Source organism: Callithrix jacchus, chromosome 1, assembly GCF_049354715.1.
Source record: "Callithrix jacchus isolate 240 chromosome 1, calJac240_pri, whole genome shotgun sequence".
In the NCBI taxonomy this organism is placed as follows: Eukaryota; Metazoa; Chordata; class Mammalia; order Primates; family Cebidae; genus Callithrix; species Callithrix jacchus.
This window is the reverse complement of record NC_133502.1, coordinates 192,244,029-192,358,146: the sequence shown is the minus strand read 5'-3', so window position 1 is coordinate 192,358,146 and position 114,118 is coordinate 192,244,029. Positions and strand designations below refer to the sequence as shown.

The 114,118-nt window shown below is 49.7% G+C and overlaps 4 protein-coding genes and 1 pseudogene across 15 annotated transcripts in view; 3 read left to right on the top strand and 2 right to left on the bottom strand.

Moving 5' to 3' along the window:
- The first annotated feature begins 1,659 nt into the window (after window positions 1-1,659).
- On the top strand, window positions 1,660-28,216 carry POLR3H (RNA polymerase III subunit H). 7 transcript variants are annotated; one of them, XM_078335069.1, is made up of 7 exons: window positions 1,660-1,725; window positions 7,845-7,975; window positions 19,670-19,766; window positions 24,045-24,131; window positions 24,614-24,677; window positions 25,824-26,025; window positions 27,726-28,216. In XM_078335069.1, exons 2-7 carry the CDS (start codon window positions 7,865-7,867, stop codon window positions 27,777-27,779), a joined length of 615 nt encoding a protein of 204 aa, XP_078191195.1. In that variant the 5' UTR covers window positions 1,660-1,725; window positions 7,845-7,864; the 3' UTR covers window positions 27,780-28,216. The 7 variants fall into 7 exon arrangements, with proteins under 7 accessions (XP_078191195.1, XP_078191211.1, XP_078191208.1 ...); XM_078335082.1 differs by lacking the exon at window positions 1,660-1,725 and adding an exon at window positions 7,495-7,529 and having other exon boundaries at window positions 24,081-24,131; XM_078335063.1 differs by lacking the exon at window positions 1,660-1,725 and adding an exon at window positions 7,495-7,529.
- On the bottom strand, window positions 28,096-84,683 carry ACO2 (aconitase 2). The gene is made up of 18 exons (XM_078335044.1): window positions 84,619-84,683; window positions 55,323-55,459; window positions 48,200-48,458; window positions 43,925-44,017; window positions 39,923-40,081; window positions 39,541-39,691; window positions 38,143-38,247; window positions 37,211-37,302; window positions 35,840-35,945; window positions 33,841-33,998; window positions 33,577-33,650; window positions 32,914-33,025; window positions 31,864-31,986; window positions 31,504-31,659; window positions 30,409-30,600; window positions 29,508-29,640; window positions 29,027-29,148; window positions 28,096-28,585 (listed from the first exon to the last, which is right to left on the bottom strand). The coding sequence occupies exons 1-18, from the start codon at window positions 84,652-84,654 to the stop codon at window positions 28,451-28,453; spliced, it is 2,343 nt and encodes a 780-aa protein (XP_078191170.1). The 5' UTR covers window positions 84,655-84,683; the 3' UTR covers window positions 28,096-28,450.
- Window positions 72,933-73,290, bottom strand: LOC103787614 (thymosin beta-4-like; annotated as a pseudogene).
- Window positions 84,684-85,104: 421 nt separating the features above from the next.
- On the top strand, window positions 85,105-95,566 carry PHF5A (PHD finger protein 5A). Of its 3 annotated transcripts, none has more exons than XM_035307800.3 (4): window positions 85,105-85,201; window positions 85,638-85,661; window positions 86,144-86,310; window positions 95,023-95,566. In XM_035307800.3, exons 1-4 carry the CDS (start codon window positions 85,150-85,152, stop codon window positions 95,110-95,112), a joined length of 333 nt encoding a protein of 110 aa, XP_035163691.1. In that variant the 5' UTR covers window positions 85,105-85,149; the 3' UTR covers window positions 95,113-95,566. The 3 variants fall into 3 exon arrangements, with proteins under 3 accessions (XP_035163691.1, XP_078191222.1, XP_035163565.1); XM_078335096.1 differs by having other exon boundaries at window positions 85,570-85,661; XM_035307674.3 differs by having other exon boundaries at window positions 85,105-85,232; window positions 85,570-85,661.
- Window positions 95,567-105,424: 9,858 nt separating this feature from the next.
- The window catches only part of TOB2 (transducer of ERBB2, 2), a 12,149-nt gene continuing 3,455 nt past the window's right edge, over window positions 105,425-114,118 (top strand). Inside the window, exons 1-2 of one of the 4 annotated variants that reach the window (XM_002743806.7) lie at window positions 105,425-105,844; window positions 113,677-114,118. The exon at window positions 113,677-114,118 is cut by the window's right edge and continues 3,455 nt beyond it. In XM_002743806.7, coding sequence (XP_002743852.1) covers window positions 113,739-114,118 — 380 coding nt within the window. In that variant the 5' untranslated portion in view covers window positions 105,425-105,844; window positions 113,677-113,738. Of the gene's footprint in view, window positions 105,849-106,881; window positions 110,429-113,676 lie in introns of those variants that run through there. The other 3 variants (XM_008979610.5, XM_035266807.3, XM_078335058.1) reach the window with 3 other exon arrangements.

Below are 114,118 nucleotides of genomic sequence, written 5' to 3'. Positions count from 1 at the left end.
GCAGTGACCCGGTAACCCAGCTGTAAGGGAGGTGGCAGCATCAGAGGCTCCCTTTGCCTGCGTGGCAGCAGAGGAAACTTTCTTCTATGAGGCCTAGACTCCTGAGATGTGGGGGAGCCATTCCTGGGGTCCAGTTTCCCTGGTGGTGCATCTGCTGCCTTTTCACCCTGGGCGTGAATGACAGCCTGAGAGACAGCCTGTGAGTTGTCCTCACTCACTGACTGTGAGGAACTGAGGGTCACATGGCAGTCGGATGAGTCTGGCCCCCTTCTCCTCTTTAGCCATGGGAAGCCTCCCATGGAGCTGTAGGAGCTGGAAATGGCATTTCTTTTGCGGCAGGGGCTTATCCTGCAAGGCTGGGATCTCTGGTCATATCCGCCTTCTGACCTCTGGGCATGGAGGTCTGTCTGCAGAGGCACGGGCCCGGGCACTAAGGGCAAGGGGTCTCCATTATCCTGTAAGGGCCTAAATGCAGACTGTGCATCCCTGGTCCCCTCGGGGCCCCTACAGTCCTAGATGGCCTTGGCTTCACCCCGCAGTGCATTATTAATGCACCGGAGCGCTGCCTCCTTCTCCAGGTCCAGGTCTTCAGCAGTGACCAGGAACCCCAGCTCTAAGGGAGGTGGCAGCATCAGAGGTTCCCCTCACCTCCGTGGCAGCAGAGGAAACTTTCTTCTACAAGGCCTAGACTCCTGATATGTGGGGGAGCCATTCCTGGGGGCCAGTTTCTCCCCTGGTGGTGCATCTGCTGCCTTTTCACCCTGGGTATGAATGACAGCCTGAGAGACAGCCTGAGAGTTGTCCTCACTCACTGTCTTTGAGGAACTGAGGGTCACATGGCAGTGGGATGAGGCTGGCCCTCTCCTCCTCTTTAGCCACGGGAAGCCTCCTGTGCAGCTGTAGGAGCTGGAAATGGCATTTCTTTTGTGGCAGGGGCTCATCCTGCAAGGCTGGGATCTCTGTTCATGTCTGACATCTGACCTCTGGGCATGGAGGTCTCTCTGCAGAGGCCTGGGCCTGGGCACTAAGGGCAAGGGGTCTCCATTATCCCGTACAGGCCTAAATGCAGACCATGCATCCCTGGTGCCCTCGGGACCCCTTTTTTTCACCATCCAGACTCTCTTGGACTCTGGGGTCCTTGTCCTGATCAGGCATCACTGCCTCACTCTACCTGTGGGCTCTCAACACGATCTCCTCTGGACAGGAGTCTGGGCCTCAGCTGGGTGTTGTAGGCCCCAAAGGGGTGACTCCCTGCTTCTGGGACCCACAGAGAGTTTTTGTGTGGAATTGGAAGCTTGCTGTGGTACCTGTGCATCCAAATTGAAGGCAGAGGCAGAATCACTGGAAAACCTTCTTGAAGTTGTTTTGACACAGCAAGGAGGAGATCCCACAAGCAAGGTGAACGGAGGGATGGGGAGAGCGGGCTCAAGGCAACTGAGCCCTACTGGCAGGCCCTCGGCACTCAGGCCGGGACAGGGATAAGGGGCACAGAGTGCCCAGCTAGCCCCTTCTAGGAGCAGTGGGGAACTTTCAGATGCTTGAACTCTCGAGAGCTGGGCTCTGAGCGTCGTCTTCTAGCTGCCAACTCGGCTAAAGACTAAGCTAGCAGTTTCTCCTGTTGCCGGGCAACGCATCTTTCAAACCTGCGCGAGTGGGGGCGCGTGCAAAAACAGGCGCAAGTGAAAGATCCACGCCAGGACGACCTTCAGGGACTCGCGCGACATGGTATGCACGCCAGGCACCTGCGGACAATGCGGTGGGGGGAGTGGTGCAAACCTTTCGCGAGAGGCACGTGCTGGCAATGGTGGGGCGGGGGGAGGAGGGGGGTGTGTGTGCAAGGTATGTGCATGAGGCACCTGCGGGCAATGACGGGAGTCAGGGCCCTGGGGGGTAGAGGGGTGCGCACCATAGGTACTAAAAGGAGAGGCGCGCACACAAAGGACTCCGGACCTGAAAGGATTGGTGTGGCAAGGTACGCGCTCAAGGTACCTGCTGGCAATGGCGGGAGGGGGAAAGGGCCTCGCGGCACAATAGGTACTGGAGGGAGAGACGCGCGCACTAAGGACTTGGGACCTTAATGGATTGGCGCTGCAAGGTACGTGCACAAGGCACCTGCTGGCAACTGCAGGATTGGGGGCGAGGTGGTGGGGTGGGGGGGGCAGCGCGCGCAATAGGTACCGGAGGAGAGGCGAGCACAAAAGACCCGGAACCTCAACGAACTAGCGTGGCAAGACACGTTCACAAGGCATCTGCTGGCAACGGCGGGAAATTGATGGGGCTGGGGCGGGGCGCGATATAAGTACTGGAGGGAGAGGCACGCGCACAAAGCACGCGAGACATTAACGGCTCGGTGCGGCAACGTATGCGCACAAGGCACCTGCTGGCAACGGCGGGGAGGGGTCAAGGTGTGCGCGAGAGGCGCCTGCTGTTAATGGCAGCGGAGGGGCAATGTATGAGCACAAGGCACGTGCTGGCAATGGCGGCGGAGGGGGCAATGTATGGGCTCAAGGCACCTGCTGGCAATGGCGACAGAGGGGGCAACGTATGCGCACAAGGCGCCTGCTGGCAATGGCGGCGGAGGGGGCAATGTATGCGCACAAGGCGCCTGCTGGCAATAGCGGCGGAGGGGGCAATGTATGGGCACAAGGCACCTGCTGTTAATGGGGGGATGGGTCAAGGTGTGTGCGCGTGGCGCCTGCTGACAATGGCGGCGAAGGGGGCAACGTATGGGCACAAGGTACCTGCTGGCAGTGGCGGCGGAGGGGGCAATGTATGGGCACAAGGTGCCTGCTGGCAATGGCGACGGAGGGGTCAAGGTGTGCACGTGAAGCGCCTGCTGACAACTGAGAGATTGGTGGCGCGGTGGTTGGGTGGGGGGGCATAGCGTGCAATAGGTACTGGAGGTGAGGGGAGCACAAAAGACCCGGAACCTTAACGAACTGGCGTGGGAAGACACGCGCACAAGGCACCTGCTGACAACCGCGGAAAAATGGGCCGGGGCGGGGCGCGCGAAATAGGTACTGGAGGGAGAGTCACGCGCACAAACACGCGACACATTAACGGATCGGTGCGGCAAGGTATGCGCACAAGGCACCTGCTGGCAATGGCGGGGAGGGGTCAAGGTGTGCGCCAGAGGCCCCTGTAATGCGTGAGCCGAGCCTTTTTTTTCTTCCCTGGAAGCAGAGTTTTACTCTCTCACCCAGGCTGGAGTGCAATGGTGCAATCTCGTTCACTGAAACCTCTGCCTCCCAGGCTCAAGCGATTCTGCCTCAGCCTTTTGAGTAGCTGGGATTACAGGACTATGCTATCATGCCCAGTTAATTTTGTATTTCTAGTAGAGACGGGGTTTCACCATGTTTGCCAGGCTGATTTCAAACTCCTAAGTGATCTGCTTTGGCCTCCCAAAGTGCTGGTATTACAGACATCAGCCACCACGCCTGGACTGTCCTAGCCTCACAAAGTTTTCCTTCGCTGTCCTCAGTTTAATGTCATGGCGGGGCACAGCCTGGTCGTCATGATTAAGGACTCTGGGGCCTAGGTCCCGGGTTTGCCACTTACTGGCTATATGACCTTGAATGACCTATTTAACCTCTCTTTGCCCTAGATGAGGCAAAATGAGACAATGAGGTAAGTGAGATAATGATAATAGCTCCTACTGTATACAGCTGTTCTGAGGATAAAACTTAATGCATGTAAAGCACGTAAGTAGTACTCCACATATAGTAAGTGCTCATGAATGTTAGCTGTTAATATCATAATCATAAGGCCCCCTGATCTGGACGCTGCTTAGGTCTCTAATCTCTTAGCTTACCAGTTCTCATCTCCCATGTAAATCAGCCCGAATATTATTATTATTTATTTTAGAGACAGAGTCTTTCTCTGTCACTCAGGCTGGAAGGCAGTGGCAGGATCAAAGCTCACTGAAGCCTTGAATTCCTGAGCTCAAGCAATCCTCCCACCTAAGCCTCCCAAGTAGCGAGGACTACAGGCAATCATGCCCAGCTAATTTTTTTTTTTTTTTTTTTTTTAGTAGAGACAGTGTTTCATTTTGTTTCTGAGGCTGGTCTCAAACTGATCTTAAGCAATCCCCCTGCCTCAGTCTCCCAAAGTGTTGGGATTACAGGCATGAGCCAGTGTGCCTGGCTCCAAATACTTTTGATTATTTAAGAGTACAAACTCTCTTTCTCTCAATGCCCACCCCCCTGCCCCCAACTCCAGCACCAAGCGCTCTGAGCTGAAGTTTTTCTTCTCCATTGCATTTCCAACAGCTGGACACAACAGCATATTGAATGAATGCATGAATGAATAAGAACAGCATCACATTTGGGTTCCATTTTAGGCCATTCTCACATTGCTATAAGGAAATACTTGGGCTGGGCATGGTGGCTCATGCCTGTAATCCCAGCACTTTGGGAGGCTGAGGCAGGCAGATCACCTGAGGTCAGGAATTCGAGACCAGCCTGGTCAACATGGTGAAACCCTGTTTCTACTAAAACTACAAAAATTATTTGGGCGTGGTGACATGTGCTTATAATCCCAGCTACTTAGGAGGCTGAGACAGGAGAATCGCTTGAACCTGGGAGACAGAGGTTGCAGCAAACCAAGATTGCACCACTGCACTCCAGCCTGGGCGACAGAGTGAGACTCTGTCTCAAAAAAAGAAAAAATTAGCCGGTCATGGTGGCAGGTGCCTGTAGTCCCAGTTACTCAGGGGGCTGAGGCAGGGGAATCACCTGAACGCAGGAGGTGGAGGTTGCATTGAGCTGAGATCACGCCACTGAACTCTAGTCTGGGCGACAGAGCAAGACTGTCTTGAAAATAAAATATTAAAAAATAAATGACCAGATCTCATGTGAACTCACAAAGACAGCACCAAGGCATGGGCGATCTGCCCCCATGATCCAAACCTCCCACCAGGCCCCATGCCCCAGCATTGGGGATCACAATTTAACATGAGATTTGGGTAGCGACAAATATCCAAACTATGTCAGGTTCTAACAGATGAGTAGGGGTTTTCCAGGTAAAGAAGACATGATTTAGACTGTAAAAGGGCTTGCTCCACCCAAGGTGCTGGGGAGTCCCAGTGCCTGTAGTACAGAAGGGTGGTGGGTCTGGAGAAGAAGGCTTGGTTCAGTTTAGACCTTTCTGTGTGGACAAAGGGGAATCATGAAGGGAAGGCTTTTGTGACAGTGTTGGGGTCACTTCCAGGACTGGTCATACGGCCAGGGGCAGGATGTGTGGCTAAGCTCCAGGGGAGCAATGAAAAGGCCTGCATTGGTCAGCTGTGGTGGCTCATGACTGTAATCCCAGCACTTTGGGAGTTAGAGGTGGTCGGAGTTCAAGACAAACCTGGCCAACATGGTGAAACCCCATCTCTACTAAAAATACAAAAATTAGCCGGGTGTGGTGACACACACCTGTAATCCCAGCTACTCAGGAGGCTGAGGCAGAAGAATTGCTTGAACCTGGGAGGCAGAGATTGCAGTGAGCAAAGATTGTGCCACTGCACTCCAGCCTGGGGATAGAGCAAGATTCCGTCTCAAAAAAGCAAACGAACCAAAAAGGCCTGAACCAAAGCAATAGTAGGGTGAATGGAATAAAGAGGAAGCATTTGAGAGAAAGAATGAATATTAGTCTCCTAAACACCTTTACTGAATGCTTCCTAGGAAAGTGTTAGGGGATTGTGCGAATAAAGAGCTGAAGTAGCATTTACTCCTGTCCTCAAGTAGCTCAAATCCTGTAGAAGCAGACCTAAAAATAAAAACACAGATGCAGGGAAGGCCACATTTAGCATCACCAGTGTCATCGAGAGATAACTATGCTTATTAAATCAGCAAATTAAGACATCATACGCTTCTGAGTGCCTCTGTTATTTACCCCAAGGACCTTTTGTAAGTGCCTAAATTGTTATTTTGGTTAAAACACACTACAGTATACATCTACACCCCACTAATTTTTAGAGGCAGGGTAATGAGGTTCAGATTGGGCCCACCTCTACCACTTGTCAACACGTGATCTTGGGCAAGTTACAATTCTCTTAGCACATGATAACTATCACGTGAAGACGAATGAAACTGGAATGTCAGGGAGAGATAGCAAGATGGGGCTATAGAGGTGGGTATGGTCAGATCTTAAAAGGCCATGTGAGCTACCATGAAGGTTTTGGACCTTCTTCTTCTTCTTCCTTTCCTTCCTCTTCTTCCTCTCTTTCCTTTCTTTCCTCTCCTTCCTCTCTTTCCTCTTCTTCTTCCTTTTCTTTTCTTTTTCTTTTTTTTCGTTTGGAGATGGGTTGTGACTGTCACCCATGATAGAATGCAGTGGCATGATTGTAGCTCACTGCATCGATGCAGCCTGGAACTCCTGGACTCAAGCGATTCTCTTGTCTCAGGCTTCGGAGTAGCTGGGACTACAGATGTGCACCATCACACCCAGCTTGGAATTTAGTATTCTAAGTTCAATGGGTTGTGTTTTTTGCTCCAATTTATTATTACTTTTAAATTGGGAGATAATGTCTACCAATAAATGAAAAAATCTTAAGTGTAAAGTTCAATTCGTTTGGACAATTGTATACGTCAATGTTATACCACCTAAAAGAAGATACAGAACATTTCCATCACCCCAGAAAAGTCCCTAGTGGGCCGAGCGCAGTGGCTCATGCCTGTAATCCTAGCACTTTGGGAGGCCGACGTGGGTGGATCACCTGAGGTCAGGAGTTCAAGACCAGCCTGGCCATCATGGAGAAACCTCATCTTAAAAAAAAAAAAGAAGAAAAGTCCCTAGTGACCCTTTACCATCAATTCTCCTTGTCTCTCTCTCTCCTTTTTTTTTTTTTTTTTTGAGACATAGAGTCTTGCTTTGTTGCCAGGCACCAGGCTGGAGTGCAGTGGCACGATCTCGGCTCACTGCAACCTCCGCCTCCTGGGTTCAAGCAATTCTCCTGCCTCAGCCTCCCAAGTAGCTGGGACTACAGGCACATGCCACCATGCCCAGCTAATTTTTGTATTTTTAGTAGAGACGCGGTTTCATCATGTTGGCCAGGATGGTCTCGATTTCTTGACCTCGTGATCCGCCCGCCTCGGCCACCCAAAGTGTTGGGATTACAGGCGTGAGCCACCGCACCCGGCTCTCCTTGTCTCTTTAGCACTTAAGGGTGTTAAGCATATTATGTTTGCGGTGGTTTTTTTTTTTTTTTTTACGTAAAAGATGCGGTAATATATGTTTGCGTCTCCAAAGGATCCCGCTGGCTGCTGTGCAGAGGACAGCAAGGCGGGTAAAACACAGGCCAGGAGAGGGATGACGGGGCTGGATGGCACCGAGGTCGCCTGGCAACCAGAAAGCGCTGCCGGAGCGGGGGACTAGCTCTGCGCCGGTGAAAGGAAGCCCCGCCCCCTCCCCGCACTCTTTCCGCCCCACGCGGCGCACGAGCGACGAGCAGCCTCGCTCCGCCCCGGGGGCGGGCAGAAGATTCTTATTGGTGAGTTATCCGGAAGCGATGGATTCGGAATCTCGCCTGAAGTAGCGCAAGCCCGGTACGGCTGTGTGCGGTGTGCGGTGTGCGGTGCGCGGTGCGTGGTGCGTGGTGCGTGCGGCGGTGCAGGGAGCGGATGCGGGGCGTGGCGTGGTTGTGCGGTGCGGGCGCGCACCTGGAGCTCTATACGAAGAGCGACTCCTTCTGGCCTCAGTTTCCTCCCGTTGTAGTAGCGGAGCGTGGCCCGCACTGGGCACCCGAGACCCGTGCAGCCTCACCGCCTGTCTGGGGGCCTCAGCTACTGGGACGGGACTGAGAGCCTAAGGGATCCTCCCTGCCCCTGGCCCTGGTGCGTGACTGACCCTCCCATTTCCAGAGCCCCCAGTGCAGGCCGGGATGTTCGTCCTGGTGGAGATGGTGGACACAGTGCGGATACCCCCGTGGCAGTTTGAGAGGAAGCTCAACGACTCTATTGCCGAGGAGCTGAACAAAAAGTTGGCCAACAAGGTACTGGGCCCGCGATTCGCGGGCAGGCCTTGGGGCGGGAGAGCTAGCGCCGCCCACTGGCCGCGGGCCTGGCCTCGGTCATGCCAAGCCCTGGCCGTGGGCAGGCGGCTTAATGTGTCAGAACTTTTCTTCACTGTGAAACGGGATGTTGAAGGGGATCAAAAGAAAATGCGCTTGAAAAAGGGAGTTGTAACTGAAATGTTAGATTCCACAATTCCAAATTACTTTGCAATTGCAGGCAAGTTACTGACTCCCTCTGGACCTGTTTCCATTTGTAAAATGAGGATAAAATGTTGCTGTCTTTTCAGCCTTGCATTGTTTTTGTGAAGATGGACAGTTCTAGTAGTACGGAGTTAAATATCAGGAGGTTCATCCCTTCATTCCAGCAGCCAATATTTCCAGTGCCTTCTCTGCGCCATGCCTGTCTGTGTGCCTTAGTGCCAGCTGAGAGGTCTTCCCACTGCCATTCCTCTGGCAGCCCTCCCTTTCCAGTTACTCTGTGTCACATCACTTTTTCTCTTTCTATTTATTTATTTATTTATTTTATTTTTTATTTTTTAAAGACGGGGTTTCACCATGTTGGTCAGGCTGGTCTTGAACTCCCGACCTCAGGTGATCCACCCACCTTGGCCTCCAAAGTGCTTGGATTACAGGCGTGAGCCACCACGCCTGGCCACTCTCTTTGCTTCTTAGACTTTTTCCTTACCCTTTCCATGAGAGCAGGGACCTTATCTGTCTTCTTGCCTACAGTATCCTCTAATTTAGCCAGAGTCTGGTGGGAGTAGATGTTCCATAATTTTCTGGGGGTTTGTTTTGTTTTGTTTTGTTTTTTGAGATGAGAGTCTCACTCTGTCACGCAGGCTGGAGTGCAACGGTGCTATCTCGGCTCACTGCAACCTCAGCCTCCCAGGTTCAAGTAATTCTCCTGCTTCAGCCTCCCAAGTAGCTGGGATTACAGGCACGTGTCACCACGCCCAGCTAATTTTTGTATTTTTAGTAGAGACAGGGTTCACCGTGTTGGCCAGGCTACTCTTGAACTCCTGATCCACCTGCCTTGACCTCCCAAAGTGCTGGGATTACAGGCATGAGCCACTGTGCCTGGCCTAATTTTTGTATGTTTAGTAGAGACGGGGTTTCACCATGCTGGTCAGGCTGGTTTTGAACTCCTGACCTCAGGTGATCCACCTGCCTTGGCCTCCCAAAGTGCTGGGATTATAGGTATGAGCCACCATGCCCAGCCATTTGTCTGTTGATGGAATGAATGGAACAGATAAGGCACTGTACTATAGTGTGGTGGGAAAAGCAGACATGAATGAGAGGGGTCCACAGTTGAGTGTGTGGTGACAAATTGTAATTGCTGTGAGGGACAGGTGTTCACACACCCGTGGAACAAAGGAGCTTCACCTGGAATGAGGGGGCCTACAGCTTTATTGAGGATGTGGGGCTGGAGCTGAGATCTGATGGTGAGGTGGAGCCAACTAGAGGATTCCTTTTTGGGGTGGGAGGGGGCTGCGTGGAGAGAAGAGCCCTGAAGGCAGGACCTGGCCTGTGCAAAGGCCATGTGAAAAAGAGGTACAGGCTGGGTGCAGTGGCGCACACCTGCAATCCCAGCACTTTGAGAGGCTGAGGCAGATGGATCACCTGAGGTCAGTAGCTCGAGACCAGCCTGTTCAACACAGTGAAACCCCTTCTCTACTAAAAATGCAAAAATTAGCGGGTGTGGTGTCACGCCTGTAATTCTAGCTACTCAGGAGGCTGAGACAGGATAATCACTTGAACCTGGGAGGCGGAGGTTGCAGGGAACTGATATTGCGCCATTGCACTCCAGCCTGGGCAACAAGAGTGAAACTCCATCTCAAAAAAAAAAAGAATAAGGGATACAACACCCCACCATGGTGTGGAGGAGGCTGGTGTGGCTTGGGCAGAGGGGAGGGTGGACTGGAAAGGTGGGTGGGGGCCAGTCCACACAGCCCTGTAGGACGTCAGAGTTGAGGTATTAGTCTTTATCTGTGGATAAAGTGTTTTTACTACCTGACAGGCATCTAAATGTAAGGACACACTTCCTTCACGAGAAGTGGGTACTTGAGTTAGGTTGTATAGAGTTCTTTCTCCTGTTCTTTTACGGAGCTTAAACCATGCCACAAGGAAAAGTTTGGGCTCATAGCACACACAAGGCTGATTATTACCCGGATTACAAATTGAATAGGTAGTTTGATTATATATGCAAGTTCCTAGGGAAGCTCCTATACACTATAATGTGTTTGGTATAGTAAAGTTTTAACTCGTGTATTCCCTGTCCATGTAGTACGGGTGCACATAGGACACCCATTTAGGACTTCCCTCCTTACTAGATTTGCCATAAAGGCTAACATGAGCAAAATGAAAGGCCACATTTTTATACTAAGACTGGGCAAGGAGTGCTTTTTCCTGGGAGCAAAGCTTTGCGGCAATGACAGCGTAGTAACAAGATAGTTAATGTTACTAAAGTAACAACAGGGCTTAAGATTTTAGTTTACATTTACGTATCCGGTGGAGATTCCTCAAGCTTTGGCCGTGTGTTGACTAATCAGCTTCTGGTCGTGTGACTAGAGCACGGATTGACGACTTCTCAGGGTTGTCTGCGTCTGGGACTGGACCGAGCTGGTCCTGGTCCTTGTTGATGGCACATCTCAAGGTTAGCCTGGTGGGATGCTTGGATCTGGCTGACTGCTTCACTTGTTTTGGGCTGCTGGCTTTAACCAGCTGTGATGAATCCGGGGAACAACTTTAGCAATTTTAACAGCGGTGGGGGTAGGTAAGATTACAGTAAAAGGGCCATCCCATGAAGGGCCCAATGTGGTTGTGGTGGGTTCCATTTCTTTTTATTTATTTATTTTTGAGATGGAGTTTCGCTCTTGTTGCCCAGGCTGGAGTGCAATGGGGTGATTTCCATTCACCCACCCTCTGTCTCACAGGTTCAAGCAATTCTCCTGCCTCAGCCTCCTGAGTAGCTGGAATTACAGGCATGCACCACCATGCCCAACTAATTTTGTATTTTTAGTAGAGATGGGGTTTCTCCATGTTGGTCGGGCTGGTCTCGAACTCCTGACCTCAGGTGATCCGCCCGCCTGGTCCTCTCAGAATGCTGGGATTATAGGCATGAGCCACCGTGCCTGGCCTTGGTTCCACTTAACTCAGAGTCTTCCGGTTTAAATGAATGGATTGGAGTTGTTAAACTTACAGATGTTTTTATCTGTACCCAGCTTTGTACTTGCTCCAAGGCTTTACCTAGGGCCTGCATTTGTTTTTTTAATGTTTATCTTTTTTAAGATCTTTTTTACCTGGGTTAGAAGGGGGTGATCTCGCAAACAAAACCTTAAAAGGAGAAAATCTGGTCTGTTTGGTTGGGGTGGATTTGACTCAGAGGAGGACCATGGGCAAGACTTGATCCCACTCTAAGTGGGTTTCCTGACAGATTTTTTATTTTTTTTCTTGAGATGGAGTTTTACTCCTGTTGCCTAGGCTGGAGTGCAATGTCATAATCTCAGCTCACTGCAACCTCCACCTCCCGGGTTCAAGTCATTCTCCTGCGTCAGCCTCCTGAGTAGCTGGGATGACAGGCATGCACCACCATGCCCGGCTAATTTTGTATATTTAGTAGAGAGGGGGTTTCTGCATGTTGGTCGGGCTGGTCTTGAACTCCCGACCTCAGGTGATCCACCCGCCTGGGCCTCCCAAAGTGCTGGGATTATAGGCGTGAGCCACCTCGCCTGGCCATCCTGACAGAACTTCATTAGCAATTGTTTTAGTGTCCGGTTCATTTACGCTACCTTTCCTGAACTCTGGGGACAGTAGGCAGTATGTAATTTTTAATTTATTTTTAACAGTTGAGAGAGATTTTGAACAATCTCAGCTATAAATGCTAGCTGGTCCATTGTTAGATCCTAGAGTTAGCGGCAGCTCAAACCTGGGGGTAATATTGTTAGTAAGGCTCTGGTTACCTTTCTGGCCTTTTCAGTTCAAGTGGGGAATGCTTTAACCCACCTGGAGTAAATACAAATACCAACTTATACCGGTAGCCTCCTGCTTGAGGCAATTCGGTACAATCTACAAGTAAGTTTTCACAAGTTACTGCCCCTGTTCCTTGAATTCCTAGGGTCTGGGTTGGCCCTTGCCGTGGGTTGTTCTGAGCACAGGTTAAGTGTTGTTTACAGATGGCTCAGGAGATGACAGTGAGCCGTGACACATAGACGTGGCACCCCACTCTAGGGTTTCTAGTGTGATGCCTTGTTGTGAGGCTGTGGGGCCATTCCAAAGGACTGTGGATATGTGCCACGGGGCCACACAAGGGGAAGTCTTGGTTCCTTGGCAGAACTGTTTTACAAACCTGGGAACTGTTACCTCAGGAATAGCTAATTTTCTGTCTGAGAACCTCTACCAGCCTTTTTTTTTTAGTATAAGCTCCATTGTCCTGAGCAAACTGGGCCCTCTCATTTGGGGAGTAATTTGGCTTCTCTTTAGGCAAGGGTTCTGGGAGGAGAGGCTCGGCACACGCTGCCTTCCTAGCTGCTGTGCTGGAAGGCAGAGTATTTATTGCTGCGGGCCTCGTTTCTGCATTTGCTTTTCTGTTTCCTCTTGCCTCTGGGTCCCACCTTTTTGATGGCCTTGGCCGTGTTTAACAGCTTTTTTCTTAGGTCCCCGTACTGCAACTAAAACTATAGGATTTATTCTGGTTACTTTTCACTTGTTCCTTGAGCAGTTAGGAGCCCTTTTTCCTTATATGTGCTCCCATGTACATGTAGCATAGCAAAGGCATACTTTGAATCAGTATATATGTTGGCTCCTTTATGCTTTGCCGACAGCAATGCCCATGTTAAAGCTCTAGCTATTAGCTCTGCTCTTTGAGCTGAGGTTCCTGTTGGCAGGCTTTGGGCCTTTACCACTGAATTTAGAGTTACAACAGCATAGCCTGCCCATCTGACTCCTGTCACAGAGCTGCTACCATCTGTAAAGTAGCTGACATCTGGATTTTGGAGGGGTCGAACTGTAAGTTCCCTTCTACTTGAGAATACTTTACTGTTTCTATACAGTTATGTAGGGGAGCTCTTGACTCCAGTGGGAGCAGGGTAGCAGGGTTGAGTGTTTATCGTTTCTAAGGTTATTCAGGGGTTTTCACATAAAAGTTTCTGGTATTGGGTTATTTTAGGATTGGACAACCAGTGTCACCCTCTTTGATCCATTAGTGTTAGGACAGAGTGTGGCACCTGTGCAGTTAACTGCTGCCCCAGAGTTAGTGTATTAGCTTCCTGTATGAGGATGGCTGTAGCGGCAAGAGCCTTGAAGCAGGATGGCCATCCCAGAGCCACTGAGTTTCGTTGCTTAGATAGGTAGGCTGTTGGGTGATGTCATCACCCTAAGACCTGGGTTAAAACCCCGATAGCTGTTCCCTCCGTTCGTGAACATACAGGAGAAGGGGTTTAGTTATGTCTGACAGTTCTAAAGCAGGTGCCTCAACCAGATTGTATTAAGTGCCCTCTTGATTGCATTAAGTGCTTTCTGTTGCTCAGGCCTCCAGATGAAGGGTTCCTTTATGGCAATCTTTGATAGTGGGTACTGCTAGGAGAAGGTTATTTAGATACTGCAGAAGGACACACAGTCTTTATTTGGTGGGGTGTAAGGATTAAGGTCTGATGCTAGGGCCTCACTGAAAATTGTGGGGGATTTTTTGAAACCTTGGGGAAGCCTTGTCCAGGTATACTGGAGATTTCCCCATTGAAAAACAAAGATGGGTTGACTGGTATGAGTTGAAGACAGAAGGAAGCATTCTTTAAAACTGAACCATACTGCATTGGAGGCAGTTAGGGAGAGCAGAGTCTATGGGTTTGGAACTACTGGGTGGCTCGGAGGTCCTACCTGTAATTATCACAGGTATGGTACAATTTATTACTAGGCAGCAGTTTCTTTACTGGTAAGAGTGGGGCATTCCAGGGTGACTGGTATGGCATCAGAATGCCGTGCTTTTCAAGTGGTTCTAGATGCTTTTTTATGCCTAAAATAGCCTGCCGTGGTATGGGATACTGGTGTAGCGGGGGTGACTCCCCCTTTTAGTTCTGCTACCACCGGAGCATGATTTATGGCTAGCCCAGGTGGATTGTTTTCAGCTCATACACCTGGAAATTTACTAATTAACTCTTACAATATAACTGCCTTCATTGGCCTGCAAGTTTCCTTTATAGGTCCCTCCATATCCTTAGCAAGTAATTGCCACGAGCAAGTAATTGCTCGTGGTACTCTGAGGGCTAATACCATAGCCTTTGGTTGCCTAAAATCTAAAGTCATGTTCCCTTTAGGCTTAAAGAAATTTGTGGCCAGGTGTGGTGGCCTGTAATCCAAGCACTCAGGAGGCCAAGGCGAGTGGATTATAAGGTCAGGAGTTCAAGACCAGCCTGGCCAACATGGTGAAACCCCATCTCTACCAAAAACACAAAAATTAGCTGGGTGTGCTGGCGTGTGCCTGTAATCCCAGCTACTCGGGAGGCTGAGGCAGGAGAATTGCTCAAACCCAGGAGATTGAGGTTGCAGTGAGCCAAGACTGTACCCCTGCACTCCAGCCTGGTGACAGAGTGAGACCATCTCAAAGAAAACAAAAGGAATTTGTTCTTGTAGTTTTCGGAGCAGATCCCTGCCCAACAAAGGAACAGGGTAGCTGGGAAGATTAAAAAACTCGTGCTGGCGCCTTTCATCCTCCAATGACACATTTCTTTAACTGAAAAAAGGCTCTTTTTTTCTGATACTCCTGTAGCCCCAGTAACCATAGTATGAGTTTTAGACAGAGGCCCCACTGGTTCTGTTACCACCGAATGCTTAGCACCTGTATCTACCATGAAATCTATTTGTTGGCCCCCCACCTTAACCCTGACCATAGGCTCCTAGGGACCTAGAGAAATGGAGCCCGGTCTGTTTCAGAATTCATAGCTGTCCACCCCAGCCAAAGCAATTAAGGCTGTATCCTGATTATTTGGGGCCTGCTGGCTTGCTGCTGCTGCCACTGGCCCAGGTATTGCATGGGGATAAAACCGGTGGCTATATGGGGCACCTGATTTTCATAGACTGCCCTTTCAGGGCACTCATCCTTTCAGTGTCCTTCCTCTTTGCACATCACACATTGATTTCTCTAGTCTGGGCTGGGTTTCAGACTCCTGTCTAGCCATACCTCTTTCTCGCCCTCTTCCATGTCCTCCTCCATGCCCTCTCTCATACCCCAGCTCCTCTCTCTTTTTTTTTTTTTTTTTTTTGAGATGGAGTTTCGCTCTTGTTGCCCAGTCTGGAGTGCAGTGGCGCAATCTCAGCTCACTGCAATGTCTGCCTCCCGGGTTCAGGTGATTCTCCTACCTCAGCCTCCCAAGTAGCTGGGATTACAGGCATGCACCATTATGCCCAGTTAATTTGTAATTTTAGTAGAGATGGGATTTCTCCATATTGGTCAGGCTGGTCTCAAACTCCTGACCTCAGGTGACCCGTCCGCTTTGGCCTCCCACGGGGCTGGGATTACAGGCGTGAGCCACCTTGCCCAGCCTCCTCTCTTAACTAAGGCAGCTGCTAGTAAGTCTGCTTTTGCTTTGCCCTACACCTTGCCTTTATCTCAGCCTCTTCTTCCCGATTGTAAAACACCTTTGTAGCCCCTTGTATGAGTTTACTGGCATTTTTGCCCTCAAATTCTTTTAGCTTTTGTAATTTCCGTTTCAATCTTTTATTGCCGGGCTCACTTTTATTCCCGAAGTCTGTATCTCCTTTGTGCTTTCTCCTTCCTTCTCTCCTCACATTTGCCGTTTCACTTGCTGTTACATTAGCTTGACAGCTTTTTCTTACACTGTTCACTTTATCTCAGCTGCTTGAGCCAGTTGCCCCACACACAGCCGCACAGCCGGCTCTCTCCTGCCTTCAGGGTCAGCAGTTTAACTCTTTTTCTCTCTGATTTTTCTTTTTACTTTTTTTTTTTTTTTTTTTTAACATACTGGGGCCAGAGCAGGGCTTGCCCTGGAATGCTGCAGCCACTGCTTACGCTTTTCTTGCCCACGGGGGGTGGCCTCCTTGGGGCAGAGGCGGCCAGGTAGGGGGTGCTGTTCTCGCCTGACCTTCAAGGTTCCCAGCGCGCAGCCCTGGACCATCCTACTGCAGCTATGGCTGCTGCTCAATCAGGCTGTCCTGGCCCCTCTTGCCACCATGGCTAGCCCCCACCCAGTGTGAGTGGGCAGTGCCGCACAGGGGCGGTCCGATGGGCGTTCCTGCTGTACTGCTCCACGCTCAGTCTCAGCCCTTCCCAGAGCTTCACAGGCACACGTCTGGCTCTGGCCCTGGTGCAGTCACTCTCTGCGCCTGCGACTTGCCTTCTTGAGGCCCGCCCCTGACGGGCAGCTGGCAGAGCCCCACCTCATGTTTGAGTGGTCCTTGCAGGCCCCCTCGTGGCAGCCCCAGGGGGGCTCTCACCAGGGCTTTTGTGGGGCTGTCTTGGCCAGTGCCGCTTCTCTACTTTCCTGATTCTGCTGCTGGTGGGGGGAGGGGGGTCTTAGCTCTTCTGTCTCCCCCTGCACGGGGCTTGTCTGTCCGCTACCCCCTAGTCATAGGTGGTGGAGGCGGTGGCCTGGGCTCTGCTCTCCTTACCCGCTTAGTCCTAGGCAGCGGAGGCAGAGGCGGTGGCCTGTTTGATCGCCTTGACTTTCGTCTCTAGCGTCCTGGGGCAGGGGCTCAGATTCCACTCTGGGAGTGTAGCCTGGGGTGTGTCACCATCCTAGCCTGGCTGCTCAGGGGCTGGGGGCATTTCTTTCTCCTCTGGCGATTCCTGCAAAATCAGTTTTCTCTGTGGCTTTTCCTTTGTCTCTGAAGCTCCGGGCAAAGCTGATTTTTCTTTCATGCTGGGCTCATGCTCGGGCTCCATTGTTTTGCAATAAGCTGCTAGACAGGTCTGCAGCCATGCAGCTTGGGTTTGAATTATATTCAGCCATAAGTCGATATAAGGGAACTGGTCCAGATGCCCTGGCTGTCCTCCGACCCTGGTCACCACCTTAAATAGACAGCTAGGTGTTTCCTTGACTGTCCTCACGTGACCACTAGTTCTTCAGCTGGCCATCCAACACCAGAAGAAGGCCATTCTAATTCACAAAGAGTTCTCAACCTTTGAGGAATTAGTTTCACCCCATAGTCTCCCCCAAAGCCCTTCTTAAAATTTCTTAATGTGTATTTCAATGGTGTTACTTTTGAAACCTTTCCTCCCATCTCCTCCTTTTGTGATGCATAATTACCTCCACCTTCACTTTGGACTGGTTAAGCTGTCCCCCGTCACAGTAGGAGTGGGTATTTCAGGCGCTGCTTGGCATTGGAGAGTTCCAGTACCTAGATGGTGGGGCACCTCCTGAAGCCGTATGCGAAATCGCCCCTGGCTTTGGCTGGCCCCACACTTCACTCAAAGCGTACAGTCCATGCTAAGGGACTTGTGGCTCCCATGTGTCACTCCCTGCATCAGCTCCTCCCGGAGGCGTCTCTCTCACCCACTTTCACACACCTCCCCCCTTTCCATATATCTTGTGCTTTCCCTTTAAAAACTGACTTCACTTGCCTGTAGGAATGTGAGTTTCATCCACATCAGCAATTCACTCTTGCCTCCCCCAGTCTTACGGGGCAGGATTGATAGTCACTTCCCAGGACTTGATCTGTTTTCTGCCCTCTTGGGCAAGTTCTTCTTTTCTTTTCTTTTTTTTTTTTTTTTTTTTTTTGAGACGGAGTTTCACTCTTGTTACCCAGGCTGTAGTGCAACGGCGTGATCTCGGCTCACCGCAACCTCCGCCTCCTGGGTTCAGGCAATTCTCCTGCCTCAGCCTCCTGAGTAGCTGGGATTACAGGCACGCGCCACCATGCCCAGCTAATTTTTTGTATTTTTAGTGGAGACGGGGTTTCACCATGTTGACCAGGATGGTCTCGATCTTTTGACCTCATGATCCACCTGCCCCGGCCTCCCAAAGTGCTGGGATTACAGGCTTGAGTCACTGTGCCCAGCCTCTCTTACCTTTTCTCCTAAGGCTTTACCATAATTCCTGAAGTATATTGGTCTTGGAGATCATTCTGTAACCCCTTAGGTTTCGTTGTGCTGTCAGGGAGGGGCACTGGGTTGTGGGAGCGCCGCTCCCTTGGGTACAAGTTTACCTGATGGCACACCTGAGGTCATGAGTTTCCCCTGGCTTGGGGCCCGATACCTGCAGGCAAAAGAGACAGTAAACCTATCGTCTCTGCTCCCGGCTGACTTAGCAAATCATGTTGCAGATATCAGGAGACCAGAGAGACCAATGGGTGAAACGGAGGATTTTATTTAGGTGTACCAGCTCAGTGGATTCGAATCCAAAAATTGAGCAAAGGATACAGAAAATGGGATACGTTTTTTTTAAACGGGGTTTCTCCATGTTGGTCAGGCTCGTCTTGAACTCCCGAACTCAGGTGATCCACCCACCTCAGCCTCCCAGAGTGCTGGGATTACAGGCCTGAGCCACCATTGGGCTGAAAATGGGATATTTTTTGTACATTCAGGATGAGGTAGCAGCTAACAGGTTTACAGAAGCCAGAACAAAGAACAGTTAATTACTTTGTTGCATGTCTTGTGATGTATGTTACATTTGAAAAACAGCATTTTGAGAAAAGCATTGTACATTCTTTCGATGTTACCTTGTCTTGTGACCTTGCAGCTGGTCAGCAAGAAAAGTAGTCTTGAGATGCCTGGGAACTTTGCTGAGAATGTGGGGAGAATAGTAAGGTAGGTTTTATAGGGAGTTAGTTAATTTTAAGCAGAGCTGGGAGTTAGGTTTTACGTTGAACACAACACAGTAAACTTTATTATGCAGCAGTTACAGGCTATTTTTATTATTTAATTTCCCTCTTCAGTCTTAGGTCTGGCCACAACTCTGCACTCTCTGAGCTTCTTGCTAATTTTGGACAGTTCCTGCAAGGGTTCTAAGTGGGGGTGATGACATGGGTGGCAGATAAGCAGACACTGAGTAGCTAGTCTTTGAATCACCATGGTGTGGGGATGGGCTGTGGGATTTCTGCCCATTCTCGGGGCCTAGGTCATGTGTTCCTCTGCCAGCTGCAGTCCCTGTGGCTGTTGCTGTGTGTCTGAGATGTCGTGAGCACAGTGGGGTTTAGCTATGGTTCTGATGCTCACGAAACTGAGTTCTGGCATTGGCTTTGGGATGTTGGAGAGTGCACATTTAGCCAGCATTCCTGTCACTGGTCCTCACTAGTAAAAGCAAAGACCCTTGATGATGGTTTCCAGCACACGAGTCAGGCACTGGGCTAGGGGCTTCATATCTTTTATCTCTTTATTTTATAATCCTGCAGCCTGATATTTCACATTTGCAGATGGGGAGTCTGAGGCTCAGAGCGGTGAAGTGACCCTCTTGGCAGTCACACACTGGGTGGCCTTGGAACTTGGACCTGTTTTGTCACCGAGGCCCTGCTCCTTCCAGAGTTCTGCATCCTTCTGAGGTTTCTTATCCTGGTTCCCTCCACAGACTCATTTTCATCTTTGTTTGGAAAAAAAAAAAAAAGGAAGGAGGAGATAATCATGGCTTGCTTGTGGTTGTGAGGGGCTCAGACTGCCTGGGAGCTGGGCCTGTGGTCACTCTGTGTCTGTGTGTACATGTGTGTCTGTGCGTGTTTGTATGCATGCAGGTCGTGTACAACGTGGGACTCTGCATTTGTCTGTTTGATATCACCAAACTGGAAGATGCCTATGTATTCCCTGGGGATGGCGCATCTCACACCAAAGGTGGGTATTGTATGTCCCTGGGGCATTGGGTTTCCTGGGGTTCAGTTTTCTGTAGCAAAAGGTCAAGCCAAAGCCAAGTCCAGTGGTACGTGCCTATAGTCCCGCCTACTTGGGAGGCCGAGGGCAGGAGGATCTCTTAAGCTGCAGAGTTCAACACCAGCCTGGGCAACATAGCAAGACTCTGTCTTTAAATAAATAAAATATTTTAAAATTTTAAGATGTTAAAGCCAAAGAGATGGCCAGAGGGTGGTAGTAGCAGTCCTAGAGGTTGGGAGACCTGGGGCCTCATTCTGAATTGGCCAGGAATTGACCCGGTGACAGTGGCAGACTTTTCTGTGTCTCTGTTTCCTCATCTGTGAGGCCTGCGATGTGGACTAGGTGATTCTCAAGCCTCTTCAGCTCTGAGAGCGTAGCTCTGTGTCTGTGCCCTTTTGGTCTCATTGCTACTGGGCCGTGCCCCTGTCCAGTCCTCTCGGCTGCTCACTGCCTATGGAGAGCAGATGGAAGGGGATTAGCAGCCTGGCTGGGGGTGGGGGCTTCAATAGTGGAACACAGTGGGTAAGAGTGTGGCCCTGGGATTCAAAGCTGAACTCTGCCTCTACTAGCTGTGTGTTCTGGCAGAATATGTTACTGATCTGTGCCTCTGCTTCCTCATCTGTCAGCTGCAGTTCAGGATAAATTTTATTTTACTTTATTTTATTTTTGAGATGGAGTCTCGCTCTGTCACCCAGGCTAGAGTGCAATGGAATGATCTTGGTTCATTGCAACCTCCGCCTCCCAGGTTCAAGTGATTGTCTTGCCTCAGCCTCCTGAGTAGCCACCATGTCCAGCTAATTTTTTGTATTTTTAGTAGAGACGGGGTTTCACCATATTAGCCAGGATGGTCTCTATCTCCTGATCTCGTGTTATGCCTGCCTTGGCCTCCCAAAGTGCTGGTATTACAAGCGTGAGCCACCGTGCTCGGCCCCAGGATAGATTTTATATTCTAGGACCATTGTGAGGATTAAGGAGTTAACATGTGAAAGCTCTTTGGACAGAGGCTTGGCACCGAGTGAGCACTTTGTGGCTTATCAGGTTGGATTGTTTTTCCCTATTCCGTGGGTCAGTTGGGTGGTTTTCCTTTGGGCTGGCTGGGCTGAGGCTGGATGATCTAGGATGGTCTCACATTCTGATGGTTGGCATACCGGGGACCTGTGCTGGGCCAGCCCATCTCTGCTCCACATGGTCTCATCTTTCAGTAGGCCGGGCTGGGCTTGGTGGTTTTAAGGTTCCAAAGCTCAGCAGATAAGTACTTCTCAAGCCTCTGCTTCAATCCAATTGGCTAGGGTGAGGGGATAAGAAATAGACTCCACCTCTGGATGGGAGATAGTGCAGTCACATTGCAAAAGGGTGTGCATCCAGGGACAGGAAGGTGATCACCAGATCCTGGAAGGAAGACCAGGTTTATCCCTCATCATTAGGTGCCACCCCCTGTTCTTGCACCCTCCAAGCATGGGACCTGCTGTACCCTGCTCCTACCTGCCCCATTCTGATGGGGACCCTGCTCTCAGCTCCAGAGCAGCCCTCCTTTGTGGCCACCTTTTTTTTTTTTTTTTTAAGATTTTTAAATATTTTATTGATTTGCAAATCAGGCAACCTTCTGAGCCAGAGTCTCCCTCACTACTGACCTTTTTTTTTTTTTCTTGAGACAGAGTCTTCCTCTGTTGCCCAGGCTGGAGTGCAATAGCATGATCTTGGCTCACTGCAACCTCCACCTCCTGGGTCCAGGCAATTCTCCTACCTTGGCCTCCTGAGTAATTGGGACTACAGGCATGCACCACCATGCCCGGATATTTTTTGCACTTTTTTTTTTTTTTTTTTTTTAAGATGGAGTCTTGCTCTGTCACCCTGGCTGGAGTTCAGTGGCATGACCTCACTGCAAACTCCACCTCCTGGGTTCAAGCAATTCTCCCGCCTCAGCCTCCCGAGTAGCTGGGATTACAGGCACCTGCCATCATGCCCGGCTAATTTTTGTATTTTTGTAGAGACAGGGTTTCACCATGTTGGTCAGGATGGTCTTGAACTCCTGATCTCATTCATGTGATCCACCTGCCTCAGCCTCACAAAGTGCTGCGGTTACAGGCGCAAGCCACTGTGCTGGCCTCTTTTTTTTTTTTTTAATTACACTATCACCATTTTTGCAACTCCTTATGAAGACAGATCTCATCTATGATCATTAACTGTTTAGCTTCCCCGAAAGAAGGACTAACAGGCATTATTTAGTTCCTGGGGAAAGAACTCAACAACAATTATGAAGCAGTTCTGTTGCTGAACATTAGGACTTGAATCTGATCAAAATTCTAGATGCAAGGTCCAGTTTGGAGAAACTGTTGAGATGGAGGAGTACAGTGAATGGCACCACAGTGCTCCAGAGGGTATGTTGGGTAGTCAGGCAGATATGAGCAGGGCAGGAGAGGCCCCCACCACCAGGAATAACCCCCTTCATCAGCCTAGCCATCACCACCAGTTCTGCAATGTTTTTATCACCCGACAAACCCCACCGGTAGCAGTCACTCCTGATCTTGCCCTTCACCCAGCCCCTGGCAGCAACTAAACTGCTTTCTGTCTCTGTGGATGCGGTTCTGGACACTGCACGTGAATGGAGACGCACCCTATGTGGCTTTTGTGTCTAGCTGCTTTCACTTAGTCCCCTGTCCCCCAGGTTCAGCCACACCAGTGCGTGCTGGAATTCCTTCGTTTGAAAGGCTGCATAATATTCCATTGTGTGTCTGCAGCACGTTTTGCTTATCCATCCATCCATGGGGGACTCTGGGTGCCCAGCATTTGCTTTTGGATGTGGCTATTTCAGTCTGGGGTTCCCTGGGCGCAGGATCATGTGCTGACCCACCACCATGAGCCCAGCGCCCAGACCGGGCCTGGCACAAGCCTGGTGCAGACTCTATGAGGATTTTCTATTTTTATTTTTTAGACGGAGTCTTGCTCCATCACTCAGGCTGTAGTGCAGTGGTGTGATCTTGGCTCACTGCAACTCCTACCTCCCGGGTTCAAGCAATTCTCCTGCCTCAGCCTTCTGAGTATCTGGGATTATGGGCACCTGCCACCACACCGGGCTAATTTTTGTATTTTGGTAATGATGGGGTTTCACCATGTTGGTCAGGCTGGCCTCGAACTCCTGACCTCAGGTGATCTGCCTACCTTAGCCTCCCAGAGTGCTGGGACTATAGGCATGAGCCACTGGGCCCAGCCTCTATGAGGATTTGTTAAACCAAACTGAACATTGGGTTATGTAGGGGACAGGGTTTTTCCATCTGTGGGTAAGTGGTCCTTGGCCTCCCTCATCTGCTCTCTGGGAGATCAGCATAAGGCCCGGTCATCTTCATGGTGGCTGTGATGGCTCGTTTTCTTCCTAGGGCTGGAGGGCCATTGGCTGCCTCTCCTCGTGTCTTGCTGCCACGGGGGGCAGGGAGGGGAGGGCCAGAGGCCAGGGTCCCTGCTGTCCTGGGGGCCGTGTGGCCGACTAGATGGCTGACAGTGTTGTGGAAGCCTCTGTTTGGGATTAAAACTGTCTGAGGAAGGCAGGATTTGACCCAGTGGCCCTGTCTGGTGGGTACGGAAAGACCTGGCATCTCCCCGTGGGTTTGTGGCTGTGGGTGTGTTACCCTCTAAGCCACTTCCTCATCCTCACAGTAGGAACTCAACCGTCGGTGACCAGCAGGGGGCAGTCGTGTTTAGTCTCAGGCCAGCGTTAGACTCCCACTCTGGGACTTCCAGCAAGGGCCTGAGTGACAAGGTGACATACAGTTTCTGCCAGGGCCTGGGGTCAGAGTCTGCGATGTCGGCACAGACACCCCACCTGGTGTTTTCCCTACAGTCAGGTGAGTGGGGACCACGTGCAGCAGGGCCTGAGAACCCCTAGAGGCATTTTGGCTGGGCTGTTGCCTGCGCCTCCCAACCCGAGGGCATTTTTGGCTTCTGCCCTTTCTAGGAGCTGAAGGAGTGCCTGGAGGGAGACTGAAATAGGCTTTGGAGCCACTGATGGCTCAGAGTCTGGCCTCAGGTGTGACTTCCCTGGCAGTTTGGGGAGTGTCCAGTTAACAGGACAGCTGCTGCTGGGGGCCATGCTGTGACCTTGCAGGAGACAAAGGGAGGGTCTGGGCCTGCAGGGGAATGTGCCATGGAGCAGCTATACAGGCCACCAGCTGTGCTGGCACCTGAGGGTGACATAGGAGAATGCTGGGGCCCCAGCCAGCATCATTGACGAGCTTTCTTCATTTCCAGTCCATTTTCGCTACGTAGTGTTTCATCCATTTCTAGACGAGATTCTGATCGGGAAGATCAAAGGCTGCAGCCCAGAGGGAGTACATGGTAAGAGTGGCCCCGATGCCTCAGACAAGACTTGGGAGCATGGTGGGGGCAGATGGTCTTTGCCTATCTACATGGCCGGGGAGGGTGCAGGTGTCAAGGCTGAACCTTCCCTTCTCATCCTCCCTTTCCTATATTGTGTGGGGACCTCCATCAGCAGTGAGGTTTCACTGTGAAGCATCACTCAGGACTTCAATGGTGGGCACTGAAGCTGGTGGAAGTGACTGGATGTCTTCCGTGCCCACTGGTCCCTGTTGTGTGCAGAGGTTTTGGGGACCAGGTGCTCCGGGATTTTCCCAGGACTGCTTGGCTGTGTGGGTGTTATAGGCAGAGGCATTAGGTGGGTAAGGGGCCTAGGTTTCCATGGTGACATCTGCTCCATGGGCAGCCCCAGGCAGGGCTTGCCTGTCTAGCATCCAGACCCCAGTGTTTGACGTCTACTGGGAGCCCCCGTCTCAGGCCGTCACCTGCTTCCTTCCTTCCAGTCTCTCTAGACTTCTTCGATGACATTCTCATCCCCCCGGAGTCACTGCAGCAGCCAGCCAAGTTGTATCCTCCCAAGGTTAAAATGGTTTGTCACAGGCCTCTCGAAAGGAAGGTCCTCACTCCTTAGGATGGCCTTTGGGTCCTGTAACCTGATGCCACTGACCTCTGTGCCTACCCCCAGCCTGTGCTTTTGCTCAGAGGCACCAGCCTGTCTTGCCTCCCAAGCAGGGTGTGATGTGATGCCCATGTGCCTGTCTTTGCAGTGCCATCAGGCTTGGCTGTCTGGGTTGTGCACTGCACACCATTAGAACCGTGGTATCCTGGGGGCACCATTCACTTCTGGTTCACTTAGCTTAGGTTGTCCCTGCAGGAATTATCTTAAAGATCACTTCCCCTGGAGGCTTGTGCTGGTCTGAGGCCTCGCCTATGTGCCGGGTCCCAAGCTAAGTGTCCCTCCTGGGCCTCCGTTGTCCCCGTCCCACTCCTCACCTTGCTGCTTTGGGGTTGTCTGTTTCTGTGGAGCTGTCCATGAATCTGAGACTCCTTGCTGGGAAGGACTATCGTGTCACAGCTGTACCCACAGTACCCAGCACGGGACCTAGCACAGAGGCAGGACCTAACAGTGGGACTGCCACCAGAGAACGCATGGCTCCCCCATGTGGGCTCTGCTGGGGAAGATGGAGGGCCAAGGGGGGCTGCCCTGGCTGGGTGGCCGCATGGCTCTGAGTTTGCATGTGACTCCAGGATGGGTCAGAAAACTTGGTGCAGCCCAGCTAGTCCTCTCACCAACTGTCATCGATTGGACAGGACATGTCCCATCCCACTGTGTCCTCCTGAAAACAGCAAGTTCTTGGGTGCTCATCAGCGTGTCACAGGCTTTGATGAAAAGGATATGGGGGGGGTCCTGTGGCAGGAGGCCCTAGTCACTCGTCTTGAGAGGTAGGACTTGCACCCTGTCTCATCCCCTCCTGCTCTGAGATCGGTGTGTCTGCCCGTCATGCCTGGCTGGGACCCCGTGTTCCCCATCCTGGGTCCTGGCACCCAAGAGTGCTTGCTCCTCACTGTTCAGCTCAGGCTTTGCACATGGGGCTGGGACCTGCTTTTCCTGTGACTTCCCAGTCATAGTGATCTCATCCTGGAAGTGGGGGTGGGTGCTGAGGGAAGCCCCTCCAAAAATCTGGTTTTTGCCTTGACCCTGGGCCCCCTCAGTGACGAAGCAGAGCAGGTGTGGGTGTGGGAGTATGAGACAGAGGAAGGAGCACACGATCTGTACATGGACACCGGTGAGGAGATCCGCTTCCGGGTGGTGGACGAGAGCTTTGTTGACACGTCCCCTACAGGGCCCAGCTCAGCAGACGCCACCACTTCCAGTGAGGAGCTGCCAAAAAAGGAGGCTCCGTACACTCTTGTGGTGAGTGGCCCTGATGGTGTTGAAGCCACTGTGAGGCGGGAGATCCAGTGCTGGGCTGGGGGCTATGTCCTTGGGGCTCTGTCCTGGGATCTCCCCAGCAGGTCAGGTATTTTGTTGGGGGGGTCTTGGCTTGTTAATACTTTTTTTTTTTTTTTGAGACAAAGTCTCACTCTGTCACCCAGGCTGGAGTGCAGTGGTGTGATCTTGGCTCACTGTAACCTCTGCCTCCAGGGTAGCTGGGATTACAAGTGCCCATCACCACACTTGGCTTTTTTTTTTTTTTTTTTTTGAGACAGTCTCGCTCTGTTGCCAGGCACCAGGCTAGAGTGCAGTGGCACAATCTCGGTTCACTGCAACCTCCGCCTCCTGGGTTCAAGCAATTCTCCTGCCTCGGCCTCTCAAGTAGCTGGGACTACAGGCGTATGCCACTACGCCGAGCTAAGGCCACACCGCACCTGGCCTTGGCTAATTTTTATACTTTTAGTAGAGATGGGGTTTCACCATCTTGGCCAGGCTGGTTTGAACTCCTGACCCGCCTCAGCTTCTCAAAGCGCTGGGATTACAGGCGTGAGCCACCACACCTAGTCGAGCCTGAGTTTCTATAGGCCAGGGTTGTGAGGCAATTAAAGTATGTGGCTGCTGGTTGCAGGGTGGCGGAGGGGAGATGGTCAGCTTGCAAGGTGGACAGAGCTCACACTGGATAAGACCACAGATAAAGAGGCTTTGAGAGGCTGGGCACGGTGGCTCACGCCTATAATCCCAGCACTTTGGGAGGCCGAGGCGGGTAGATCACGAGGTCAAAAGATCGAGACCATCCTGGTCAACAAGGTGAAACCCCGTCTCTACTAAAAATACAAAAATTAGCTGGGCATGGTGGCGCATGCCTGTAGTCCCAGCTGCTTGGGAGGCTGAGGCAGGAGTATTGCTTGAACCCTGGAGTTGGAAGTTGCGGTGAGCCAAGATCGCGCCATTGCATTCCAGTCTGGGTAACAACAGCAAAATTACATCTCAAAATAAAAAAAAAAAAAAAAGGAGGGGGGCCTTGAGGCCAGGTGTAGTGGCTCACAACTGCAATCCCAGCACTTTGGGAGGCCAAGGTGGGAGGATTGCTTGAGGCCAGGAGTTTGAGACCAGCCTGGGTAACAAAGAGAGGTTGTCTCTACGAAAAACAATGAGGACATAGTGGCATGCCCTGTGTTCCCAACTAGTTGGGAGGATCCCTTGAGCCCAGGAGTTCAAGGTTGTATAGCTTGGGCAGCGGAGTAAGAGCCTGTCTTAAAAAACTTGGGGGGTAGGGAGGGGTTTGAGGGAGGAAGAAATCAAGGAAGGGGCATGGGAGAGATCAAAGTCCTGAGATTAAGGGCAGGGCTCCCTGTAGGAGTAGGACGGAAGCAGTGAAATAAAAGGAAGGCTCCAGGGAAGAGTGACTCTCAAGGCTGCTCCCTGTTGGATGTATCTGGAGCATGAACCTCGTTTGCTCAGCCTTCCTATCTGGATTAGATCCTAGGTGGTCCAGGAGGGCAGGCCTGAGGGCAAGGAAGGGTCCCTGACCCTCTCCTCGGGTTCTGGAGAGGCGTCTCCACCTTGCATGCTGCAGTCTGCCTGCCAGGAGCACTGCTGGGACCCCTTCAACTCTTGTCCAGGTTGGTTCAAGCCTAAGTGCTTGTGAAGTGTGTATGTTCTTTCTCTATCCCTGGCAGGGATCCATCAGTGAGCCAGGCCTGGGCCTTCTCTCCTGGTGGACCAGCAGCTAGCCATGGGGCTGGACGGTGAACCCTACCAGCCTTCGGGAAGATGGTACAGCGGAAGCAGGAGCGTGAAGGCCTCTTTCTGGGAGACTCCATCCTGGCCCAGCAGGGAAGCTACAGGAACATGGGCAGGGCTGCCCTGCAGGTAGAAGTGGGGTGGGAGGTGACAGGTCATTTCTGCCACACCTCAGGTGTCCTTCACTGCAGAGATAGAGCCAGCTGTGGCCATGGCTGCTGGGCATACACTGACCGTGACTGAAAAGACTCTTCCTGGACCCTGGAGTTGATAGCAAATGGCACAGACACCACTCACTCACAGGAATGGTCACTGATTTTGGACTCTTGTTTTCCTTGCAAGAACAAAAGGTTCTCTAGAATCCTTCAGGCAGGAGAAAAACTTTAGATGGGAGTCTTGTCATCAAAAATAAATACACTTGCATGGAGCTGCTTAAGGTCTGAAAACTAAACACAGGAAGGCAGGGGCTAAAAAGTGATTTGAAGAACCCCCCACCCAACCACAGTCACTTTGTGGGCTGAGCGGGAGCAGGAAGCATGTCTGGTCACACCATCTTGGAATAAGAAGCCATGGCTGGCTGGATCGGATCCGCTGATGGTGCATGTGGAGCTGAACTTGAATATGAAAACAGCGCTGGGCGGGGAGGTGGGGGGAGGCACCCTCACTTCTGCAGTTCCTTCATTCTGTTGAGGGCACTGCCAGCACGGAACCACTCGATCTGCGTCTCGTTGAAGGTGTGGTTCAGGAGGATGGTCTCCTGGGTCCCGTTGGGGTGCTTGATGATGCATTTCAGGGGCTGCAAGAAGGTGGAAGTGGTGGGTCCTATATGCCATCGGCCTTTCAGCAGGGGAGGGAGGCAGGGCACTGCCTGGGGACCTAGGAGGTTGGCAGGCAAACCAAATGCAAACCTAATCCTAGTCCCATCTGTGCCTGGGTAGCCCATGTCAGACCAAGACGGTACCCACAGGGGATTCCTGGGGCCCCAAAGGCCCCACACGGAGTGGGCTGTCTCTTGAGTGCCAAGCCCTGGTGAGTAAGTGGGGGTTAGAAGGCCAGGGCTGGCCCCAACCCCCAATTCTGGGAAGGTATTTTTCTTCTCTGTTGGGCCACCTGAACTGGGGGCCTTTCCAGCTGGAATAAAGCCTCCTGGGAGAAGCTCCCCTGAGGCCTGTGCAGGAGTGGGGAGCCAAGTGGCCGTCACTCACACCACCCCATCAGGGAGACCCGGCCCCCTAACCTTGCCAGGGGTGAAGTCCTTCAGGCCCTGAATGGTCAGCTTGTCCACAGGGTGAATCTTGTTGTAGTCGGCTGGGTCAGCGAAGGTCAGGGGCAGTAAGCCCTGCTTCTTCAGGTTGGTCTCTGGAAGGCAGGGAGTGTTCAGTCACCAAAGGGGCTGAACAGCCTGGAGAGCTTCATTTTCTGAACCCATCTAGGGCTCTGGGAGATGCCTCTAATGCTGCTGCCTGGGACAATGCGGGGCCCTGCTGTGCTCCCTTTCACTAGGGGCACCCCTAGCAAGTGTGCTGGTGCTGATAGCTGCAAGGCCTTCCTGCTACACATTCATGAGGAGAAAGAACCCTGACATGTGCCCTGGATCTCAGCAGCTCAGGTCTCCAAGCCTGGAAGCAAGGCCGCCAGGAAGCTGAGCATCAGACGTGTACTATGTGAGCCTAAGAAGGGGCAGGAGGCTGATGGCCCAGGGGCAGGCTCCAGCTCACCGTGGATCCTGGCAAAGCTCTTGGTGATGATGGCCCGGCCCCCGAGGTGGCGAGGCTCCAGCGCTGCGTGCTCCCGGCTCGAGCCCTCACCGTAGTTCTCGTCCCCGATCACCACCCACCTGATTCCATGTTTCTGTCAGGCAAGCAGGAGTGAGATTATAAGGCAGAAGAGGGTACCCCCACCTGTCTGGCCTCATTCCCCTGGCCCCTGGGCATCCTGAGGCTGGAGGGGCCATTCCTTACCTGTTCCTAAGGGCAAGTGAAGCCTGGGTAAATGAGGCCCTGAGGGGACAGAGGTGCCTGGCTATCCCCAGTGGCACAGGAAGACAGTCCACCCATTGGTGCTTGGCAGGGAATTAGGTGTGTGTGGAGGGAGGCTGGGGTGAGATGGGGATGACCTCTGGGGCCCCACACATTATCCATCTGTATAGCTCAAGGTGACCCCTTCCCGGGAGCACCCGCTGCCCCACCCAGCCACCCTTACCCTGCTGGGCCAGGACTCGGGATCAGCCCTGGTTCTGTTCATTTCTGAAAGCAGAAGTCACATCACTTCAGACCCCCTCTGCCTGCTTACCTCGAGGCCCCATGTAGCCCCTCTCTCAGGCTGCTGGCCTCTGACTTCCCAAGCTGGCTCCCTCCTCTTGGTCTGGGGCCAGATGTCTCCTGGGTGCTGCTCTAACACCTCCTGGTGCAGGGACCCTGCCCTATGACCGGACCTGGGCTTCGTGCCCGCTCAGCCACAGGGAGGGGCCTGCAGGCTTCTCCCTTCAACGAAGTCCCCTTTGGGCTCAGCTCAGCTCATCTCCTTCCCAGTTTCCACTCCCCAAATGTCCTCCCTGCTCCTGCCTTCTGGGCCCCTTCAGGAGTGACCACTGGCACTGCCCCATCAACTCTGACCCACCTTGTAGTAGCGGGCAGTGTCAGGGACGGGGCCAAACTCCTGGGTGACAGCATTGCGCACAGAGTTGGCCTTGCCGTTTTCAATGTTGATGGCACCAATGAGCAGGTTGTTGGAGATGTTGTCCAAGTGCCCACGGAACTTGAGCCAGGGGCCAGCAGCTGAGATGTGGTCAGTGGTACATTTTCCTTTGACCTTGAGTGGAGAGCAGAGGACAGAGGTCAGGGCATAACCCTGGCAGGGTGGATGACAGAAGCTCTCCAGAGGCACACAGCAGGCCCCAGGGCCCAGGAAGGGTGATGGGTGAGAGGCAGGCCAGGCTTTGGACACGTGGTTTGTGGTCCTGGTGCTTCTACCCTTGGGCCACGTGGGCTCAGGCCAGGCCATCACCCATCCCCTCAAAGGCCTCTGGTTGCTCAGTCTTCTTTAAAGGGGCAAGCTGCCCAAACTGGGGGCAGGCCAATATTCTCACACTTTTCAGGCCAAGGCTGCAAGATCAGCCACAGACCTCATGCCAGACAGAGGAGCCCAGAACATGCCTGGGTCCTGGCTGATAACTATGTAGTTTTTTCTGTCACAGGGGTGCCTGGAGACCCCTTAATAAACACCATAAATTAATATCCAAAAGATAGGAGGCCTCTGGCCACACCTTAAAGGCTTATTTCTAGTCAGTGCCAAACACAGGCCGTCTCATATCCACTAGTGGCCAACTGTGGGGGCAGGAGGAATCCATGGCTTGCAGAGCCTGTGTGGACATGCCAGGTGTGGAGCCTGCTGGGCAATCTCACAGCCTCCCAACCCAGCCTGAGCTGCATTCACCCGCCCACACCCACTGGAGGCAGCTCTCATCAGCTGCTGCCGGATGGCTGAGGGCCCCAGACAGAGGCTGGCCAGATACAGCTCTGCCCCGCTAGGTGCTGCAGAGAAGGGGAACGCCGTGTTGTGATTACTCTCTGTTCTGCAGCCAAACCTCCCTTCGATCTCCCACCTGTAACTTGACTATTTGCTCCCTTACTTCAGGTTCATGGCCCTTCAGGATGCTGGGGGCGGGGGCGCCTGGCAGGGTGGGGCTGTCCTGCCATCCCCATGCTTGCTGACCTTGATGAGGATCTGTAGGTCCTCCAGGTCCTTGCCATCCCACTTGTCAAAAGGCTCCAGGAGTTGCAGGCGCTGGCTGGTAGGGCTCACGTCAACATGTTGCCCACTGCTGTCCTTGGGGGGGTGCTGGTAGGTGTCCTGCCCTGGGTCAAACTCCTGTAGCAGGGGAGGGGGATGCATGGGAAGCTGATCCTCAGTTCCCACAAGGACAGACTCTCAGAAGGGAAGTTTCCTCGGGCCCCACCTCTGCTTCTGGGGAACAGAGTTGCTCCCTTCTCACTAGTAGCGCCCTCCCTGCCTGCACAACAACCAGCAGAGCTCCCCAGGTAAAGCAGGTAGGCAGGGGGCACAGGCGCTCACTGCTTTTGGAAGTTCATCTGCATCTGGAGCCTCCAGCTTGAACTTCTTGCCATCCTTGCCCATCAAGTAGTCAGTCTCTGGGTTGAACTTGAGGGTTCCCGCAATGGCCAGGGCTGTGACAATCTGAAATGGAGGTGGCCAGTTTGTTGGTAAGCAGCAATCACCACTGCTGTCCCCTGCACCCACCAGAAGCCTAGACCAAAACCGAGAAAGGAACCTGCGAAATTTCCATGTTCTCCCCAGACCTCTCTGTTCCTCAGAGGCCAGAGCTGCACGATGATCTTTGGGACCACCGGCCCTTGGGCCAGCAGAGGACTCAGGAAGCCAAGGGCAGCCTGGCCTCCATCCCTGCAGGGACGGGCCGGCACTACTGTCCTCTCTCCTCACAGCCGTCCTGGAGGGAGCAGGGGGCCCTGGCACAGAAATGCTACTATAAGTCCCTCAGTGCAGAGGACACTAAAAGCATGGAAGGGGCCATTCCTTCACCCATATAGCAAGAAGTATTTGTAGAACACACAGGTAAACAAACCAGTCAAGAGAGACTGGCCATGTGCCTGTCACAGTCAAGGCCAAATACAGCTGAGGGCCCAGGCTCACTCAGTGGCCACAGGAACAATGGCAAGGCCTAACTTTAGCAGAACTCCTACCTGGGGATGGAAACTGTGTGTCCCACACATTTTTCCAGGTGATCCCGAGGACTACGGGGACACAGAGTAGGTGACTTGGCCACACTCATACAGCGAGTTAGCAGGGCTGGGATGTGTCCCAGGCAGTAAATGACATTTCAAATTCCATGCTCGTAAGCACAAACCACTGAATAAATACCTCATAATCCCAAGACCCCAGGAGCCCCAGGCAGGAAGCACCAAGGGAGTGTGTGCCTGGGGCCGGGGAAGGCCTATGGCTCCTGGCTTCCACTTGGATGACCCCTGCCCTGTGATGCTAACCCCCCCGACTCAGCAGCCCCCGTCCCATCTCCTCCTGCCTCCTCCAACCTGGCAGGAGCCCCCAGAGGCTGTCCCAGGCTAGTGCGCAGCTGGGTGGTCTCACCTCCGGGGATGTGACAAAGGCATGGGTCTCAGGGTTTGCATCATTGCGGCCTGTGAAGTTCCTGTTGTAGGAAGTGACAATTGTGTTCTTCTCCCCCTTCTTGATGTCCTTCCTGCCAGGTCAGAGGAAACAGGGTTAGGGATATCTGGCCTTGTCACATGGCCTGTCCCAAGGACAAATAAGCCAGCTTCCTACAGCCCAGCCCGGCCCAGCTCCTACCAAGGGGAAATGGAGAGGCCCTGCTGGGGCTGCCTCCTCCCTGGGCCGTGCAGAGCAGGAGGGAACCTCAGGGTCACTGGGCCCAGCTTGTGACCACACGTAAGCCGGAGGTAGGAGCCTGAGCTTCTTGACCTGGTGTCATTGCCTCCTTTCAAAAAAACGGCTCCGTCAGAGCTGCTGCTGTGTCCATTAGGATGAGACCTTGCTGGCTTCTTCCTGCCAGCCCAGGCTTCAGTCAGGTGGTCCCCCAGTGCCTCCACAGGGCTCTTCCTCAGCCAGCCCCACTTCCCAGGCAAGTCTGGCAGAGGCCTCTAAAGGGCAAGAGTCCCTGGAGCCAACGACCTGGCTGGAGTCTCTTCTCTCCACCCTGACAATTCCTCCCAGACTTCTGGGGCTCTGTACCCTGTGCACAAAGGGCTGTCCTGTCAAAGATGTGCCTCTTACCTGTCCCACTGGCCAATGCAGGGGCCACAAGCATTGGCCAGGACGATGCCACCCACATCCCTTAAGACCTGTGCCTGCCAGGGAGAGAGGAAGACGGAATGTCAAGGGCGGGTGAGAGGCTAACGGGAAGGGGTGTTCTGGTGGCTGCAGGATGATGCTGTACTGGAACCCCAGGGCAGCCACTGGGACCTGCACCATCTCCGGCCCAACAGTCATTACTCAGCATGGGGTCAGGGAGACGTGCAGGGGGATGTGGGCACTCACGTAGCCGTCCCGCTCGATGGTGGCACGGATCTGCTCAGAGCCTGGAGTGATGGTGAACTGAGACTTGCACTTGAGGCCATGGGCCAGTGCCTGCTTGGCCACAGCGGCTGAGCGCCCCATATCTTCATAGCTTGAATTGGTGCAGCTCCCAATCAGACCTGGTACATTGTGGGTGGTGGGGTTAAGGGTCAAGAGGAGACAGTGAGCAGAGGTCTCCACCTGACCTCAAATTATCCAGATTGGCCAAAAGAGTTCCCCATCTGGCTGGGCCAGAGACTTTTTTAACAGAGACCAGCTGGAAGCAACTGAAATATCCAAATATCCAAAAATAAAGGACAGGCTTCTCAGGACCTGGCATCATTTGAAGAAAGATGCTATAGCCATTGGCCATGCCACTGAACACATAAGTACTATGCCCCCTTTTACAGCAATACCCTGTGCATCTATGGGCACACCAGAGGGCTCATACGAACAGATAAACAGCCATCCTTGATGGGCTGGGAGATGCTAATTTTCTTATTTTATACTTTCTAGTATTTTCTGGGTTTTAAACATTGTTTTATAATCAGGGCAGTAAGAGTTCTTTTAAAAAATCTATAAAAACTGACTAACATTACCCTGTTTGTACAGATCATCTCTTTTTTGAGATAGGGTCTTGCTCTGTCACCCAGGCTGGAGTGCAATGGCACCATCATGGCTTGCTCACTGCAGCCTCTAACTACTCAACAGAACTTCCGAGTAGTTGGGACCAACAGGTGAGTATCACCACACCTGGCTAATTAAAAACATTTTTTTGTAGAGAGGAAGTCTCACCATGTTGCCCAGGCCGGTCTTGAACTCCAGGTCTTAAATGATCCTCCTGCCTCAGCCTCTCAAAAGTTTTGGGATTGGCCAGGTGCAATGGCTTATGCCTGTAATCCCAGAACTTTGAGGCATCGAGGTGGATGGATCACTTGAGGTCGGGAGTTCCAGACTAGCCTGGCCAATGTGGTGAAACCCTGTCTCTACTAAAAATACAAAAATTAGCTAGGTGTGATGGCAGGTTCCTGTAATCCCAGCTGTTTGGGAGGCTGAGGCAGAATGGCTTGAACCTGGGAGGCCGAGGTTGCAGTGAGCTGAGATCTCGCCATTGCACTCCAGCCTGGGCAATGGAGAGATTTCATCTCAATAAATAAAAGTGGCCGGGCGTGGTGGCTCATGCCTATAATCCCAGCTACTGGGGAGGCTGAGGCAGAAGAATTGCTTGAACCCAGGAGGCAGAGGTTGCAGTGAGTCGAGATTGCACCCCCACAGTCCAGCCCGGGTGACAGTGTGAGACTAGTCTCAAAAAAAAAAAAAAATTCTTACACATTCTCAACAATATTCTCTATAATAAGCATATTTTTCTTTTCTGCCACAAAAAAGTATTCTTTTTTTTGAGACAGGCTCTGTTGCCTGAGTCTGGAGTTTTGAGTCTGGCTCTGTTGCCCAGGCTGGAATGCGGTGGTGCCATCTTGGCTCACTGCAGCCTCGATCCTTGGCCTCCAGAGAAGCTAGGACTATAGGCATATGCCACCATGCCCAGTTTTTTTTTTTTTTTTTTTGGTTTTTTTTAAAAGATGGGGTTTTACAATGTTGGTCAGGCTGGTCTTGAATTCCCCACCTCAGGTGATCCGCCCGCCTTGGCTTCCAAAGGGCTTGGATTACAGGCGTGAGCCACCACTCCCGGCCCGCCCAGCTTGTTTTTGTATTTAAGAGACAGGGTTTCTCCATGTTGCCCAGGCTGGTCTTGAACTTGTAGACTCAAGTAATCCACTGGCCTTGGCCTCCCGAAATGCTGGGATTTCAAGCACGAGCCACCACCCCCAGCCGAAAAAGTAAGTTTTCAATAATAATAAACCTATTTCAGAAAGTGCCCACCTTAGAAAGTGCCATACAGTAGGCACAGGTGATTGACTACAGCCGTGGGCAGAGCCACTGGCCCTGAGACCTGCTAAACAGATGGGTGGAAGGTGCTCACCCACTCGGATGTCCACAGGCCATCCTTCCTTCTCTGCCACCTTGCCCACTTCTGCTACAGGGTGAGCCAGGTCAGGGGTGAAGGGCCCGTTGATGTGTGGCTTCAGCTGAAGAAACATGTAAGGAACAAAAAAAGAGAGGAGGGAAGAAACCTTCAAGTGGGACAGCCACGTTCACTGCCTCACCACATCCCCACAGAGAGGCCAGTGACTGTTCTCGTGGCTGAAACGTCATCACAGGGAAGACCTGAGCAGGGGCTCTGCACACACCAGCTCCCAGGCTCCCTCCACCTCTGCAAGGGTGGGCTCAGCTCTGTTCTGCAGATGAAGGAGCTGAAGCTCAGAAGTGACATGCTGTGCTAAAGGTCACACAGCTAGCAGAGGGCAGAGGCTTGGAATGGATCAAGGTTACCAGCTTCCCAAGTCCATCATTGCCCATACGATGTTGTTTTTGGAATCTTACGACAAGAAAGGACTTACAGCCAGATGTCATAATAATCAGTAAATGTGAGGCACTCAGCTCTGTGCCCAGCATGCAGTAAACCTCCATCAATGTTAGTTACACGAACTCATTCAATTCTCAGAACTGCTGTAGGTTTCACACATGAGGAAGCAAGGCCCGCAGAGGTTGGTGCTGACCAAGGTCACACAGCTTAAGTGGCAAAGCTGAGGTGTGAACTCCTGCAGTCGGGACCCCCTAGCCGGCCCTTCCTCTGGCTCAGCAAACACCTGCTCTGATCTGTGGGTCTCAGGGTGCCCAATGCTGCTGGGCTTCGCCCTCTGAACTCTGATAACAAAACCTCTTCAGGGTGAAACCCTGGCTTCTGCTAAAGCCGAGCTGGTGGCAAACTGACGTCGGCTTCTGTTTCAGCAGCCAGAGCCACCTCTGCTCTCTCTGTGGCTGTGGTCTCTCCCCTCCCCATCCCTTGCTCCAGCCTGCCTCAGGAAGCAGTTTGCAAGAACACTGGGGACCAAGGGCCCACGAGCCCTGCTGAGTTTTTTTTTTTTTCCTGAGACATTCTTGCTGTCACCCAGGCTGGAGTACAGTGGTGTAATCTCGGCTGGCTGCAACCTCTTTCTCCCAGGTTCAAGCAATTCTTCCGCATCAGCCTCCTGAGTAGCTGGAATTACAGGCACATGCCACCAGGCCCAGCTATTTTTTGTATATATATTTTTTTAGTAGAGACAGGGTTTCACCATGTTGGACAGGCTGGTCTCAAACTCCTTACCTCAAGTGACCCACCTGCCTTGGCCTCCTAAAGTGCTGGGATCACAGGTGTGAACCACCACCCAGCCCTCAATGAGTATTTAGGCAGGACCCACCCTATTCCCCTCTATTCTCAGAAACTCCTTGAACTCAATCATCTTCTCACCTCACTGAGGTTAATTTCAATCAGTTGGTCATAATGGCAGCCAGGATCAGGCACCAAGTGATCCTTGAATTCATCAGCTAGATTGGCAATGTCTGAAATCAACAAGGGATGAGGATGGAGCACGTGAAACAGAAACTGGTCTAGAGAGTTCACCTGCCACCCACCTGAGCACCTGCCAAACACCAGGCCCTGGGCACTAACTAGGCCAGTGAAGAAACCAAGGCTGCTGTCCCTGCCCTTAAAGAGCTCACAGCCTAGTGCAGGAGCTGTCAGGGACAGAGAGACACAGAGGAGCACCAGCTAAGGTTCAGAGCTGGGGAGGGTGTCGTGTAAGTGAAGAGTTTGACGGTTTTGAAGAAGCCGTCACTCAATAAGGAAAGGGAAGGGCCTTCCAAGTACTCCTCAGGCTTATGGCTCTCCCCATGGCCCCTAATCTCTGGCTCCTCGTTCACTCCCCCCACGCACCTCCCTTCACAGGTGCCAATACCCTCTGAGCTCCAAATAAGCCAAGCTAGAGCCTCAGGAAAGTGTCAGTGGAGGCTGGGAAGGTGGTTCTCCTTCCACATATCCCCCTGCTAGGTCAGGAATTACCAACAAAAGTGATCCCTGTCATTCCTGTAGCTTCCTGTAGGGGGCAGCAGGGACCAGGCCAAGAAGGGCAGGCATTCAGCCACCTTCCAGGGAAAATGAATTCCCATCCTGAGGTGGGGCTATCTTGAACTCAGATGCCAGGCCCTTTGAGAAGCTGAAGAGCGCTCCAAACACCCTACTCAGAAACATATCATACATCTTCAAAGGTTTCTCAGAGCCTCGGAAGCCTGTCTGAAGACAATGGCTCTGCAAGTGTCCCTCCAGGGAAAGGCATAGCTCAGTCTTGGGGAGGAGTGGCAGGTGACTGTTCCACCCACTCGGGCCTGCCCCTGCCAGCTCACCTGCCCGGCCGGTCTTGCTCAGGTACTTCTTCATCCTGTGGTTGTAAGGGAACACAGAAGTGGTGGCCCCAATTTCTGCGCCCATGTTGCAGATTGTCGCCATGCCTGTGAAGCAACCAAGCCCTAGGCATTGGCTGGTGGCCAGGCCAGGGTCCCATGCACCTGCTGTGCCCAGTTGCTACTCTGTTTGGCTCAGAGAGATTCAAGATCATGCCGTAAAGCAAATGAAGGTAGATGCTGGCATTCGGGTCTGTCTGCCTAGTGTCCTGCCCTCCTTCAGCCACACCATGGTGGAGACATTTTTCTGTCTTAGGTTTTCCAGCGATGGAGGCCAAGGCAGGCAGATCACCTGAGGTCAGGAGTTTGAGACCAGCCTGGCCAACATGCTGAAACCCCATCTTTACTTTAAAAAAAAAAAAAACCCAGGCATTGTGGTATGTACCTATAATCTCAGCTACTCAGGAGGCTGAGGCCAGAAAATTACTTGAATACAGGAGGCAGAGGTCTGCAGTGAGCCAAGATTGCACCACTGCACTCCAGCCTGGGAAAGAGTAAGGACTGTCTCAAAAAAAAAATCCAACAATATACACTGTCTGGACCACAAAGATCACAGAACTGGTAGGGCTTACAGGTACCCCAACTGCTACCAGGCCACCTACCTCAGGAGCCGCTGGGATGGAGGGATGGGCCTGTTACCAACTTCCCAAATGAGCAGCCTTGTGGCAGGAATTAACCCCCATCGCTGGAGGGGAATCAGAGTTCTGCGGGGCTGCCGTGGAGCCCAGGCAGGCATCTGGGAGGTCTGGAGTGTTCCAAATCTCCCTGGATTTCTGAGTGCCCCGGCATCGAGGCCAGGTCACCAGGAGTGACCGGTAGGGAGGGGCCGGCACCTACGTGGTCTTGGAGACTGACAGGGGCCAGCGCCTACCTGGTCTTGGAGACTGACAGGCACTGATCTCTAATCCAAGGGAAGTGAGTGAGGCTCAAACTTCAGCCAAGGGAGGATGTAGGCCTGAGGCTGCTTCGTGAGTGAAGCCCTGGCTCTGCCCATTTCCACACTGCTCTGTCCTCTCTGGATTCGTCTGGAGCACCCAAGGTGGCCTAGTGCTTTGGCCTGGGCCCAGCAGCAGGAGCTGACTTGGCTCCTACCTCTGTATGGCCACAGGAAGACACTGGCAGCCTTGATGAGGGTCTCAATATCTTAACCTGTTTAATGAAGGTGTGGACTAGACAATCTCTAACACTGTCTCCAATTTCCTTCTACCTCTGTCTATCCCAAGCCCCCAAATGGAACAAACAGATTCTCAGGTGAGGGCCATTCACTGCTTCTACTCCCAACTGGAGACCCATCAGGCCCAACACAGGACACAGGCCATGTCGCCTGACCGCCTTCCTCACCAGTGCAGGAGATGGAGTCTACGCCAGGCCCATGGTATTCCACGATTGCACCTGTGCCACCTTTCACTGTGAGGATGCCTGCCACCTTCAGGATCACATCTTTTGGTGAGGTCCAACCAGAGAGGGAGCCTGTCAGCTTCACACCAATCACCTGGACAGGAGGGGGTGAGGCAGCTTTAAGAGGCCATGTGTGCCTGTGCCAGCCACAAAGTCAGGATGGACCTGCTGGCATTCCCAGTTCTGCTTACTGGTCCCTGCCTCCCTCCCAGAAGATTCAAGTCTGACTTGTTCCCGTTTCCCTCCTGGGTTCCACCATCTCCTGTACATACCCGCCAACCACCACCCCGCAGCCAGCCCAGAATGAGTCCATCCCCACCCTCACCTTGGGGCACTTTAGCTCCCAGGGGATCCCAGCCATGACGTCCACAGCATCGGCACCCCCAACTCCAATGCAGATGCCCCCCAGGCCGCCACCGTTGGGGGTGTGGGAGTCAGTGCCAATCAGAAGAACCCCAGGGTATGCATAGTTTTCCAGAATAATCTGAAAAATAATCCAAGATGTTAAATTTAGAAGCCCTTAGCCGAGAATGGAGATGGGGCCCAAAAAGAGTCTACGAAATGGCCCCACTGACCCTGGGCCTCCCACCCACGTCTAGCCACTCTCCTGGGATAGAACTGGTGGGAGCAGCCCCGTTTAGTCCAGGCTGTCTCCAGCGTGACCAAGAAGAACCAGAGCCTGGGGGGACAGGTGGCCTGCACTCCTGAATAGCTCTGGTAGTTCCTGCTCTATGGCTTGGGCCTGTGAGTGCCACCCTGTGCCTCAGTTTCCTCATTTGTAGCACCGTAACCACCCATATCACCATGACCCCAAGATGTGACAAGAACCAGAGAAACTGTGTCCTGTGATGGGCCTGGGCCCTGCCTCATCCTGGCTGTGGAGTGTTCCCACCTCATCTGGGTGGGCGATTCTTCCAGGAGCTGACTCCAGCCCCACAGGCCCCTGAGGAAGAAGCCCTGGGGCCCTAACAGGTGCACAAAGCTATGAACTTCTCCTCAACTGCAAAGAATAGGTGATGCCTTATCCACTTGGCATCTGGAGGTGGCTCTGAGAACCCATGTGACCTGCTCACGGCACGACGCTGCCTTGCCTCATCACCTGTCCCATTTCACAGTATTCCCTTTACTGAGATGTTCCTCCCAACTGGAAGGGGCACTTCCCCCAAAACATCTGCTAAGAAAGGCAGCAGAGGTATATGATCAACACCTGAGTGCAGCCCAGGCACCTCTGAGGTGCCAGCCCCCTGAAGCTGCAGGACACTGCCCGGTAAGCCCCGGCCAGGCATCCTGTGTGGGGGTCTGAGGTCTGGCCCCAACACCTACTAGTTGTTGTGGGACCTTAGACGAGTCACTTCACCTCTCCGAGCTCAGTTTCCTTATAAAAAAAAAAATAGCTAACAATCATGCTCACGTCACTGGATCACTGTGATGGCTGGATGAAATCCTGTCCATGAGCTGGGGAGTCGTGCCTGGGCAAGGCGACATTTTTATTGATTGTTGTGCAGCAAGAGCCTTCACCTGAGGTTCTGCTGCTCGTCTGCCAGATGAAATTAGTGACCCAACCATGTATGTGGGGAAGAACATGGAAGATGAGAGGTGTGATGGGCTCTGTGAACTCTCAGCACCCACCAGTGCTCCCAGGAATCTTATGGAAACCCCAGAGCCTCTGCCTCAGGCTGAGCATCTGCCCAGAAGACTCTAAGGTGCAAAAGGTCTTGTCTCCTGGGGATGCAGTGGGAAGGCGTGGCTGGGAAGAACCGGTCAAGGCTGCCATGTACAAGGATTTAAGACGAGTATATCCCTCAAGAGCCTCAAGGTTGTAAAAGCTGGATCCATGAAGGTGGGACACACAAAATTCGAGGTGATCTACACAGTGTAGACACGTGTGGTCCACATCCAGGGGAGAGGTCAGGTAGACATAAGAACTGCCGAAGGTGTCAAGATGACACTGGCCATGACAGTGACCTCCCCGGTCTGTGGGTGTGCTGGACAGATGGGGGTGAGGGCTGGGAAGGACTAACGCCTAGAACATACACCTGGAAATTCAGCCTCTGTCCACACAACACACACGCATATTAAGGACCTATTCTGTACCGACGGGGCCCCACACTCAGAGATAGAGAGGAATACGTAAGCCACAGTCCCTGTCCCCACAGAGCACACAATTCAGTGCCGAAAGCATTTGGCACATTCTGGGAACATAATGTGAAGAAATCCCACAGAGTATCCCACTAGAAGTACCAGGCACGGAGGGCTGGGGAGGCTCCACAGAGGAACCAGAGAGCTGTGATGTGGAAGAGGAAGGTCTGTGGGCCAAGTGGGGCCAGGGCACTCCTCGGAGGGAAAGGGGTTCAGGTTTGGATTGGACCTGAGGCCTGAGGCTGCTGATGACCGCTGCAAAGTACTCCCATGGTCCCTAGACATTTTCTTTTCTTTTCTTTTTTTTGTTTGAGACGGAGTTTCACTCATTACCCAGGCTGGAGTGCAATGGCGTGATCTCAGCTCACCGCAACCTCTGCCTCCTGGGTTCAGGCAATTCTCCTGCCTCAGCCTCCTGAGTAGCTGGGATTACAGGCACGCGCCACCATGCCCAGCTAAATTTTTGTATTTTTAGTAGAGATGGAGTTTCACCATGTTGACCAGGATGGTCTCGATCTCTTGACCTCGTGATCCGCCCGCCTCGGCCTCCCAAAGAGCTGGGATTATGGGCTTGAGCCACCACACCTGGCCGGGCATTTTCTTTCTAAGGAAACAAACACATCAGGCTGTATGCTTAGCAACTAGCCAGTGGCAGATGTGAGCTGCCATCACTCATGGCTCCAAACTTTGGCCCAGGAGCTGCCATAAAGGCCTGGGCATTTGTACCAAGGTAGAGAGGGAGACACCCACATTGTGGTGCCCTTCCTAACAGAAGGCCAACACAGGGTCCGCCTGACTCCCTAACCCTGCTGTAGAGAGGGGCTTTCTAGTCCCCACAGGCCACTGCAACCAGCCATTCCCAGGCAGCCCTTCCTGGCAAGCATGGCGGTTGGGCAGGGCAGAGCGGTGATGCCCTGCTAGCTCTGGTTTCAGAGGGGATGGTGCTGGGAGCCCAGGCGGGTCAGCTTACAGCCTGACTCAGCACATCCTGAGGAGGCCCGGCAGTGAGGACTGGGATGGAGGTGGGGAGAAGGGTCACCTTGCAAAGGTGCAGAGGCAGGTTTCATACATGCAGGTCGAATGCAAATGGACATATAAACCAGGTCAGTGGTCCTGACACGCCCTTGGAAGAAAGGGAAGCCCCCACCTCCCCAGGATATACATGTTCACTGGCACTTCCAGAGAGGAAATTGTCCACCAAAGGAAAATCCATCCTTGGGATGCCTCAGAAGAGCCCCTGGATGACATGGTCACATGACCTCCGCCCTACAGAACGCCATGAAGGAGCCAAAAAGAATCTGAGGAGTGCCATGTGCAGAAGTGGAAAGAGCTGTGGGGGCGAGGGAAGCAGCAGAGCAGCGGGGTGGTATCCAGCCCATCCCTCCTCCCCATGATCCTGGCTCCACAGTTCACCAGCTGTGCCTCAGTTTCCACCTCTGTAAGGTGTGGATAATAAAAGCACATACCTCACAGGGGTATGGTGAGTTACTGAATAAATTACTATCTTTCAAGTGCTCAGCCTAGTACCTGACACACAGTATGGGCTCATGAAATGTCAGCAGTGCATGCCACAAGGGGTGACACTTGTGAAAAAAAAATAAAATAACACCATGTTCTATATGAGAGTTTACGGGGATACAGATGCTTCAGTACATGCCCAGAAGACAGTGTAGAAAGAAACATGTCATTTGGGAAGCTAAGGAGGGCAGATCACCTGAGGTCAGGAGTTCAAGACCATCCTGGCCAACATGGTGAAACCCGGTCTCTACTAAAATACAAAAAAAAAAAAAAAAAATTAGCTAGGTGTGGTGGCGTGTGCCTGTAGCCCCACCTACTTGGGAGGCTAAGGCAGGGGAATCGCTTGAACCCAGGAGGCAGAGGTTGCATCACCCCACTGCATTCCAGCCTGGAGACAAAGCAAGACTCCATCTCAAAAAAAAAGAAAGAAAGAAAGAAAGAAACATCATGCACTTAAAATGCTTGGACCTGAGTGGTCAGGAGGGATTACTTTAACTTCTTACCAACAAAATGAAAATTAGTATAAGAACAAGGGAGGAAGAGCATAAGAGCTGATGGAGATGTTATCCAGTTCCCCTCAGCCCCTGGGCCTGGAACCCCCTACCCCCGTAGGCCTGGAAGGTACTCTCTGGCTTGGGCCCTTGGGACGGTAGGCTCAGCCCAACTTTACCTGGTGAATGATTCCAGATCCAGGCCTCCAGAAGCCCACACCGTATTTGGCTCCTGCAGTTGCCAGGAAATTATAAACTTCCTGGTTGATGTCCTATTGAGACAAATCAATAATTGGGCATTAGCAACAGAGTTTGTGTCCGGGTGACCCTCGCCAAGCCCTCCCCACCCCACCAGCCTCCCCTCTGACTCTGAAGACAGGCCCTCTCTTGGAGACTTTCTAAAAATAATTCCAAAGGGCTTGGATGTTGGCCCACTCTCCACTAGCAATACCAGAGAGAAAGACAGGAGCAGAGATGGAGCCTTAGTTCTGTGACACCTGGCCAGGGTGGTGGGTTTGGAACAAGTCCCTGCCCTGGTCTGGGTCTCAGTTTCCTTATCCTGAGAATGGACTGGCCTAAATAACTGCCAAGGGTCCCTGTGGCACTCAAGTCTCCAGCGGAGGCTCATGCCCGTAATCCCAGCACTTTGGGAGGCCAAGGCAGGCGGATCACTTGAGATCAGGAGTTCAAGACAAGCCTGGCCAAGATGGCAAAACCTTGGCTCTACTAAAAATACAAAAATTAGCCGGGCGTGGTAGCATGTCTGTAATTCTAGCTACTCGGGAGGCTGAGGCACAAGAATTGGTTGAACCTGGGAGACAGGTTGCTGTGAGCCAAGATGGCGCCACTGCACTCCAGTCTAGGAGACAGTGAAATCCTCTGTCTCAAAAAACAAAAATTAAATAAATAAATAAAAATTAGGCGTGCACCTGTGGTCCCAGCTACTTGGGTGGCTGAGGCAGGAGGATCACTTGAGCCTAGGATTTAAAGGCTGCAATGGAGCTGAGATCGCACCACTGCACTCTGGCCTGAGCGACAGGGCAAGACTGTCTCAGAAAAAGCAAAGTAAGGCCAGGCACGGTGCTCACACCTATAATCCCACGACTTTGGGAGGCCAAGATGGGCAGAACACAAGATGAGGAGTTTGAGACCAGCCTGACCAACTTGGTGAAACCCCATCTCTATTAAAAATACAAAACTTAGTTGGGTGTAATGGCACATGCCTGTAATCCCAGATACTCAGAAGGCTGAGGCAGGAGAATCACTTGAATCTGGGAGCTGAAATCACACCATTGCACTCCAGCCTGGGTGACAGAGCAAGACTCCGTCTCAAAAACAAAAGACAACAAAACCAAAAACCCCAGAGGCTCGAGATGAAATAACTTGCTGGAGATGCCAGACTTAGACTACAGCTGAGAGAGCCCCTGGACTCATGTCTGGCCGTCAGAGGTGCTGAATTCTTGGTAATGTTTCATGGGCCCAGTGGAAGGTTGTCAAATGGACTACTGTTCTGAAAAGGAGGTTTCAGCAAAACAAAATGATGCCACAGGCTGTAGCCATCCTGCCTGTAATCTGAAGGAAGCTTCCGTGGGGGACAGGGGAGGCCCCACGGCACAGTAGATGTGAGGCCAGGCTTTATCTGGATGACATGGCAGGTCCCTGGACAAGTGAGACTGACCCCAGTGACAAAAGGATGGGACTTTGGTGGACTCTATCAAGTTCCAAAGGAGGAACCAGGAAATGAGACCTGCCAGCCTCTGGCATGGGAGAGCCATGCTTCAGAGAAGAGGCCCCAGCCAGTGCCCTCAGACCCTTGATAAGATACACTCAAACCACATGCCCCTTTCACTGAAACTCCAGACCAGGGTGTGTCCTTCTCAAGTCCCATTTGGTTCTCCCATGTAAAAGAATGGTAAAGAACTTGGGTTTCCAGAACAGTCTCTTTCCAATTAATAATTAATATGCCGGCTTTTTCATTTGCAAATTAGTCACTTATGAAATTGGTATCAAGGACAGGAGACTGTGGTCGTGTCTGGGGGCATGTGCCCATACATCTGTGTTGAGTGTGGGGAAGGGGTGTGGGAGGGCCCAGACTGAGCCCCAGCCAGAAGGACCCTTTGCAAATACATGTAAAAATGACCATATCCTAGTTCAGGCCCAGTAGCTCATGCCTATAATCCCAGCACTTTGGGAGGCCGAGATAGGCAGATCACCTGAGATCAGGTGATTGAGGCCAGCCTGGCCAATATGATCAAACCCAGCTCTACTAAAAATATGAAAATTAGCTGGGGGTAGTAATGGGAGCCTATAATCTCAGCTACTCGGGAGGCTGAGGCATGAGAATCACTTGAACCCAGGAAATAGAGGTTGCAGTGAGTCAAGATCGTGCCACTGTACTCCGGCCTGGGCAACAGATTGAGACTTCATCTCAAAAAAAAAAGAACAAAACCAAAAAACAAAAGACTATATTCTTCTAGGACTCTGAGGATGCCGACCACAGCCCTTCCCAGAGCCTCAAGTCCCTGGCTGTCCCTGCCCCCTCATACCACCTGCTCTTCCACACACACAGAACTCCAGCACTATAGGCTCCCTTTCACTTCCACAAAAGCATCAAGTGTCTTCCTGCCCCAGGGCCTTTGCAAATGCTCTTTCTAGCATGTTCTTCCTTCAGTCCATGCAACTCATATGTTCAGGTCTCAGGTTATCTGTCACAACCTCAAAGAAGCTATCTCTTTCACCCAAAATCTAAATTACACCTCTTTCTCTTTTTTTGAGATGGAGTTTTGCTCTTGTTGCCCAGGCTGGAGTGCAATGGCACGATCTTAGCTCACTGCAACCTCCACCTCCCGGGTTCAAGAGATTCTCCTGCCTCAGCCTCCCAAGTAGCTGGGAATTACAAGCATGCACCACCATGCCCAGCTAATTTTTTATATTTTTAGTAGAGTTGGGGTTTCTCCATGTTGGTCAGGCTGGTCTCAAATTCCCGACCTTAGGTGATCCACCTGCCTCGGCCTCCAAAGTGCTGAGTTTATAGGCATGAGCCACCACACTTGACCTAGACCTCTTTCTTATACCGACTGAGTCCCGCACTTTTCTTTCCTAACACACATCCAGATCTGCAGTTACCTACCTTGGCCACTGTTTAGCATCCACCCCTCTGACCAGATCCATGAAGGCAGGGCACCTGCCTGACCTGTTCACGCTGAACTCCAGTACCTAGCCCAGTGCTTGACACATAAAGAATGTTCAATAAATGTTTGTTGAATGCATGACAGAATGAGCTCTGAATCCTATGACTGTGAATCTCATCTCCAGAAGACTGAGTCTGAGCCCATAACGTAAGCAGAGGACCCAGCCCCTAAAGGCCCTGCTGTGGGCAGCTGTCCCCAGGGCTGAAGAGGACCCACGTTCCTGGCCATGTGCAGCTCCCGGCACTGTGGGAGCTCCTAACATTACCCCCACCAGGACTCTCCTTTCAGCTGAGTGGAGCCAGGATACACACCAGGGGGCCAGGGTAGAAGAGCAGACCTGAGTGGGAGCGCTGCCCTGAGTGTTTCCCATGGGGCTGGGAGGCTTTGAGCCGTGCTGACCCCAGGGAGCCGGAGCGCTTTGAATCGCATGCCCACAGGCCAAGGCCCTGCCAGCATTCAGCTCCTGCCAATGCCCCTCCCCACGAGGGCCATCCACTCCCACTGCAGGGGCTGGAGATGGGGAGGCCCAGAGTTGGCAGAGAGAGGTCTGCTGTTGCCAAGGGCAGGCTCACACAAAGATCCCACAAGCCAAGCCTGGGAGAAGGAGCAGGGACTCTATTTCATAGAAGGGTGGGGGAAAGGCCTTCAGCATGGTATACAGCCACCCCCATGGAGTTAAGTGAAATTCACAGAAGAATGGCCCCCAAAGGAGACTTCTTAGTGAGAGAGGACCAGAGTGGGAGCCGGGATCAGGGCTGAGTCCTGACTGTACTCTCATATGGTTACAGAACTCAAGTATGGTGTCATGGCTGCCTGAAATTTACAAATAGTGACCCTATCGGGCCTACCTCCCAGACAGGGTCCTTGGGGGGTCAGAGAAGAGCAGGAGTGAGTGCAAATCAGATGCTGGCAAACTGTGAGAAGATGCGCCCCTCACTGCTCAGGCAGAAAGGGAGTCCTGTAGGGTCCCTTCCAGAGCACCTGGAAGGATCTGTATCATCTTTCCAATGGGACAGAAAAAGGACCTTTAGTGTGCTAAGGTCAAGGATGATTTTTACTTTCTTTAAGCTTCCTCTGTATTTTGTAACATAATGAGCAAGTAGTATTTTTAGAAAGAGAAAAGAGCAAAACCAAGTTTTAGAAGCAGACCAATCCAAAGACCTGTGAGCATCTGGAGGCAATGCCGTGGTTTGCTCCAGTGTAAGGGTGAGGCCGCTTACCCTCTCACCCACTTGCCCACCTCCAATGCCACCTTCAGCTCACCTTGGCCCGGCGCAGGTCTTTCTCGCCCCCAAGCTGGGCCTCAATCAGATGGTCACAGTGGATGGTAGACGGCACGGCCACCTTGGGCAGCCCACTGCTGATGAACTGCAGCATGGCCATCTGGGCCGTCGCATCCTGCATGGCCACGCGGTCCGGCCGCAGCCGCAGGTAGGTCTTGCCCCGCTCGATTTCCTGGCCGGCTGGGTCATCCAGGTGTCCATACACAATCTTCTCCGAAAGGGTCAGAGGCCGGTTCAATCTAGGAGAAGAGCAAGGGGTGGCCTGGTGCCAGCTGCATGACCGACCTCCTCCCACCCTGCCTCTCCCTCTCGGTCCATGTGGCAACCTCAATAGTGGTCAGGGAGCCTGAACTCAAGACCTCCCGTTCCACGTGGGTGGGGACTGCTGGGTCCTGCTGACCACGGCACCGCCTCACCTCCTGTAGCACCTGACACTCGTAGGTGCTCCACAATTACTTGATGAGTAAGTGAATGACAACATCACAAGAGGGCAGGGCTGGTTCTCTTCAAAGGATCCTGGCTTTCCCAGCATATTAAATGCTATTATCCAGTAAGTCCCTATAACACACATCTCATCATTCTTGCCATTTTACAAAACAACCCAGAAGAAAGAGGCTCAGCAGAGTGACCAAGTTCACAGGTAGATTTGCTACTTCCCTCTGTGCCTTTAGCCCCACTAAGATGCAAGGTATCAGGACCAGCACCTCCTTCACCTGCGCATCCCATCTGCCATCCACAACCCTCCACGTCTCAGGCGAGGGATGCCTGGTCACCCAACTATGACACTAAAGCTTTGCCCATTAGCCCCACTGGCTTTCACCGCATAGACAGGAGTATGTGTCAGCTTTCAAGAATGGAGACCCAGTCACTGCCACCTGTCTCTCACTGCTCCTCCTCTTCCTAGGCCCCACTTCCCCCAAGGCTCCACCCCTTCCTTTCTCATCAGAGCCAAAATGGCAGTCCAAACCTGCCCTGGGGTCCAGACCTGTTCTCCCCGCCAGCCTCCCACCCATCTAGACTGAGCTCTGCGCAGGTCCACTCTCCCCACCAGGCTCAACGTTCCCCACGGACTCCCGGCTGCACAACAGAACAGCCATCCCACCTGCCACAATAGCCCCTGCTGGACCTCACGCTCTGCCCCCCAGAATTCTCAAAGCCTAGGCCAAACTAGGGAGGAGAGTTTGACCCACATCTGACAGGCTCTGCTCTATTTTTTTTTTTTTTTTGAGACGGAGTTTCGCTCTTGTTACCCAGGCCGGAGTGCAATGGCGCGATCTCGGCTCACCACAATCTCCGCCTCCTGGGTTCAGGCAATTCTCCTGCCTCAGCCTCCCAAGTAGCTGGGATTACAGGCACGTGCCACCATGCCCAGCTAATTTTTTGTATTTTTAGTAGGGACGGGGTTTCACCATGTTGACCAGGATGGTCTTGATCTCTTGACCTCGTGATCCACCCGCCTTGGCCTCCCAAAGTGCTGGGATTACAGGCGCGAGCCACCGAGCCCGTCCTGGCTCTGCTCTATTGTTTGAGGCCAAGAAAGAAGTGTCAGACTGGGAGTCAGAAGTGCTGCCAGGGAGTCGAACCCTGACCTGGGGGCCCAGTGTAGTGGCTCACACCTGTAATCCAGCACTTTGGAAGACCAAAACAGAAGGATCGTTTGAGGCCAGTTCAAGATCAGCCTGGGCAACAGGGTAAAACCTCAACTCTGTAAAAAATAGAATAAGCCAGGTAGAGTGATGCATGCCTGTAATCCCAGCTATGCAGGAGGCTGAGGCAGGAGGATCACTTAAGCCTAGGAGATCGAGGCTGCGGTGAGCTGTGATCACACCGCTGCACTCCAGCTTGAGCAACAGAGCAAGATGCTGTCTCTAATAAAATAAAATATAACAACAACAACAACAATAAAAACCCAAACCTAATCTATTACTGAAGCCGCTATTTAACAAGATAAGCAACTGCTCTCCTCAGTGAGCTCAGTCAGCCCATCTCTAAAGGCCAGGGCTTGTGCTGGGATGAGATAACAGCTTGCACTCCTACAGCTGCTGCTGCCTTTTTTTTTTTTTGAGACAGAGTCTTGCTCAGTTGCCCAGGATGGAGTGCAATGGCACAATCTCAGCTCACAGCAACCTCAGCCTCCCTAGTAGCTAGAACTGCAGGGGTGCGCCACCATGCCCATTGAATTTTTGTATTTTTAGTAGAGATGGGATTTCACCATATTGGCCAGGATGGTCTCAAACTCCTGATCTCAGGATCCGACTGCCTCAGCCTCCCAAAGTGCTGGGATTACAGGCATGAGCCACTGTGCCCAGCTATATTGCTTCATTTTTAAACAGCTTTATTGAGGTATAATTGGCACATAATAAACTGCATATTTAAGGTACAAAATTTGCTAAATTTTGACACTGTATACACCTGTGAAACCAGCACCACAATCAAGATAGTGACCTTATCTATCTCTCCTGCAAGTTTCCCCACCCCTTGGTGACTCTCTCCCACCCCTTTGCCTGGCCACCACTGATCTGCTGGTCTCACTAGAGACCAGCGATAACGTAGCATTCACTTTCAGCTCAGCATTATCTTAAACATGTTCATGTATAAAACTCATTTTATCCTCACAGCACAGATGAGGAAGCTGCAGCACAGAGGGATGGAGTAGCTTGCTCCAGACCACGAAGCCAGTGAGGGGCACAGGTGGACCACCAGGAGGCAGTAGTGTGGCCCTACGGGTGTGCTCTTGATGCTAACTTACACAGTCTCTCCACATCTGGAACCTAGAACAGGCTGGCACCTGGTGAATGTCCAATTTTCATTATTATTATTATTATTATTATTATTCAGACAGGGTCTTGCTGTGTCACCCAGGCTGGAGTACAGTGGCACAATCATAGCTCACCGCAGTCTTTTTTTTTTTTTTTTAAAGGCTAGTCAAGTGAAGCTTTTTTTTTTTTTTTTTTTTTTTTCTGAGACAGAGTTTCGCTGTTGTTACCAGACTGGAGTGCAATGGCACGATCTTGGCTCACCGCAACCTCCACCTTCTGGGTTCAAGCAATTCTCCTGCCTCAGCCTCCCGAGTAGCTGGGACTACAGGCGCATACCACCATGCCCAGCTAATTTTTGTATTTTTAGTAGAGACGGGGTTTCACCTCGTTGACCAGGATGGTCTTGATCTCTTGACCTCGTGATCCACCCGCCTCGGCCTCCCAGAGTGCTGGGATGGATTATAGGCGTAAGCCACCGCGCCTGGCCACTCACTGCAGCCTTGACCTTTCAGGTTCAAGTGATCCTCCTGCCTCAGCCTCTGAGTAGCTGGGATTATAGGCACATAACACCACACTGGTTAATTTTATTTATTGATTAACTGATTTTTATAGAAATGGAGTACTGCTATATTGACCAGGCTGGTCTTGAACTCCTAGGCTTAAGTGATCTTCCCGAAGAGCTGGGATTACAGGTGCCAGCCACTGCGTCCTGCCTCTGTTATCATTATTGTTATCATCAATATGCTGAGAAAGCAGAGCAACTTCCTTCTGCAAGCTGGGTTCCAGTCCCTCACCCCCAAGTTTACCCAGCCTCTTCAAGGTAAGAGTTTCGGGCCAGGTGCAGTGGCTCACAATTGTCATCCTAGCACTTTAGGAGGCCGAGGCAGACAGCCGACGGACCACTTGAGTCCAGGAGTTCGAGACTAGCCTGGGCAACATGGCAAAACTCCAACTCTACAAAATATAAAAAGAAGCCAGGCATGGTGGCATGTGCCTACAGTCCCAGATACAGGTAAGGCTGAGGCAGGAGGATGGATTGACCCCAGAAGGTCAAGGCTACAGTGAGCCATGATCGAACCACTGCACTCCAGCCTGGGTAACAGAGCAAGACCCTACCAAAAAAAGAAAAAAAGTTCCCTAAGGTGCTGGATCTGCCAGCAACAGCAGACCAACTGGCGATGCTGAGCATCTCTACAAATAAAAATAGCACTAGCCTGAGGTACAGCTTGTGCTGATTGTGGCAACACCGCCAGTGCTGGTGTACAGGCAATGACTCACTGCAGGGAGCACAACTCCTCCTTCTGGGCCCCAAGACAGACAAAAAATAGCACATGGGCATAAAAACCCAAGGCCTGGCAGCAAATGATTGAAGCTGTATAAAAAAGCTCAAAGCTTTAGGATGGGTTCATCCTTGAATGTCCCTGAGGATTAACTGAAGACAACAAAATGGGTCTTCATGTCCATCTGTCCCTCTGCTCTCCACATGACACAAATCCAGTTCTCAAGAACAGACTTAGACCCCTTCCGTCAGAGACATAAGGTGGAAGACAAGTTTCCCAGCAAGTTCCCCTGGCCTTCTAAAAAATTCTTAGAATAGAATGCTTTTTTTTTTTTTTTTCTTTAAGCCAGAGTCTCTTCCTCTGTCGCCAGAGACACCACTCTGGGTGGACTGCAGTGGCATGGTCTCAGCTCACTGCAACGTCACCTTCAGGGTTCAAGCGATTCTCATGACTCAGCCTCCCGAGTAGCTAGAATTATAGGCACCTGCCACCATGCCTGACTGATTTTTTGTATTTTCAGTAGAGACGGGGTTTCACCATGCTGGAGGCTGTTGGAAAAACAGACTAAGGAAATCCCTACCCTTAAAACTGGCCAGGCACGGTGGCTCACGCCTGTAATCCCAGCACTTTGGGAGGCCGAGGTGGGCAAATCACGATGTCAGGAGTTCAAGACCAGCCTGACCAACATGATGAAACCTCATCTCTACTAAACCCTGTCTCTACTAAAAATACAAGAATTAGCCAGGCATGGTGGCGCCCTCCTGTAATGCCAGCTACTCAGGAGGCTGAGGCAGGAGAATTGCTTAAACCTGGGAAGCAGAGGTTGCAGTGAGCTAAGATTGCGCCATTGTACTCCAGCCTGGGCAACAAACCAAAACTCTATCTCAAAAAAACAAACAAACAAACAAACAAACACCGAAGTGGGGACACCAGCAGACAGAAAGCAAAGTGGCTTGAGAAAGGGAGTACGGGGTAGTGCTCAGAGCACTGGAGGGTATGAAGCCAAGGCACCACCCCTCACGTACTGCATGGTCCTGGGTTCCTTCAGCTGAGCCTCAGCTGCCCAATGGGTAGACTCAGATCTGTTTTCTCCCAGGATCACCACTGTCAGTATCAAAGAAGCCACCAGGCAGGCAAGGGCACAGCCCTGTCTGGAGTTGTTCAGTTTCCGATCAATCAAAGCAAACCTCTATGACAGCTCTCCTTCACGCCTGATGACAAGAAAAGTGGAAATGTGGCAGTGCAGGCTGGTGGGCACTGCCAGCCCCGACTCCTCTTCCTCTGTGGTACCTTACTCATCCTTTTGGTGGCAGCATCTAGCCTAGACCTGGCACACAGGACAGCACACGCCACTAACTGCCATTTTACCAAGTGAGGAAAATGAGGCCCAGAAAACACGCTGAAGATCCCACCTTAGGCCAGGCACTGTGGCTCACACCTGTAATCCCAGCACTTTGGGAGACCAAGGTGGGAGAATAGTTTGAGCCTAGGAGTTCGAGATCAGCAGCAATATGGCAAGACCCCGTCTCTACAAAAAAATGCAAAAACTAGGCAAACACGGTGGCTCATGCTTGTGGTCCCAGCACTTAGGAGGCTAAGGTGAAAGGATCGCTCAAACCCAGGAGGTTGAGGCTGCAGTGAGCTGTAATCGTGCCATTGCACTCCAGCATGGGTAACACAGTGAGACTCTGTCTCAAAAAAAATAGTCCCAGCTGAGCACAGTGGCTCACACCTATAATCCCAACACTTTGAGAAGTCAAGGCGGGCGGATCACCTGAGGTCAGGAGTTTGAGACCAGCCTGGTCAACATGGTAACCCCTCTGTACTAAAAATACAAAAAATTAGCCAGGCATGATGGTGCATCCCTGTAGTCCTAGCTACTCGGAGGCTGAGGCATGAGAATTGCTGGAACCTGGGAGGCGGAGGTTGCAGTGGGCCAAGATTGCACCACTGTACTCTAGCTTGGACCAGGGTGAGACTTTGTCTCAAAAAATAACATAACAGGCCAGGCGCAGTAGCTCACACCTGTAATCCTAGCACTTTGGGAGGCTGAGGCAGGTGGATTATGAGATCAGGAGTTCGAGACAAGACTGACCAACATGGAGAAACCCCGTCTCTACTAAAAACACAAAATTAGCCAGGTGTGATGGCACATGCCTGTAATCCCAGCTACTCGGGAGACTGAGGCAGGAGAATCACTTGAACCTGGGAGGTGGAGGTCGTGGTGAGCCAAGGTTGCACCATTGCGCTCCAGCCTGGGCAACAAGAGCAAAACTCCGTCTTAAAAAAAAAACCATAACATAATAAAATAAAATGAAATAGGCCAGGCACAGTGGCTTACACCTATAATCCCAGGCCTCTGGGAGGCCAAAGCGGGCAGATCGCTTGAGCTCAGGAGTTTAAGACCAGCCTGGGCAACAGGCAAAAACCCATCTCTACTAAAAATACAACAATTAGCCAGGCATGCTGGCAGGCACCTGTAACTGCAGCTACTCAGGAGGCTGAGGCACGAGAATCATTCCAACCTGGGAAGCAGAGGTTGCAGTGAGCCAAGATCACGCCACTGCACTCCATCTGGGCAAAAGAGTGAGACTCTGTCTCTAAAAATATATAAAAACAAAATTAAAAAAATAAAAAAGATCCCGTCTTAGTTTATCTTCTGTGTCTCAGACCTGAGCTCTCCTCTGTGCCTGTGCACTGAAGAGGAAATGGAAGATGATTCTCCATGCACTGGACCTGTGGCTTCCAGAGGGCAGGTCCAAGGTCAGTAGCATGCCAGGAAAAGGTTGGGAGGTTCAGGTTATAGCACCAAAGCATTCCTGAGACCTGGTTATGGTTCACATCTAGAGGCTTCTTAATAACACAGATTCTCCCTTGGCAGAGGGGGCAGAAATTCCATCACTGATCTGGAGTGCCTTTCCTCAGCAGAAACCTTTGTACCCTGAATACCTTGACCCTGCCACCATCACCAACCATCTGTCACGAAACACCTCCTTTTCTGCCTGACCGGGGCAGGCAGAGGCAGTGCCCTTCAGCAGTCATGGGCTCCCTTCTGCAGCCTTACCGTTTGCGAACAATGTTAATGTTCTTCTCTAGCAAGTCGTAGTGGATGTACTCGTTGGGCTCAAAGTGGCTCATCGCCACCTTGGCCCGTTGGCACAGGACTGAGGCCACATGGTACTGCCGCACACCCAGGGCTTTCTGCAAGAAGAAACATGACAGCCACTGTCAATGGAGCATTTGGGAGAGTCCATCCCTGAGGGCGGCTCAGTTTGGTGAAAAAGTACAGGAATTAAAGTGTCAAGAGTTAAATCAGTAACTGCAGCCTCAGTTTCCTCATCTGCAACACAGGGATGACAAAGCGGCCACAAGGAACACAGCCTGGGGTAGGAAAAAAGTGCAAGGGATTTATAGGCAAAATCGCTGGGATCAAAGTCAAGTTGTATCAGTATAAGAGAAGCCCGCATTGTCTAAAACCCAGATGAGATAGAAAATAAGGATATAACCAACTTGATCACACAAGGATACTGGGAAGGTTCAATGAGACCACAAGTGAAAGTCCTCCTTAAGCTGTAAAGCACTATCCAAACCTTAGTGCTAGTAGTCTACTGGTACTATAAGTTCCTAGAGGGTTGAGATCAAGCCTCATTTATCTTACTCACCTCTATGTCTGCACTACCTGGCATATACTGGAGACTCAACAAATATCTGTGGGCCAGAGGGAAGAATGAATGAGGAAAACCCTGTGCATGAGCTTTGGATGTTTCCTCATCCCTTCAAAAGGTAATGCCTAATTCCCCTCCCTTTTCTTTTTTTTAGACAGAGTCTTACTCTATCACCCAGGCTGGAGTGCAGGGGTGGGGTCTTAGCTCACTGCAACCTCTGCTTCCTGGATTCAAGCTTCAGATTCTCCTGCCTCAGCTTCCGGAGTAGCTGGGATTACAGGCACCCACCACCACACCTGGGTAATTTTTGTATTTTTGAGAGACAGAGTTTCACCATGTTGGCCATGCTGGTCTCAAACTCCTGACTTCAAATGATCTGCCCGCCTTGGCCTCTCAAAGTGCTGGAATTACAGGTGTGAGCCACGTTGCCTTGCCATTACCCTCCCTTTGAATGCATGGTGGACTTACTTCTACTTTATAGAATGTAACAGGTGATGCTATGGGACTTGGAGACTAGATCGGTAAAGAACAGCTTCTGCCTGGCTTTCTCTCTCTAGCACTGCTCTGGGGGAAGACAGTCCCCATGTTGTTAGCAGTCCTGGGAGAGGACCACCTAGACAGGAACAGAGGCCTCTTGCCAATAGTCAGCACCACCTTGCCAGGTGTGAGTGAGCCACCTTGCAAACGAATGCTCCAGCCCCAGTTCAAGCCGTTAGATAACTAGCCCTGGCTGACATCTTCACTGCAACTTCTGGAGAGGCCTCAAGCCAGAACCACCCAGCCAAGTCACTCCCAGATTCCTGGCCCACAGAAATATGAGATAAATTCCTGTTGTTGTTTTAAGCCTCTAAATTTGTGGGCAATTTGTTATACAGCAATAAATGATTGTTTTGGTGGGATCTGTGTTAGTCAATTTAATTTTTCTTTCTTAAGAGACAGCATCTCATTCTATTCCCCAGGATGGAATAAAGGGGCAAGATCGTAGCTCCCTGCAGTCTGGAACTCCTGAGCTCAAACGATCCCTCTACCTTAGCTGCCTCAGTAGCTGGGACTACAGGCGCACACTACAAGACCCAATTATTTTATTTTATTTATTTGTTTATTTTTGAGATGGAGTCTCGCTCTGTCGCCAGGCTGGAATTTAGTGGCACAATCTTGGCTCACTGCAACCTCTGCCTCCCAGTTTCAAACAATTCTCCTGTCTCAGCCTCTTGAGTAGCTGGGACTACAGGTGCACACTGGGCTAATTTTTGTATTTTTAGTAGAGATGGGGTTTCACCATATTGATCAGGCTGGTCTCAAACTCCTGACCTCAGGTGATCCACCCGACTCAAGCCTCCCAAAGTGCTAGGATTATAGAGCCACTGTGCCCAACCTGATTATTTTTATTTTTTTGTAGTGACAGAGTCTCACTATGTTGCCCAGGCTGGTCTCACACTCCTGGTCTCAAGTGATCCTCCCACCTCAGCCTCCCAGGGCACTGAGATTACAGGCATAAGCCACTGTACCTGGTCTGTATTAGTTAATTTTAAACTATAAATGACAACCTTCAAGGGTACCTTTGTTACCAGAAAAGAATAAATGAATCCAAAGAAATGACAGCAAGAGGCCAGGCGCAGCAGTTCAAGCCTGTAATCCTAGCACTTTGGGAGGCCAAGGCAGGTAGATCACCTGAGGTCAGGAATTCGAGACCAGCCTGGCCAACATGGCAAAACCCCATCTCAACTAAAAACACAAAAACTAGCCAGGCATGGTGGCAGGCACTTATAATCCCAGCTACCTAGGAGGCTGAGGCAGGAGAATTGCTTGAACCCAAAGGGTAGAGGTTGTAGTGAGCCAAGATCACGCCACTTCACTCCAGCCTGAGTGACAGAGCAATACTCCATCACAAAAAAAAAAAAAGAAAAGAAAGAAATGACAGCAAGAAGGAAAGAGCTGCTTCCTTTCTAGATGACTGGTGTTCCCCGTCATACCCTGGGTAAGGGAAGAGGCAAAGCTGAAGCCACTGCCCCAGGCTCCCTTCTTTATGTCACCTGGATATATAATTCAAACCCTGTTAAGCAGCTGAACCCAGTATGTACCCACAGCAGGCATTCCTGGTTCCAGTCACCCAGTAGTGAGAACTGGCCACATTCTGAAACAGGACCCCCACAACATCATCCATTCTAACCTATCTTTGGCAGGGGCGACATCCCGGGTGCAGACTTTACACTCACTTCCACTCAAGCTCAAACCTAATGGCTCCTCACTGCCTGCTCACTGGGTAGGTGCAATGAACCCACCAATGACATGCTGTCAAAGGACCTTCCATACTGCATGTGCATAGAAGAAGGTCGTACATTTCAGCTGCAGTGATAAGCACCATCCTGTGCAGAGCCCTGGGTTTAAAGAAGGCTCCACAACTTACCAATCCTGGGCAATTTAACCTCTCCAAGCAATCATTTCTTCACAGAGTTATCGTGAGGATCTAGAGAGGTTAGTACCAAGTGCATTTCTATTATTATTACCCTGTGCGTTCATAAGTGTATACACAGCTACCCCCACCATGTTCTTCACACAAATGAGAAACCATACAAGCTGTTTTGCAACTCATCTTTTTCTTGATCTCTTTTTTTTTTTTTTTTGAGACGGAGTCTCGATCTGTTGCCCAGATTAGAATGTAGTGATGCGATCTCGGCTCACTGAAACCTTTGCCTCCCAGTTTCAAGCAATTCTCCTGCCTCAACCTCCCAAGAAGCTAGGGACTACAGGTGTGTACCACCACCCGTGGCTAGTTTTTGTATTTTTTTGGTGGAGATGGATTTCACCACATTGCCCAGGCTGGTCTCAAACTCCTGACTTCAAGTGATCCACCCACCTCAGCCTCCCAGAGTGCTGGGATTATAGGCATGAGCCACCAAGCCTGGCCTGCAACTCATCTTTTTCATTTACTCACACATCTTAGATATCTTTCCAATGTGAAATTACCAATCTGTTTCTTTATTTTTACAAATTAATTGCTCTAAGCTTCAGTTTCCGTAGAAATAAAAACAACTGTAATAATACTTATTGCCTAGTCCAGCCGTCAAGGCAATAAATTATAATCCTTTCTATAGTACTGGGAAAAACCAAAGGGCCAATTCCCACCAGCCAGGGCACAGTTAAGCAAACTACAGACTACATATCAATACCTAGAAATAGGCTTAAGAAATAATGCTGGGCCAGGCACGGTGGCTCACACCTGTAATCCTAACAGTTTAGCAGGCCGACGCAGGAAGATTGCTTGAGATCAGGAATTCAAGACCAACCTGGCCAACATAGCAGTAGCTCTCAAGGACAAAGTAGGCCACGCTCACACCCATAATCCCAACACTTTGGAAGACTGAGGCAGGAGGATCACTTGAGCCCATGAGTTCCAGGCTGCACTGAGCTATGATCCTGCCACTGCACTCTGGCCTGGCAACAGAACAAGACCTCAAAACACAACAAGCTGGGTGCAGTGACTCATGTTCTGTAATTCCAGAACTTTGAAAGCCTGAGGCAGGAAGATCATGAGGTCAGGAGTTCAAGATCAGCCTGGTCAACATGGTGAAATCCCATCTCTACTAAAAATATAAAAATTAGCAGGGTGTGGTGGCAGGGACCTGTAATCCCAGCTACTTGGGAGGCTGAGGCAGGAGAATCACTTGAACCTGGAATGCAGAGGTTGTAGTGAGCAGAGATCCCGTCATTGCACTTCAGCCTGGATGACAGAGACTCCATCTCAAAAAACAAAACAAAAGACAAAACAAACAGAAACAAAAACCCCAAAAAACAAAATCATATGTTGATACAGAATACAACTTATGGGTAAAGCAAGACTACGGTGTACCTATGTGAGACAAATGCAGTGTGATGCACCTGGAATAGGTTACATGGTCTAATCTTCACAGCCACCCAGTGAAGTGGCTTCTATGATTATCCTCTTTTCCTAGTCAGGAAACTGAGGCTCACGTGGAGGATCAATGACAAGGACACACTGTAGAAGAGGGACCCAAATCCAGCCTGACTGACCCACGTGCCTACTGTTGCTCCAGGCAAGTTGTTTAACTCCTTAAATGGAGATACACTTCACGGTGTTAAACACAAATGAAATCAGCTACATATTTCACCCTTAATCACCATGCCATTCTGCTTTCCTACTATTCGAAAGTGTCTGTTCTCTGTACCCACCACCATCCAAGAGGACTTCCTGCCCCGATGAACACGTTCTCTATCTGTGCTGTCCAATACAGGAGCCAACAGCCATGCGGGAACTGTGGCCAGTACACGTGAGAAACTGAATTTTTTTTTTTTTTTTTTTGAGACGGAGTCTCATATTCTAATGCTGTTTAGCTACTTATTTTCATTTGATCTGTCATGGAGGTTTTCCTGCTAGTAAAGGGCGACTTGTCTTACTCTTTAACAAAAAGTTGTGGTCAAATCTAACATAAAATTTGACATTTAAACCACTTTCAGCGTTGAATTCACTAGTATTAATTACGTTCATAATGTTGTGCAACCATCACCATTATCTTGTTTTTAAACAGCTGTTGAGTGGCATTCCATGGCGCGTGAGGCAGAATTTATTCAGTCAGTGCCCTGTGTATGGACAATTGGGTTGTTCTCTTAAAAACAGTGCTGCAGACAGTGTCTTTGTCTGTCTCTCTGCTTTTTCATGTATTTTAATTAGTTTCCTGGAAGAAAGAAAGCTAGTCAAAGAGCGCATACACTTTGCATTTTAATATGTATTGCCTAATTGTCTTTCATAAATGTTGATCCTCTTTACAGTCTTACTAAAAGCATCTAAGACTGATAAAGTATTGATTTGCTTTGGTAACTGCTCTGTATTTAACCCTCCGTAGTAAGGAAGAGCTGGTTGGGAAGTAGAAACAACATCCCTTTGTTTAACTAATTAGTATTTATGTAACACCTCCTGTGTATCAGGCTTGCTGTTCAGGCTGGGGGAATTTACTTATGAATACAGACACCATCTCTCCCTAGTGGAGCTTACAGACTAAAATGGAGACAGACATCATCTCATAAATGAAGTCAAGAAGAGGCAAAGGGCATGTATAGTGGAAGACTCCGATAGGGCTGGGGATTCAGGGAAGGGTTCACTGAGAAAGTAAAATCTATTTGGAGTTTGAAGGATCAACTGGATATTCCCAAGCCAAGGGCAGACTGGGAATGGTGGTGGACAGAGACCATTCCAAACAGAAGAAAAACTGTATCTGTAAAGCCCTGTGGCAGGTCCTTTTAGAATCTGTTCTGGCCAGGGAAGTTCATTATGTTCAGTGCCCTTGAAGAAGGCTGGTTCTGAATTTCCCAGATAACAGATACATGAGATCCCACTACCAGGACTCCATGAGCAGAAGGGGTTTGAGAGGGATGGCAGGCTTTCCAAGGCTAATTCTAACAAATTACAAATAATCTGGAGAGGTGAAAGAGAGGCACCTAAATAAATCAGTTTAGAGTTTTAGAATGACTTGTCCAAAGTTGGAAGGGGGTCAGGTAACCAAGGAGGAGCAGTACAGAGCAGCTGGAATACATCAGAGGGGGTCAGGAATGCCAAAGGACCTGATGAGCTAAGGCTTCTGGAAAATGCTAGTCAGCCACAGGGGCCTTAAACTGTCTGCAGTAAGAAAAATATGAAGAGGCATGCTGTTTCTGCCAATAACCAGAGAAGTAACACAATGTCACCACTTCTAGTTTTACATTCATTTCCTTATAACACTATAACATACATGGAACACTTCTGCTATGAACAGGCCATGTGCCAAGCATTTTATGTAGATGATTTCATTTTATATTAATGCTATGAAGTTTATCTTAAATTGTCTTTATGGCAAAACTAAGACTTGGGGAGCTCGGATAACTTCCCCAGGGTCACAGCAGTTAAGTGTTGGAGCTGGGCTGGGCAATCTGACTGAACTATCATACTGTGCCGGGAAAGGATGGGCTGTATGAGATAGGAGGGATTGGCCAAAATTCTAGAGGTAGCAGAATCCAAAGAAGTGGTCCATCACAGAGACCTGAGCTTGCATCCTAGAGTCACTACATACCAGCCGTCAAATTGTGACTTAATTCTGTGATCTCTAGTTTTGTCGCTTTGTCGCCCAGGCTGGAGTGTGGTGGTGCGATCTCAGCTCACTGCATCCTCTGCCTCCCAGGTTCAAGCAATTACTTGTGCCTCAGCTTCCTGAGTAGCTGGGACCACAGACAGCTACCACCACACCCAGCTGATTTTTGTGTTTTCAGTGGAGACGGAGTTACACCATGTTCCATGTTGGACAGACTGATCTTGAACTCCTGACTTCAGGTGATCTGCCTGCCTCAGCCTCCTAAAGTGCTGGGATTACAGGTGTAAGCCACTGTGCCAGCTAATTTTTTTTTTTTTTTAGTCTCGCTCTCTCGCCCAGGGAGTGCAATGGCACGATCTCAGCACACTGCAACCTCTGCCTTCTGGGTTCAAGTGATTCTCCTGCCTCAGCCTCCTGAGTAGCTAGGATTACAGGTGTCTGCCACTACTCCCAACTAATTTTTGTAGTTTTAGTAGAGACGAGGCTTTCACCATGTTAGCCAGGCTGGTCTCAAACTCCTAGCCCCAAGTGATCCGCTGGACTCAAGTTATCTGCCAGCCTCATCCTCCCAAAGTCCTAGGATCACATGGCCACTTCAGTAGCTTTTTTTTTTTCTGAGACAGACTCGGTCACCTAGGCTGAAGTGTAGTTGCACAATCTCGGCTCACTGCAACCTCCGTCTCCCAGGTTCATGCAATTCTCCTGCCTCAGCCTCGCAAATAGCTGGGACTACAGGCGCAATGCCACCACGACCAGCTAATTTTTTTTTTATTTTTAGTAGAGACGGGGTTGACAAGAATGGTCTTGATCTCTTGACCTCATGATTCACCCGCCTCGGCATCCTAAAGTGCTGGGATTACAGGCAAGAGCCACTGTGCCCAGCCAATTTTTATATTTTTAGTAGAGCCAGGGTTTCACAATGTTGTCCAGGCTGGGCTCAAACTCCTGACCTCAGGTGATCCACTCACCTCGGCCTCCCAAAGTGTTAGGATTACAGGCATTAGCCACCGTGCCAGACCTGTAACTTTTTAATGTTATATGATATACGTTTCTTTTGTAATCAGAAAAAGAAAAAATAAAGCAGGCAAACAGATGCAGAAAAGCACAATCCCTGGTAGAGTAGCATAATTGTTTAGCTGATTTAATTTGATTATTTGACAATAATGAAAAGTGTTTTGGTTTTTTGAAATGTGTAAACCCTTTGTTTCAGCAAGTGTACTTACAGGAAGTTATCATTCTGAAGGAAAAGGAAAAAAATGTACCTTTATAATAGCAGGATCTGGTTACCACCACTGTAACCCAGAGATCAAATGTGGCACCACCGACAGCAGGACGGGTGCCTCCTGGTGACATGACCTTCATGGCCTCACCTATGAAGAATTCTTGCCCAGAATGTTTAAACTGAATCTAAGCAAGCTTTGGAAACTTACCTCCAGAGTAAGTGAAATGCAGAGGGAAAAAAGAACAATCAATTAAACCCAGAAAGTCAACATTCTGTAAGAAAACTGGCCTGGTCTCTTCAAAGAGTCAATGTCATGGGATAGAAAGGGCTGAGGCAGGAAGTGGGGGTGCTGTTGTAGATTAAGAGAGATAGAAATGGAAAAACCAATGCAGTGTATAATGTTTTTTATTAGATTTTGATTTGGAAGAAGATAGCTGTCGAAGACATTTTGGAAGAAATTAAGAATGTAGTCTGGGTAGTACTACTATGAGTATTATTAGGCCAGGTGCGGTGGCTCACGCCTGTAATCCCAGCACTTTGGGAGGCTGAGGCGGGTGGATCACAAGGTCAGGAGATCGAGACCATCCTGGCCAACATGGTTAAACCCTGTCTCTACTAAAAAGACAAAAATTAGCCAGGCATGGTGGCATGCACCTGTAGTTCCAGCTACTCAGGAAACTGAGGCAGGAAAACTGCTTAAACTCTTGGAAGGCAGAGGTTGCAGTGAGCCAAGATTGCACCACTGCACTCTAGGCTGGATGACAGAGCGAGACTCCATCTCCAAAAAAAAAAAAAAAGTAGTAGTATTATTTACTTGGCCAGTGCAGGGCTCACACCTGTAATCCCCAGCACTTTGGGAGGCCGAGGTGGAAGGATGGCTTGAGCCCAGGAGTTTGAGACTTGCCCAGACAACACAGTGAGACCCTGTCTCCACAAAAAAATAAACAAAATTGGCTGAGCATGCTGGCACATACCTGTAGTCCCAGCTTGAGAGGCTGAGGTGGGAGGATAGCTGTGAGGTGGGATGGGCTGTGATGGTGTATACCACTGCACTCCCACCTGGGCCACAGAGCAAGACCTTATCTTAAAAAAAAGGGTAAGGAGAACTGGATTATTCCATCTGCATCAAAATCACCTGGGAGGTTTTATAAAAACTCAGCTTCTAGGATCTATCACTCCCAGAGCTCTGAACCAGATCTACTGCAGTAGGGCCTAAGCATCCATAAAAGATTACTAGGTTACTCTGAGATAGCCACGTCTGGTAACCACTGGACCTGATGTTCTCCAAAGTTCCTTCCAGCCCACAGTCTATAAATATTCCTTCCCAGCAAGCAGACTCTCCAATAAACCCCTTTAATCCCCAAAGGCCTGGAGGAAAACGCACCAATGTCAGAATGGATTTATGTGTATCAAGGCAGAACCTCCCACAACCCAGGCCCTTCTGGCTTAGCCACAGCCTTCACCTTCATGTCCATGTGAGTAATCAACAAGCTACACGTGTGCACATGTGAAATGCAACCCAGTGTGGTGCCCCAGGATGCACGTGAGACTCAGAACAACACTCAATTGTGATTAGGCCCCTGGCTGGTCACCCAGCTTACTCTTTCTTCTATAAAACAGGGAGAACGATGATCCCTCTAGTCTACCTCACTTAACGAAGAATTCATTTAACAATGAATACCTTCGCCAGGCACGGTGGCTCACGCCTGTAATCCCAGCACTTTGGGAGGCCGAGGCGGGTGGATCACGAGGTCAAGAGATCGAGACCATCCTGGTCAACAAGGTGAAACCCTGTCTCTACTAAAAATACAAAAACTTAGCTGGGCATGGTGGCATGTGCCTGTAATCCCAGATACGCAGGAGGCTGAGGCAGAATTGCCTGAACCCAGGAGGCGGAGGTTGCCATGAGCCAAGATCACGCCATTGCACTCCAGCCTGGGTAACAAGAGTGAAACTCCGTCTCAAAAAAAAAAAAAAAAATGAATACCTTCCTGGGGCCAAACACAGTTACCACAAGGCTTCCAAACTTTTCCAAGTTAAGGCATATGAACGCCACAAGCAGTAAGCAGACAAGCCTGCTGCTGGGAAGCAATGGGCAGGCTCAGCATGTCACCCTGCTAGGGTTGGGTGGGGCCAGGGCTCATTATCTTGGCACGCCCATGTTGCATCTGCTTACTTGTACCACACTGGACACTGGGAACACCACCATGGGATCTCTACGCTCAAGATTACCATCTGCTAGGATAAGAAAGACACCAAAACAAAAAGTGCAGTAGTGTTATAGTTGCTGTTTTATACATTGGGTACAAGATTCAGTGAAGCCACAGAAATATAAGCAATCAAACTGCAAAAGAGGTCAAAATTTTATCCAGGCTCAAACTGGATCAAGTCTGAGTTCAAGTTCAAAAATACTGGCTAGAGATGCAAAAGCCTAACAGAGACAAGGAGCAACTTGCTTCAAATTATAATGGGCATTTGTGGAGAGGCTTCAGGGAAGTATGAAGTCATTCAAAGCCCATTAAATCGTCATCAAGCCACCTCAGAGAAGGCCCTAGAAAAATCCAAATATTGGCCACAGGATGCTCTCAGCCAAAAGGAACCTTAGAGTGAGTGCTTCCAAATTTTGACTGTTATGCATACACACAAAATATGTTTGATATTTTGATCCAGCCGAGACTCTGTTTCTACAAAAACAAAACAGGCTGAGTGCAATGGTTCATGCCTGTAATCCCAGCACTTTGGGAGGCCAAAGCAGGCAGATCACTTGAGGCCAGGAGCTCGAGACCAGCCTAGCAAACATGGTGAAACCCTGTCTCCACTAAAAATACAAAAATTAGCTGGGCATGCTGGTACATGCCTGTAATCACAGCTACTCAGGAGGCTGAGGGATGAGATTCACTTGAACTCAGGAGGCAGAGGTTGCAATGAGCTGAGATTGTGCCACCGCACTCCAGCCTCAGCAACAGAGTGAGACTCCAACTCAAAAACAAAATGCTGGGTGCGGTGGCTCACGCATGTAATCCCAGCACTTTGGGAGGCCAAGGCAGGCAGATCACCTGAGGTCATGAGTTTGAGACCAACTTGGCCAACATGGTGAAACCCCATCTCTACTGAAAATACAAAAATTAGCTGGGCATAGTGACACATGCTTATAATCCCAGCTACTCGGGAAGCTGAGGTAGGAGAAACACTTGATCGCCTGAACCCAGGAGGTATAGGTTGCAGTGAGCTAAGACCACGCCATTGCACTCTGGGTGACAGAGCAAGACTCCGTCTCAATAAAAAAAAAAAAAACAAGCCGGGCGCAGTGGCTCAAGCCTGTAATCCCAGCACTTTGGGAGGCCGAGGCGGGTGGATCACGAGGTCAAGAGATCGAGACCATCCTGGTCAACATGGTGAAACCCCATCTCTACGAAAAATACAAAAAATTAGCTGGGCACGGGGGCACGTGCCTGTAATCCCAGCTACTCAGGAGGCTAAGGCAGAATTGCCTGAACCCAGGAGGCAGAGGTTGCGGTGAGCCGAGATCGCGCCATTGCACTCCAGCCTGGGTAACAAGAGCAAAACTCCGTCTCAAAAAAAACACACACACACACACACACAACAAAAAACAAATAGTGTATGATTCCACTTACATGAGATACTCAATAGGTAAATTCATAGGGACAAAAAGCAGAATGGTGGTTGCCAGGGGCTGGGTGGAGGGAATGGGGAGTTAGTTCAGCTATTCAAGATGAACAAGTTCTGGAGATGGATAGTGGTGATGGCTGCATAACAATGTGAATGTACTTAATGCCATTGAACTGTGCACTCGCAAATGGGTAAGACAGTAAACTTTATGTTTACGTGTTTTAAGCAAGGAAGCCAGTATGGCTAGAGCAGACAAACAGGGAAAACACTAAGAGGAAGATCAAGAGGAAGCAGGGAATCAGACTATATAGGACCTTGTAGAATTCGGTTAAGATTCTGCCGACTACGAGTGGGATGGAGAACGCTGAAGAGGAATTATGTAACCTGACTTCACTTTTTACAAGGACCTGGGGCTGCTCTCAATAGAACAGAGGGAAGCAGAGAGACCAGGCAGGAGGCCAACACAACAGCCCAGTGAAAGCTGGAGACTAAGATCACAGAAGTACTGGTGGAAATGGTGAGAAGGGGCAGGAGTCTGGATATATTTTGAAGGTAACAACAGTGTGATTTGCTGAAAAGTTGGCCAAGGGGTGTGAGGGAAGAAGTCAAGAATATCACTTAGGTTTTGGACCTAAGTAGCTGGAAGAATGAGTTGCTATAAACTGAAATGGGGGCCAGGTGCGGTGGCTCAGGCCTGTAATCCAAGCACTGTGGAGGCCAAGGTGGGTGGATCACCTGAGGTCGGGAGTTCAAGACCAGCCTGACCACCATGGTGAAACCCCGTCTTTTTAAAAAAAAAAAAAAAAAAAAAACCGAAATGCTGAAATGGGGAAAACAACAGGAAGAGCAGGCATGCAGGGTGAGATCAGGAGTTTGTTTCTGGACATTGGACTGATACCCAAGCAGAGAGGCCAAATAGGCAGATGGATTCTCACCTTAGATAAGCAGCCCTCTAGAGCTCTGTTAATTAGATGATTCATCTATAAGTACAGATTATCACAACCCAAGATGACCTCAGATCATCAAGAATTTTTTCTTCATTTGACAGATGAGGATATGAATGCTAAGGTCACATACCTAGTTAACAGCAGTTAGAGGCAGAATTCAAGCCCTCCAATCTGCAAGTCAATGCTTCCCCCCTTATACTACCTCCCCAATTTAAACAAATATGTTCCTGATTCATTAAATATTTCTCCAGTCCCAGACTATGTGTTGCGGTGCTGAATTTTAGGTGAGAAAACATGTCAAGTAATCACTCAAGGGACTGTGTAAGTGACCATGTGAGAGAAGTGCTATAAGAGAAAAGTTAAGCTACTGTAACAGCATAAAGCTGGCCAGCCTAGTCTAGAATTGGATAAGGGCTTCTCCAAGAAAGTGATGTTTGATCTGAGGCTAAACAAATGGGCTTTAGGGGAAGGTGTCCAGGGAACTGGGCACAGAGAGAACAGCATATGCAAGGTTCTCATGGCAAGAAAGCATTTGCAATTGAAAGAAAAGAAAACCAGCCCGGCACAGTGGCTCACGCCTATAATCCTAGTACTTTGGGAGGTTGAGGTGGGTGGATCACCTGAGGACAGGAGTTTGAGACGAGCCTGGCCAACATGGTGAAACCCCATCTCTACTAAAAATACAAAAATTAGCTGGGCGTGGTGGTGCGCACCTGTAATCCCAGCTACCCGGGAGGCTGAGGCAGGAGAATCCCTGGAACCTGGGAGGCGGAGGCTGCAGTGAGCCGAGATTGCGCCACTGCACTCTAGCCTGGGCGACAGAGTGAGACCTTGTCTCAAAAAAAAAAGAAAGGAAGAAAAGAAAAGAAAATCAGCTTGACTGCAGCAAAGTGCAGAAGAAATGGCAGAAAGTAAGACTGAAGAGACAAAAAGGAACCAGATATCACAAGGAACACTGAAGGTGTAGAAAAGTTACACAATGGTGCCCTAACAACTTTTAGCCACGGCGTATCTGAGTCTTGGCAGAATTCCTTGATCCTCCTGGAGCCTGAAAGGACAGGAGGCCTCTAAGGAGTTGCTCTGAGCCCACCTCCCACCTGCCTTCCTATCTCCCCAGGAAAGCTGTCAGGAGACAGTTTCTCCTGCCTCCAAGTTCTGATGGGGTGAGGTGCTTTCTGCCCCTGCCCCTCAAACTAGAGCTGAGGAAGGGAAACCTCTTGGCTGCAGTCTGGACGTGGCTCTCGGCAACAGGGCACTCCACACCTTATGGCACAGTCATCAGCTTCTTTTGTTTCGGTGTCATCCGTTTTGGTATTCCAGCAGAGGACCAGGGAGCTGGTCCTTGTGGCTTATTCTCCCTTTCGCTGTCTATATAAGTAACCAACAGTCTGATAGTGAAAGTGGCTCATTGTATCTGGTATAGTCAGGTCTTGGCCCTGTCTTGTAAGTGCAGAGGAGCTTGACAGTAGGACATGTTAAATGTTTAACTTGATCCTAAAAGCAATGGGAAGCCACTGAAGGTTTAATCAGGATCACATTAGCACTAAAATAAAAATCCACTGAGTGCAGTGGCTCACGCCTGTAATCCCAGCACTTTGAGAGGCCAAGGTAGGTGGATCACCTGAGGTCAAAAGTTCGAGACCAGACATGACCAATGTGGTGAAAGCTCGTCTCTACTAAAAATATATAATTAGCTGGGCATGGTGGCACATGCCTGTAACCTCAGCTACTCAGGAGGCTGAGGCAGAAGAATCACTTGAACTTGGAAGGCAGAGATTGCAGTGAGCTGAGATCGCGCCATTGTACTCCAGCCTGGGCAACAAGAGGGAAACTTCGTCTCAAAAAATAAACAAACAAATAAATAAATAAATAATAAAAATCACCACAGGACTTTGGGAGGCAGAGGCGAGAGGATCGCTTGAGGCCAGGAGTTTGAGACCAGCCTGAGCAATAAAGTGAGAACCTATCTCACAAAAAATCACAATAAATAAATATCACCGTGGTAGCTCTCTAGAGAATGCATCTGAGATGGGTGAAGCTATTAGAAGAGATTGATGGTTACTTGTTGTGTAACCTCTTTCCTAGCAGCACACTTGTCCTCTATTATGTGCTGAGCAAAAGGACTCAGATACCAAGAGGAGTGAAATGGTTCCTACACTAATACACCTCAGTCTCGCCAAGATCAAGAAGTAAATGCAAAATATCACTGTAACCTTTGAAAGAAGGACACACACATGAGGGGCAGGAGTGGAGCACGGGGAATGAGGAGCTCTGCTAGGGATGTCTCCACAAGGCTTCACAGAGAGGGCAGCACCCAGTGGCAGAGGGCAACCAGGCGTCTGCAGGGCAGGTGAAGACAACACACAGTATGCACAAAGACAGATTCACCAAGTGAAGTGTGCAGAAGCTGCAAATCACTCACAATGCTGGACGGCAAAAGACAAAGCAGGAGGCCAGGAGTGGTGGCTCACACCTGCAATCCCAAGACTTTGGGAGGCCGAGATGGGTGGATAACCTGAGGTCAGGAGTTCAAGACCAGCCTGACCAACATGGAGAAACCCCATCTCTACTAATAACACAAAAAATAGCTGGGCATGGTGGTGCGTACCTATAATCCCAGCTATCATGGGGGACTGAAGCAGGAGAATCTGCTTGAACCTGGGAGGCAGAGGTTGCAGTAAGCCAAGATCGTGCCACTACACTCCAGCCAGGGCAACAGAATGAGACTTTGTCTCAAAAAAAAAAATTTTTTTAAATAGCCAGGCCTGGTGGCACATGCCTGTAATCCCAGCTACTCAGGAGGCTGGGGCAGGAGAACTGCCTGAACCTGGGAGGCGGAGGTTTCAGTGAGTCAAGATCGCGCTGTTGCACTCCACCCTGGGCAACAAGAGGGAAACTCTGTCTCAAAAAAAAAAAGTCAAAGCAGGAAATAGTGGAAGGTCAGGTTGGAAACCCAGCCAGGCAGGGGAGGGTATGGCTCGCCGTCCTAAAAGCCTGAACTATGACCTGGGGTTTACCAGGGGCAATATGGCACAGTAAAGATAACCCTCGCTCCAAAGCCCAGCTTGTCACTTACTACCTACGTGACAAGTACACCCCAATTTCCTCATTTGGAAAAAAAGAATAGTAGCTGAAATATTATTCGAGGAATAAAATGACATGTAAGTTACTCTGATTTACTGTGAGGCATGAAATAACATGAATGGAGTCCCAAAGAATAGCAACTATGTAATTATGCAATATGTAAAATACTAAAAGTAATCCCAGCACTTTGAGAGGCTGAGGCAGGAGTTCAAGACCAGCCTGGGCAACACAGTGACATCTAGTTCTTTTTTTTTTTTTTTTTTTTTTTTTTTGAGACAGAGTTTTGCTCTTGTTACCTAGGCTGGAGTACAATGGTGCGATCTCAGCTCACCACAACCTCCACCTCCTGGGTTCAAGCAATTCTCCCGCCTCAGCTTCCCGAGAAGCTGGGACTACAGGCGTGTGCCACCATGCCCAGCTAATTTTGTATTTTTAGTAGAGATGGGGTTTCACCATGTTGACCAGGATGGTCTCGATCTCTTGACCTCGTGATCCTCCTGCCTCGGCCTCCCAAAGTGCTGGGATTACAGGCATGAGCCACCACACCCGGCCAACCTAGTTCTATTAAAAAAAAATTACCAGGATTTTTCCTCCGTTATATAAAGCAAGATACATTTCATGAAGAAAATAGAGAAAAGACATAAAACACACAATTTTACAGACTCCCTGAAGCCCATCCAGCGACCTCTACCACCACCACCCCTTCCACCAGACACCCTGGCCTGGTACAGAGCATCCTGTGGGTGCCTAATACTCAGTGACTCCAAGGTAGGCAGCAAACGCTAGTCTATACTGCTTTTCTCCCTCCCCACAATCCCTGCTACCATGGAATCCTCTGTACCCACACTGCAGGTATCAGGGCTGAAGTTTCTGAACAAATACAACCATGATAACACTAACCCTTATTAGTAATATTTGATTATTTTTGTTTTCCAAGATGGAGTCTCACTCTGTCACCCAGGTTGCAGTGCAGTGGCAAGATGTCGGCTCACTGCAACCTCTGCCTCCTGGGTTCAAGCAATCCTCCTGCCTCACCCTCCCGAGGGGCTGGGATTACAGACGCCTTCTACCATGCCTGGCTATATTTTATACTTTTAGTAGAGATGGGATTTCACCATGTTGGCCAGGCTGGTCTCGAACTCCTGACCTCGTGATCCGCCTGCCTCAGCCTCCCAGAGTGCTGGGATTACAGGCGTGAACCACCACATCCAGCCGATAGTTTTGTTTTTAATATAATTTTTTATTTTGACCAAAGTAACATCTTTATGCATTATTAAAATTTAAAAACTATCATTATAAAGGAAACCAGGAACCAAGTCCCAACCCCCCATTTCCCTGCCCCAAAGAAAACAAACTTCAACACTTGGTGTGCTTATCACAAATTCATTCTCAAATTCTCCATCGGCTACAACGCTCAATATTATGAATGCATTAGGAGATGCACCAGCCCTGTCATCTCCTGGAGCCTCTGTCTCCTTCCCCATAAGGTCTAATACCTCTCTGGAACTCACATCCATTAGTATCCCTAGAATACCCCATCCTTCTCCTTAGTTGGATTCTGGTTTCCTGAATCCAATGGCTTTTTCTTAGGTTACTCTGGTTTTGAGAGAACACATCCTCAAGTATCAGCCATACTCCCACCTCAGCCTCCGAAAGTGCTAGGATTAGATGGGTAAGCCACCACATCCAGCCCAATATTTAAGGAAGGATGATGCTTTGGGCATATTTTTCATTTTTGCTTTTTATTTTTACTTATTTAATTTTTTTGTTATTTTATTTTTTTTTAAGTTTTTAAACTTTTTATTTGCATATTTAAAAAATTGTGCATTCCAATAATTAAAATCATTTGAACAAAAAAAATGGCACTCTGATTAAACTGCATTACAGCCTGCAGGATACCTTGGGCCAGCTTGGTTTTACTCTAGATTTCACATTCGTCCCATCCCACTTCCTCCACCCCACTTCTTCCTTCACCAACGTGCAAGTTCTTTCCTTCCCTGCCAGACAGATAGACAGATGGGAGGAGCAGGCACGGCCTTCGTTGTCAGTAGTTCTTTGATGTGAAAGGGGCAGCACAGTCATTTAAACTTGATCCAACCTCTTTGCATCTTACAAAGTTAAACAGCTAAAAGAAGTAAAATAAGAAGGCAATGCTTGTGGAATGTACAGTGCATATTGGCGGCACACGACTCATTACGATTCGCCTGCTTGCTTCTCCTGTTCAATCGTTTCTTTGGAAGGCAGTGGATTTTTCTTTTGCGTTTCTGTCTTTTTCAGTTTCTACTTATCGAATTTCTCGATCTCAGCCATATCGGGTTTGTCAGACATGGTTGCGGAGAAAAGCGGAGCGAGGCGCACGAACGAGCGAAGTCTGGTCTGCGCAGTGGCCACCACCGAGTTGTCCTATTTTTTGTTTTTTGAGACGGAGTTTTGCTCTTGTTACCCAGGCTGGAGTGCAATGGCGCGATCTTGGCTCACTGCAACCTCTGCCTCCTGGGTTCAAGCAGTTCTCCTGCCTCAGCCTCCCGAGTAGCTGGGACTACAGGCATGAGCCACCATGCCCAGCTAATTTTTTTGTATTTTTAGTAGAGACGGGGTTTCACCTTGTTGACCAGGATGGTCTCGATCTCTTGACCTCGTGATCCACCCTCCTCGGTCTCCCAAAGTGCTGGGTTTATAGGCGTGAGCCACCGCGCCCGGCCTATTTAATTTTTTTTTTTTAGATGGGGTGTCGCTCTTCTTGCCCAGGCTGGCATGGAATAACATGATTTCAGCTCACTGCAACCTCTGCCTCCCAGGTTGAAGTGATTCTCCTGCCTCAGCCTCCTGAGTAGCTGGGATTACAGGCATGAGCCACCATGCCCAGCTAATTTTTTATTTTTGGTAGAGATGGGGTTTCTCCATGTTGGTCAGGCTGGTCTTGAACTCCCAACCTCACGTGATCCACCCGTCTCGGCCTCCCAAAGTGCTAGGATTACAGGCGTGAGCCACTGCGCTGGCCTGTATTTTTTATTTTTTGGGAGATGGAGTTTCGCTCTTGTTGCCCAGGCTGGAGTGCAATGGCAAGATCTCGGCTTACTGCAACCTCCACCTCCCAAGTTCAAGTGATTCTCCTGCCTCAGCCTCCCAAATAGCTGGATTACTGGCAAGCGCCACCACACCCAGCAATTTTGTATTTTTAGTAGACAGGGTTTCTCCACGTTGGTCAGGGTGATCTCGAACTCCCGACCTCTAGTGATCCACCCACCTTGGCCTCCCAAAGTGTTGGGATTACAGGCATGAGCCTCCATGCCCAGCATTTTTTTTTTTTTTTGAGACAGAGTCTTGTCGCCTATGCTGGAGTGCAGTGGTGTGATCTCAGCTCACTGCAACCTCCGCTTCCCAGGTTCAAGTGATTCTCCTGCCTCAGCCTCCTTAGTAGCTGAGATTATAGGTGCATGCCACCATGCCCGGCTAATTTTTGTTATTTTTAGTAGAATTTTGCCATGTTGGCCAGGGTGGTCTCGAACTCTTAACCTCAAATGACCCACCAGCCTCTGCCTCCCAAAGTGCTGGGATTACAGGCACGAGCCACTGCACCCAGCCCAGCCATATTTTTTAAAAATAACTTTGCCTAGCTCTGTTTTTATTTCCTGATTCCAAAAGTAAAACATACTCAATGCTCAGTTCAACCTCAGGGTCATAGGGACATTCCTGAGATCACTCGTAAGGCCATCCAACACAGTTTTCCCAAAACTGGGAAATGGGAAAACTTTTTCCCATACTTGGACCCTACATCTCAGGCTTTGTTAAATACTCACTGGTAAATTCCAGGCCCTCATATAGAAGAAATACTTTCACTGCCCCTACTTTCTGGGGAACAAAGGGGCTAAGGGCAGGACTGAAATGGCCTCGAGGCAGAAAATCTCCCCTCAGCAATTTCCATAAGCCCCCTGATTCAACATGACTAGGTCAGGAAGCTCACGCTCTTCCAGAAAGCCTATTCTGGTCAGTTGTAAGATTTTAAACTAATGCTTCTTAAAACAAATGGAAATGTGCCCTCATTACGTCATTCCAGCTTTGGAGATCTGGGCTCAAATCCCAGCTCTACCCCTTACAAGCTGTATAACCTTCTGTGGTTTTATTTAACCCCTCCAAACATCAATGTTCCCCATCTGTAAAAATGGGAATAACGCCTTCACAGGCTGCAATGAGGATGAAAGGAGAGAATCTAGACTAGTGCCTGATTCATGATAGGCCTAACTTCCTAGTCCTATCCTTTGGAACCAGATCAAATGAAGCTAGTCAATCTCCCACAGTCAGCCCTTCAAATCACTGAAAACAACAATTCTATCTTCTCCATCCTAAGCATCCCTATAGCACTTCCTCAGCCACAAAACAACTTCCGAATTTTACACCTATGTGGGAGTCTCCCATCAGGGTGACCAGTAGCCAGATGCCCACAGATAAGTTTTGGAGTAAATATCAGCTGCCACACAGCTCTGCACCAATGACTCTTGTAAAGCTTGCTGCACAAAGCTCTGCCTCCTGAACTGCCTGAAGCTGCAGAGGCTCAGAGACAGGAAGGGGCCTGCCCAAGGTCAAACAGCTGGAACTTCCAAGGGCCATGACTTTCTCCCGGTGCCAATGACAGTGTCTCCCGACCTCTGCCTCAAGCCCAGGAGCCAAGTGGGCTGAGTCCTCCACGGGGGTTCTCAGTCCCAACTCCTGACTCTGAGTGCCTTTGTTGGAGTCTAGCTGGATGGACCACAAATCATCTCCAGGGCTTCAAGGGAGGCTCTGCTGATCCTGCATCTACCAACACAGAACACTGGGCAAATGCTGAGAGAAGGGGCATTCCCACAGCAGACCCCCACGGGGGAGCCAGGCACCACACAGCTAGGCAAGACAAAGGACACTGCTGGCGAGATGACAACAGCTCTCTTGCATCACCCTAACAATTGAGCCAAGTGGGACCTCTACGGGTCTCTCTGTCCCATGTTTAGATGAGAAGACAGAGACTTGGACCAGATAGGAAAGTGAAGTCCAGTAAAATATAAGCTCCATGAGGACAAAAAATGGTCTATTCTGGTCACAATATATTCAGAACCTAGGACAATGTCTGACACAGAGAAGTTCGAGAAAGACTCAGTGATGAAATGGATAAAGGCAGAGCCGTGACGTGACGTGAACACCAGCCTTCTGCATTGTGCTTTCAAACTCAAGTGGAGTGCCTCTGGCAGAGGCTGTGGTGAACAACAGCCCAGGTTCACAGAGCTAAGGCAGACCGAAAAAGGGCCCGCCCCACAGCACGTCACACACATACCCACTCAGAACTCGCCGCAACCCCACTTGGCCAAGGTCAGACATGCTGCCCCCTCTTCCTACAAAGGATGGAGGTCTTCCCTTGGGACCACTTGTATCCTCCAGAGAACACTACAATCCAAACGGACTGACATTCTCAGGCAAGCTGCTGTCCACCTTGTCAAGCATGGCACACGCAGCACTGCCTGTTGGGGAGCCCCAGCACACAGAGCAAGCCACAGAGCTCAGGGTGCTGAGCCATCGAAACAGGCCGGGCTCCTGGAGAGGCCCGGTCTCTTGAGGCAGCTGCTTTAACAAGTGACAGAGAAGTCATCAGGTACTTGTCAGAGTGCCACCATGGAAACACTCCAAGGCAAGTGCCCAGTCACAGAAATGCCATCGACTCTAGGGCTGGAGGGATCTGACTTGGAATCTCAGCTTCCCTATCTGTGGGACCTCAGATAAGATTATTTACCTCTCTGAGCCTTAATTTCCTCTTCTGTAACATGGCGGGTAAAAGAGAAGAGATTTTGGCAGAGTGTAATGGCTCATGCCTATAATCCCAGCAATTTAGGAAGCCAAGTCAGGTAGATCATCACCACTCCTGAGCCAAGGAGTTCCAGACTAGCTTAGGCAACAAAGTGAGGCCCCATCAGTACAAAAAAATACAAAAATTAGCCAGGCATGGTGGCATGTGTCTACATCTGAGCCACTCAGGAGGCTGAGGCAGGAGGACTGCTTGAGCCCAGGAGTTTGAGGCTGCTGTGAGCCAAGATGGAGTCACTGTACTGCAACCTGGGTGACAGAGCAAGACTCTATCTGGGGGGTGGGTGGGGGAAGCAGAGATTTTGTGAAGACCAGAAAGAAAGACTTGTAAATACAGAGGAAAAACATCTAGAATGATAAACACAAAATTCCCCTGGGGGACTGGGATGGAGAGAAGAGAGCTTTTATGCATATACTGCATTCTATAACAAAAAAAACACGAAAGGCGTAGAGCTCTGTAGCTGTATTTCTGGCAGGCATTCAATAAATGTAAGCTGCTATTACTTAGTTCTCCTGGGAGAATGAGATGCTGCTACTAAAACATGGCCTGCCTATGTACGGGGGAGAGGATTATAGGTGGCTGTTTTTCCACTATGTCCCCTACTTCTCCCTCCCCAGCCATCAAAGATCAAAGCCCCAGACCAGGTCCCAAGCACCAGGACAGCACATCTCGGAACTGAAATGGAACTGAAAAGGTCTCATCTGTCCACTCCTTCTGCATTTGAATGCCTAACACACTCACCCAACCTAGCCAGGCTGTCTCCAGCGGTGAGGAACTCACTATATCATAAGGCAGCCCATTTCACAGAAGGATGACTTCAGGCTCATGTCTCTTAGCAACCAACTGCCTAGCCCTTCCTGGCAGAGAGTTCAGGTGAACTCTAAGTGGGCAACACAGGAATGCATGTCAGTCCACACCCTCCTAAGGAGAAGCATCTTCCCACACCTCCACTGCAGGGCTTCTAACAATCTTCTCCCACTCATGGAGGTGACGCCTGGCTCCTATCCTAAGAAACCAAATCTAAACAATTCCCTCCTGCCAGAAGGCAGTCAGCTAGCTTGGTTGCTATGCAACTGGAGGGAACAAAAGTGATGCAGTCCTTTTCAGAGGCTTGGAGCCTCTGAAAGAGAGTAAGGAGCCATGCATCTCCAAGTCAAAGCCTCTAAATGGGCACCGAAGGCAGCAGAGGGTTCCTTTAAGGAATAGGCTGATGACAGATACCCTCATCTAACTAATTCTCTTTTGCTGCCCACATCAGTCATACATCATGAACTGCATACAAATCCCAAGCCCTGCTCTGGCCCCACAGGCAGCAGCTCTGCACCTACACACTTGAGACAGGCATCCTCTGCAAGCTCAACAGGCAGCCTGTGAGGCTGAGCTGAAGCTCAGTCAAGGAATAAAGCTGCCTCTGTGCAACCCACCCCTCTAGCACCTCCCCTGCCAGCCTCACTGGTATTTAGGCCAGGAGACAATCACAGCCACAAAGACATATACCCAAAATGGCACAGAGCCGACTGAACTGTGTACCCTATACCCAGCCCACTCCACAGTGATCAGTTTCTACTCTCTCTGGGGAAACAGTCTGGCTGACTGGTAAAAAGCCTGGGTTCTGCGGTCAAATCTGCATTCACGTGCTAGCTGTGACCTCAGATGAGATATTTAACCCCTCTGGGACTCAGTTTCATCATTTTGAAACAGGCTACTCATACCTACTTCTTAGGGTTGTTGTGAAGGACAAATGAGGCAATATTTGTAAGACAAGACCTAGTTCTGTGACTGGCACAGAGGGCCTGATTACTCAACAGATGGTGGGTAATGTGGTTCTCCGCTCCTCCAGGCCTGGATGGGCCTCTGTCATTAACCACAGCAGTGGGCGGACCAACATACCACCACCACATCCATGTTCCAAGACGGGTGGCTGAGGCTGTATTTAGCCCCACCCAGCAAATCCCCCTACCTACTCCGTGCTTCAGTGCCATGCATTACACTTATTTAAACAACTTCTCCATCACCACCTTCAAAGCTCTTCCACAGGCAGGGCCCTTGTCTTAGATCAGCTCTGAACATACTCATGACACAGTGAGTGCTTATAAATGCCACAACTGGCGGAGGCACAGTGGCTCACCCCTGTAATCCTAGCACTTTGGGAGGCTGAGGCAGATGGATCGCCTGAGGTCAGGAGTTTGAGACCGGCCTGACGAAACCCTAACTCTAATAAAAATACAAAATTAGCCAGGCATGGTGGCGCATGCCTGTAATCCTAGCTACTCAGGAGGCTGAGGCAGAAGACTCGCTTGAACCCAGGAGGCGGAAGTTGCAGTGAGCCAAGATCACGCCAGTGTACTCCAGCTGGGGCAACATGAGTAAAACTCTGTATTTTCATTCTTGTTGCCCAGGCTGGAGTGCAATGGCACGATCTTGACTCACTACAACCTCCGCCTCCCATTCTCCTGCCTTAGCCTCCCAAGTAGCTGGGATTACAAGCATGCACCACCACACCCAACTAATTTCGTATTTTTAGTAGAGATAGGGTTTCACCACGTGGGTCAGGCCAGTCTTGAACTGCTGACCTTAGGTGATCCACCTGTCTCAGGCTCCCAAAGTACTGGGATTACAGGTGTGAACCATCATGCCCGGCTCACAATGCTTTATAGCACATGAAACAGAGTTGAAACAACTTTTCAAACATTAAGCCTTCAGAACCCTTCTTAACTGAAGAGTAGTTATTAATTATACCATTTTGCAGATAGGTAACTAAATGTAGGACTACAGAGAGTTGAGACTTTGCCTAAAGCTACACAGTAAGCCAGGGGCAGAGGAAGTCTCCCTAAGGCTCCTGATGCTCCATCTGCTGCTTTTTACAGGCTGCAAGAAGCCTCTCTGCAATCCCTTCCTTCCTTCATGCTGAGAGGCCCCAAGCCCATCACTGCCTTCCAAACCAGGTCCTGGGAAAACCAGACACATCGAAAAAAACTGGAGCCAATGAAGACTCAACACTCAATTTAAATACTTCCCATTGGCCAGGTATGGTGGCTCACACCTATAATCCCAGCACAAGGGAGGACGAGGTGAAAGGATTGCTTGAGCCCACAAGTTAAAGACCAGCCTGAGTCACATGGTAATACCCATCTCTACAAAAAATAAAAAATTAGTTGGGTGTGGTGCCACAAGCCTCTAGTCCCGGCTACTAGGGAAGCTGAGGTGGGAGAATCACTTGAGCCCAGGAGACCAAGGCTGCAGTGAGCTGTGATTATACCACTGCACTCGAGCCTGGGTGACAGAATGAGACCCTATGTCAAAAAGAAAAAAAAAAAAGGAAAAAGAAAAAAAGAATATTAAAAAAAAAGTAAGTAAGTATTTACAAGACGACCCTCTTGGGCACACACCAGGTTTCACAATAAGACCAGCTAGGACAGAGTCTACATGACACAGGACGCTCATCTTCTACTCAAACGAGGGCCCTGGGGTAACACACTTGATATCATCTGGCTTTCTCACCTGTGAAATCAAGTACTTGAGAGTTGGTGAAAGAATCAAGAATTTATCAGTGAGATTCTGCCCATGGCTAAGTTTTCTAAGTACTGTGCAAACACATGACCACTGAATTCAAGCTCACCCATCCCTCACTTGCTAAGGCCCCAAACCCAGGAGTCACCCTTATTCTCTATCCCTGACATTCCTCATCCAACCCATCTGCTTCCGAAGATATCCCAGTTTTGAATACACCTCCTTATCTCCACTCCCAGATCGCTAGTCTGGGACTCCTCTGCCATCCCTGGGATGACTCCAGCAGTCCCCCACTGGTCTCCCCGACTCCTTCTTTTGACCCTCTATGGTCATCATGCACGTAGCAGCCCAAATGATCAGATCATGTCACTCCCTAGCTTAAAATCTTCCAGTGGATTTTCACTACACTTGGATTTCTTCCCGAAGCCTGCCTGACCCTAGCCCCTGCCTCTTGCTCAGACCTTCTGCTCCTCAGGACACAGTAGCAACACTGGCCTTAGCTCTTATCCTCAACACACTCAGCTCACACCTAGGTGCTCTGCGCATGCTCCATTTGAAGTCTCCTCCAAAAATGCTAAACAGCTGCATTCGTATCTTTTAAGTCTCAGTTCAAATGCCACGTCTTCTATGAGGTCTTCCCCAAATACCCCAGTTAAAGCCATGCCACATTCTCACCTCTATTATCTCTACCTTATCTTCCCCACAACACTCAGTAATTACAGTATTCTTCTTTTTCTATTTGTTTTCCCCAGGACTACAAGCCCCACTATTCTTGCTCACTACTGCATCCCTCATGTCTAGAACAGTGCTAGGCATTAAGATTTTTTTTTTTTTGAGACAGAGTTTTACTCTTGTTGTCCAGGCTGGAGATTAATGGCGCGATCTCAGCTCACTGCAAATCTGCCTCCTGGGTTCAAGTGATTCTCCTGCCTCAGCCTCCTGAGTGGCTGCGATAACAGGCACGTGCCACCACGCTCAGCTTATTTTGTATTTTTATTAGAGATAGGGTTTCACCATGTTGGCCAGGCTGGTTTGAATTCCTGACCTCAGGTGATCCAACCCACCTCAGTCTCCCAAAGTGCTGAAATTATAGGCATGAGCCACCGCACGCGGCCAAAGTTTTCAATGAACATCATGAAGCAGTTGGTTTGAAAGACAATGGTGTGCTCCCCTAATCCTCAGAATGGTGTCTCTGTTCCCTTATCCACATCTGAGATGGAAGCTTGTTTACCAGTGTATTCATTCACTCAATTCTAATCAACAATCGATACCTGGGAAGGTACTCATTGTGACCATACAATCAGGATAATCTGTTTCACAATTCAAACCAAGATTTTAATTAATTAATTAATTAACTTTTTTTTGAGACAGAGTCTTACTCCATCACCAGGCACCAGGCTGGAGTGCAGAGGCGCGACCTCGGCTCACTGCAACCTCCGCCTCCCAGGTTCCAGCAATTTTCCTGCCTCAGCCTCCCGAGTAGCTGGGATTACAGGCGCACGCCACCACGCCCAGCTAATTTTTTTGTATTTTTTTTTTTTTTTTTTAGTAGAGACGGGGTTTCACCATGTTGGCCAGGATGGTCTGGATCTCTTGACCTTGTGATCCACCCACCTCGGCCTCCCAAAGTGCTGGGATTACAGGCATGAGCCACCGCGCACGGCCATAAAAGAGGTAAATTTACAAGCTTCTCAGAGAAACTGTGTTAGCTGGTTACTTGAGACAGCCTGGTTATTGGGAAGCAGTGTGCAAACTGCATATATTGTTCCTTCATCTTAGCCAAAGGAACAAACAAGGAGACCAGGATTTTAATCCTAACTCTGCTACTGGAAGTCACTGAGGCTCTCAAGGTCTTAGATTCTCCACCTGTAAAAGAGGGGATTAGTCTAAGTGATGGTCATAAACACATTCTACTTGCTCATCACTTTCTTTTATTTTTTGTTTTACCATGGAATCTCGCTTTGTCGCCAGGGTGGAGTGTAGTGGCATGGTCTCTGCTCACTGAAACCTCTGCCTCCCGGGTTCAAGCGATACTCCTGTCTCAGCCTCCTGAGTAGCTGGAACTACAGGCTCGTGCCACTATGCCCAGCTAATTTTTGTATTTTTAGTAGAGACAGGGTTTGACCACGTTGGTCAGGAAGCTTCGATCTCTTGACCTCGTGATCTACCTGCCTTGGCCTCCCAAAGTGCTGGGATTACAGGCTTGAGCCACCGCGCCCAGCCTGCTCATCACTTTCTAATATCCAGCTGCTGAATACACATTTGTTCAATGAAGATCATCCCCAACTGACAGACAATGGACTCAGGAAGTAACTTACTCAAGGTCACAGGCTCTGGAAAGAGAATGAACTATAGCCCAGATCTCCTTCTATACCAGTCTAATAATCATACTTTCCAATACCCTTTTCAGTTAAAAAACGGTGTGGTATCATTCTTCTCTTCCAAGTTCAAGAAATCTATAATCATTTATCTTATCAAATAATCTTGCCTGTCTCCCTTAAATCACAGGACAGGAAGAAACAATTATTTCCACATCATTAACCTCGACAATCAAAAGACATGAAGAGGCCAGGTACAGTGGCTCATACCTGTAATCCCAGCACTTTGGGAGGCCGAGATAGGCTGATTACTTGAGGTCAGGAGTTTGTGACCAGCCTGATCAATATGGTAAAACCCCATCTCTACTAAAAATACAAAAATTAGCCAAGCATGGAAGCATGTGCCTGTAATCCCAGCTAGTTAGGAGGCAGGAGAATCACTTGAACCCAGCAGAGATTGCTGTGAGCCGAGATTACGCCACTGCACGCCAGTCTGGGCAACAACAGTGAAACTCCATCTCAAAAAAAAGAGAGGAGCTGGGGTATGAGAGGGCATGGAGGAGGACGTGGAAGAGGGTGAGAAAGAGGTATGGCTAGATGGGAGTCTAAAGACTAGAGATAAATCAATGTGTGATGTGCAAAGAGGAAGGACACTGAAAGGATGAGTGCCCTGAAAGGGCAGTCTATGAAAATCAGGTGCCCCATATAGCCACCAGTTTTATCTCCATGCAATGACCCAAGATCGCACCACTGCACTCCAGCCTGGGCGACAGAGCAAGACTCAGTCTCAAAAAAGAAAAAAAAAAAGATGTGAAGAGATAATTAAGTACAAATCCCTTGCCTTTGCCCATAATTGAGACCAGAATTCTTTTCAGATAAATGATGATTTTACTTTAAACCATATGGTAAAATGTAAGCAATGTGATGAAAAATAAAGTGCCACAATGCTTCCTGAGAGCAACGCATAACTTGTAAAATTCTATTATCAAAGTTGTGCCACTTGATCCAAAAGATTCACAAAGTGAACTGTGACAGAGGATGTCTACAGAGGCTTGCTGGCTTTATTTTTATTAACAAGTACACATTTGACATTGAACCTTTGAGTATAACACCTTCCCAGGGCTGTCAAGTTAGGAGTGAAAAAACCATCTGGCAGTCACAGTCAGCTTTCTACATAGCTTCTAACAGGGAAGTCAAGGTCAAACTGGAGTCTCCCTATCCTTCCATATTTGACAAGCAACTTGTTATGAGCTCAAAACATTCATTCTGCATTCTGACAAATAGAAATGACAGTACCATGGTTCAGAAAGTTCTGTGAGGGCAAACTGACATAAACAAAAACTGAGTGGTGGTAGGGCTCATGCTTCTGTCACAGCACTTCGGTGACACTCAGAACCAGAACTTTCACCTACTCTCTACCAGTTTTATGACCTATCAGATAAGAAAAACCATCTCATTCCTATGATTACATGAATCAAATGATTTAACGAAGAATTAAAAGTTTTCAAATCTTGTGCAAAGGTGAGAAACTATCATTACTATATACTACGCAGGGGCCCAGAAGACACCCCCAGGCATTCCATGTTCCGCAGAGTCCTCAAAAGGTGGCACAGGGTCCTAGTTTCTTCTCCAGGCCCGGCAACTGCAGATGCTGTCGAGTCTCTGTTGCTATGAAATGGGAAGTGAGGCCTCAGGCACTGGGCCTAGAATGCTCAACAACGACCGCGCCCCCTAGTCACCTTGTCCTCACCTTGAGGAACCGAAACACACTCCACAGAAGCAGGGAATGCTCTCCTCAAGAAGAAGGAGGTGCCTCCGCTCCTCACCTGGCCGCCGCTGCGTGGGCCCACGCTTCTCGCGGGGCGGGGGACGGGGCCAGGAAAGCTGACAGTGTGGGGGACGCCTTGACCTAGGGCACCAGAGGAGCGGGCACGGGTGCTGGGCCCACAACCAGGACAGGTACAAGAAAAATTGGCCCCAGGTCGGGCCCGCCTCGCCCTGCCTCACCCACAGCCGCCGGCAGAGTAGGAGGCACCCCGCCCCCATGAACCTAGAGGTCCCTGAGCTTGCTCACCTGCAGCCGGGTCACCAGTAGGCTGTAGGGCGCCATTTTGTGCACTGACAAAGATGAGGTCGCGTGAAAGTGACGTCCCACACGGCGCTTTTAAAGCCTTTGGGCAGGGGCGTGCCCAAAATAATGGAGCGTCACGGTGAAGGCGGGGTCTCCCTAGAGGCGGCAGAACCCTGAGAACGCAGTGAGCGGAGTTCACGTGTAATGAACCGACACGCAAGAGGAAAAAGAGGAAATAAAACTGCCGAAAGTCACTTGCAGAAGTAAATACCAAGCACAAAGATGTTTATCCAATAAGAAATTTTCATTATCTCTGCCATCCAAATCTGGGAGTTTTTAAGACTTTTATGCACCTGCCAGGACCTGACCGCCCAGCGACAAAACTCTCGCGAGAGCAAGCGGGCCCTGGTGCAAGGATTGTAAACTGACGGAAGCCTAGAGGACCAATCACAACGACGTAGAGGCAGGAACTATAGGGGTTAAGGATCCAACGGAAGTTCCCGAAGCTTCCGGCGGCCGGCTTCGTTGGGAACTATGGCTAAACATCATCCTGATTTGATCTTTTGCCGCAAACAGGCTGGTGTTGGTGAGACTGCGCCTTGCCCCCGGCTGTCTGGGTAGGGGTAGTGTTAGGATCTGGGGGCTGGGGGGGTTTCCATCTCTTCCTTAGGGTCTAGCCTCTCAGGCGCCACGTTTCCCGCCTCTCAGGCATAGAGTGTTGTAGGAGCGCGCAGGTTTGTGGCCTCTGAGGGCGGGGGTGCGCGTGCTGGGAGCCCCAGGCAGGCGTCGGGGTTGGGGTCTGGGCCAAGTCTAGAGAAACTTAGTTTGCTAAGGACTTTGGAAGACATTCAGAAGGATACTCGGGCTATGAGTTTGCTTTATGTGGAAATTTGTAATGATAAAATGGCTATCCACAGGGCTCACTACAGTCCTTGTTCATGTTCCTGTCCCTAGGTCGAGGATGTACTTCCCCTCTTTGTCAAAATCTTTAATTGTACTTTTTACTATCTTTGATTTTGCAGCCATCGGAAGACTGTGTGAAAAATGTGAGTGGAACACACCGTCCAACAACCCACCCTTCCTACTCCCAGTTTCTGTGGAGCCAGCCAAAGTGCCACAAAGGGGTCTTTGAGTAGATGTGCCTGGATCTAGATGCTGGACTTCAACCAAAGGCCCCTCCATCTCCCCACTGCCACTTGCACATATAATGCTGTATCTATCTCTAGCTTTCAACAGGAAGAATCGCCAGAGTAGCGTGACCCCTCCCCAACATACAACATTTTGCCAGCAATTATATAGGCTTATCATCTCCCAAGTGCTTTTCTAAGTTCTTTCCATATGTTAATTGATAAACTTTTGTATGTGTTGAGGGGTTTGAGATGGATGCTGGATAAACCAAGTTTGTGATTCCCAAGAGGAGGGCCCTAAAGTCACTGTCAAAAGGAGACTAGTATCTTTCCCCATGGCAGGAAATAGCAGAGGACTGAAGAACTTGCTAGTGAGCATGACTTCATTCTTTTCCTTGCAGGTGATGGCAAGTGTGTGATTTGTGACTCCTATGTGCGTCCCTGTACTCTGGTTCGCATATGTGATGAGTGTAATTATGGATCTTACCAGGGGCGCTGTGTGATCTGCGGAGGCCCTGGGGTCTCTGATGCCTATTATTGTAAGGAGTGTACCATCCAGGAGAAGGATGTAAGTGTACAGCTTTCCATCTGACCTTTCCTCCTTTTATTTAATAACACTTTGCCATCCACTGCAATCTCCTATGGTCTATGGAGATTACTGTGTTCATCTAGTCATCTAGGTTATAATTTCTTCAAGTTCTGTGAGTCAAACTGGGTGTAGTCCAATAAAAGGCAGTTATTTTGCATCAAGGGGAAAATGCAAGGTAAGCAAATCTGTGTCAAGACCAGCAATTTGGAGAGCCCTCTCTCTATTCTTTTTATGTCTCTCTGTGATTATTCTTATTCAGAAATGACATCTGCTCCAGGCGCGATGGCTCACGCCTGTAATCCCAACACTTTGGGAGGCTGAGACAGGTGGATCATGAGGTCAGGAGTTCCAGACCAGCCTGACCAACATGGTGAAACCTTGACTCTACTAAAAATACAAAAATTAGCCAGGCTTAGTGGTGTGCGCCTGTAATCCCAGCTACTCAGGAAGCTGAGGTAGGAGAATCACTTGAACCCAGGAGGCAGAGGTTGCAGTGAGCGAAAATCGTGCCATTGCACTCCAGTCTGGGCAACAGAGTGAGACTCTGTCTCAGAAAAAAAAGACATCCAGTTGGGGATGGTGGCTCACACCTGTAATCTCAGCACTTTGGGAGTCCACAGCAGGAGAATGACTTTAGTCCAGGAGTTCAAGACCAGGCTGGGCCATACAGCAAGATCCCATCTCGACAAAAAATAATAATTTTTATTTGAGACAGGGTCTCTTGCTCCGTGGCCAGGCTGGGTGCAGTGGCATGATCATGTGCAAGGCTCACTGCAGCCTTGACTTCCTGGGCTCAAGCAATCCCCCCACCTCAGCCTCCCAAGTAGCTGGGACTGCAGGCATGCACCACCACACCTAGCTAATTTTTTTTCTTTTTTTTTTTTTTCCTTTTTTTTGAGATGGAGTTTTGCCCTTGTTGCCTAGGCTGGAGTACATTGGCGCAATCTTGGCTCACCACAACCTCCACCTCCCGGTTCAAGTGATTCTCCTGCCTCAGCCTCCCAAGTCGCTAAGATTACAGGCATGTGTCACCACACCCAGCTTTTTTTTTTTTTTTTGTATTTTTAGTAGAGACAGGGTTTCTCCATGTTGGTCAGGCTGGTCTCAAACTCCTAACCACAGGTGATCCACCTGCCATGGCCTCCCAAAGTGCTGGGATTAGAGGCATGAGCCGCCATGTTCAGCCTGGCTAATTTTTTTGTAGAGATGGGGTCTCGTTTTATTGTCTGGATTGGTCTCAAGCTCCTGGGCTCAAGCAATCCTCCTGCCTGAGCCTCCCCAAGAGCTGGGATTACAGGCATGTAGCCATCATGACTGGCCAAAAAAATATTTTTCATTAGTAGGGTGTGGTGGTGTGCACCTGTGGTCCCAGCTGCCTGGGAAGCTGAGGCAGGTGAATCACTTGAGCCCAGGAGGTCAAGGCTGCAGTGAGCCATGTTCATGCCACTGCACTCCAGCCTGGGTGACAGAGACCTTGTGTGTTTATTAGTCCTATACAGTGCATGTTGTGTCACAGCCACTCATTAATGTCTCAAATCTATCATTAAGCACTATTTGGGTATATATCATGACAAAGTTGAACTTGAGACAATTCAAGTTGACATCAGCTTTAAGCAGGTAACGAATGTCTTTGGTTTAATATTGCAGAAATGATTTTGGACCTGCATCATGATTTTTTTTGTCCCTTGACATTGTGTATGACAGTGGCTACTTAATTATTCAACTCTCTGAGCCAAAAGTCAGGAGAGAGAGTTTATAGACCAGTGCTACAGGCAAGGTTTACCCCATTTCTTTAGGTTAGTGCTGGCAGCAGAGTTTTCTAGGGGGGAAACTATGAATCAGCTTGTTTTCTTCAAAAAAACAAAACAAAAGGAAGTATGGTATAGTCCCACCAGGTTAATGGTGGTACCCAGTTACCTAATTTAATTCTAATTTAGAACAAGGCAAAAGATACACAATTCTGGCCGGGCACAGTGGCTCAAGCCTGTAGTCCCAGCACTTTGGGAGGCCGACGTGGGTGGATCAAGAGATCAAGACCATCCTGGTCAACATGGTGAAACCCCGTCTCTACTAAAAATACAAAAAATTAGCTCGGCATGGTGGCGCGTGCCTGTAATCCCAGCTACTCAGGAGGCTGAGGCAGGAGAATTGTCTGAACCAAGGAGGCAGAGGTTGCGGTGAGCCGAGATTGCGCCATTGCACTCCGGCGTGGGTAACAAGAGCGAAACTCCGTCTCAAAAAAAAAAAAAAAAGATACACAATTCTTCGTATTTCCATAAGCAAAGAATAGGTCTTTTACAGATTTTATCACACCTTGTTCCTCACAATAACTTTTTTAAATAGGGATGGTTATTATGATGCTCATTTTACAGTTCCTCTGGCAAGCCCAGGCTATTCTACTAAACCTTCTAGTGTCCCCATTACAGTTGCTTTTGGGATGTGCCCCTGGTGAAGGCAACAACCCCAGTGCCTCATTTCTTGTACTTGGATCCTTCCTACCCCCAGTGAGTGGGAAAGATTGGCCCAGATATGACTACACCATTGGGCTGGGCACGGTGTTGCGTGCCTGCAATCCCAGCACTTTGGGAGGCCGAAGTGGGTAGATCACCTGAGGTCAGAAGTTTGAGGCCACTGTGGCCAACAGGGTAAAACCTCATCTCTACTAAAAATACAAAATTAGCTGGGCATGGTGGCACATGTCTATAATCTCAGCTACTCAGGATGCTGAGGCAGGAGAATAGCTTGAACCCAGGAAGTGGAGGTTGCTGTCAGCTGAGCCAAGATCATGCCATTGCACTCCAGTATAGGCAACAAGAGCGAAATTCCATCTAAAAGAAAAGAGAGAGAACATCGAATCTTCGGTTGTTTAGGGAGATGAGAAAGGTCCTGAAATGCCAAAAACCTAACTTCTGTTAGTGATTTGGACCTTTCTCTTGGTCTCAACTCTGATTTGCATTTACTTTCAACTGTTAAGTCATATCCTGCTGTCCAGAAATCCAGATCTAGTCTGCCAGCTAGATTACACTTCATTAAAGGCAGGGTTTTGGTTTGTCTGTTTGCCTCTCCTTTTCCTTAGGTCGTGGTGCAATGTCTGACATATGGTGCAAGCATGGTACATATGTTTTGGTGCTGCCCCATAAGTCATCCAGAGGTATCCCTATAAGGTGTCTAGTACATGGTAGGTATTTGGTAATTATTTCTGGTCTATAAGCAGTGAAACCATGATAAGCTAACAGCAGTGAAGAAAAGTTACAAATAGTATCTAAACTAGCTACAGGGTCCATTTAAGATAGCATTTTCTTGAATTTTTGCATGGTTATAGCTAGAGTTCTTATCTGGCCTAAGATTGCAACCAGAGAGTGCCTAATAAATGTTAATTGCTGTCTGACTCCTCTGAATGTGGTGTGTGAACTGATATCTTTAGATCCTTGTGCCTCATTCTGTCCCTGAGACTTAATTTAGATGTCACTTCCCCTACTTCACATTATACATGAATGTTCTGAGGATATTTGAGATGGAATCTAGCTCACATTTTCAGTACTAGTTTCCAAGGAACACAAAGCAGTCCAGTGACATGATCCAGGCTCTCAGCCTTACAGATCATCATGTAGATTAAGTGGCCAAGGCTTTTTCCTATGTAGAAACCTTCTTACAACCCAAGCCACCCTTGTTATTGTTCTCTTCCTGAAACATTCATAATTTATAAGGGATTTAGACAGGTAAACTAAGCTAGGTGTTCTCATTTATAATTTTTCAAAGCCACAAGAATAACCAGGAGACAGGGATGATGTCTGTGGGCATTGCTATCAGAGGACTAATTTGCAGGTTCTTATGGTGCTGTATTGTATAATCTCCGTAGTCTTGATTTCTTTGTTTCTTTTGCTTACCATTTTCCTCAGTTCTCACAACCAGAAAATAATAAAAATGGCACTAACATTTATGAAGCTCTTAATATGGGCCAGGTATTCTGCTGAACATTGTTTTCCAAAAGTTCTGCATGATACAGATGAGGATGCTAAAGCTCAGAGATGTTAAGCAACTTGGTGGGCACAAGGTCACATAGCTAATAAGTGACTGATCCAGGACTAGAGCCTAGGTGATCTGACTCAATGTTTCTTTCTTTCTTTCTTCTTTCTTTTCTTTCTTTATTTATTTTTTTTTTTTTTTGAGATGGAGTGTCGCTCTTGTTGCCAAGGCTGAAGTGCAGCAGTGCAATCTCGACTCTACAACCTCCACCTCCTGGGTTCAAGCACTTCTGCTATAGCTTCCCAAGTAGCTGGGATTACAGGCATGAGCCACCATGCCTGGTGTTTTTTTTTTTTGTTTGTATTTTTGTTCTTTTTGAGATGTAGTCTCACTCTGTCACGCCCAGGCTGGAGTGCAGTGGCAGGATCTTGGCTCACTGCAACCTCCGCCTCCTAGGTTCAAAAAATTCTCCTGTCTCAACCCCCTAAGAAGCTAGGATTACAGGTGCGTGCCACCATACCTGGCTAATTTTTATATTTTTGGTAGCAACGGGGTTTCAACATGTTGGCCAGGATGGTCTCAAACTCCTGACCTGGTGATCCACCCACCTTGGCCTCCCAGAGTTCTGGGATTACAGGTGTGAGCCACTGCACCCAGCCTAATTTTTGCATCTTTAGGAGATATGGGGTTTCACTACACCCAGCCTGACTCAGCATTTCTTAACCTTTTATTTTTTTTTCTTATTACACTCCTAAGGAGAAAAGTTAAAATTAATTTAATTAAATTTGGGGACTTGGTGCAGTGGCCCACGTCTGTAATCCCAGCACTTTGGGAGGCTGAGGTAGGCAGATCACCTACATTCAGGAGTTCGAGACCAGCCTAGCCAACATGGTGAAACCTCTTCTCTACTAAAAATACAAAAATTAGCTGGTTGTGGTGGCTGGCACCTGTAATAACATCTACTTGGGAGGCTCCAGCAGGAGAATTGCTTGAACCTGGGAGGCGGAGGTTGCAGTGAGCTGAGATAGCACTATTGCACTCCGGCCTGGGCAATAGAGCAAGACTCCATTTCCAAAAAGAAAATCTAGTCACTTGTCACCCATGGACCTAAAATATTAACTTTGTGTGTTTTCAGGTATTTTTGTAGTTGTTGATCTCAGTCCCCAAAGAAAGAGATTCATTGAATTAGAAATGAGAAGGCTGAGCCGGGCGCAGTGGCTCACACCTGTAATCCCAGCACTTTGGGAGGCCGAGGCGGGTGGATCATGAGGTCAACAGATCGAGACCATCCTGGTCAGCATGGTGAAACCCCGTCTCTACTAAAAATACAAAAAATTAGCTGGGCACAGTGGCGCATGCCTGTAATCCCAGCTACTTAGGAGGCTGAGGCAGGAGAATTGCCTGAACCCAGGAGGCAGAGGTTGTGGTTTGCACTCCAGCCTGGGTAACGAGCGAAACTCCGTCTCAAAAAAAAGAAATGAGAAGGCTGGCCGGATGCAGTGGCTCATGCCTGTAAAGCTCAGCACTTTGGGAGGCCGAGGTGGGTGGATCACAAGGTCAGGAGATGGAGACCATCCTGGCTAACATGGTGAAACCCTGTCTCCACTAAAAATACAAAAAACACTTAGCTGGGCGTGGTAGCACGTGCCTGTAATCCCAACTACTCGGGAGGCTGAGGCAGGAGAATCACTTGAACCCAGGAGGTAGACGTTGCAGTGAGCCGAGATCGCCCCACTGCACTCCAGCCTGGGTGACAGAGCAAGACTGTCTCAAAAAATAATAATACTTTTTTTAAAAAAAAGAAAATGAGATGGCCAAGAAGTTGATTACTTCATACTATCACCTAATATCACAGAACTCAAACTCTGAGATGGGTGTTTAGTAAAATCAACATACCTGTAAGGGTTTTCCAGTTGCAGCTTCCCTGGTTTTCTTCCCATCATCCCTAATCAACCGATGGAGTCATCATTTCTGTAGAACACAGCTTCCCAGGGGCTTCATTGAAAGCACTCAAGCTCATTGAATGGCCAGGGCAGCTTGTCATGACAAATCAGTGCATGGTCTGTCAACAGTCATCTGTCCCTAGCATACTAGTACTCTGTGTCAAAGACCACATGTGAAATTAAGTGAATTAATGAAGATACATAAAACCCATTTTTGTCCTATAGTATTCAAAATGTAGGGTACTAATGCTTCTTTTTTTAAATAGGTGGTATCTTGCTGTGCTGGCCATGCTGGTCTTAAACTCCTGGCCTCAAGCAGTGCTCCTGCTTCATCCTCCCAGAGTGCTGGGATTACAGACATGAGCCACCACACCTGGCTGGTACTATTTGTTAAAGTCTTTCAGGTTTTTTTCCCTTTGTGGTATCCTCTCCATACCTGAGATAGCGTAGGAGGGCTGGACAGCTTGTTCTGTGGTGATTATTAACATTTTTTTTTTTTTTACCACTTGAGGAAAACCCTTTGGACATTTAAGACTTTCATATTCTGCCTCAACTGTATCATATATTAGCAACAGACATGGCTGATAATCCAGTATTCTTTCTTTTTTTTTTTGAGACAGAGTCTTGCTCTGTTGCCAGGCACTGGGCTGGAGTGCAGTAGTGCAATCTTGGCTCACTGCAATCTCCGCCTCCTGGGTTCAGGCAATTCTCCTGCCTTCTCTTGACCTCATGATCCACCCGCCTCCATCTCCCAAAGTGCTGGGATTACAGGCGTGAGCCACCGTGCCCAGCCGAGAATCCGGCATTCTAAGTGTAATTTATAGGTCTTTGGATAGAGGGGAGGCAGGCCTTGAGCACATTCTTAGGTGTTTAGTAAATTTTTTTTTTTTTTTGAGACGGAGTTTCGCTCTTGTTACCTGGGCTGGAGTGCAATGGCGCAACCTCGGCTCACCACAACCTCCGCCTCCTGGGTTCAGGCAATTCTCCTGCCTCAGCCTCCTGAGTAGCTGGGATTACAGGCACGTGCCACCGTGCCCAGCTAATTTTTTGCATTTTGAGTAGAGACGGGGTTTCACCATGTTGACCAGGATGGTCTCAATCTCTTGACCTCGTGATCCACCTGCCTTGGCCTCCCAAAGTGCTGGGATTACAGGCTTCAGCCACTGTGCCCAGCAGTAAATTTTTTTTTTAAGACAAGAGTCTCCGTCACCAGGCGCCAGGCTGGAGTGCAGTGGTGCAACCTCCGCCTCCCGGGTTCAGGCAATTCTGCCTCAGCCTCCCAAGTAGCCAGGACTACAGGCGTGCACCACCACGCCCAGCTAATTTTTTTATATTTTTAGTAGAGATGGGGTTTCACCATGTTGGCCAGGATGATCTCCATCTCTTGACCTCGTGATCCGCCCGCCTCAGCTATTATTTTACTTATTTTTTTGAGGCAGTGTCTTGCTCTTGTCGCCCAGGCTAGAGTGCAGTGGCATGACCTCGGCTCACTGCAGCCTCCACCTTCAGGGTTCAAGTGATTCTCCTGCCTCAGCCTCCTGAGTAGCTGGGATTACAGGTGTTAGCCACCACCTGGCTAATTTTTGTATTTTTAGTAGAGATGAGTTTTCACCATATTGGTCAGGCTGGTCTTGAACTCCTGACCTCAGGTGATCTGCCTGCCTCAGCCTTCCAAAGTGCTAGGATTACAAGCATGAGCCACCTCGCCCAGCCCTATTTAGTAAATTATTGATGATAGGATGGGGCAAGGAGGCGCATGCCTATAATCCCAGCACTTTGTGGGGCTCAGGTGGGCAGATCATGAGGGCAGGAGTTTGAGACCAGCCTGGCCAACATGGTGAAACCTGGTCTCTACTAAAAATACAAAAATTGGCCGGGCGCAGTGGCTCAAGCCTATAATCCCAGCACTTTGGGAGGCCGAGACGGGTGGATCACGAGGTCAAAAGATCGAGACCATCCTGGTCAACATGGTGAAACCCCATCTCTACTAAAAATACAAAAAATTAGCTGGGCATGGTAGTGCGTGCCTGTAATCTCAGCTACTCAAGAGGCTGAGACAGAGAATTGCCTGAACGCAGGAGGCGGAGGTTGCAGTGAGCCGAGATCACACCATTGCACTCCAGCCTGGGTAACAAGAGCGAAACTCGATCTCAAAAAAAAAAATACAAAAATTAGCCCAGCTCCTTGGGATGCTGAGGCAGAATTGCTTGAACCCTGGTGGTGGAGGCTGCAGTGAGTCAGGGTTGCACCATTGCACTCCAGCCTGGGCAACAGAGCAAGACTCTGTCAAAAAAAAATTACTGATGATAGATCAAATAGGATAATAGGATAACTGGTAAGATAAATGGCTAAACCATTAATCCAAAAGTTATAAAATGGTCTTTCATAAGTGCTAAGAGATTGGGAAGAAACATTGCTGATGGATCTCAGCCTCCCAATTAAGGAGATATTGGTGTTTGGACACATTTGCAAACCCATTTATTGGGGTCTTCAAATACTAAGGTGAGAAGTTGAACTCTGTGACCAAATTTTTTTTTTCAAGAGATGCGGGGGGGCATCTCGTTATGTTTCCCATGGTGGGGTAACAGTAGCTGGCTATTCACAGGCATGTTCATAGCTTACTATGGCCTCGAACTCCTGGGCTCCAGTGATCCTCCTGCCTCGGCCTACTGAGTAGCTGGGACTAAAGACACATGCTACCACACTGGGCTTAAGTTTTTTATCTTAATTCACTCTTGGTTCAGGCACAAAGACTTAACAACTTCTCTGTTCTGTTTTCCAGAGAGATGGCTGCCCAAAGATTGTTAATTTGGGGAGCTCTAAGACAGATCTCTTCTATGAACGCAAAAAATATGGCTTCAAGAAGAGGTGATTGGTCAGTGGCCCCTTCCTTCCCCCCACATCAAGCTGCTGCAGCTACCAGAAAAGATGCCTACTACTACCAGCAGAAAGGGAACAGAGCACAGAGTATTACCAGGCTAGTGTACTGGCAGCTTGCCACTCTCCTCTCACCCAGACATGTGGTATGGATGGAAAAGGATTCTTCACAGAGCACTCTGGCACACTGTATCAGAAAAATAATATTTTAGTCTTGTGCTTGAAGAGTTGACTGTGAAGCCATGCCCAGTGAAAAACTTGTTCCTGCAGCAGCTCTGGTGGCAACTGTCCTTGAGGAACCTTCGGTTTGTGGTGGGAAGCTATCAGAACAAGAAATAATAGGCATTTACTCTTTAAACACTTGTGCTGGTGTTATGTTATTTCCTTCGTAGAAATTGGAAACCTTTTCTGTTGCTATTATATTAATAAAATTGGTGTCTATTTTCTGGTAGTCACTTTAGGAATTTATTTTAGTCGCCCAGGAATTTGTGATTCAAAACAGAGGTAGTGGGATTGGTTAAGTACCTTATTCTCTTATTACCACTGTAAGGAATTCAAAACCACCCATGCTTTTCATTATAGGTAAAACAGTGTCATTTTTAGAAACGTACTATTTTTTCCTTCCTGTCCAACTTTAATTTTGAACTGAAGAGATCGCTTCCAGTAATGGTGGAGGCTGGGCACAGTGGTTCACGCCTATAATCCCAACACTTTGGGAGACCCAGGAGTTCAAGACCAGCCTGGGCAACATGGCAAAAACCCATCTCTATGAAAATTAGTCAGGTACAGTGGCAGGCACCTATAGTCCTAGCTTCTCAGAAGGCTGAGATGGGAGGATTGCTTGAGCTTGGGAGGGTGAGGCTGTAGTGAATGGTGATCCTGCCACTGCACCCCAGCCTGGGTGACAGTAAGACTGTCCCCCCCACAAAAAAAATGATGGGATGGGTGTGGTGGCTCACACCTGTAATCCTAGCACTTTTGGGAGGCCAAGGCTGGTGGCTCACGAGGTCAAGAGATTGAGACCATCCTGGTCAACATGGTGAAACCCCGTCTCTACTAAAAATACAAAAAATTAGCTGGGTGTGGTGGCACGTGCCTGTAATCCCAGGTACTCAGGAGGCTGAGGCAGGAGAATTGCCTGAACCCAGGAGGCGGAGGTTGCGGTGAGCCGAGATCGCGCCATTGCACTCCAGCCTGGGTAACAAGAGCAAAACTCCGTCTCAAAAAAAAAAAAAAACTCTGTCTCTACTAAAAATACAAAAATTAGCCGGGCGTGGTGGCTCTCACCTATAGTCCCAGCTACTTGGGAGGCTGAGGCAGGAGAATTGCTTGAACCCAGGAGGTGGAGGTTGCAGTGAACCGGGATCAAGCCACTGCACTCCAGGCTGAATGACAGAGACTCCATCTCAAAATAAAGTTAAAATAATGATGGAGGGAAAGAAAACTTGATGAGATAGGAGTACTTGACTTTGACTTGTTTCATAAAGTACTTATTATTTTAATTTTTATTTTTCATAAAGGAAAATAAATTTTTTTCATTAAATCTATCCTTCTGAGCCAGGCGCAGTGGCTCACGCCTATAATCCCAGCACTTTGGGAGGCCGAGGCAGGTGGATCACGAGATCAAGAGATCGAGACCATCCTGGTCAAGGTGAAACCTGTCTCTACTAAAAATACAAAAATTACCTGGGCATGGTGGTGCACGACTGTAGTCCCAGCTACTCGGGAGGCTGAGGCAGGAGAACTGCTTGAACCCAGAAGGCGGAGGTTGCGGTGAGCCAAGATCGTGCCATTGCACTCCAGTCTGGGTAACAACAGCGAAACTCCATCTCAAAAAAAAAAAAAATCAGTACGGGCTCTGAGGCTCACACCTGTAATCCCAGCACTTTGGGAGGTCAAGGCAGACCGATCACAAGATAAGGTGTTCGAGACCAGTCTGACCAACATGGTGGAAACGCCATCTCTACTAAAAACACAAAAACTAGCCTAGTATGGTAATGCATGCCTGTAATCCCAGCTACTCAGGAGGCTGAGGCAGAATTGCTTAAACCTGAGAGGCAGAGGTTGCAGTGAGCCAAGATCCTGCCACTGCACTCCAGCCTGGTGACAGCAAAACTGCCTTAAAAAAAAAAAAAAAAAGCAAAGGCATCAGGTCCTGAGGAATCTAGGGACTTCGCCCAAGTCCATACTACACTTAGCAAAGCCAGGGGGATAAAAAAAAATGAATCTTTGAACTTCTCCAGGGTTTTGGTTTGGGTCAATAACTTTTGATTATGATATGCTGAATATCCAAAATGGAATTAAAATTATCTCTGCTTTCAAAGCACTCTGTAAGGAAGCCTTACAGAAATGTTCTAGTGGCTGGGCGTGGTGGCTCACCCCTATAATCCCAGCATTTTGGGAGGCCAAGGTGGGCAGATCACCCGGGTCAGGAGTTTGAGACCAGCCTGGCCAAGATGGCAAAACCCCATCTCTACTAAAAATAAAAAAAAAAATTAGCCAGGCAGTGGTACCCACCTGTAGTCCCAGCTACATGGGAGGCTGAGGCACGAGAATTGCTTGAATCCAGGAGGCGGGGGTTGCAGTGAGCTGAGATCACCACTGTACTCCAGCCTGGAGACAGAGTGAGACTCCATCTCAAAAATAAAAATAAAAATTTAAAAATAATTTTGGTTGGGCGCGGTGGCTTATACCTATAATCTCAGCACTTTGGGAGGCTAAAGCAGGTGGATCACCTGAGGTTAGGAGTTTGAGACCAGCCTGGCCAACATGGTGAAACCCCATCTCTACCAAAAATACAAAAATTAGCTGGGTGTAACGGTGAATGCCTGTAATACCAGCTACTCCAGAGGCCGAGGCAGGAGAATCGCTTGAACCTGGGAGGCAGAGGCTGCGGTGAGCCAAGATCACAGCACTGCACTCCAGGCCTGAGCAATAGAGCAAGACTCCTTCACAAAAAAAAAAAAAAAAAAAAAAAAAAAAAAGACCAGGCACAGTGGCTCAGGCCTGTAATCCCAACACTTTGGAAGGCCTAGATGAGTGCCTTGGAGGTTGCAGCGAGCCACTGCACTCCAGCCTGGGCAACTAGAGCAAAATTCCCTATCAAAAATAAATAAATAAAGTTTTCAGTTACCTATTAACCACTTTTATCCATGGGACATCTTGTAACTACAGATGTTTCAAAAACTATCCCTTGATTTCAGCAAAACACCACCTTAACTGCACTCCATAAGCCTCCATGTCTCCAAGGGTATGCCCCCTCCACACTGATCAGCAGTTCAACCTCAGCCAAGTCAATTCCACTAAAATCTGCTCCTCTGTGAATTTCATAATCCCATTCTTGGTTTGCGGTTTGCTTGCTTTCTTCTTTTTCTTCTTCTTCTTCTTTTTTTTTTTTTTTTTTGAGACGGAGTTTGTTACCCAGGCTGGAGTGCAATGGTGTGATCTCGGCTCACCACAACCTTCACCTCCTGAGTTCAAGCAATTCTCCTACCTCAGCCTCCCAAGTAGCTGGGACTACAGGCGCGCACCACCATGCCCACCTAATTTTTTGTATTTTTAGTAGAAATGGGGTTTCACCTTGTTGACCAGAATGGTCTCGATCTCTTGACCTTGTGATCCACCCGCCTTGGCCTCCCAAAGTGCTGAGATCATAGGCGTGAGACACCGTGCCCAGCCTCTTTTTTTTTTTAAAAAGACAGAGTCTCGCTATGTTTCCCAGGCTGGAGTGTGGTGGCGTGATCTCAGCTTACTGCATCTTCCACCTCCCAGGTTCAAGCGATTCTCCTGCCTCAGCCTCCAGAGTAGCTGGGACCAAAAGCACAAGCCACCACGCCTGGCTAATTTTTTGTATTTTAGTAGAGAGGGGGTTTCACCATGTTGCCCAGGCTGGTCCTGAACTCCAAAACTCAGGCAATGTGCCTGCGTCAGCCTCCTAAAGTGCTGGGATTACAGGCACAGGGGTAAGCCACCACGCCCAGCCCCCCCCTTTTTTTTTCTCTGACACCCAGGATGGAGTGCAGTGGCTTGATCTCAACTCAATGCAACCTCTGCCTCCTAGGTTCAAGCAATTCTCCTGCCTCAGCCTCCCTGAGTAGCTGGGATTACAGACATGTGCCACCATGCTTGGTTAATTTCAGCCTCCCAAAGTACTGGAATTACAGACATAAGCTACCACACCCAGTCTCCTTACTTTTTTTTTTTTTTTTAAGAGACGGGGTCTCGCTATGTTGCCCAGGCTGAAGTGCAGTGGCTATTCACAGGCGCGATCCCACTACTGATCAGCACGGGAGTTTTGACCTGCTCCGTTTCCGACCTGGGCCGGTTCACCCCTCCTTAGGCAACCTGGTGGTCCCCCTCTCCTGGGAGGTCACCATATTGATGCCGAACTTAGTGCGGACACCCGATCGGCATAGCACACTGCAGCCCAGAACTCCTGGGCTCAAGGGATCCCCTCACCTCAGCCTCCTGAGTAGCTGGGACTACAGGCAGCGCCACCGCTCCAGGCTCCTTACTTTTTTTTTTTTTGAGACGGAGGCTGGCTGCCCAGGCTGGAGTGCAGTAGCGAGATCTCAGCTCACCACAACCTCTGTCTCCTGGGTTCAAGCTATTCTCCTGCCTCAGCCTCCCTAGTAGTTGGGACTACGAGCTCATGCCACCATGCCTGGCTCATTTGTTTCATATTCTTAGTAGAGACGGGGTTTCACCATGTTAGCCAGGATGATCTCAATCTTCTGACCTTGTGATCCGCCCACATCAGCCTCCCAAAGTGCTGGGATTACACGTGTAAGCCACCGTGCTCGGCCCTTACTTAACTTCTATCTGTGCTCCTAACTCCATCAGGCAATTGAAGGGACATCCCTTGAATACTCCCAGCCTTTTCCGTGGCTGTTTCCTTTGTTTGAAATAACCTTCCACCTTCCCATCAACTGGCCAAATGGATACCTCTTCCTTTCAAGTCCCTGACATCCCATGAAAGCTTTCAGAAGCACTATACCCCAAAATTTCTGTCATTTGCATTATTTTCTATTTTCATGTCTAGTACCTACATACAACAGAAACAAAAGTTTCATGAGACAATATTACTGTGCATGCTATAATCTGATATTTTCATTTTCTTCCATTCTATTCTAATATTCCTGGCTGAAATCCATTAAGCCAGGTTTTTTTTTGTTGTTGTTGTTTTTAGACAGAATTTCGATCTTTCGCCTAGGCTGAAGTGCAGTGGCTCGATCTTGGCTCACTGCAACAGCCACGCCTGGCTGATTCTTGGTATTTTTAGTAGAGAAAAGAGAAAAATACTTGGCCTCCCAAAGTGCTGGGATTACAAGCATGAGCCACTGTGCCTGGCCTAAACCAGGTAATTTTATGTCTCTGACTAAGGAAATGACAGCCCCAAGTTTAAAAATAATTAACTAGGTAGGCCGGGCGCGGTGGCTCACGCCTATAATCCCAGCACTTTGGGAGGCCAAGGCGGGTGGATCACAAGGTCAAGAGATCGAGACCATCCTGGTCAACATGGTGAAACCCCGTCTCTACTAAAAAAAAACACACACAAAAATTAGCTGGGCATAATGGCACATGCCTGTAGTCCCAGCTACTCGGGAAGCTGAGGCAGGAGAATCGCTTGAATCCAGGAGGCGGAGGTTGCTGTGAGCCGAGATCGTGCCATTGCACTCCAGCCTGGGTGACAAGAGCAAAACTCCGTCTCAAAAAAAAAACAAAAACAAAAACAAAACAAAACAATTAACTAGGTATGGTGGCTCATGCCTTTAATCCCAGCATTTTGGGAGGCGGGTGGATCACAAAGTCAGGAGATCGAGACCAGCCTGGACAACGTGGTGAAACGCTTTCTCTACTAAAAATACAAAAATTAGCTGGGCGTGGTGATGCATGCCTATAGCCCCAGCTACTTGGGAGGCAGAGGTTGCAGCAGTGAGCCGAGATCGCATCATTTCACTATAGCCTGGCAACAGAGCGAGACTCCTTCTCAAAAAAAAAAAAAGTTAACTAAAAGAGGGGCTGGGTGGGGATGAAGTATGGGGAATAAAAATATAAACAACTAGGCCAGGTGGGGTGGCTTATGTCTATAATCCTAGCACTTTGGGAGGCGGGAGGATTGAAGCCAAGAGTTCAAGACCAACCTGGCCAACAAACCTAGCAAGACCCTGTCTCTATTCAACAGCAACTAACTATATTGTAAATAAAATCCTTGTGTTCCTTTTGCCTCTCCTTCCACCCAGGGCATACAATAGGCAATCACTCCAATAATTACTTGTTAAATTAAAACGAAAAAGGGGTCACAAACTCCGGAGTCTGGATGAGTAATATCATTAATTGAAAAGGGAGGGGTATAAGAATAGCCCAAGTGTGATGATAAATGGTATGTGACCTTCAGCCTCTGTGTCTGGGACACAATAGGGGAGTGGTGGGGACCTTAGGCAACCAGAGAACACAGCCCTGTCTAAAAGAGACAGCTGCTATTCAACTCCAGACAATTGCTGCCAGTTTAATGCCCAGTGTTGCCAGATAATTTGAATTTAGGACAAGTGGCAACTTAAGCTATTTTTGTACAATATCCCACATATTCACTACTGGCAACTCACTTTTAAAACCTAATATGTCAGTATGTGCCAAGAAAATACATCTGCCAGATGTGGACCTTGGTCTGCCAATCAGCAACTTCTAAATTAAAATTAACTTCTCAAGGAATCAAACTGAACTGACCAAATTTCAGAGAGACTATGTGTCACTCTATTCTGACCTGTAGCTTTTTAATTATAGTTTGAAGCAAAGACATAGAAGGAAAAGATTTTTTTCCTTGCTTGGAATTTTCCTGTTTTAAAAGACTGATTATTTCTACCTGTTCCCAGTCACTCAGTTCCTTATCAGCTCTGTCGCAAGTGACCTGTTGATACCACCAAGGCTAAAATGTTACTTTCTTTGAACCCTGCATTTTAGCATCTTAGCAAGACAGGTTTGTTCACTTACCTTGTTTACTAGAATTCAGTCTTGGTGAGTTCTATATAAAAATCATTTGTCAGCTGGGCATGGTGGCTCATGCCTGTAATCCCAGCACTTTCGGAGGCTAAGGCAGGCTGATCACTTGAGGTTAGGAGTTCAAGACCAGCCTGACCAATATGATGAAACCCCCGTTTGTCTGTAATCCCAGCTGCTCTAGAGGCAGGACAATCACTTGAACCTGGGAGGTGGAGGTTGCAGTGAGCCAAGATCGTGCCACTGCACTCCAGCCTGGGCAGCTAGGTATGGTGGCTCATGCCTTTTTTGAGCCAGTCTTGAGACAGCAAGACTCTGTCTCAAAATAAATAATAAATAAATTTTTAAACAATTTAAAAATGATTTTTCTTCAGTAGCCAACCACAGTTCTCCAAAGCCAATTTCTTTTGCACCTGCCGAAGAAATCAAATTGAGGAAATATTCTCTTAAATAACTTCAAAGAAACAATACAGAATTTCTTGCCCTGGAATGTGTATGAGAGGGTGACTCACTCTGAGAGTTAACTGAGGCCAATTATGACCAGCCTGATTTGTTATGGCACCACATCTTGCTTACTCTCAGACAGGGGATGTGCCCCCCACCTTCTCCCTGCCTCACCTGCTTGCTCATGGAGCTCACCATTTTGCAAGCATGGTGCATGCCTTTCAACATATGATTATTCAAAATGGGAGGGGAATCTGGAATGCCTGAGTAGGCATTTAGCTCACAATTATACCCTGGCAAGATGTAATCACACACTGGGTACAAGCGGGGAGGAAAAAAAACTTCCTCCTCACCACACGATAAATGGAGACATCAGCAGTTAAGAAGGGTGGTTACCTTTTTCCCCCCTCTTTTATCTTTCCTTACTTACATGCTAACCTTTTCCCAGAGCTCCCACCAAGGAGGCTGGATTTATCATTTCATTCTAATACTGCTGCTGAAGGCTCGTATCTTTCCAGTGTTGCAGAGGAGATTCGATTAAACGCACAAACACCCAGAAATTCATGGTCTTCCTTCTAAGGATTCAGTTTGCCCACCCTCAGCCTGTCCAGAATGGTAGATGTCTACCCTTTAACTGCTTATATGTACTCCAGCTGTCCTTCCTGAGGTGCCCTAGGACAACTTGCCTCAGCTCACCTACACCATTGTCAGAGGTTTCACATTGGAGAGTGCACACCATACTGAGCACCGGATATGCATATGATGCAGTTTGGCCAAACACTTACATTTAAATTAAAAATAGCAATGATTTGAGCCAGGCTTTACATACAGCATCGTACTTAATCCCCCACACGAGTTACATTTTATAGATGAGGAAACTGAGGTTTAGTGATGTCGAGAGTTTTGCTGCATGAAATTAAGATCACACAGTAGGTAACACAACTGGGATGTAAGTCCACCTATTTCTATGGCTGCCTTAATCAATGACTACAAATACCAGCATCCCTTGCCATGCCCGCTGGTGCAAACGCACACTCCCAAGGACCCAGTTCTAACGCTGGATCCTAAACCCAATCAGACACCGCCTCTCTCTGTCCCCCGACCAATGGGAAGGCTGTTGCTAACACGCCGGCTATATTTTTAGCTTTCGGTGATCTGGGAGCTTGTGGGTCGGCTAAGCCTCCTGCCTGGTGGAAAGAGCTAGGGGAGAAGAGGGAATGGGAGGGGAGAGGAGGGGATGAGGAAGGGAAGGGTGCAGCGGGGCTGTGCGGGAGGGGGCGTGTGTGTGACGCTGTCACTCGCTGACGCACAAGGCAAGTAGTCCCTGGAGGTGCCCCTGGGGTTGCGGCGCTCCGAGTGTGGGGGATGGGGGGACGCTCAGGTTCCCTCTCGCCTCCCAGTCTCGGTGGAGTTTGCCCTCTAGCCCTTCATTTTTCTGCTGCATTCAGGGAAAGTGCATTTAAACCCCCACGCTACCGGTCTCTTTGCCCTTGCCAAAAAAAGCGATCAAGGAAAAAAAAATGCAAACTGTTCGTAGCTGGAAACTTTCGGATCTCGCCACCCAACGTAGGCTTGGCGGCTGCTGCTCGGCCGGAACCGTCTGGAATGACAAAAAAGGTGGGGGCGGGGAGGGGAGAACTGGGAAATGGGTCATCTAAGGAGGGACTGGGGCGAACACCCTACGCACAGTTCCTCGGGGGCTCCGGACTGCAACTTCTGGCAGGTGTCTGCCTGTGACCGCAGAACACAGCCCTCTCTATCCCTAGCTCTGTGTCCCGCACAGTCACAAAGAGGCAGAGCAGCCCGCGTGGCCAGAGGCAGGACAGGGGGCCTCAGGGCGCGGGGCTAGTGCGCCCAGTCCTGAGTTCGCCGAGCCTCGCTCCGCCGCCCGAGGGGCCGTAGTGGCTGCGAGCCCGGCACCCCTTGCACGGTCAGGGGCTACTTCACGCCAGCGAGACTGACTAGAAGAAATGTGGTTCTCCCGCGTGCCCCACACTGGGGTCGCCAGCTACGGAGAGCAAACCCCGGTAGAGAGAGGGGCTCGCTCCCGCGCGCCTGCGCAAAGCCGGCGCCGGGCCTCCCGACTGCTAGTAAAGGAGCCCCAGAGGCGGTGAGGGGAAGGTCTATTGTAGCGCTCAGCTCGTTTTCCCAGCCGTCGGCCTAGTCCTCGCCTCTTCCTCCCGCACAGCGCGGCTCAGGTCCCAGAGGTCCCCCTGCCCTTCTTTCGACATTGAGTACCCCGAGGAGGCACGAGGCGACTGTCCCCTGAGCTCCCCCTCCGCGGAAGCCGTAACTGGGGCGATACGAGCGCCGCGGGCAGGGCCAAACACCCGGAGCTGGAGGAAGGCCCCGGGAAATGGCTCGGGCAAAGTTCCGAACCGTGTACGCTGAGGCAGGTGCAGGGCGAAGGAGTCAGCTGGGAAGTTCCCGGAGGGTCTGGTGACTCCGTTCCTTCCCCCGTGACACTCGTCCCTCAAACAACTAAAGAAAGCACTGTGTCCGGCCTGGGAGCAATCTGGCCTCAGGCCGCCCTCAGCCCTCTCGGAGCGCCTGTCCTCAGGGAGAACACCTCACACGACGCGCACAAGTTCAGAGTGTGGCGTGGAAATAAAAAGGAGAGCGGCGCGTCGCTGTGACGGGAGGGAAAGGCGGGAGCCGAAACGAGTAAGGGTCCGCGTGCACCAAGGGGGCGAGGAATGGCTCCGCGCGGTACCAGCAGGCTGAGGCGCTAGGGGGGGGGCTGGCAAGTAGTCCCGGCCGGGCTCCGGCCCCGCCCCTGCAGGGCGGAGGGACGCATCACGCAGGGGTGGGGAAGCCGGATCCGTGCGCAGGGTTGCTAAGGGTGAAACTTTTCATTGACTTTGCTCACTTCGGGACAGGGCGCGGGAAGGTGTGGGTTGTTATTGGGGACACTCACTCGGGCTCGGGCGGCGCGGGGCCAGAAGGGCAGGACCGCCCGTCGGCGACAGCCCAGACCGTCTTCCGTTCCGCGACACGAACCACCCTCCAGTCCGCCATCCCCGCGCCGTCGCCGCTGGTCCGTCCGCCTGATCTCCGTCCCCACGCCGCCGAGCCCGACCTCCTAAGAGCTGAAAGAAATTCTTGCGATTCCTAGCCCATAGCCCCCTGCTTCGTCCCCAACCCTCAACGACGAAAAGGACTTTGGTCCCCGACCGGCCGGCACCCGGGAAGGAAGGGAGAGAGACCTCCGCCCCGCGCCCAGGACCACGCTGGAGGGAGAAGCCGCCCCGAGGCCGGCAGAGTGCCCCGCCGCCGCGGAGCCCCGAGTGAGTGAGTGGGGGGGCGTGCGGGTGGGCGGGGGGCCCGCCCCGAGACCCAGCCGGCCTGACCACCTCTCCCATCCCGCCCCACTCCCGCTTTGCTGGACTCTCCACGTTGCTGCTGCCCCCTCCCCCGCCTGGCCAGCATTTTCTTTCCCCCTCCAGCTCTTCCCTAGACCCCCCTTTTCCCTGCTCCTCTCCTCACGCCATCTCTGCTCCTGGGGTGCCCAAGAGCTCCCTTTTCTCCCAGTTCCAAGAGTGGCCCTCTCTTGGGTGGGGTGCATTTCCTCCCTTCTCCGCCTCCCCCAATTCTTTATATCCCAGCTACTCGCTAGATCTTCCGTGTTCGCCAAAGAAACGTAACTCCCCCCACCGTTAAATAAACCCGAGGAAGGAAAGGGATCCAGGCCTTGTTTTTCTGCTTCTTTTCCCATGTGCAGGGAAGGGGGGTGGTAATTGTTAATAGGCTCTATTTCTGGCTCTGTGAAGCCTGAAGGGTGGAGGTGGGACACCCCCTTTGGCGACAGAACAGGTCAGTGGAGACTGTCCTTGGGCCACTGAGTCAGAGTTCACCATTTCGGCTTGAGCTCTTTATACTCTTCAGTGTTTTAAGGGAAAACTGGACAGAAAAAAAAGTCCCCTTAAACCAGTGCCAGTGAATGGATTTTGGTTATTTTGGTAAGGTGCCTGTAAGGTGGGAGCCCTACCCCCAGACTCCTTCCCCTCCTGTCCGGAGGGTGAACTGTGCCCTTGACCACCAGAAATCTGGAGGGGAAGGAGGGTGCAGAGAGGAGGCACTGCCTGCAGGCCTTCTCCCTCCCCCAGGAGAAACCAGAACCCCACACACAGCAAGCTTCAACTTGGGTACTGGCAGAGGCCAGGTCTCTGGTGCTGCTCCGTACCTAAACGGTCTTTTTCTGCTTCTCACCCACGGAACCCTGGGAATGGGTCCCTCATCTCTGATTTTCCAGCAGAAAAACAACCCTATTGCTTTCTTGGGCGTCTGCCCCCATTCCTTCCATTAAGCACGGGGAAAGAAGCTTGTGTAGGAGGATGGATTAAGGAGGTTTAACACCCAGTAGTGGAGCTTGCTGAGGATCTGGTAAGTCTGGTCGTAGAGCAGACCTTGCAATGGGAGGAGATACACAGAATCTTAGTATGAGAAGATGCTCAGGTGTCAGGTGTACAGTTTTTTTTTCTTCTCTGCCTGGGAACCTTTTCCTATTTCCCTCTCCCGGATCTGGTTACTCAGAGTTGGATTAGAAATGGGGTGAGGCTTGGTCCCTGCTGGCCTTGGCCCGGCGCCTCCCCACAGCTTGACTGGAAATTTCTTTGGCCGAGAGGACGGGAGAACTGGGTTTGATTCCTGCCTTTCCTTTACTGGCTGTTGGGGTGTTAGAGCTGAGTCTGCTAGGCATTAAGTGAAAAGGCTTGTTTCCCTTTGAATCCATCCAGCAACCCCAGACGGACCGCCCAGGCTCTGGAATTCCGGTTAAGGTGGTGGGAGGAGGGGGTCATGACCTTATCTAAGCCGGCCCGCTCCCTTCACCCAGAAAATACTCTTCAGAAGCAGATCCTAGTTTCAACAGTGATGGGAGGCGATGAAAGGAAAGGTGGGAAAGTTAGGCTCTCGTAAAGCCTAGAGGATGTAGTGGGGCCATACAATACGGGGAGTAGGCCTTCTGGGTAGAATCTATATGAAATGTATTAGGCGATGGGAGGGGGCGCCGGCAGCCACAGTGCGCATGTGCATCGGAAACTTTTCCTGGGCTGTCCGACCCTCGGTCAGCTCCCATTACCGGGCATGCGTAATGCAGCCAGTTAGGCCTTCACAAAGTACTCAGGGAAGTGTAGTGTGCAGAGAAAGTAGGTCACTCGCTGCCGCCGGGTCCGGAGGCGTTCGAGGACTACAACTCCCAGAGTGCAGAGCGGGCCCTCACCGCCGGCCTCCCCACCTACTTTGGGGTTGACTGGAGTTTTCCTGGCTCCTGAGGAATATGGAGTGCCCTAGAAAGGATCTTCTTAGCCGAAAGGGGCCTTGTAGTCAGACCTAGGGTTGACCAGTCTATGTTTAGGGGAGATGATGTGAGACTGGGAGTGGTGGTGTAGTCAGTCAGCATCAGTCCTGGAAGCCTTTCATCTCACACTCGCCCTTCTGGGCCGCTGCCCTTGGGACCAGCGAGTTGGGGCGGATCCTGGGTCTCACTAAAAAGAGGAACTGCCTGCTCTCACTCCCCGGGCAGCGCCAGGGCACTCGCATCCACCCGGTCTGTGACACCTACTCAGTTGAGTCCCGTAGTCCTTCATTGTAGGACAGTTTGCGGGTTAAGGCTTAGAGGTGTCTGAATATCTTTCTGAGTTTGGGGCTCAGTGGATTCCATCACCGGTATTCCTCCGTTACTTCTTTGAAACACAATTGTCTTTTAAAAAATCTTCCAGCTGCGAGCGGTGGCTCACACCTGTAATTGCAGCACTTTGGGAAGCGGAGGCAGGCGGATCACTAGCTTGGGAGTTCGAGACCAGCCTGGCCAACATGGTGAAACCACCCTGCTCTACTAAAAATACAAAAATTAGCTGGGCATAGTGGCACACGCCTGTAACCCCAGCTACTCAGGAGGCTGAGATAGGAGAATCGCTTGAACCAGCTCTGGGCAACAGAGCAAGAGTCTGTCTCGGGGTGGGGGTGGGGAGAACTTCCTTCACTCTGACAGTAGAACATGCATGCGCCCGCGCGCGCACACACCTTCCTCACATTTTTTTTTTCTTTTTCTTTTTTGAGACGGAGTTTCACTCTTGTTAACCAGGCTGGAGTGCAATGGCGCAATCTCTGCTCACTGCAACCTCCGCCTCCTGGATTCAGGCAATTCTCCTGCCTCAGCCTCCTGAGTAGCTGGGATTACAGGCACGTGCCACCATGCCCAGCTAATTTTTTGTATTTTTAGTAGATACGGAGTTTCACCTTGTTGACCAGGATGGTCTCGATCTCTTGACCTCGTGATCCACCCGCCTTGGCCTCCCAAAGTGCTGGGATTACAGGCTTGAGCCACCATGCCCGGCCGCTTTTTTTAATAGGTTGACAAAAGGGAGATTTGCTGTTTTTTTGTTTTGTTTTGTTTTTTGGTTTTTTTTTGAGATGGAGTTTTCGCTGTGGTTACCCAGACTGGAGTGCAATGGCACGATCTCGGCTCACCGAAACCTCTGCCTTCTGGGTTCAAGCAATTCTCCTGCCTCAGCCTCCCGAGTAGCTGGGACTACAGGCGTGCGCCACCATGCCCAGCTAATTTTTGTATTTTTAGTAGAGATGGGGTTTCATCCTGTTGACCAGGATGGTCTCGATCTCTTGACCTCATGATCTACCCACCTTGGCCTCCCAAAGTGCTGGGATTATAGGCGTGAGCCACTGTGCCTGGCCAAGATTTGCTGTTATTAAACACCTCATCGTTTTTATCCTTTTGCTCCCTTTTTGGCCATTTGTGCCTACATTGGGGTTGGAAAAGATCTCAATGTCCTCTGCAGTCGCTTAATGAATCCCTTTACTTGTTCCCGTTATTGACAGGTAGTTATTTCTAAGTTTTCTAATCTTAATATACTTCCATAAATATTTTATATGTAAGCTCTAGAATTTGTTCATAGCTTTTTAAAAAATGAACAAACTCCACTGAATGGCCACTCCTATCTTTAGCTAAAGACAAGCTAGCACCAGTGCTTTAATCCTCTGCTCCATAAGCTTCTTGCAGTCAAAATTAGAGCCTGAGCTGATAGAGCAGAAAATCTCATTCTGGTTGTCCATCATTTTTGTAAGGTTCCACCCCACAGCCATCTGGTCTGGCCTGTTCTCTAATTAAAGAGGCAAAGGTGGCATTATATACTTCCTTATTTGTGCGGCAAGATCACCGAGGTATAAACTGGTGTGCAGCTTTATTTGCTTATGCTGCAGAAAATGGTTAGCTAGGCAGGGCTGATGACAGTGGTTCTATTGTATTTTGGGGTGGGAGGCTTATTTCCCAATGACTTTGTCCTGCATTTAAAATGCTCCCATTTTGAGGCTGAACTGTTCAGGGTAGTTAACTTGGAAGGCAATTATTCAGCCAGGTTTTTGGAGGCCTAGAAAGGTGTAGAAGCTCTTTGCTCTCAGTGTAACACCAAGAGGTGTATTTTAAGAGGCCACATGGTGCCTTGGGAGAGAGATATCATAGGTTGACTTCAGTCTGTTTTAGATTTCAAACAGTATTTGGAATCAAATACTTTTAGACAGTATTTGGAAATACTGTCTTTAACACCAGGTTCCATTCTGGACAACCAGTATCAACTTTCCTCACAGCTTTTTTTTGGGGGGGTTGGGAGGCAGAATCTCACCGTCACCCAGGCTGGAGTGCAGTAGCTCCACTTCAGCTTACTGCAGCCTCTGCCTCGCAGGTTCAAGTGATTCTCCTGCCTCAGCCTCCCGAGTAGTGGGATTACAGGTACATGCTTGGCTAATTTTTGTGTTTTTAGTAGAGATGGGATTTCGCCATGTTGGCCAGGCTGTTGTTGAATTCCTGACCTCAAGTGATCCACTTGCCTTGGCCTCCCAAAGTGCTGGGATTACAGGTATGAGCCACCACACCTGTCTCTTCACAACTTTTTAGTCTGCTTCATGTTTGACACATCTATGGACCATGTGGCCCTTTCAGACTTCCATTCCTGAGAGAAGGCCCATGGTTCTGGTGGCTAGCTTTGTATCTACTGATGAGCCTGATCCTCATAAACCGAAAGCCCTTTATTCTTTTTATTATGATTACTTTTTAAAGCCCAAAAAAGTCCTGAAATTGATCTGTGTTGATCATGAATAGACATTTGAGGCTGAGGCATATGGATGGCTTGAACACGTTAGTTCAAGAACAGCCTGGGCAACATGGCCAAACCCCATCTCTACATAAAAATTAAAAAAAATAAAATTAGGCCAGGCATGGTGGCTCAACCTGTAATCCCAGCACTTCGGGAGGCTGAAGCGAGTGGATCACCTGAGACCAGGAGCTGGAGACCAGCCTGGCCAACATGGTGAAACCCCATCTCTACTGAAAATACAAAAATTAGCCAGATATGGTAGCATGTGCCTGTAATCCCAGCTACTCGGGAGGCTGAGGTGGGCGAATCGCTTGAACTCAGGATGCGGAGGTTGCAGTGAGCTGAGATCATGCCACTGCACTCCAGCCTGAGCAATAGAATGAGACTCAGTCTCAAAATAAATAAATAGATAAATAAATTAAGTTAAAATGCCCCTTAAAAGCCATGGGCCCAGGCCTGAGAATTACAGGGAAATGTGTTGGGGTGGGTGTTTAGAAAACTCCAAATCCCCAAGCCTGAAATTAGCACCTGGGTACTTCAAACTGGATCCAGAAAGGATTTGAATCAAGATCCAGCCTGGAATCTTTAACAGGACAGAAGATGCCCTTGACAGATCATGGAACAGTCATGTCTCTGTGCTTAGCTCAGCAGTACAGCGTTGCCCAGAGGTCTGGCTAAGAGCATGTTCTGGTTCTGCCTCCCCTCAGAGCCAGTTCTTTCAGTTCAGTTTCTACCCCAGCATGAACCCTGGAGTTGCCCTTTTGGAGAAAATGAGATTAGGATCACAGGCTCACAGGACCTTACAGATCATCTTCCTGAGACATGAGGCTGGCTCAGGCTGAGGGAATAAACCTTTTTGACCTCAGTGGGATCTGACTGTGAGAGAATCCCAAAATAACAATCTGGTGTTTATCTTGGGCTGCCTTTTCTCTAAGCATCTCCAAACACTTGATAAATCTGATCTGATGCCGAGGACAGGTGGTCAGACAGTCTCTGGGAGACTGAGTGATGATGGGTCCCTGCTGGAGGCTGCAGGGTGATGGAAAATTTCTTTCCTCTGCCACCCTCATCACTTACACTCTCACCAGAAACTACAGAGATTCCCACTCCTGTCCTCTGCTTCCCTGGGGCAGCCTCCAGTGAGCACTTCCCTTGTTGGTCCACATCTCTGGTTGTGACAGGTCTTGCCTTTTTCCTGGGGCTCATGCTCTTTTCTTTTTTTTGAGACAGAGTTTTGCTCTTGTTGCCTAGGCTGGAGCAATGGCATGATCTCGGCTCACTACAACCTCTGCCTCCCAGGTTCAAGCAATTCTCCTGTCTCAGCCTCCCAAGTAGCAGGGATTACAGGTGCCCGCCACCATACCCGGCTAATTTTTTTTTTTTTTTTTTTTTCAAGACAAAATCTCACCCTGTTGCCCAGCCTGGAGTGCAATGGTACAAACTCCGCCTCCCGGAGGGTTCAGGTGATTCTCCTGCCTCAGCCTCCTGAGTAGCTGGGATTGCAAGCGTTTGTCACCATACCCAGCTAATTTTTTTTGTATTTTTAGTAGAGATGGGTTTCACCATGTTTGCCAGGCTGGCCTTGAACTCCTGACCTCAGGTGATCCACCCGCCTCGGCCTCCCAAAGTGCTGGGATTGCAAGCATGAGCTACTGCATCCAGCCAGTTTTTGTATTTTTTAGTAGAGACAGGGTTTCACCATGTTGGCCAGGCTGGTCCTCAACTCCTGACCTCAGGTAATTCACCTGCCTCGGCCTCCCAGAGTGGTGTTCAGATTACGGGCATGAGCCATGGCGCCCGGCCCATTCTGTGGGGTTCTTTTTTTTTTTTAAGATGGGGTTTCACCATGATGGCCAGGCTGGTCTTGAACTCCTGACCTCAGGTGAATCACCCACCTTGGCCTCCCAAAGTGCTAGGATTACAGGCGTGAGCCACAGCACCCAGCCTCTGTGGAGTTCTTTTTTTGTTTGTTTTGTTTTTTGTTTTGAGATGGAGTTTCGCTCTTGTTACCCAGGCTGGAGTGCAATGGCGCGATCTTGGCTCACTGCCGCGATCTCAGCTCCACCGCACCTGGCCCTCTGTGGAGTTCTTAAATCAGTTCTGCAAACCTGGACTGAGCCAGACAGCATACACACCCATGGAGCCCATGATGACACATGGATGTGACTGGAGTCCAGGTCCCCAGTGAAAAATTGGCAGTGCTCCTTTCTGTACAGTGACCTGTATCCCTTTTCATTTAAGGAGGACAACCAAAGATTTTAAATTTACATCTTAGTCTGACAGTTTGGGAGCATGACTTATACTAAGATATTGTCGAGACAGCAAGAGCCTTCTCTTCACCTGATTTAAGGACTTGATTTTTTCAGTGTCATTCATACAGTGACCTGAATTCTCAAGATGGTGGAAAACACAGCTTCCCTATTTGTTTAGAATTACTTAAAAATAGTAGCTAACTGGGCCAGGCGTGGTGGCTCACGCCTATAATCCCAGCACTTTGGGAGGCCAAGGCAGCTGGATCACGAGGTCAAGAGATCGAGACCATCTCAATCACAAGGTGTTTCACAAGGTGAAACACCGTCTCTACTAAAAATACAAAAAATTAGCTGGGCATGGTGGCGCACGCCTGTAATCCCAGCTACTCTGGAGGCTGAGGCAGGAGAATTGCTTGAACGCAGGAGGCGGAGGTTGCAGTGAGCCGAGATCGCGCCATTGCACTCCAGCCTGGGTAACAAGAACAAAACTCTGTCTCAAAAAAAAAAAAAAAATAGTAGCTAACTTTATCAATTAGCTTTTAATTGCCAGGTACATTGTGAGGCAGTTTATATCTTGAACTAAACTTCATGATAGCCTCTTGTTACTAGTGAGGAAACTAGGGCCCACAGTCACTGGTAGGGCAGAAATAAGCTTCTGGGTCTGTGTGATCCAAAGTTGGTGCTTTTCTTCTATCCTTAGCTATTGATTACCACCAGCTTTCTGCATATCTTCTCATGGTGCCTATCCTCATTTCCCAGAGCCGTCTGGAGCCCAAGGCTGTGCACGTGCGCTGTCCTGATTCTCTGCCTAGGAAAGGACCATGCAGCTAGAAATCAAAGTGGCCCTGAACTTCATCATCTCCTACTTGTACAACAAGCTGCCCCGGCGCCGGGCAGACCTGTTTGGGGAAGAGCTAGAGCGGCTTTTGAAAAAGAAATATGAAGGCCACTGGTACCCTGAGAAGCCACTGAAGGGCTCTGGCTTCCGCTGTGTTCACATTGGGGAGATGGTGGACCCTGTGGTAGAGCTGGCTGCCAAGCGGAGTGGCCTAGCAGTAGAAGATGTGCGGGCCAATGTGCCTGAGGAGCTGAGCGTCTGGATTGATCCCTTTGAAGTGTCCTATCAGATTGGCGAGAAGGGAGCTGTGAAAGTGCTGTACCTGGATGACAGTGAGGGCTGTGGTGCCCCAGAGCTGGACAA

Coding starts and splice junctions, on each gene's coding strand:
- POLR3H (XM_078335069.1), top strand. CDS start 7,865: ATGTTCGTCCTGGTGGAGATGGTGGACACAGTGCGGATACCCCCGTGG. Junction 7,976..19,669: donor ACAAAAAGTTGGCCAACAAG/GTACTGGGCCCG, acceptor GTATGCATGCAG/GTCGTGTACAACGTGGGACT. Junction 24,678..25,823: donor CTGCAGCAGCCAGCCAAGTT/GTATCCTCCCAA, acceptor GGGCCCCCTCAG/TGACGAAGCAGAGCAGGTGT.
- ACO2 (XM_078335044.1), bottom strand. CDS start 84,654: ATGGCGCCCTACAGCCTACTGGTGACCCGGCTGCAG. Junction 55,460..84,618: donor TACTGGTGACCCGGCTGCAG/GTGAGCAAGCTC, acceptor TTCTTCTTGCAG/AAAGCCCTGGGTGTGCGGCA. Junction 40,082..43,924: donor GATCTGGAATCATTCACCAG/GTAAAGTTGGGC, acceptor ATTATTTTTCAG/ATTATTCTGGAAAACTATGC.
- PHF5A (XM_035307674.3), top strand. CDS start 85,150: ATGGCTAAACATCATCCTGATTTGATCTTTTGCCGCAAACAGGCTGGT. Junction 85,233..85,569: donor CCTTGCCCCCGGCTGTCTGG/GTAGGGGTAGTG, acceptor TCCTGTCCCTAG/GTCGAGGATGTACTTCCCCT. Junction 85,662..86,143: donor CGGAAGACTGTGTGAAAAAT/GTGAGTGGAACA, acceptor TTTTCCTTGCAG/GTGATGGCAAGTGTGTGATT.